We start from the raw sequence: 144179 nt of genomic DNA, 5'->3' as shown, positions 1-144179 counted from the left end.
GTAACAAATCTAGCAGTCCGCCTGTGAATTTCCTCGACGTTCATCTTCAATCCGACCTGCTGCGGATCCCAAACACTCTCTCAGTACTCAAGAATAGGCCCCATCAGCGTCCTACATTCGGTGTGCTTTATGCGCGAACCACACTTTCATAAAATTCTGCCAATAAAACGAAGTTGACCATTCACCACAGTTTTCACATGCTCGTTCCATTTCCTAACGCTTTGCAACGTTACCCTCGGATATTTAAACGACTTGACCGCGTGAAGCACGACATTACTAATACTGTATCTGAATATTACAGTTTTGTTCTTCCTAATCATCTGCGTCAGTATGTCATTATTATCCACGTTAATTCTGCTCCACGATTACCTTAAACTTCAGCTTCTCTTCAATATTGTTAATTTGTCATCCAAGTCTGTTTCTACTCCTGTATACGCCTTACCAGCCAATACCTGATTTCAGAATCCCTGTCTCCATGATGCGATCCAGCTGCGATCTCTCCTCCTCGTACGATTTCGAAATAGTTAATTCATTACTAGTAGCTGAAATTTGTTGCAGATATCAATTATTCTTTCTCCTCTCTCATTTCTATTGCTAATATATGTTGTTCCGTTACTCCGTCTTCTGTCGTGTCCCCTTCTTCTGTTGTGTCCCCTACTTCAGTGTTTCAGTCCTCTACAATTCTTAATTCTTAGATTATGATCCTCCTTTAAATACTGAGTTACCCGTTCAATATCCTCATATAAGTTTTCTCTCTCTCTCTCTCTCTGTCTCTCTCTCTCTCTCTCTCTTCACGCTCTGCTTATGACGTAGACATGAACTGTTGTTTATGGTATTGGCTGGCTGCCGTTTCTACTGAGAAAAATACTATGACTTAACTGTCGACAGTAACTCACTATTTGCCCTACCTTCTTATTCATAATGATTCCTACTCCTGATACACTATTATCTACTGCTGTCGATATTATCTACATTTAACTGACGAGAGATTCTTATTTTCTTCATATTTCACCTCATGATCGCACTACCAGTGGACCGAGACTTTGTATTTACCTTATCAAATTTTATGGCTTCCCTGCCACAAATTCCGAAATTCCACGCTCTGACTCACAAGAATGTTACCCTTTCGTTAACCACACCAGTCAACAAATTTAACAATTTGTCTGCATCTGGTTTGCAAACCGATTGATTTAACTACTTTTGGGGTGCCGTAATCATTGGTAAAACCAACTTTTTTTTTCTATGACGTAACATTTTATAGACGTACAGCGGAACCAAAAAGAGTGATGAACTTTGACAGAAATAGAGCGAGCAATTATACACATTTAGAACTTTAGAATTCAATAGTACTGGGTGACCAAAAAAGTCAGTATAAATTTGAAAACTGAATAAATCACGGAATAATGTAGATAGAGAGGTACAAATTGACGAACATGCTTGGAATGACATGGGGTCTTACTAGAACCAAAATAATACAAAAGTTCACAAAATGTCCGACAGATGGCGCTTCATCTGATCAGAATAGCAAAAATTAGAAGAAAGACAAAGCAAAGATGATGTTCTTTACAGGAAACGCTCAATATGTCCACTATCATTCCTCAACAATAGCTGTAGTCGAGGAATAATGTTGTGAACAGCACTGTAAAGCATGTCAGGAGTCATGGTGAGGCATTGGCGTCGGATGTTGTCTTTCAGCATCCCTAGAGATGTCGGTCGGTCACGATACACTTGCGACTTCAGGTAACCCCAAAGCCAATAATCGCACGGACTGAGGTCTGGGGACGTAGGAGGCCAAGCATGACGAAAGTGGCGGCTGAGCACATGATCATCACCAAACGACGCGCGCTAGAGATCTTTCGCGCGTCTAGCAATTTGGTTTTGTTCTAATAAAACCTCATGCCATTCCAAGCATGTGTGTCAATTTTTATCTATCTATCTACATTATTCCGTGGTATATTAAGTTTTCAAATTTATACTGACTTTTTGATCACCCGGTACTTAATGTGCATATACGGGCATGACGCCAATAAAAGGTCTAAATTACACTGATCAGGAAAACTTTATGACCACTGCCTACCGTGACGTTGGATGCCGCCCGGTGGCGCTGTGGGATTGTGACGCGGTAACAAAAGTATGTAAACGGAGCTGACACGGACGCGGAATCACCCTACCAAAGAGATTGGCTGCAGATGGGGAAATACATTGTGATTACCGACGTTGACAAAGGGCAGAGCTTTGACGACGTTTGTTGAGAAGGTCAGCTATCGAGCGTAGCAAAAATGTTACTAAACCGAAGAGCCGAGACGCTTCCATTGATCGACGGTCGAATCTCGATGGTCCCGTGTCCATTGCAACCGTAACTGACGATGTCGTTGAGTCAACATGTGAACACGTAGGGTGGTTTGCTTACAGGCTGCGTTTTACGTAGAGTCTATGAACGAGTATACTGAAAACGGCGAAACTTGTCGAATGTTCACGTGCTACTATCGTGAACAACTACGAAAAGATATAGAAGGACAGTGCAGCTACCACTATACGTTAAAAGATCGGGGGTCTACAACTCTTCGCATAACGTCTGCTCTGTGCATCAGAATAGATGGTGATTTGTGGCATCTGTGCCGAAAAAGCACAATGCTGGTGTACGCCCACCTTTCATCGTACATTGTTGAACACGGAGCTCCAGTGCGAACAACCCCTAAATGTTTACATGTTAACCCAACGACGTAGTCAGTTACGATTGCAATGGGCACGGGACCATCGGGATTCGACAGCCGATAAATGGAAGTGTGTCGGCTCTTGGGGTGTATCACATTTTTGCTACGCTAGGTAGCTAGTCGTCTCAACGAACGCCGTCATCGGGGTGAACGGCGGCTCGATACGTGCAACGCGCCGCAGATGCAGGCTGGTGGGAGCAGCATTATGCTATGGGAGACATACCCCTGCGCATGCATGGGACCTATGGTAGTAATAGAAGACACGCTGACAGCTGCGAATCACCTGCGTCGCTTGTCTTCCCCGACCGCGATGTCATCTTTCAGCAGTATAACTGCCCGTGGCACCGGAGCCACAACCATGCTACAGTGGTTTCAGGAGCATTGTAATAAACTTACGTTGGCGTCTCGGCGGCCAGATTCGCCTGATGTAAATCCTATGGAACCCATCTGGGTCGCAATCGGACGGCATCACCGCGTACGCAAATCAGCGAGCGGCCCGCTATTTACACCACTTCCATGTCTTATGCATAGACATCTAATGTCACATACCTTCAGAAACCTACCAACAAACATACCAACCTACCAACATGTTCAAAATGTGTGACAACAATGCTCTTCTTTTGTTTGCCGTTTCTCTATCACACCTGCCATCCACTGAAACCATTGACAACTTGTAAACCTTTTAGAGCTCCTGAAAAAAAATAATAAAAATAAAAGATAAAAAACTGGACGAAATATGGAAAAAATACATCGAAATATGGTAAACAGACAGCAAAATTCTTTAAAACTTCAAAAATCTTTTTTTTTAGAACACGTGGGAAATTAGATGCAGATTCTACTTACCAAAATAAATGCTGCACATCACATCCCAGATACAAAATGGCTATTGACTAGTTTTATCTAACCTCTTTCTCATCGTTAGCTTCCTTTTAGCATTTCCCCTCCAGAGATCCTATTGGGGAATTACACCGTCTGAACGAAAGTGTGCGCAACTAATCACAAGACCTAAGGAGAGACGGACCCGCCTGTGTAAAAGGAGGCGGAGAGCAGTGTGTTGTCCATGGGGAATCAGTAACACCAGGCTAGCTCGGCCAGGAAAGCACAGTAACTTTGAACGTGGTATAGTCATTGGATGTCACCATAGTAACAAATCTATCAGGGACATTTCAGCCCAGCTAAAGCTACCCGACGGTTGTTAATGTGAAACACGATAGAACGACCACATCTAAACCAGGACCAGGGAGATCTCTTGTACTGAATGACAGAGAACATCGAGCATTGTGGAGGGTGGCTGTAAAAAGTAAATTGCATGGAATTAGAGGAAGGTATTACTTGTGAGTTGTAAAGTGCTACCAGCAGTTCAGCTAGCACAGTGACTGTTCGCAGCGAGTTAGAAAGCCTGGAGTGTAGTAATCGATCTGCTCCTCACGAGGCAGACATTACTGCACTCACAGCTAAGCGACGCTTGACGAGGCGTAAAGAGCGACGTCACCGGACGGTGGACGGCTGGAAACGAGTGACCTGGAATTGTGACTCACGTTATACGTTTCGGCAGTCCGATGGAAGGAGATAGTTCGAATGCCTGGAGAACGTTGCCAACCATCATGTGTAGTACCTACAGTGCAGTATGGAGAAGTTGCTTTTACGGTAAGACGGTGTTTAGCGTGGTGAGAGTATATTTCGATCACTACGCTTAAGAAATAGCTGATTATGGAAGGATATGAACTGCATCAGCCCGACGATGCATAATGCCGTAAAGCAGCATCTCCGAGTCAACGGTTTGTGGAAATAACAATCTTGAAATGGAGTGACCTACACAGAGACCCAACCAGGACCCACTTGAATATTTTTGTGACGAGTTAGAATATCGATTTCGTTCTGGACCCCAGCATCCAACATCATTATCTCGTCAGCTCTTGAGGGAGAATGGGCAGTCACCTCTTCAAAGAAAGTCAAACACTTCATTGAAAGTGTCCTTAGCAGAGTTTAAGCTGTCACTAAGACGAAGGTCGTCCGGATACTTTTGATCAGATACTGCAAATCGAACTCTTCTGTCAATGAATCATAATGACAATTTTTAAGTTACAGGCCACATGTCCTGTAGGTACATATTGTGACCTTTGATGTAGCAGTTTCCATTGGTTCCTACATCTTAATGTTGTTGATCATTGTTGACTCTTTCGTCTCTTAGGGACAGTTTCAAACATGAAGGACAAGAAGTTGCTATAAAGCTCTGTCCATACCGCTTTGACATGGCTATCTGAAGAAAGAGGGTGACTCCTTATATCGGAAGCCTTCTACAGCCAATGTTGAAGACTTTATTCAAAAGTTACACGTAGGCTGGAATTGAATCCGGAGCTTGATATGTTTTAATTAATAGTCTAAGACGATACCCTACAACGTGTGTGTACTGCTTGTTACTAGCTGCAGGTGAGAAAGTACTTCCTAGCAGCCTGAAGCAACAAAACGTAGAAAGAGAATCACTTGCTAATGAACAGACTGGAGAATTAGTAAGAGCTTCAGGGCACTCTCTTCTTCCTAAGGTAGATCATTGCTACATGGGCCATGTGGCAGATTTCTCCTAATCTAATTTCTTGGACTTCTCAATAGAATGTTTTAGAACTATTGTAGTATAAGGGACTGTACGCGTAACTATAATATTATGACAGATAGCTCACATAATGTGAGAATTCGAATATGCCAAGGAAATTAGACACTTTTTTTGTCATGACTATTCTGACTGGTTTGGTGAGACCCGTCACGAATTCAGCTCCTGCGCCATCCTTTTCATCTCCAAGTAGCACTTGTAACCTACGTCATCAATTATTTACCGGATGTATTGCAGTCTCTGTCTTCCTCTACAGTTTTTACTTTCTACAATTGTCTCTAATACTATGGAAGTATTTTGAATCATATTCTTTCTTGTTGTCAGTGTTTTCCTAATTTTCTTATCGTCGCCGATTCTGTGGAGACAACCCTCATTTCATATATATATATATATATATATATATATATATATATATATATATATATATATATATATATATGAAGGGAAAGGCTATTATCGGAGAAAAAATTTGTCTAATGACTTAAAAATTCCACTATTATAGTTAAAACTGACTAAAAGAAGGGAAACTTCGTAGCCTGTTTGAACAAAAAACCTGTCCATTTTCATTAAAAAAATTTTTAGCCTACGTCCATCTAAATATTTACTAGCTACCATGTAAGAATTTAAGTAAATAGCTCAATAACTGTTCGTGATATGTTCTTGTAACGGTTCTCTTTTATATATTATGTACCATATACATTAAAACTATATCTAGGTTAAGTCCGCGTGACTGTTTCAGCGTCGTGTATATATCTGAAGTAAATCAGTCAAGCACTTCTCGAGATTTGTGGTGACAACAATGAAAAATGACTTGTCTTTATATAGGAGTTCTCGTTTGATATGTATATTTAGGTGACATAAATGTTATACCTATCCCAACGTTCATTACAGAATTGTATAAGAATTTGAAGTAAATCGATCAGGAGGTTTTCGAGAATTTATCTGAAATGGCACGTCTCGTGAGGCGTTCAAAGCAGTTGCCTCTGTAGCAGCCCGATCCAGACTGACAGAGCGACTGGGAGTCGTCGACGCTTATATAGCCGAGTGCGACCTTACCTTAGCCCTCATCAAAATCGGAAAGCGGATGCTGCAAAAACTGCATGAGCGTCCTAGTGAAACTAGGGATGCTCGCGGCAAAGAAGACCACAAGTACCCAAACTGCGCTACAACACAGCCCAGTGTTGTGCACGGGCAAATCATGGGCCCCGATTCTCAGAGTGCACAGGGATGCCTCATACAGAGAGAATCCCAGGATGCCCTGAGAGCTACAACACCAAGAATCGTCTCTCGGCTTTTGTCAAGGTCAATACTTAATGTTTCTCACGATCAAAAACTTTATAAGTATATACACTGAAGAGCCAAAGAAACTGGTATACCTCCCTAATATCGAGTAGGGTCCCCGCAGGCACGCGGAAGTGCCGCAACCCGACGTGACATGGACTCGACTAATGTCTGAAGTAGTGCTGAAAGGAAATGACACCATGAATCCTGCAGGGCTGTCCATAAATCCGTAAGAGTACGAGGGGATGGAGATCTACTCTGAACAGCACGTTGCAAGGAATCGCAGATATGATCGATAATAATCTTCGGAATTGTGTGGACGATGAGTTTCCGAAGGTCTGGTGGTATATCGCCATAGTTTCTACACAACAATGTGAATAGTCGTTTGGTTGCCACATCCCCCAATTATTTCACAATTTGAGATGGAATATTATGTATTACCCCCCCCCCCCCCCCCCATGAACCATGATGGACCTTGCCGTTGGTGGGGAGGCTTGCGTGCCTCAACGTTACAGATAGCCGTGCCGTAGGTCCAACCTCAACGGAGGGATATCTGCTGAGAGGCCAGACAAACGTGTGGTTCCCGAAGAGCGGCAGCAGCCTTCTCGGTAGTTGCAGGGGCAACAGTCTGGATGATTGACTGAGCAGGCCTTGTAACACTAACCAAAATGGCCTTGCTGTTCTGGTACTGCGAACGGCTGAAAGCAATGGGAAACTACAGCCGTAATTTTTCCCGAGGGCATGCAGCTTTACTGTATGATTAAATGATGATGGCGTCCTCTTGGGTAAAATATTTCGGAGGTAAAATAGTCCCCCATTCGGATCTCCGGGCGGGGACTACTCAAGAGGACGTTGTTATCAGGAGAAAGAAAACTGAAGTTCTACGGATCGGAGCGTGGAATGTCAGATCCCTTAATCGGGCAGGTAGGTTAGAAAATTTAAAAAGGGAAATGGATAGGTTAAAGTTAGATATAGTGGGAATTAGTGAAGTTCGGTGGCAGGATGAACAAGACTTCTGGTCAGGTGAATACAATGTTATAAATACAAAATCAAATAGGGGTAATGCAGGAGTAGGTTTAATAATGAACTAAAAAAATAGGTGTACGGGTAAGCTACTACAAACAGCATAGTGAACGCATTATTGTGGCCAAGATAGACACGAATCCCACGCCTACTACAGTAGTACAAGTTTATATGCCAACTAGCACTGCAGATGACGAAGAAATTGATGAAATGTATGATGAGATAAAAGAAATTATTCAGGTAGTGAAGGGAGACGGAAATTTAATAGTCATGGGTGACTGGAATTCGAGTGTAGGAAAAGCGAGAGAAGGAAACATAGTAGGTGAATATGCGTTGGGGCTAAGAAATGAAAGAGGAAGCCGCCTGGTAGAATTTTGCGCAGAGCATAACTTAATCGTAGCTAATACTTGGTTTAAGAATCATGAAAGAAGGTTGTTTACATGGGAGAACCCTGGAGATACTAAAAGGTATCAGATAGATTATATAATGGTAAGACAGAGATTTAGGAACCAGGTTTCTAAACTGTAAGACATTTCCAGGGGCAGATGTGGACTCTGACCACAATCTATTGGTTATGAACTGTAGATTAAAACTGAAGAAACTGCAAAAAGGTGGGAATTTAAGGAGATGGGACCTGGATAAACTGAAAGAACCAGAGATTGTACAGAGTTTCAGGGAGAGCACAATGGAACAATTGACAGGAATGGAGGAAAGAAATACAGTAGAAGAAGAATGGGTAGCTTTGAAGGATGAAATAGTGAAGGCAGTAGGGGATCAAATAGGTAAAAAGACGAGGGCTAGTAGAAACCCTTGGGTAACAGAAGAAATATTGAATTTAATTGATGAAAGAAGAAAATATAAAAATGCAGTAAATGAAGCAGGCAAAAAGGAATATAAACGTATCAAAAATGATATTGACAGGAAGTGCAAAATGGCTAATCAGGGATGGCTAGAGGACAAATGTAAGGATGTACAGGCTTATCTCACTAGGGGTAAGATAGATACTGCCTACAGGAAAATTAAAGAGACCTTTGGAGAAAGGAGAACCACTTGCATGAATATCAAGAGCTTTGATGGAAATCCAGCTCTAAGTAAAGAAGGGAAAGCAGAAAGCTGGAAGGAGTATATAGAGGACCTATACAGGGGCGATGTCCTTGAGGACAATACTCTGGAACTGGAAGAGGATGTAGATGAAGATGGAATGGGAGATATGGTATTGCGTGAAGAGTTTGACAGAGCACTGAAAGACCTGAGTCGAAACAAGGCCCCCGGAGTAGACAACATTCCATTAGAACTACTGACGGCCTTGAGAGAGCCAGTCCTGACAAAACTCTACCATCTGGTGAGCAAGATGTAAGAGACAGGCGAAATACCCTCAGACTTCAAGAAGAATATAATAATCCCAATCCCAAAGAAAGCAGGTGTTGACAGATGTGAAAATTACCGAACTATTAGTTTAATAATTCACAGCTGCAAAATACTAACACGAATTCTTTACAGACGAATGGAAAAACTGATAGAAGCCGACCTCGGCGAAGATCAGTTTGGATTCCGTAGAAATGTTGGAACACGTGAGGCAATACTGACCCTACGACTTAATTTCAGCAGAAGAAAGATTAAGGAAAGGCAAACCTACGTTTCTAGCATTTGTAGACTTAGAGAAAGCTTTTGCAATGTTGATTGGAATACTCTCTTTCAAATTCTGAAGGTGGCAGGGGTAAAATACAGAGAGCGAAAGGCTATTTACAATTTGTACAGAAACCAGATGGCAGTTATAAGAGTCGAGGGGTATGAAAGGGAAGCAGTGGTTGGGAAGGGAGTGAGACAGGGTTGTAGCCTATCCCCGATGTTATTCAATCTGTATATTGAGCAAGCAATAAAGGAAGCAGAAGAAAAGTTCGGAGTAGGTATTAAAATCCACGTAGAAGAAATAAAAACTTTGAGGTTCACGATGACATTGTAATTCTGTCAGAGACAGCAAAGGTCTTGGAAGAGCAGTTGAACGGAATGGACAGTGTCTTGAAAGGAGGGTATAAGATGAACATCAACAAAAGCAAAACGAGGATAATGGAATGTAGTCGAATTCAGTCGGGTGATGCTGAGGGAGTTAAATTAGGAAATGAGACACTTAAAGTAGTAAAAGAGTTTTGCTATTTGGGGAGCAAAATAACTGATGATGGTCGAAGTAGAGAGGATATAAAATGTAGACTGGCAATGGCAAGGAAAGCGTTTCTGAAGAAGAAAAATTTGTTAACATCGAGTATAGATTTAAATGTCAGGAAGTAGTTTTTGAAAGTATTTGTATGGGGTGTAGCCATGTATGGAAGTGAAACGTGGACGATAAATAGCTTAGACAAAAAGAGAAAGAAGCTTTTGAAATGTGGTGCTACAGAAAAATGCTGAAGATTAGATGGGTAGATCACATAACTAATGAGGAGGTATTGAATAGAATTGGAGAGAAGAGGAGCTTGTGGCACAACTTGACTACAAGAAAGGATCGGTTGGTAGGACATGTTCCGAGACATCGAGGGATCACCAGTTTAGTATTGGCGGGCGGCGTGGAGGGTAAAAATCGTAGAGGGAGACCAAGAGATGAATGCACTAAGCAGATTCAGAAGGAAGTAGGCTGCAGTAGGTACTAGGAGATGAAGAGGCTTGCACAGGATGGAGTAGCATGGAGAGCTGCATCAAACCAGTCTCAGGACTGAAGACCACAACAACAACATTATGTATTACTTCTGGCTTATTTATTCGTAAGTGTTACAAAGCTCTCTTAAATTGTTTGTTCTAACACGCCATCAAAGAAGCCGTTTCCCTCATAGAGTCCTTCAGTCTACTCTTTCCACCTGTCCTCTCCCTCCTCTGCATTAAATTGTGGTTTTCCCATTGCACTCTATGACGGGACAAATGGTTTCGAGGGCCGTCACGGATTCTTAGTCAATTCAACGTATTAATTTAGTGGTTGGAAAGTTTTGAATTGCTGCACATGTAAAAATGTTCTGTAACTAAAGTCTTTGTGAGTCAAATCGTTTTAGAAAAACTAGGAAACGTCCGCGCCTGAGAGATAAAGCAAGTTGCTTCAGGGTCTCCTTGTACAGGCAGCAGAAGCCAACAACTGTCCGCGCCAGACATACCATCCCGTCCAGCTGGCCACTATTCGATGCAACGAAGGTCGCAGAAGAATAAATAGTTAATTGTTAAATCAATGGAATCCTGAAATAATTGTCAAGAATTAGTTCATCTGTGATTATTAGGTGTTAGAACTGCAGTCCTATACGAGATACCTGCGCAAGAGTTGCACTGTGAAAGCTCTAGTTGGACAACACGTATAACAATCACCTAGGGAAAGAAAATCCATCGTGGATCCTGTCGGGTCCGCGAATATCATCGATAAGTTTGAACGGAGAAATCGATTTAGATATTGCTCGGATTCGGATGACTATGTTAGTGTGATCTTATTTTGTAGCTCTGCAGTGTGTCTGCTTTGAGTTTACGCTGTTTCGTGAGAGAAATTTAAGGTACGCTGAAGTCAAATAATTTGAGATTATTCTGGTCGTAAGCTTTGGAAAGGTTTACTTACGACATCGTTCATGGAAATGGATTACTAGTGCGATTTCTGGTTTTCCTGGTGTGAACGAGACTTGGAAAGTCGTTGTGGTTGCATTTAGTGGTGTTTGGAGGAACGCACGCTCTAACATAATTGAGCGTTTGAGATAATTTTGTGGTTGGTGTATGACGCTCACTCACTCTAAGGTAACAGTGTTGAGCGGTTGTGTTTGTTGAAGTTCAGTACGCACTAATGGGATATGGCGTATCCTATGTGATTTATGAACCACTCATTTAATGCCTCAGTCGGTGTTTAATAAGAGCCTAGAACCAGAATCAGCGCGGTTTACATTGAGAGAACACAGCTATCGTTGTCCGTAAATTAATGACCTTAGACAGTGAAGATACATTTGTACCTTAAAGAAACCAATTAATTTAAACGACTAAATTCCATTGCTTGATAGCTGAAGAGGGAAAGCGTCACATAATTTTAAGTATAAAAGTGGTGGGGCATGTACGCTTTTTGTTTTAATAGTTTTTTGTCTTTCCTGTTTTCCGATTTGTTTGGGTTTTAGCTTTTGTGTCACTCGTTCACAATTAAGTTTAAATGTTGAATTGAATGTGATTGGTTGAATTATATGACAAAGTGTAAAAATTAAATGTGCGTTACGTGTTACATTTTAGTGGGGACGACAGAATCCCCACTGAAGCATGTTTACGCAAATAACCTAAACGACTAAAATATATTATTTTGAGCTTCGAAGCGTTGATAAGCAACTATCGCAAAGATTAGCCGATTTCAGAGGTGCCAAAGATAAAGAATCAAAGGATGTAGTATGTCCTGCTTATAATTCAATAAAGATTAAAGTTCAGTAAATATTAGAGAAAATTTTAATCAGAATTTCGTTTGAGATAATAAAAGATGATAATAACATTGATAACTAAAACGTTATTTCAAGATTTTAAAGATATAAAAAGATAGTAAAAGGTATAATAAGAAGGAGGGATCAGAATCATCGAAATTAATATTATCGCTGAGGTTGCTATCACTGTATCGCTGGTTTATAGTAAAATTATAACTTTGGATGAAACGGTCGGAATTCTCCCAAAAAGAAACGAGTTGGCATTTAATGTTTGAGAGATTTTATTAAATCCGTGCTAACCCTAAATAGGAGTACTAGTAACTACGGTAAATGTTTAATACAAGGGTTGATATGCAATGCCAACGGCCTTGCCGCAGTGGTAACACCGATTCCCGTCAGATCACCAACGTTAAGCGCTGTTGGGGTTGTCTAGGACCTGGATGGATCACCGCCCGAATCTGCCGAGTGTTGTTGGCAAGTGGGGTGCGTTCAGCCCTTGTGAGGCCAATTGAGAAGCTGCTTCACTGAGAAGTAGCGGCTCTGGTCACGAAAGCTGACAACGGCGGGGAGAGCCGTATGCAGACCACATGCCCCTCCGTATCTGCATCCTCAGGGCTGAGGATGACACGGCTGCCAGTACCGTTCGACCTTCGAGGTCTGTTAGATGTTTGTTTGTGTTGATGTGCAGTCCGTTTTTAGTTGTAATTTGACGCGCTCTGCTGTAGAGCGTCTTACGATTGAGAGCACTGTCTTGAGATAAATAACCAGTGGTAGCCACAGTTATCTCGTATCGTGAAGTTATTAAATGTCTTAAAGAGGTGGAAAAAGTAAATATTGTAACTGATAATAACACAGTTGGAATGACATTATGTCTATATAATTCTCATAAGAGTTATTGGAGTATTGATTTCCTTAGCAACGCACTGGACGACAGAATCAGAAATCGTGTTTAGATATTTTATAGAGCCGTGCGCGCAAAGTTTCGTCAGTTTATATTTGCCATTAGGTATGATACAAGCGCTGACGAGTAATAACTTTTCACCACTTCCCACATGAGCACCGTAAATTGGATTTAGAGTAGTGGATATTATATGCGTTTACCAGTGTCATATGCAAGAGTTGTTCTGACGTAAATAGCAGAAGCGTTATTTGCGCGCAACCACTAGAACGCAGACGTAATTAACAATCCAGGATTAAAATTTTATATTCATTAGTACTGGGGGCGAGGTGTGGCTAATCATAAATGCAGAGCTGTGTCATTTGGACAGGTTAGCGTAACATTACGCCACGCCACTCTCTATACAGAAAGAAGTGACATAGCACATCTATTAATGTTATCTCCCTCGTTTTTAACCTCACCGAACGTTGTTTTTACTTTTCTGTGCCCGAATCAGTCCTTCCGACAATCTTTTCTTTATCTGTCTTTCACATTACTGATGCGGCAACCTTGCCTTAGCTCCCCTACAAATCTATTTATTTCATTCATGAGTTAATTGTATTTCTGTTTTCCTTACTTTCACTGAAGATTATTGTACTTCCTTCATTCGTCGAGCCACTGAGGTAATTCTTCTGTTACCCATGATTACCTAGCAGTTCCCATCGCGCCGGCTTGTGTGGCCGTGCGGTTCTAGGCGCTTCGGTCTCGAGCCGCGTGACCGCTACAGTCGCAGGTTCGAATCCTGTCTCGGGCATGGATGTGTGTGATGTCCTTAGGTTAGTTATATTTAAGTAGTTCTAAGTTCTAGGGGACTGATGACCACAGATGTTAAGTCCCATAGTGCTCAGAGCCATTTGAACCATTTTTTTAGTTCCCATCGCAGCACTTATGTTTTTATTCCCAACTTGTCTGACTTCCGTGTTTAGAGATGTCCATTTCCCTTCAGATGAACTGCGTACTGAGCTACTCATTATATGAACATCTATAGCCTGCGAGAACTTCAAGCATGTCTCTTCATTGCTTACCCCACTTCTTTGGGTATTGATTATTCCTGAGTAACCTCTGCAACTTCAGTCTACTCTTCATCAATATTAAATTGTGATCTGAGCCCAAGTCCGCTTCTGTGCACACCTTACAGTCCAATACCTGATTTCAGAATTTCTGCCTGAGCATGATGTAATCTAACTGAAATCACGTATCTCCAGACCTTTTTCACGTATAACGACCCCTACTCTAGAACAGACTATTCGCTATTGTTAACTGAAATTCACTCCAGAATTCAATTAGTCTATCTCCTCACTCATTCCTACAACGAAGCCGCTATTCTTCCATAACTATTCCCTCTACTCGTTCCCCAACAACCACATTCCAATCCCCCATGAATATTAGATTATCTTTTCCCTTTGCGTACTAAATTACCATTCAATATCCTCATATAATTTCCTCATCTCTTCATTTCCTGCTTGCGACGTAGGCATGCATACGTGAACTGTTGTTGTCATTGTTGGCTTGTCATCGATTTTGATGAATCACTGAAAGGTTTACAGTAACTCTCTTTCTATGCTACCTTCCTATTCGTAATACACCTAGAAATGACAAACAAGAGTAAATGGTGTTCAATTATATCACATGCAAGTTCTGTACCAGGCGTTGGAACAGTCATACACAGCACAGTGACCTAAAATGAACAGTTTGGTGACAAATCTGCCCATAACTTAGGTCGAAGCAGTAGCTTTTAATCTTTTATATACGTTCCTCCTAATTAGATAAAACATAGGAACTTATGAGAAAACTGGACAAGTGACAGAACGGATTGAAGGAGGTATAATCAGTTTGGTGGGAAAAATTGTAGTCAGAGAGGTTACGTGAGCGTAATTAACATAAAATTGCTCCGGTCTTTGAAGATCTAAGAAATTAGAACTCTGTGATTAGCATTGTCTAATAACGTCTCAAAAATTACAAGGAAATTGGAAACCAGGAAACAGAAGTATTTAATGTGCACCATCGCTTGGTAGACATACTGAAATCTGAGCTCTATTGACGTAGACACAATAACCTTTTTCTATAAACGCTTCAGACCCTTGTTACGATTAGATACTCATAAATTTGTTAAAAGAAAGAAAAAAAATGTTTGTGGACTGAAAATTATTATTACTGGACAATCGTACGAAGAGTAAGAAGTGTATGAATTATGTCGTATTATAGATTCAGTGAAGGATTGCCCGATCATCACCTATTTAAAACAGAATAGTAACATTCCCACAATATCAGACAAAGGTTAGGTTATAAATGTGGGCAAGATCGTGAATATCAAGATTTGTAAATGAACTGAAAATACTGAAATTGGAGCTTTATTGTACTGGACATAATAATGTGCTTCTATAAACACTATGGACCCTCTTTACCATTAGGTACTCTGAGAGATTGCAGGGCACTCTCGCTTCTGATTCAGCGCTATGCCATTTCATGTTCTTAGGGAATATGATCTTTAATGTGATTTGACTTCGTACATCATGATGAAATGGTGTGTAGTAGTTAATGCTCTTGCTTGTGTGCTCTAGGGAAGGAAGAACAGTGAGTTTTACCTGCATTCCAAGGAATAGGGTGCCGATTTAAACGACTGCAGTAAAAGAGCATGACGACGGTAGGCCAAGGGAAGCACGTTTTCTCTGCAGAATCTGAGTGGAAACATTTCTGGACGGCCAAGTTTTGCAGTCTCATTGTGCAGGCCCATTGGTTGGCGCTGGTTGGGAAGCAGCCGCGTCCAGGTAGCCTGACTAGCGCTGAGAAGTCGCCTCTGCAATGGCCAGCTCATTGTAGACCGGCAATAAAGCAGAGGATGGGCCCTTGTTAGGCAGGAAGCCGAAAAAACAACTGTGAGTGCTCTGCGAATTTCCGTGTGACAGATCACTGGTGCTCAGACGTTCAGCATGAGGCTTTTAGTGTGTTTATGGGTGCCCTTTGAAAACTCTGAAATGGACCCAACAAGGGAGATAACAAGCTTTTTATGGAGGGGAGTGGTTCCATCCTGGTCATGTTGTTAGCAAAAGACATGGCGTAAACACATGGGAAAGAGGCCATGAAGCTGAATCTTTTTTCCTTTTCTTCCAATTAACTTTAAAGTCTCCGATTGGCCAAATCGCAGAGCAAGGGGCGCTCTCCGAGCTTCGAATGCCATGTTCCAGCTCGTGTTAAAGTGAGGGAAGTCTATGATGTAAACGGGCTTTTGCTACCGAGCTGAGGAGGAAAGCAGACAGAAAGAGAAGATCTCTCTTGTACTGGAGCTGCGCTAGTAAGGAACTGCAGGTCTCTACCAAAACGGTGAGACTTGTGTCCTTTGCTAGTGAGCGACTTAGAGCCGGTGCCAGTCAGCTTCTGTCTTGTAGCATCACGCACACGACAAGTGGTGCGTTGGTGTACTTATTTGCCTTGAGTCGACCGCCTAAACATTTGACATATTCTGACACGCATAGTACTGGCACGGAGTCAAATTGGTTTGGCAGGCCAGCAAACAGGTGCATCTGCACACTGGAATCTACTGGGGTTCAGAGGCTCATAGGGAACTACCTGCGCTCCGAATTAAATGAATGTGAGATCGTGTACTTGCAGTTTTCGGGCGCGCGCCATTAATAACAGATTGCCGCCGTCCATGACTTCAGTCACCAAACGCATCATGGTGTGATGCCTCGCCAGCAGAAGGGTAAAGTATTCGCTGCTATGGCGTAGGGCTCCAATATTTGTTTCTCAGCACCCTCTTCTTCCGAACCATATTTTTCTTTTTGGAATGGTCGAGTATAGGTGCTTGATTGTGGGGTAGTTTTTGTACCATAACCCTGACTGACATGTATGAAGCCAGATAAAGCGATTAGTGTTCTGGTTAGTGTCGTGTGTCGACCCCCAGATGATTAGTTTGTCCACCATAGACCCCATGTTAGTGAAAGCAATTGTCAAATGAAGATGTTTGTGTGACGGTTCTTTAGTCATTTTTTTGTCTTGTGATGTTAAGAATGAATAAATCTATTGTCATTAAATCACAACTTACCCCTGTGTTCTGATTAACAGTACCTTGCCATTTTTATTAAAGTCCAGATTCTAAAAGAGAGTACCAAGCTTGAAACTCCACCACCAAAAACACCACGAGTTTCAAATTGTTTTTATTTGGGAAAACACTGGGAGTGATGATACATTAAATCCATTTTTCCTCTTCAGACTGGCCCATTCTCTCACTGCTTCTCTCTATGGCGTCATTAAATTCACAGCAAATGCTGATCATACAGCACTATATTGTGAATTTTGTCGATGCTTTCGTCTATGGTTGATGATTTAGAACACCCATAACATGGCTCATCTTTAAGAGAGGCTCAGCTGTATTTTATATCAACCATCTCTGTCTAAACCGTTGTGAATGAAGTAGGAAACTCTTTGTATTCTTTCATCAACTTTACAAGAATTTTCCATGAACCAACTAAAGGAAAGATACTGGGTTATAGTTTATTCATGTTAACGAAATAACACAATGTGAATAATTTCTTTTCCTTTTTGTTATTCTGATTATGCTAAAGACAAAACTAATATTTTAGAGGAACTATTATTTTCCTCTGTCTGCTGCACGGTACCCGCTACTAAACGTTTCATCTCAATATTCCACTTTTGTTTTTCCGCTCAGTCTAATATTCTTTAATAATCAGTTATGATTAATAAATTGAGATAACCCATACGACTCCTAAAAATATTGCTTCTTTTTTAGTGAAAGCCGCTACTGTAAATGTGGCAGTGCTACTGAGAATTTAACTTAATGACATAGTTTAATTTCGGGTAAATAACTGTGAAAGCACGAAACCTTGGTATTTAGTTTTACATACAAACGTGTAAATTTTGAAGAAGTGTCCTGCTGTCACATCCAATCCATTAAATGATAAATTAAATTATAAACATCTTGAAGACTGATACTAAAATAAAGTACTTCTGTGTTTCATAAATGGTCTCCTTATCGTAGTTCCCACAATTTATTTCCGCAGTGCGTTTATGGATTCTTCTGGAATTCGTTAAAAGCTGTGTATATGGCAGATGTGACTGCATACTTTTACTAGTATTTGTGCATAAGAAATATAGCTATGAAAATATTTCGACCAACTTGTAATTTCGTTCCTGTAGTTTTCTTACAATAAATTTCTTAGCTAAGAACTTTGTTCCGTTTTGATAAAGTAATAAAGACTTTTCCACTGCTTCTGTTTACGAGGTGTTTCAATGATGGAACTCATCGGTCAAAGGCATAAAAGAGGCCATTGGAATTGACATCCCTCTATATTTAAAAGTCATTTTCTTGAACCACGATTACAAGGAGTGCAGCCAGAATGGAACACTTAATAACTGAGTGATCTCTTCATCAGGACCAACTATTGGACTTAGGATGTTCAATGGCGTTTCGAATTCTGTTTGTAATACATCAAGTAGCTAATGCAGATACAGTGCATACAATAAATCATGGCACAGAGACTTCACCTTCTTGCTGGATGGAAATACTTGGTATCCTAGATGCATGTGTTGGCGAGAAAACTCTGTTTGTCGAATTGTGTGATGAACGACTGAAGATTCATTCATCAAAACGGTTAAGAGATCTATATCCAACCAATAGGTCAATGCGTTGCACGCCGACTAGGGCTATTGATAATATATCGATACATCGGTAATTTTCTTAAGGATATATACATATTTCGGTTATATTTTTAACTGATATATCGATATACTGCTATCGAAATGGCAATATCGAGTACCTACATTTTTATTTTATATGTTTTTCTCAATTTTCGATAAATATTTGAAGTTATTTTTAAATTGAAAATAATAATACTTTCACTGTGTGAAGAAGTCTTACTACTTTATGAGCTTTCAGCACGTCCAGTCTTCCTCTTTGACTCTATTAGGCAAGTATAGATGGCAGTAGTCCAACTGCTCTGGGTGGACGGTGTGAATAGAATAACAAGGTATCCGATGTGAAGAAATAGCACACCAGTTGCGTTAAGAAACAGTTTTTAACGCAACTAGTGTTCTAGTTCTTCACATCGGCATTCTTAAAAAAACAGTTGCTGAAACTGATGAAAAAAAAACGTAAATGACAAAATTGGTCTCTGCGGTGAGCAGAGACGTGTGATGGGAGATGCTGACGTAATCGGCGATCAGTGCTACCAAGAGAAACTGCAACGTTTAATTTCATCACACGGTTTTGACACTACAACTGCTAGGTCGTGGCGTTTGCAAAAATGAAAAAAAAAGAAACAGCGAAGTCGACACGAAGTGTTGCACACAAATCCGAACGACAGCCCCATCGGACACCTTTTATTGTGCCACTTACCTGCAGTCGCCATTGTCAGCAAATTCGTTATCGTAGAGTGTGAAGGTGCATAGTTTTCCTTCCAGTTCTTGCTCTAAGGGGGATAACCAGTCTGGTAAATTGTTGATGTACAGAATATCTAATAATGAATCAATACTTAAATATACAGCTCTAAAACTGGCAGTATATTTACAATGTACAGCCGAAATGTTTCAGCTGCTACGTCGATAATTTTTCCGTCGATATCGAACGGTAATTTTTTCTATATATTGAAAGCGATACTGATACCGTTTCTAAATAGCGATACATCGGATACCCGATATGTTTCGAAATATCAGCAGTCCTGGTTTCTCCAGCTGTGGTGCGGCGATTGGAGCAGCGCGGCTGTGGCTCCGCCTATTTGTCGCTGCGGCTTAGAGCGCACATCGGTGGAGTGTCCTTCGGCACTCAGCTATCCGCCCGGAAATACTAATCAGTCCCCTCGTTCCACATGCTGCTCGCCGCACCACAGCAGAGCCGTTACTTCGTCCGTGTCAGTGACAGTGGCGGTTAACGTCAAGCATTAATGATATTTTGTGTACTAATTCGGGCCGAAAGCATGTACGCTGGATTTCCAATTTCGTTGGCGCCGCTGCATGGGTTGGCTGACGTTTTCGTGGAGCTCTTGCTGTGTGTTACTGCAAGTGAGTCCTGGACAGATGGTATCTTTGTCAAGACACATTGACAGGGTTTTAGTTGCCTGAGGTTTATATAGAGTGACCCGTTTTGAAGAATAAGAACCGTCTTCAGTTGCATTAGAAAGACAAGTAATGATCTATGTCACTACTTCAGTTAGATGATGGACATGCGTAAGATCAGGCCGTTTATTCCTTAGGAATATTGCAGTATTCATGGCTGAAAGGGATGTATTCTCTAAGATTGCTAATATTGCTGCTAGATTGATGAGTAAGTCATTAAATTACACCCGACTGTTAACTAGTAATAAGGGATTAGCGTCTGTTTTATTATTATTGAGTGGAAAGTCCTTAGCATCTGATTGATTACACCTGTGTGGGGGTCAGGTGTGTGTTGTTGTTGTGGTCTTCAGTCCTGAGACTGGTTTGATGCAGCTCTCCATGCTACTCTATCCTGTGCAAGCTTTTTCATCTCCCAGTACCTACTGCAACCTACATCCTTCTGAATCTGCTTAGTGTATTCATCTCTTGGTCTCCCTCTACGATTTTTACCCTCCACGCTGCCCTCCAATACTAAATTGGTGATCCCTTGATGCCTCAGAACATGTTCTACCAACCGATCCCTTCTTCTGGTCAAGTTGTGCCACAAACTTCTCTCCTCCCCAATCCTATTCAATACCTCCTCATTAGTTATGTGATCTACCCATCTAATCTTCAGCATTCTTCTGTAGCACCACATTTCGAAAGCTTCTATTCTCTTCTTGTCCAAACTATTTATCGTCCATGTTTCACTTCCATACATGGCTACACTCCATACGAATACTTTCAGAAATGACTTCCTGACACTTAAATCAATACTGGATGTTAACAAATTTCTCTTCTTCAGAAACGCTTTCCTTGCCATTGCCAGCCTACATTTTATATCCTCTCTACTTCGACCATCATCAGTTATTTTGCTCCCCAAATAGCAAAACTCCTTTACTACTTTAAGTGCCTCATTTCCTAATCTAATTCCCTCAGCATCACCCGACTTAATTAGACTACATTCCATTATCCTTGTTTTGCTTTTGTTGATGTTCATCTTATATCCTCCTTTCAAGACACTGTCCATTCCATTCAACTGCTCTTCCAAGTCCTTTGCTGTCTCTGACAGAATTACAATGTCATCGGCGAACCTCAAAGTTTTTATTTCTTCTCCATGAATTTTAATACCTACCCCGAATTTTTCTTTTGTTTCCTTTACTGCTTGCTCAATATACAGATCGAACAACATCGGGGAGAGGCTACAACCCTGTCTCACTCCCTTCCCAACCACTGCTTCCCTTTCATGTCCCTCGACTCTTATAACTGCCATCTGGTTTCTGTACAAATTGTAAATAGCCTTTCGCTCCCTGTATTTTACCCCTGCCACCTTTAGAATTTGAAAGAGAGTATTCCAGTCAACATTGTCAAAAGCTTTCTCTAAGTCTACAAATGCTAGAAACGTAGGTTTGCCTTTCCTTAATCTTTCTTCTAAGATAAGTCGTAAGGTCAGTATTGCCTCAGGTGTTCCAGTGTTTCTACGGAATCCAAACTGATCTTCCCCAAGGTTGACTTCTACTAGTTTTTCCATTCGTCTGTAAAGAGTTCGTGTTAGTATTTTGCAGCTGTGACTTATTAAGCTGATAGTTCGGTAATTTTCACATCTGTCAACACCTGCTTTCTTTGGGATTGGAATTATTATATTCTTCTTGAAGTCTGAGGGTATTTCGCCTGTCTCATACATCTTGCTCACCAGATGGTAGAGTTTTGTCATGACTGGCTCTCCCACGGCCGTCAGTAGTTCCAATGGAATATTGTCTACTCCGGGGGCCTTGTTTCGACTCAGGTCTTTCAGTGCTCTGTCAAACTCTTCACGCAGTATCGTATCTCCCATTTCATCTTCATCTACATGGGTCAGGTGTATACTGTTTGATTATGTTGTTTGGTAAACCATTTGTATCGTTTGGTTGCAGTCGTGCGTAAGCAACGTTTTATGGGAATTTTTGCGATAAAGAAAAAGTTAGCAGGGTTTCAGATTATTTATTAATGAAGTGTTTGTTGGACGTTAGAACTGCAACAAATGTAATGTCAGACACATATCAACCTAGCCCTTCCATTCACTGTAAGTGTTAAATGTTGACTGCATTATTTAATAGTCATCCGAAAGAGCAGGGGAAAGGGGAGAGAGTCATGAAAGAGTAAGCGTAAATGTGCAGTCGACGACGTCATTAGTCTTCTTCAAAGATTACACTTAATGTCTTATCCTACTTCAAAAACTTATTAGTTGGGATAAAAATGTTTTCTAGTTACCGACTAAACACTAAATAAAAAAGAGCCTCACGGCAGTGTTCTCGGATTAGTTAATTTATTTTTGAACGTCATTTAGTAGTATGTCAAGGAAGGGGAGGCATCCATTTTCCTCCATTTCCATCGTAAATTTGATATTCGGATAGATGCTGTTGAGGTGCTCCAAAAAATCATCTAGCGCCTGTCCCATGTCCCCACACGACAAAAGTGTCGTCGGCATAGCGGAAGAAGTGCTTTGGTTTCTGTCTGGCAGTTTGAACAAATATTGTTTACTCCTGTGTGCAAGCAGTCTTACCGTTGATAAGCTGGATGGCTTGTCCAACCTACCCTTGCCCTTTCAATAACCGTATAACAATTTTTGTAGCAGTCTCTGCAATTCTATCCACAATTCCAGCCTGTTCTTCATTACGTGTTCTAGCACAGACACGCCCAACTGTGCTTTTTTGATGTTCCAGAACTTTTTGTTTTAGTTCTGGTCCTCCGTCTATTCTCATTATTGCTGGGTTGCAATGGGATAAAATAGATAATACGAAGGGATTCGTCTAAATTTTAACTTCATTTGCTTCGTGATCTGTACAGGATAATTTAAGATCAACTACTACATGTGACAGATCAAAGCACTGTAGATGCGCTGCCTTTTGCGTCGTTCTGCCGCATCCCGATAGCGAGTATCTTTAGCAGGCTTAAAGTACGTCTCAGACAAACTTCCGTTTCATCTCGCTTGTATACTCGTAACTCATTATCTTTCCTTTCCTTCCAGCGTACTCAAAATGGTTCAAATGGCTCTGAGCACTATGCGACTTAACTTCTGAGGTTATCAGTCGCCTAGAACTTAGAACTAATTAAACCTAACTAACCTAAGGACATCACACACATCCATGCCCGAGGCAGGATTCGAGCCTGGGACCGTAGCGCTCACGCGGTTCCAGACTGAAGCGCCTAGAACCGCACGGCCACACCGGCCGGCTTCTAGCATGTCCCTTTAGTATTATATATTCTTTTAATGATTAAATATAATTTATTGGATCTCTTGTCTGTTACTGGTGAGAGGTAGCGACTGGTCTACGATAGCTTCAACAGCCACGATATCAAATGTTCCACCGCACTTCGTTTGTTCTGTAATGATGATTATTAGACTCAGTATTTTTTCGGATAATGTTACATTTCATGTTCATTACCTACTGTGCTGTTCATAATTTTCAACGGCATGGGTTATATGGAGCTGGTCGTGCATAAGATCCTCTTGGGTCGAATCTCAACAGCTGTAGTTGAACGTACGAGGGCGTGCTGAAAAGTATTGTCTCCAAACTTTTTATGAGAAAACTCTTGAAGCTTTTTAAATAAAAAAAACTTTATTAACAATTGACATCATTATTATTAATGTCTAAATATTTATTTCCCATAGTCTCCCTGTCTACGAACAAATTTCTCCCAACGAGAGACCAGTTTGTTGATACCGTGACTGTAGAATATTTTACTTTCTTGACGCACTTACCACTTTACCTTTGAAAACTATATGGGGCCAGGTTTGGAGTGCGTAGTGAATGGTAGATTAGAATGAACTCAGGGTGTGGGAATGTTGCAGTCGTCGCAGCGATCATGTGTGGTCTGGCATTGTGATGCTGAAGGAGAGGGTTTTCCAAATGTGGACGAACTCTTCGAATTCGAGCTTTCATTTGCTTGAGTGTTTCTCAAGCATCGACATAGTTGCATTACATTGGACAATGTTACGTTCTACAATTCGGAGCCTTCTGTCATCAGCGAAGCATGACACGTAATACCTCAACCAATATTGAGGACAACATAAAAATTTCGGAGGAAATATTTTTCAGCACTTCCTCCTCATTTGCTTCTGGAAGTTGAAAAGATTAATCGTGTTCCTCTGTCTGGCGAAAAATGAGGTGAGAGTATGTTTGGTAGATGGCCTAAGCAAAAGGAAAATAAACTTTGCTGTTAGAGTGGATGTGAACTGTCGGATGTTATTGGTGTGAGGTGCTCATTTAATTTAGGGAATAGAGTTATGTACTGAAAATGTGCCTCATTCAGTTTACTGACAGATATATACTAGTAAGAGGATAAAGTTTTACTATGCTTTGATGCAGTGCACTGGTATGTGAATGGCTGCAAAAGAAATTTTCGGATTTCGTGGGGAAATGTGTTTCTTTTTAGCAAACATATTTACGTACTTACTTGATTTCTAAACGTATTTTCGCTACAGGACATCTTCGTAACCTCATGTTGTTCATCTTAATTGGAACAGTATCACAGATCACATTGCCGCGGAGATCTGGAGAGTGCGGACTGGTAGCTACTTTGTTTGGTGCAAGATGACACGTGGTACGTAGCAGAAACCAATTTAGGAGGCGGCCGTCTAATGCAGAAACATGCCCGACGTTTTGTGACGTCTCTTGCTGGGTTAAAAATAGTATTGTAGAATGTATCGAAAAATAAATTCAGTAGTTCGTTTCTGTGAGTCCAAACAAAACGTTCAGACGCACAGGTCTACGTACGTCAAAGTCCCGAGCAGGTGACAGCACAGTTCCTAAGCGCTTTCTGTAATGAGAAATGAATAAATCCCCTTTTGAAGATAAGTGATGGAATAAAATAGTTTAGCGTTCTTATGTACGAAGGAAATCATGTTTCTTCTGTGTATGAAGATTATTTACTACATTTGGAAAGTAAAGTAAATATTATTATTCGTCATGTGATATTGCGTCGACGTGACGTATATGATAGAAGAGAGATTTGTGTGTTAATAAAGATGTGACTGTGAATGTTTTTAGATTAAAGTCATGTTATTCAACAAATTATTCACTTGATATTTTATAGGGAGACATATTAATATACAAGCTTAGATACTTGAACAAAGAAAACGAACTTCCACCTTTAGTCACTCAGAGCTTGAACATTATTCTCGTTGTGTTAGTAGCGAGCTTAAATCGTGTTTATAATTTTCGTGTACTTCTTCTTACGAATATATTTCTTCCTACTCTTATCGTTTCTCAAATAAGAGCTAGCCTGCAATGTAATGAAATTAATGTTAGTCATTGAATACTAATAATAATAATAAATACTAACAATAGTAACAGTGTCACTGAGATAAGAGGTCTGGTACTTCGACGACCACGAAACATATAAATTTCCAGAGGTTTCACAGCGAATGAAAAACTGAATACTTTAATGTAGTGTTTAAGGAAACCAATATTAATAAATGGCAGTAATGTCACGAGGTGTACCAGAAATTGTTCAGTGACTCAGTAGGTGGCGGACTACCCATTTCAGAATGATAGAATAAATTAAACCATCATCATCTACTCCACCTTACAGTGTACCATTTCACAACACAATTGAGTTTATTTTGTACATTGATCTTCTGTCTATAAAGTCAGATTAATAAAACACATTATACATATAAAGTCCATTCTTCGTTGCACAGCGTTGTGACGTATAGATTTATATCAGTTCATCTCTGTGACAGGCTAAGAAATTTTCTGCTCGTCTTTGTACCATTACCTGTATTAAATGTTGCCATTTTGTAGATTACAAAACGTCTCAGTGTCTCTGAATTTGTCCGCTAAAATGCGATTAGCCGACCACTTACTTGCATGTCTAGAGTGGTTATCAATTTTCGATTTGGCATTCATCTAACGCCATAGTTTCATAACTAAAATGTACGTAAATAGCTACTATACGGTCCTTTTTTAGAGGATCCTGATGCATTATTGCAACACCGTTAAAAGAAATTCGTTTACTTAATTCACCAGACATATCATTTTTCTAATACTGCCACAAAGATCCATCTCATCACAGAAATATCATACAGATAATTAAAAGTGTATAGTTTCCTGGGAGAACTGCGTAAATACCGCATAGCCCCGTATTAAAACACCACAGTCTTTTCTTTTAACCGTTGTTCTTATTTTGTGATGATTGATGGAAGCATAGCCTACTGATCTTGTAATTTTCGTTGACTTTATCCAAGACGTAATAACTAGTGTCAGTATTCAGATTTTTAGAATTAATTGTGACACAAATAGAAAATTACTTATTAACATCCTAACGCTCGCCATGATCCTAGTGTATGTCCTACTTCTTCATACGATGCGTGGGCATCACAAGTGGAAAGAGAAATTACGGAAGAGCAATTTAAGACAACTAGACAACTACTCAAACGTATTATACTAGTATTCCGTTTTGTTTAGCGATGTCCATTAATACGCAGCGACCGTAACGTCAATCACTGCCTACCTCGAATTACAGAAGTTTGCCACGTGATTCTGGTCCCCATCGCATGCTATCCGTTGGATATAACAGTAATGATCGAAATTGATAATGTCCACTTTATTTGACCTCCCTGATTCGGGAGATGAGGCAGATACTCTCTTGGGATCAGGTGTTGTTCACTGAACTATCTAAGTCGACATTCTCGCGACGTTTCACGTGTTTGTGCACTGGACTACTACGCTGTGTGCAGTTCGGATTGGCTTCATTAGTGCCCTTCGTATGCCGCATTCTACTCACAATCCACCCATGGTCAGTGTCGCCGCGCCAGCCGTGCTGTGCGGACGTGTGCTGGGTTTCGTGCGCCGCGGTCTGCTGTGTTTCGGCGTGGTAAGTCGCAGTGCTTCTTGCAGCGTTGCAGAAATTCCACGCTTATTGTAATTTGAAATTTGATACCGTGATGACCCACTTGAACAGAAAAGATATTCTGAAATTGTCGTTTGACCGTAAATACGACCGACCCAAACTACACGAACTCGAAGATTGGTTAGAATACTAAGTGATACTTGATTCAGAGGATGTCATTGGAATGCATCTTTCGATAGTGAGCAGCGTTGTTTTTGTCAGATTGAAGACTGCTAAGGTTAGGTTAGGTTAGTGGTGTTTAACGTCCCGTCGACAACCAGGTCATTAGAGACGGAGCGCAAGCTCGAGTTAGGGAAGGATGGGGAAGGAAATCGGCCGTGCCCTTTCAAAGGAACCATCCCGGCATTTGCCTGAAACGATTTAGGGAAATCACGGAAAACCTAAATCAGGATGGCAGGAGACGGGATTGGACCGCCGTCCTCCCGAATGCGAGTCCAGTGTGCTAACCACTGCGCCACCTCGCTCGGTGAAGACTGCTAATTTATGCGACAAAGTAGTCGAGTCTTGCGGAGGAACTATGAAGTTTAAAAAAAAAATGGCCCTGAGCACTATGGGACTTAACTACTGAGCTACTGAGGTCATCAGTCCCCTAGAACTTAGAACTACTTAAACCTAACTAACCTAAGGACATCACACACATCCATGCCCGAGGCAGGATTCGAACCTGCGACCGTAGCGGTCACGCGGTTCCAAACTGACGCGCTTAGAACCGCACGGCCATATGAAGTTTAAACATTGTGTCGGAAACCTAGGAGCAGTAATCATAACACATGCAGGGTTTGGAATGCGGACGATCAGGATATTCGAACTACCATTCGAAGTACAAGCGGAACAGATAAATGCAATGATAGCACCATATGGGAAAGTTCTCAATAATGTTGCCGAACGGTGGTCAAATGCACGCAGATTCCTAGTTCTCCACGGAGTGAGACAATTAAAGGTCGACTTGCACAAGCATGAACCATCGCACATCAGCTTCTGTGCTTACCGAGACATAGTTATATACGATGGCCAGCCTAGGACGTGCGCGGCGTGCTACGCTCCCGGCCACGCCCGCGCTGAGTGTTGACAGCGGCGAGTGGTGCAGCTGTCGGCTGGCGAGGCGCCGAGACCGCCGGCTATGACTGCGCTGCCAGCGACTTAGGCTACGGCTGCCCGCTGCCAATTCCTGACCCAAAGCGCTAATATGAACGAGAAAAACACTCCAACCTAAGGAAATCGTGACAGCTGTAACGGTTTCAACGCAGCAGACCCCGACAGATACTGGGAACCACCGCAAATTCTTTGATTCCTCCGCTGTTCAGAATAACATTATGCAAGAACCAACCCTGAATGAGCAACCTCAAAGTGAACCGATTTCTGGATTGACGCCATCATCCACTAAGAGCACGGGCGACAATTTGGCTCGAAACACCACCCTCTCAGAAGATTTGAAGAATACTGAGAAAGACAACATCAGACAGCAGCCGGTGAAACCTAAACGGCAAACACGAAAACAGATCCCTGAAGAGATCCAAGAACTGGAGCAAAACCTCTCACATACCAAAAAAATTCTCAAAGCAGATCGAAGCGGAAAGCATGACGTGGAAGACGTCGGAAAAACAGACATTCCAAACACGAAGGAGGATGTACATGCAAACCTGGCTCCTACAACTGAAGAACCAATGAAAACGGTTGACCACGGTGGACCTGATAAGGGGACTGCGTGGTCTGATGACACTGAATGCGATTAGTAGTACTACCGAATGACGGAGGCGTATAAAATTGCCACGCTCAATGTCAACTGAATAGTTTCTAACGTAAAGTTACAATCTGTGAAGGATTACTTATACGCCGCCGTTACTGACATAGGATGTTACAACGACGAAAATACCCTATTTCTCACCAAAAAGAATAAAGATAGTACCTTACACCCCTGCCTTTTTTCCCGTCAGCTTGTAGGAGCTGGGTAAAGTTTGAGTGTGTCGGCCGCTAGTTTCGAGTGGCATTGCGAAATTTTTTCCTAGCAGGATAACACCAGTTGCAGGATATCGTCAGTTTTTGTGGTGTATTGCGCTTTTATGCCATCCTTGTGTGGTGCTATGCATACATGAGGATCGAACTTTGTGATTAATTACGTAATTAGGATCGATCTTTGCGTCAGTTTCCCGACCCAAAATGAATAAGGTACACTAACCTAGCCTTCCTCTCCTGCATCTTGACAGTTTCCATGTGTTAGGGGGTGCACTTGAGCATTCCATCCAGCTGAATCAGGTTTTGAGTCCCTGAAAGGGCACAGCCATTTTTAATATCCCGTCAATTCCAAGCGCCTCAGGTGGTTAGTTGTTTTAGGGGGCTATCTGCCCAGGGGACGAGGGTTCGATCCCTGGAAATGGTAATACAAATTTTAATTCCTGCCAATAGGGTAGGTTGGGGGAAGCGGGGGTTGATGGTTAGGGGGAGGGGTACGAGGGAGCTGGGGCACACGTGCAGCTGAGAAAGCATGTAACGTCATCCGGGGGCAGGGGTGGGCGTGGTCGGGCGTGGGGATGGGTAGGGATGAGCGGTGGTGGGCGGGGGCAGGGGTGATCAATTTAATTAAGCTTCATATCAATTTGATATCAAAATTGCGTTACAAACCCCACTATATTACTACTTCCGCGAACAAAAAACTAGAACACTAAATTGGACACAGAGAGCTCTATTGATTAACAGCTATACCCTAAGCAAAATATATCACATAGCAGCGGTGTTGCCAGTACCCAAGGATATAGTGCACAAGATTTTAGCTGCGGTGAATTGGTTCATCTGGAGCGGAAATATCTTTAAAGTTACCATGCCAACCACAGTATTAACCCGCCCCACTAGCGCTTTTAGGCGGGATAATACTGCCAAATGGACTGTATCCGCAAAATACTGCAGACACCCCATCCCACAATTGCAAAAACGTTATTCAACAGGTTAGCCCCCAACGAGCAAAAATTCTCCAGTCGATGTTGGTCGCATCAGCGCTCAACTCGACTACGTCCAGACTTACTATCTGGAAATGAGCCGTATTCAAGATACTCCACAGCAGCTTAACACCAGAAGGACGTATTATCACTTCATGAGACGCCATAGGCCAAACCCCGTGGAAGCGAAATATCCAGCAGTCAACAGGAGAAACGTCTGGAAAAATATTAACAATCCCATCCTCCACTCCAAAATAGTGTCCACATGGTATGACATTGTAAATGAGAAGGTCCTCACAGGTGAAATACTGCACATAATCAAATTGAAGCAGAGTCCGTTCTATGATCATTGCCATACTGTAGATACCTTGGCACACATCCTAATCTGCCGAGACCAATTCCAAATATGGAACTGGACTAGAAAAAAACTCGCAACAATTACTAGGACTACAGAATCTGCTATAACACTTAAAGAAGTACTTCAACTAGACTGGCGTTTCTTTCCTGAAACAAAGAACAGTAGCGACACTTGGATTATCGACCATTTCGCACATTTTGCAATTACGACTAAACATGAGTGTATAGACGAGTATATACAGTACATAATGGAAGACCATCATAATCTTAAAGAGTCAGAAGTACAAAGCTTTGTTTCAGAATTTCTTACATCACACTTTGCCATAAGGAAGAGGTATTTTTTTTCTTTTTTTTATGCATAGCACTTAAGTGACACGCTACAAAGTTTGCATCATTTTAATTAAGTTGGCACAAAAACTGTTTTTGTTAGTGAGCCAAGTCAAGGTGCATCAAGACAACTAATTATGGCACAAGCCATAACATGGGAAAAATAGATAGGAAATATACATATAAAACATAAAAATAAATAAAAAATAAATATTTTTTTCAGATGTGTTTGATTGATTTTGTTTTATTCTGTTTAACCGATATTGGACAGTTTGTTACGACAAGAAGATTTATTTACTTTCTGTTAAACAATGAAAACAATAAGAAAACTGCACCTGTCCAGTAAACAAGAGATCCCAGCTCGAATACAAAAATAAAGAAAAATAAATAATGGTGGTATAGTGTGAAAGTGGCTGTGGCACTAGTTTTGTTTTTGTTTTTGGGTTAGATATGTTTTGGGGATAGTATGGGTGATAAGAGCCAACGCCTTAAATGGAAGAGTTTTAAAAAATGGTCTCGCGGTATTTGAATAGTACTCAAAATATCCGACCTGGGTCCGTACTTAGTTAGTGGTTATGTTTTAAAAGAAAGTCACCAGCAATGGTGGCTTATGACTTCCGGCATGAGAAGTCTCCGTCGCTGTGCCAACGGCTTTGACAAAGAGGGCGGAGGAGCGAATAGAGGTTCGAGGCACTCTCTTGCCTTTTTGATCGGGAACTGCTCCTAAAAAGCCGTAGAATCAGTAATGATCAACGGCATGAGGATGTAGAAGGCAATGGAAACAAATGCATTAAAGACACATAATGTGTATCCACGGGACATGTGACCTATAATTGAAAATAGTAACATAATTATTGGCAAAATATTACGGACTAGCCCCAATCGGATATCCGGGAGGGGACTGCCAAGGGAGAGGCGAGCTACGGAAAAAAGGATTGAATAACGAACGAAAGTGAAATGTTCTACGATTCGGGGGTATGGAGTTTCGGAAGTCTGAACGTGGTACGGAAGCTAGAAAATCTGAAAAGAGGAATGCAGAGGATATCGAACGGGTAATTCAGTACGTGAAGGGAGATGAATATCTGATAGTTACGTGAGACTGGAACGCAGTTGTAGGTGACGGAGTGGGAGAAAAGGGGTAGGGGAAAATATGGACTTGGTAGTAGGAATGAGAAAGACTAATTGAGTTCTGCAGTTAATATGAGTTAGTTCAAATGGTTCAAATGGCTCTGAGCACTATGGGACTTAACATCTGTGGTCATCAGTCCCCTAGAACATAGAACTACTTAAACCTAACTAACCTAAGGACATCACACACATCCATGCCCGAGGCAGGATTCGAACCTGCGACCGTAGCGGTCGCTCGGTTCCTGACTGTAGCGCCTAGAACCGCACGGCCACTCCGGCCGGCACGCTTGGCATTCTCTGAGGCTAAAGATACTGAGATAATGAGGGGCTGAGTAGGCAGTTCAGTCGAAGGGGGACATCCTGAAAAAGATCAGTCACAGAAATTGGAAAGAAAATCGTCGGTAGAAGGAAGGAAAATGCTAAGAAACCACGGATAACAGAAGAAGTATTTCAGTTGATCGACGAAAGAAGGAAATATAAAAATGTTCAAGGGTATTCCGTACTACAGAAATACAAGTCACTTAGGTACGATGTAAATAGGAAGTGCAGGGAACTTATGGCAAAATGGCCGCATAAAAAACGTGAACATATCTGAAAAGTAATAATTATCGGAAGGTCTGACTGAGCATACAGAAATCTCAAAAGACTTCAACGAAATTAAAAGCAAGGACGGTAACATTAAGAGTGGAATAAGAATTCCACTGTTAAATGAAGAGGAGAGAGGGAAGAGGTGGAAACAGTACACTGAACGCCTCTAAGAGGGGGAAAACTTGTTTGATCACATGACACTAGAGGAAACTCTTCAAATGATCAAATGTGCGTGAAATCTTATGGGACTGAACTGCTGAGGTCATCAGGCCCTAAGCTTACACACCACTTAACCTAAATTATCCTAAGGACAAACGCACACATCCATGCCGAGGGAGTACTCGAACTTCCGCCGGGACCAGCCGCACAGTCCATGGCTGAGGAAACTGTAGTCAGTAGGGAAGAGATAGGGGCTATGAATATTAGAATCAGAACTGAAAGTAGATTTGGAAGACTTAAGTTCGAGTATCGCAGGTAACATTCCAAAAAAATTTCTAAAGTCACTGGGGGGGGGGGGGGGGGGAGTGGCAACGAAATGGATATTCCCGCTGGTGTGTAGAATTTATGAGACGGGCAACAACCACCACACTTTCGGAAAAACATCATGCACACAATTCTGAAGAGGGAACAATAAGACTGGATGATCACGAACGAAGTCTGTAATTAAAAATGGTCTAAGGTAAGGGTGTAGCCTTTCGCATCTACTGTTCAATCTATACACCGAAGAAGCAATAAAGGAAATAAAAGAAAGGTTCACGAGGTGGATTAAAATTCAATATTCAATATGAGAGGATGTCAATGGTAAAATTCACTGATGATATTGCTGCCCCCAGTGAAAGTGAAGGAAAATAGCAGGATGTGTTGTATCGAATCAACAGTTTAATGAGCACAGAATATGGATCGAGAGTAAATCGAAGAAAAACGAAAATCATGAGAAGTAGCAGAAATGACAACACCGAGGAACTGAATATCTGGATTGATGGTCACGAAGTAGATGAAGTTAAGGAATACTGCTACTTAGGCAGCAAAATAACCCATACCGGACGGAGTAAGGAGGACGTAAAAAGGAGACTAGCACTGGCGAACAGGGTATTAATTTCTAAGAGCACATCATTGCATTGTAGTGAGACATGGACTGTTGGAAAACCGAAACAGAAGAGAATCGAAGCGTTCGACATGTGGCACTATAGAAGAAAACGAAATTTAGGTGGAATGATAAGATGAGGAGTAAGGAGGTTCTCCAGAGTATCGGCGATTTATGTGGGAAAGAAGAAGGAACAGCGTGATACATCAGTTTAAGACATCAGGGAATAACTTTTGTGGTACTAGAGGGACGAGTAGAGGGAAAAACTCATACAAGAAGACGGGGACTGTAATTCAACCAGCATATAATTAAGGACATAGATTCCAGTTGCTAGTCTGAGATGCAAAGGTTGGTACAGGACAGAAATTCGTGACAGACCGCATCAAATCAATGAGAAGGCTGATGACTCCAAAAAGAGACATGTTGATGACTTGTGAATATATAGAACACATTAATTAGACTTTTGCGTCTGTTATCCATAACACTGTTAGAATTGTGTTGACACTCTTTCATTAATGTTAAGTGTGACTTTCGTTATAGCAGACTGGCTTTGAGTATTAGTTGCTGCTGTTCTCTGCCAGTCCGACACTGAGCCTCTTAAGGAGGAATGAGCTCCTGTCTCTATTTACCTATTTGTGCTCTGTCTATGCACAGCCTCATTTTCTTCCATGAATGAGAAAACGAGCATTTCAAAACTCTCTCCGGTACAGTCACAGTGTTTGGTAGAGTGGTGTGGTTCGAAGTACTATAGTGCTGCCAACTGAAACCCCTGGTAGGCTATTCTGGGACCAAATAAGGTAACTAGATGGCGTAGTCAACCTGTTGGCACCTGCCCCCCCCCCCCCCCCCCCCACCGCCCGCCGCGTGGGTATTCGACTTCTGATGGCTAGTCAGCTAAGGTGTGGAGGTTCCTTGTAAACGCTCCCTTGATTGTCGGATAAAGGTCAATGGCCTTTATAGTGTTCTCGAAATTCAAGCTCCAAATTGTAGGTCTTTTTAGGGGGCATGTTTATTTTTCGGCGACTGAGTAAATTATTATATATTTCGTCCGTATTTGCGTGTGAAATTTCGTAATTTAAAATAGCATTATTATGAACCACATCTTTGCTATTGCGGCTTCCAGCCAAGAACATGGTCCTTACACCGCCCTTTGCTACGGTAGAACCATAATAAAGTGATTGCATGTGTTACGATGAGCGTAGTGGTACATAATTTTCGTGTAGAATTTTGTATGAATCGTGTTTTTGCTACAATGGCCTTCAGTCAATCACGTGGTCATGAGTCTGTCTCTTGCCAGAGTAGAACCATTACAAAGTAATTGTGTATCTTAGATAATATTTCCTATGTATTATACAATGTAGTGAAATAGTGAGAGAAAGTGACTTCTTAGTATGTCGCATTTGGTTTTTACTAGGAGTAATAAAACAATTCAAATTAAGTAAAGCCAGTTTAGATGCTTATCACCCAAATCACTTCTTTCCCATCATTTACTCCCTGAAAAAACTTCAAAGTGCTATTTGTTATGATGGAAGTGCAGTGTTAATGGTAAAAAGAGTTGATTATCTGTATTAAGGAGACACAGAGAATCCTGCACGTTTATAACGCCACTTTCACCAACGCTTTCATGCTTGTTACAATTCATGGAGATTAACATACTCTTTATCCGTTGAGTGCAACGGCCTTGCCGCAGTGGATACATCGGTTCCCGTGAGATCGCCGAAGTTAAGCGCTGTCGGGCGTGCTCGGCACTTGGATGGGTGGCCATCCAAGCCGCCATGCGCTGTTGCCATTTTTCGGGGTGCACTCAGCCTGGTGATGCCAATTGAGGAGCTACTCGACCGAATAGTAGCGACTTCGGTCAAGAATACTATCTTACGACCGAGAGAGCGGTGTGCTGACCCCACGCCCCTCCTATGCGCATCCTCCACCGAGGATGACACGGTGGTCGTATGGTCCCGGTAGGCCATTCGTGGCCTGAAGCCGGAGTGCTTTTTTTATCCATTGAGTAATTAAGTAATTATTAATTATCATTATGTATCGTTAATCGAACCAAGTCTTTCCCACTGGTATCTCTGGAAACTGAATTTGGTGTATGAAAATAAAAAGTGAAAGATCTCAGACAGTGACAGCAACTATGGTAAAAATCAAAGAAAAACAGCAGTCGTATCACGCATTTAAGCATGCAGTTTAATCCCAGGCAGTTACAGCAACCCAGTTAGTTTTGTGAATATATTTCTATTGTTGAGTAATGTCCTGCTGAATTTGACGCCCGCATTTGATAATATTTCCTGTACGTAATAACAGTCGCTGCAAGATACATATTCTCTGTAACGGAATACTAAACAAAGAAGATTGTGAAATCATTAATATATTCAATGCTCTTTTTGTAATTTTTAGGTGCTTTTGCACAGGAAGTATTTAGATAGTAGGAATACGAATTTCTTACGTAAAATATCTGAATAAATTGTGCTGCACATTAACTGTTTGGCAATCGAAGCAGTCGCAATTAAGTGGTGTATAAAGCATTTCTGCTTGTGTTGTTGTTTATTCGTAGACAATTTACTTAAATTCAGATATGAGAATATGATAATTCGTGATATTACAGTATCTAGAATTTTTCGATAGCAGTGTTAATTTGAAGCGCGACTGCCCTTAAATGAAGAAAACCACTTACGTAATTGTAATATTCAACAAGTTGTAGTTTTCTAAGCACTCGAAAACTGAAATAAATATGTAAAGGGAATTGTGATACACTAATAGAAAAAATGTAACTGGTGTACTTCATTTGATGTTCTCAGTCTTGAGGAATGAAGTTTTGTAATGAGCTGGGACTCGTTTCACTTGTTCCCTTCTGCAAATGAACTGTCCAAGCACATCTTACCTGCTTCACAATCTTTACTGGAGACTGGAGGTCTTCATTGTACTATTTTATGTTGCATGTACAGTATTTATATCTGGTATGTACTAAAGTCGATAATTACATAACGTGACCTATTCAAGGTAACTGATGTGCTTATTGCGCAGTAATTAACGATAAACATTATGTAGTGATTTTGCAGTGTATAATAACTTAGCCCCTCGTAGAATACCTTCACCTGTAATTCATGTGCCCTTGTAAAATGAAAACAACATAGAAACTTCCTCTTACCTCGATATTTAGAAACGTGTATATAAGAAAAACTTGCACAGCAGACAGACCTTGCATTTATGAATGTAGAAATTGTATGCTGTTTGAGGATTTTTTACTTTTCGACGGTGTATATGATTTTGGCTTGATGTTTCTCATTTACCTTTAATATTTCCTTTGTTCCACCTCAAGATGTCGTTTCACAAACTGAGTTTGTGCTTACCTATCCAGGCAATCTCGGCGACACTAATTCCTTCTTAATAGTAACTCTTTGTAGACCAATGAACTGCATTTCAAAGTTCGATGCTCTTATTGCTCTATTTCTATAACAAACTTAGTAATTACTAAAGTCTCACTGTGTATTAATATCTAGCTGTTCTTAATATATACACAACGCTTGAATCTTCGTATACAAGTTAAGTCGACTGCAAGTGAAATTATCATGTCGTTTCTTTGCATATTGACAGATTTGCGTACCTAGGAATAAATGTTATTTTTCTTTTTGGCTTTAGTGCAAGACCAAGCTTGGATTTCAGGTGTCAGCACTGAGAAGAGATTCATTTACGTTCAACGTACTCCTCAGTTCTGTTTAAACGTAATTATTCAATATCAGGTAGGGCTAATAGCGGTGTTTCAACTAAATACTGAGAAAGAAAACTAATAAACTCGTTTTTAGGCAGCAGTCTGTAACGCAAAAACTGAGAAATTCATACGATTGACTCTCAGAGAAAGAAACATAATTGGTCGTGAAAAACCGACTTAAGAAAATTTTTATCTCAGTTTACAAGTGTAAGTCATGCATATTGTACAATAAAGGTGAAGACCGTGAAGATAAAGCAATTTTTTAATTCGCTGAGAATTTCGTCGTCTTGTAAAGAGCTGCATGATTTCTCGATGTGTACGGAGCAGCCTTTCTCCTAGGCTCATTGGTTGTAGAGAAACGAACAGAAACGTGTTTAACAACACATATATTTTCGTGGATATACAGAAAGCCCTCGATAACGTAAAAAGGGAAATATTTCTGAGGTACTGTGAAAGTAAAGGTAGACAAAGGGACCCACGCTTGGTATGAAACCTCTACAAAAACGAGACAGTTGTTGTTAATGAGCCTCAACACAATAAGCCTCGATTTAAAAATAAGTCCGCCAAGAATGTAGACAATTACCAATTATTTTATAGGACAAACAGGAAGGCAGAGAACAGAGATAGATGTAATAAAACATGACACAAGCCGAGGAGATAGCCGTCCTGTCTGAAATAGTAGTTCACGAAGCCATGCTACATAAAATCGATAAAGTTTTGGGAAACGAATAAAACATGAAAATAAAATAGCCTAAACAAAGGAGAGAGACAAAAGAAGGCAAGCGAAAGCCCGTGTACCTTATGTTCAGTAATCTGGCTTACCTACTTGTCATGAAGTGAGATGACGAGCGCTGGAAGAAGCAAAGCAGGATAAGCTAATCCAATCTAATCTAATCTAACCTAAGATGCAGAATTTCCAAATCAACAGGTGCCACCTACAAATAGAAGACGTTAACACAAAGAAATATCAAACCAAAAATCAGGGAAATGTTTCTGAAAACATCTAGAATGAGGTAATGTGTGGCTTTGAGAACTGAGTCTTAGGAAGTGAAGAAAGGAAAAGGCTGAATTTTACAGGCGCCCCCTGATTGTCAAAAAGATTCCTAAGGCCACAAGTCACAAAGTCCGCAACAGACTGAGAGATGAGTTTATAGACCACAAGTTTAAATACGTAGTGCAGGTTATTGGCCGTCTATTGAAACAGAAAAGAGTCCTAAGACAATATCAACAGAAAAAACTAGAGGAAGACGAGGCCTCAAGTAGATAAATTAAAACATAAATGAATTAGGATGTAGATGCTACACACAGATGAAGAAGTAAATAGAAGCACGTGTATACTGGAGATCTTCTGTCAACCAGACTGTTGTCAATCAAATCACAGAGTAAGCGCAAAAGGAAGAAAGTTAGTATCCGTATCTCTGACGCAATCGTAAAATTACAGAAGGAAGATCGGGACGCTTTTGATTAATTTCTCGGTAAAACAGGGATATTTAATCTCACGTGAACACTACTTGACAAGAGACGTGGGCGTGCGTAAGAGGACAAACTGTCAGATAGTTAGATTCTCTGTACTCTAATATAACCACATGTCTTTATTTCAACAAGAAATTTTACTGTACTTTTACTTGAACGAAGTAATTCTTTTTTGAGATACTCTGCTGCAATATGTTGTTAAATGAATAACTATGTCAATACATAAAATGTGAATGCAAGAGCGAAGTTGAAATTTTGAACCTTTGCCAAATTAATTACCAGTTCAATTTTGTTACTTCAACAGAATGCATCCCGATTCCGGATCAACTAACGGACTAGCAGAATTTCTCTATTCGTGCAGTGTTCACTAGTGTAACTCTCAGATCAGAGCAATATATTTGGCTGTGATTCGCAGAATACACACGAACTATCTCACCAAAGAAGTTATTTGTCATGATCCCTTGCGCTCAAGACATTCACGACGAAATGAAAACCACCACCAACTGCACTGCTTCGGCAGCTTTGTAACAAGAATTTATTACCTCTTGTGACGTTAATAACATCGGAACCGTAGGTTTGATAGTGTGAATTACAATGTAATAAACTCACCACGAAGAAATGATCCGAATTGGATGGAAATCGGTAGATAAGATGTACATGTATAGGGAGATTTACCATAACAGTTTCAGAAAGGTTGGGTGATTTAGGAGAAAGAGCTTCTCAAAGTCAGCAAGCCAATGACACGTAGGTCCATCTCTGGCTCTTATGCAAGCAGTTATATGGCTTGGCATTGAATGATAGAGTATATGGATGTTCTCCTGAGAAATATCGTGGCAAATTCTGTCCAACTGCACGTTAGATCGTCAAAACCCCGAGCTCGTGGGAGGCCCTGCCCACAATGTTCCCAACGTTCTCAATTGGGGAGAGGTTCGATAACCTTCCTGGCCAGTCCATCGTTTAAAAAGCACGAAGACAAGCAGTAGAAACTCTTACCGTATGCTGGCAGTCATTATTTTGCTGAAATGGGGCGTAAAATATTGTCGACATACCGTTGTGCTATAAATGTGCCGCAGATGACAATCAGAAGAAATGAAATGACACACCAGACCAGACGGCTGTCGGACATCATGGCGGGCGACAGTCAGGTAGGTATCCCACCCATGTCTTGGGCGTCTCCAGACCGTCTTCGGCCTGGAATCTCATTGACTGGAGTAAATTGCCTTCATTGACGAGTCCTGCTGACCCTATGACCAGCAAAGACGTGTCTGGAGATGCCCCAGACAGTGGTGGGATACCAACCTGATTGTCGCCGCTGTACTGCCCGACAGCCATAGTTGATGATCTAGAGTGCCATTTCATTTCATAATAGGACGTCTTTGGTTGTCGCCCACTGCGTTCTTACAACACAGTGTTACGTTGACGATATTTTACGCCCAGTTTGGGACACCATTCTAGGCTTACATTTCATCAAGATAATGCCCACTCCCACACAGCAAGAGTTTCTTTTGTGTGTCGGCGTGCTTGCCAAACCCTACCTCGGCCAACAAGGTCGCCGAATCTCACCTTAATTGAATACGATTGGAGCATTATGGGCAGGGGCCTCCCACCAGATCCATTTACTAGAGACAGGGTGTTGGAGTGTCAACTTAGTTGATGATGGAATTCCCAGCAGATTCTAGAACTGCGGAGTTTCTGACGGTCCTAAAACGGTAGATAGGGGTCATTTTGACCCCCCCCTCCAAAAAAAATTCATATTTAACTCAAACAAGTACTTTGTTTTAGTGTTTTTGAATCCATACCTCTCTTTCTAATATTCACAATGATTATTTAACACGATAATTAATAATTACTTATCGATTTGAGCAACAAAATATCTTGCAAATTTATTGTTTCTGATGCTAACAAGTTTACTAAGCTGCAGATTTTCATTTCCTAACTATTTGTACAACCTCCTAGGCAGTATATTTAGTCCACATTACCCTAGCGTGCATTCTACACATGGCTATATATTACTTTTCACTGAAGTCATTGGAAAGTGCCAGACGCACTTAGCACACGTGACTTCTCTTTTACGAGCACATTTTCCGCACATGGCTTTGTGACAGTTTACTCAGTTTTCGCTGGTCTTTTTAACTTTGCAGAGGCAGATTTGGCACTTACTCCACTTTCTAGGTAATTTCAGTCGTATATTCTCTTCATTTGCCTGATGTTCTTGCTCTTGAGTTCATTCGTCCGCTAAATTATGAACTTAGGAACTTGTTGCTTTCCATTTTCTTGTCCGATATTATATTGCAGATGACCCATGCATTTGTTGTCGGTATGTCCAAGATGTTGTGGAAGACATGGTTCAAATGGCTCTGAACACTATGGGACTTAACAGCTATGGTCATCAGTCCCCTAGAACTTAGAACTAATTAAACCTAACTAACCTAAGGACATCATACAACACCCAGTCATCACGAGGCAGAGAAAATCCCTGACCCGGGAATCGAACCCGGGAACCCGGGCACGGGAAGCGAGAACGCTACCGCACGACCACGAGCTGCGGACTAGAAGACATGCATTGGCCAACTCCTACATTCAAAAAAAAAAAAAAAAATGGCTCTGAGCACTATGGGACTCAACTGCTGAGGTCATTAGTCCCCTAGAACTTAGAACTAGTTAAACCTAACTAACCTAAGGACATCACACACATCCATGCCCGAGGCAGGATTCGAACCTGCGACCGTAGCGGTCTCGCGGTTCCAGACTGCAGCGTCAGAACCGCGCGGCCACTTCGGCCGGCTCCCTACATTCAACCTTCGTAGTATATTTACCGGTCGTCTGGTCAACCACATCCACCCCATACTTCGTTGCACTGTAGATTGTAATGGTTTCACATTTCCTCTTTCTTTTCTTACTTCTTGCTACTTCAGCATGCAGTGCATTCAGAAAAATGACATTTTTACTCTTCTATCCTTGGCGTAGAGTCATGGTACAGTCCGTATTGCCACTATGGTGCATGATGGAGAGTATTTCTGTACTGGGCTTCCATATTTCATCGACGATTCCATGACGAATCTTGTTGATTTTACCAACTAATGAAGTTTTCTTTTCTTTGAGTTTCTTAGCTAGATGGAGAGACGTAAAGTTGTCCGTCGCCACATTTCTTCCTTGATTTACAAATGGCTCCATGAGATGCAAAACCACGTACTCTCCAGGTGGTTGCTTCTCTCGAGGCCTGTCCTCTTTGACTAGGTATGGGAAAGCATTACATATATACTTTATCATTAGATCGACAGCCAACCAGAATCTGAGATCATGTTTGTCTGCTTTATTGGTCATGAACTGAGTGAACCTGCATGTTATTTTGCTTGGTAAAAGTTGCTCGTCAATGGTTTTATTTTCTCCAGGGTGATAAGAACGAATACTTTTTCAATGAAATTTAAACAAATCTCAGATACAAGAGCGAATTTTTTTGCCTGCCAAGCGTTTAGCTCGGGTTGATTTTTCTTCGAAACGGAGAAATCTGAGAATTTTCAGAAATATGTCCTTTGACATAATATCTTTGGTAAAAATAGGCCTCCAAGCGTGCAACCAGAGATCATTCCAGACATATCTTTTGTACAAATCATTCCCCGAGCATTCATGATGTCTATCAATTTCTCCAGTCCCTCAAGTGATAAAGTCCTGTCACTGTTTTTTAATACTTTTCGAGCATTTGATTCTGTCTATTTCTCCACGAGATGTAGCACTGCTCCGTCAAAAATAAGATACTGGTGATAGAGTCGTCTGTTCGTTGGCAAGCTTAAGGAATGGGACCTTCTCTCTCCTTCCGAACGTTCACAGCTGACATTCTTCCAAAAGATGAAAAATTGGCAATCTCCCACACCGTTCCATTCTTAGAAACTATCTTCGTAGACGCTTTCAAATGTGCCAGCTGTGGTGAAAGCGCTGATGATTGAAGTAGATCACAATGTCTCCACCTTGACGTGTTTCAGATACATAATTGAGCCGTGTGTGGCTCGTGTTCCCACCGTCATGTATTTTACACCCTGTTTTATCGTACTTCCTCCTCAGTACGTTAATTTAAGTTACTACTGTCACTGAGTTGCTTCTTTACCTGACCGTGAGCGGCGTTAGCAGCACGTATCGATATGTCCCCTCTCGTGGTATCTTTGCTCGAGTGCTATTACATCCCGGTCGTTGCCTGTCGTAAGGAGTTCGGGTTGCGGGTTCGGGTCTGCCAGCCAGTCGGCTGGGTCCGCTGGCGGTCCCTGAGCAGTGTTGGAGCGTGTATGGATCTGTCCGTTCGCTACGAGCTTCGTGGTTCACCGACCCAGGACGTCAAAGTTGAGTTGTGGTTTCAACTATCCAAGCCATGTCCATTCGTGTTGAGGAGGTCTACATCTACATCTGCATCTACATGATTACTCTGCAATTCACATTTAAGTGCTAGGCAGAGGGTTCATCGAACCACAGTCATGCTATCTCCCTACCATTCCACTCCCGAACAGCGCGGGAAAAACGAACACTTAAACTTTTCTATTCGAGCTCTGATTTCTCTTATTTTATTTGGATGATCATTCCTACCTATGTAGGTTGGGCTCAACAAAATATTTTCGCATTCGGAAGAGAAAGTTGGTGACTGAAATTTCCTAAATAGATCACGCCGCGACGAAAAACGTCTTTGCTTTAATGACTTCCATCCCAACTCGCGTATCATATCTGCCACAGTCTCTAACCTACTACGTTCGTTTCGGTGGCTCACTGTTGGGGAGGTTTTCCTGTGAGCAACACCGAGTGTTTCTATTGCTGAAATTTAGCCGCCATGCGGTGCAATTAACTATATTGGTTGACTACAATTCTAGTGCACCAGCGGAATTTGCTGCCTTGTGGCCGTTAGTGTTCTGGTTACCTGCCCTGGCCACTGACGTAAATTCGTGCAGTTTTCTTATTGGATGAAGTTAAGTATATTACGATATTTCAAATTCAAGTGTACCAGCGGAATTTTCTGCCTTGTGGCCGTTAGTGTTCCAGTTACCTGCCATGGCCACTAACGTAATTTCAGGCATAGTCCTTTCCTCACTTGTTGTCGCTGTCCAACTTGGTGTGTAATTTTGACAGCTAATATATACTTCATTGTGGATTATCACGTTCGTAGCCTTTTGTGTTTGAGTTCTCATGTACTGATTGATATCAAGCAACTCATTGTGTCGGTGGGTCTGTGGTTGTCCCCTGGTTGGGTACCGATGGATCGAGTGTAGTTGGTCTCACCACCTGTGTCACGCAAGTGACCGAGGACAGACCGACATCCCTGGAGGCTTCTGAGCGCCGTTGTCTTTATTGTCTTTCTCACCGGTGTTTAATTATTTTTGTTTAGCTATTTAACATTTGAGGCTTATGGTTATAGTTCTTTTTTAAATTTGGAAAATTAATTGTGGGCTATCTGCCTTGCAACCTTATTCTTAAAATTATCTGTCAAGCTTAAAAATTGCAGCCTTCTGCCTTAACAGATTGTGGTATTTTAAAATCTTGAAATTTAATTGTGGCCTTCAGCCGTTTGTATTGCACCTTGCATATGTTTGTTCTATCTATTTTTGCCTTGAGGCTTTCCACCTAGGTGTGATACATGTTTTTTTAAATTATTTTATTTGCTATTTTAACTGCATTTCTATCTTGTTTATTTTTAAGAATTCTTGTTTGGAGGTCTTCAGCCGTGAAGGAGTTGCATTTTGTAACAGTTCGGCTGTATGCCGCTTTGGTTGTAAATGTGTTATAAAATTACAGTAAATTACAATTTTAAGGTGAAACTGACCCGAACGTTATTTGGCCCTTTCCAAAATCCTAATCACTTGTTCTGCACAGCGGGTTTACCTGGTGTTTCAATAATCATCATCTTCTCATTGAAGTCAAATTTTTATTCAGCTTCGAAATTCTCTAAGAGATATAACAGTTCTTGATCAGAAAGTCCACGCTGAGGATACATGCTCGAAAACGTGTTTCGCATACAGTGATTACTGCCTGAATGACACGATAAAAACAGTGTTGGACTGAAATTTCAACATGTCAGGTTGCAACAATGAGCATCAACTTCTTTACATGATTGCTGACTGATGCCACATGATTGTTAGATAATTTACTTATATTCAGAAGAGAACTTACAGTGGTGTCATACAAACCATTTCCGCCATTATCGGTATGTCGAGTGAAATGTCGAAGAAGGTATAAACATTTTGTATATCCTAAGAATCATCGTAAACGGGATAAAAAAATTAGGAAAAGTCACACAGTATGAATTCATTAACGAAGCAAATAAATTAGATATGACAGTGGAGGAAAAAAATTTGACAGTGGTCATTTTGACCAATTCCGCCGTTCTAGTGTTAGGAGGTAATAATCATTTTAGAATGAGATTTTCACTCCGCAGCGGAGTGTGTGCTGATATGGAACTTCCTGGCAGATTAAAACTATGTCCCGGACCGAGATTCGAACTCTGGACCTTTGTCTTTCGCGGGCAAGTGCTGTACCAGGGAAAGGCAAAGGTCCCGAGTTCGAGTCTCTGTCCAGCACAGTTTTATCTGACAGGAAGTTTCAATAAGCATTTTGTTCATTAAGTTGCTATTTGCCTTTTGTATGTCAGTATTCATATAATTCCGCTGAGATTGTTTAAGTACGTAAGCTATACAAATGCTATACGCCTTTTGTATATTAGTATTCATGTAATTCCGCTGAGATTTTTTAAGTCGACTCTAGTATTAGTGATATGTTTGTGCTTCCCTCACTGTTACGTAATCCCGTGGTATTATATACAGCATGTTTGAACGACTTTACATTAAACGTCTTCTGGTGATAGATCACGTCGTGGGGAACAACATTTTGGTGGCAAAATATTTTCTGGCGCTTCCCAGCGACGCTGTGTGTCCTTCGCCGGCACTGGGACGAGATTTCACCAAACTAGCACGGTCTATTAACCAGGTACGCTGCATAGTACATACCTCGGTAAATTGGTAGAGTGGTTATCAACTAGAAAACCTTAAGAATGAGTGTCTGTAAGGGGATAAAGATACGTTAGAAGCGAATGGGCAACTTTAATTTTGCTGTTTCATAAGGAGGTGATACGTAGTTTATAGTCAACACACAAGGCCCACTCACGCAGAAGAGTGCTTACGCCTTGCCGCCACTCAGGGGCATAACCAGTACAAAAGGACACTTAGTGCTGACGGAAAGTGTCAAGGAACATTTTGTCTCTCACAGAAGTTGTTTCCATGACATTTGATGCAAAGTTTTTGAAGCACCCTGTACACACTGTGGTGACAAGTAGTGGGATAGTGACATGCATATATGCAGATGACGCAGTATCGTATAAGCAAGTTGCAAAAGTGCAGTGCATTGGTGGGACTGTCATTTACACTTAGGTGATTCATATGTAAAGGTTTCCGATATGATTATGGCCGCACAATGGGAATTAACAGACTTGGGAATGACAGTAGGAGCTAGATCCATGGGACATTACATTTTGCAAATCATTAGGGAATTCGGTATTCTGAGATAAACAGTATCAAGACTGTGCTGAAAACCGCAAATTTCAGGCATTACTTCTTATCACGGACATATAGTGGCCGACGACCTTCACTTACGGACAGAGAGGGGTGCTGTTTGCGTAGAGTTGTCAGTGCTAACAGACAAGCAACACTGCCATCAATAACCACAGAAATCCATCTGAGCCGTACGACAAAAGTATCTGCTGTAACATTATGACGTAATTTGTCGTTAACGGGGCTATGGCAGCAGACAGCTGATGTGAGTGCCGTTGCTAACAGCACGACGTCGCTCCAGCTCCACTCGTGGGCTCGTTTCCGTATCGGTTGGACCCTACACGATGGCCTGGTCAGATTAATCCAGCTTTCAGTCGGTAAGAACTGATGGTCGGGTTTGAGTGTGGCGTCGACTACACGAAGCCATTGATACAAGCTGTCAACAAGTCACTATACATGTTGGTGGTGGCTCCATAAGGATATGGGCAGTGTTCTCATGAAATGGACTGGTTCCTCTCATCCAGTGGAATCGACCATTGACGAAATTGTTATGTTCGGCTGTTTGGAGACCATTTGCAGCCATTCATGGACTTCGCATCCCCCCTCCCCCCTCTCCCCCCGAAACAACGATGGAATTATTATAGATGACATTGCACCATGACACCGGGCCACAGTGGTTTGCGATTGGTTTAAAGAACATTCTGGACAATTCGAGCGAATGGTTTGACCACCCAGATCGCCTAGCACGAATGCCGGGGACTTCAAACGACGCGCCGAGTCCAAGTAACGTCGACTTGCTGCACTACGCACCAGGAGCAATCGCATCCATTAAATATCTGGGAGTGCGCGATTAAAAGTGGAAAAATCACATAAAACTAATTGTTGGAAAGGCATATGCTCTTCATTACAAGAATCTTTAGAAAGTTTAGTGCACCTCGAAGAATGTTAGTTTAGAAACCTCTCGCCCGCCCGATCTCGAGTATTGTCCATCACTTTGGAACTGTTACAAGATTTGAGAGAGGAACTGGAGAAAATCCGGAGTCGTAAATGTCCTTTTCGATTCGTCTAGTAGGGGCGAAATGATCACAGATATTCCCGTCTAATTCTAATGGCAAACACGACAAGAGAGGCGTTTCGCATTTCGCTTTGGCCTATCGTTAAAATTCTGAGACTCTTCGTTCTTAGGACAGTCAACGAATACATTCCTCCAGCCTATGAACACTTGTATGTCGTGAGAAGATCATGAAGGCCTATCAACAACAGGTCTTCCCCAAAAACTACTCTCCGTGACATACCACAAAGTAGCTAGCGGAGTATAGATGTAAATGCACGAATGAAACGTTTGAAGACTTACCAGCTCTTCAAAGTAGGCTTTCCGGCAGTCAGTGACTAATCTGTGCGAAGAGTATAAGGCGGAAAAAATCTCAAGATTTTGCAGAGTATTGCTCTTCGAGCGTTGAACCAGGGGCAGGATAGTTATGACAGCTGTAGATCGGAGACTAGTAACTGGAACTGCTTGCGTGATACGACGTATTGCTCATAGTATTGTGTTATCCGAAAGAATCCTTGTTGTAGGCATGCACAGATCATCTGCACCGAGAAGCAGTGGCAATATTATCCTAACTTTCGTTCTTTTGGGCTTCGTTGGGGCCTGAGGCTATTACCAAAGGCGTCCTCCCAAGATATAAGCTACGTCAAAGTTATTGCGAACCATCTACATACCTTGATGGCTTGATCCTTCTTCAGTCGTTTACAGAGCTTTCCCAGCAGGTAGATTCGCCTGACACCAGAATGTTAAAATGCTTTGAAGGAAAGCATCACTTCTAGTTGTAATCTTGGCAACCAAAACTTACAATATCTCTGTTACTATTTAGTGTCACCTCGGAACTACTTGTAATCTGGTGTTAACTACTTCCAGACCCAAAGTCAATTAGCAAGTTCTCCATTGTAAACAGGGTACTTCGCTGGATATAATCAGAGAACCTGTTGAATATCAGTCGGTGAAGCACTTGTATGGACAGTATCTCCAAGACATTCAGTGGCAGAGTTATGAAGGACTTGAAACACTGCACGACGAAAAAACCGGGGATTCAAAATGAAACGTAGCATTTGCTGAGTCTATACGTGTTCAGTGACGAGATATACATTTCCTGTAGTGCTAAATCATCTTAAAACATTGACTGTTCGGTAAATAGGAACACAGCAAAAATTTGTTTCAGAGACCTGCGTAAAATTAGTAAAAATTTAAACTACACTTCAACACGTAAATTTAACGAAGGATGACTATAATACAGTTCTTCAATATTTTATTGGTATTGTTGCATATTAGGAACTACGACAACATTTAGGACAGTTTAAGTTTGTGTTAAAATATTCCATCCTCATTCTGTTTGTACATCGTAGAGTCCTTGGAGGACTTGTGTGTCTCGGCTTGAATACCTTCATTTTCTGTTTTCTCTTGTATCAGATGTGCAAACCCTAAGACAATTCGAGTAGCCACAGCAATTCCTCCATATTTAGTAACTCTCGACATTCCAGAAAGCGTGATTTAGAAAAGTGGCACCAACTGTGACAACTTTCTCCGTCAGAGAAAGTGTTGTATCATTACAAGACAGATTTTTTCTGCGCTGAGACTAAACACACCCATTTTATAGTAAATATAATGATGCCGTACAGCAATAGTATGACATTCGCTTTAACTGTCACTTTATTCAAATAAAACATAAGCGCATGTATGTGTGTACATTTAGGATATTTCTGCATTCGTGCATGAGGAGCGATTGTTTATCTATACTGTGTCTTCCTTTCCACGTGGTTTACTAGCACCTGTACTGGAGAGTGAAGTGCGTGTTGTCGTCATATTTACCATTGACAATATTGTGAAACAATAAACAAAACAATTGCTTCAAAGTACAGCTTACTGTCACACTCAGCCTCGGTTGTGCACCCGGCTCAGCAAAGCGTAATATGTATACGAGGCATTCACCAGCTGAAAAACATGAATTTACATCAAAAAGTAGCACTATTTAAAAATTGGTTTGTTTTATACACAGACAAATCATTAAAAGTTGAATACACAACACAGATTGGGAATACAATAGTCATAAGAAGCAGCAGCTGAACAGTTATTGGGAGTCACTCTCATATGTGTGCATATGTTTTCGACGGAGACCGTAGTTTTCGAGTTATTGAAGAAAAACGTACAGAAGAGCCCTTAAAATGCACTCCCACTCCCATACTCAGCCCCCATCAGTCAGGATTTCTAGTACGCTGTTCATGGCACTCTCCCACACCACTGTTCACAACTTTGGGACTGTAGGACTTATTTCCACATCCGACCTTTTTTGGTCTTCACTGACTGGCCTGTTTAGCCGAATACTCACAAGTTGTAAAATTGATGTTTGTATAAATTTAAACTGAAAATGTAGTAAATTTTAACAGTATAACAAAACAGTTACATCGTTGTATCCGCCAGCCCTCCTGATGGTGAAACTACTCTTTTTCTAAAGGTCGAATTGTATTTCTAAGCGTAGCACACACAGAAGCCGTTTTCCTTCCATTACACTCACGGGCATGTGTAAATCAATAATGTTTACTAAATAGCCGACTATGCTGGTGGCGTAATAGTGCAGTCAATAAAGACAAAAAAAAATCGAATATCGGGAATAGTTCCATAGTCCGAAATTTTTTCACAGTGGTGGGAGAGAATACCATGAACAACATACTACAAATCATGATTCCTCGTAGATGAGGGTGGGTATGGAGGTGCGTTTCAAGGTCAGTTCTGTACGTTTTTCTTCTTAAAAGAGGCCATGTTCATTTTTTCTGTAGGACTAATAATTCTCGCATAGCGAGCGAGATAGAATGAAAATCTCGCTTGTGGTTTTTGAAGGCCCGCTCCTGTATATGCATGAACTGCATCTTTAATTTGACTGAAAGTGCTAGGCGTATATAGACAACTCTGCGGAAACTACATTGTCTTCACAGTAACCATAACAACTCGTGACTTGCTATGACCTATGAGCGCGCGTTACTGTATTAGTCAAAAACTGGTTGTGGGACAAAATCTAATGTCTCCAAATTCGCTGGTGTATTTAGTTTTTTTTCTGCTGTAGCATCGACAACAGATCACTCATTCAGTGCGTTTAGAACTGGAAGATGTGCCCAGCAGCGAAAGACGGCCATTCCTAAGCGTCAGATGAGGGAGTTATCCACCTCTCGCTGCTAGTATAAGGAATGTGAGAATAGTCAATCCCTTGAGAACTTTTACCTGAAACATCCCCTTTAGCATTAATATCGAAGTTAATAAACGTTTTTTGAAGACAGTCTCCTACACACACACTGGGGAAACTATTTAATGACATTAAATTCTATTTAAGATTCTTTACATTTTGTAAAAATTCGTAGGTTATGTAGTATCTTAATGAAAGTACCTAGATGTGGTCGACTGCGTTACATCATGTTGAATTGCACGCTGAAATATAATTAGTCGGCACCTGGAACTTACAAGAAAACCGCGCCTACATGTCATCACCGGTTTCGTTCAGATTTCCTGTTACTTCTTTTACAAAAATACTAGTAAATACAATTATTGAGAATTATTTCGGTTTATCTACAGTGTAAGTAAAGCTAAAAATGAAAATAAAAAAGAAAATTTTCCGCATAAAGAGTCGAAAACACTTCCCTTCGATTACTGTTCTGTGCTTTCTCCGCTACGCTAACCACTGCCTGGAAACTAACATAAATGGCTTATGCCTCGCCCGATCCGCGCCAGAGACCCAGTTTTATCTAAAGACTTGGCGATCTGGAGCTCCGACTTCTATGATTTCATTTATGGGCAAACCTTACATACACCATGAATTTGGACGAAGTCGGTGATGACGAGTAGGCGCAGTGCCCTTGTTAGTGGAGTCAGACACGCGAGAACATTCTAACAAACTGAGCCGACTTAATGTCATTTTGATAGGAGATTGTTACTGCATGACCAGAGTTGGTCAAGTATACTACAAAAAAACTGGAGGAGATAAGCGAAAAGAAAAAAGAAATCGGACTTCTACTTGATGATCACCCACCACTGTCCAAAATGCTACTATGATGATACATACAGTCATCACAATTAAACCGCTACCTTGGGTACCAAAAGGCTGAAGGTCACGAAGTCAGGAATGAGATTACTTTCAGGCTACTCCTGAGTCAAGAGCCTCAAGAATGAAACAGATTCCGTAGCAAAGATGCACCTTGTTACATAGCTGTGCGGCATTAAGTTAACCCATGCCAGGCAGTTGGCTGTGCAGTAGCTCTTGTATTACTTTCTGCTGTCAGACTGTGTCACAAAATAAACAACTTTCGATGCTTCGCCGCAGAGACGTGTGTGACTAACCGAGACGAAGGTGGCCCTGCTGATGGGGTAGAGCTTGCCCGCGGTGACCACCAGCGGCTTCTGTGCGCGACACATGACTATGCGGAGAGCTCGCTTGAAACGCGGGCTGCCCTCGTACCACGAGCAGCCGTACGCCGCCTCCGACACCGCAGCCCCCTGCAACACACGGCGGTGGCACCTGCTCAGCTCCACAACCTGCTTTCCTTACGGATGATAATGAAAAAAAGGGACATGTCGTAAGTTATAGTACTAGACGGACCCGAAGAGGGCAAAAACTCTAAGGGAAGCCACAGAATTAACCATATCTACTCTGAAATGAGTTGGCTCAGGAGGGGAAAGCACTCATAAGACTGATGACCGAAAAGTATATGGATGGCTCTTTGTAAATGGGGAAGGTGTATTTGTCGCACTAAAAAATGAAACATATTGACCACGATAAAACTTGAGACTGCTTGCACAGTTTCACCATTATGAAAGTGACGTCCTCGGCAACGAACGTATTTCTCCCAACGGCAGAATACCGTCACTGTAGAATATTTCAGTTTGTTGACGGGGCCACAACCTCACCTCTACTTGCCCTGTTTCATCGCTATCAAAGTGGAATCCTAGAAGGTGTCGTTTAAGTTATGGAAACAGAGGAAAATCTGATGGGGCCAGGTCGGGATTATAAGGAGGCGTCGGATTGTTGCAATGGTGCCTTCTAGCGGCAGAGGTCTGCAAATATGTAGACATGAAGAACAATGAGGTAGAATGTTAATACCGTTTGTTTTATTGAAAAAACTTTAACAGTTCCACATAAAAATTCGGAGCCATTACTTTTCGGCACGATCTCGTACATAACCGTCAACTGACAAAACAGACTAAAATGACATGGTATCAATTATTCTTAGTACTGGTTGCTTCACGATGACAACCAATCATTTTCACGGTCCCCGTACCCGCTACCAAAGCCAGTTAGACAACCACCTATTTTTCGGTAGGATCGCAAATCCTCAGTTTCAAGTCACATATACGAAGAGAGAGCGCTTTGTAAGAAAATTTAAGACCTTGGTATGCTCAGATGGTTCAAATGACTCTGAGCATTATGGGAATTCGCATCTGAGGTCATCAGTCCCCCAGAACGTATAACTACTTAAATCTAACTAACCTAAGGACATTACACACATCCATGCCCGAGTCAGGATTCGAATCTGCGACCGTAGTAGTCGCGCGGTTCCGGGCTGAAGCGCCTAGAACCGCTCGGGCCACCACGGCCGGCACGTCGATATGCGGAACGGTGATACGGCACATGCAGAAAGACAACACTCGTAATATGCAACTAGCACTAACACAATACCATAGATGACGAAAGTCAGAAGTTAGCGATAGTGAATACTGACATCGTCAAGCAACAGACGCAAACGGTTGATATTACCTAGTCAGTTGATACCACCTAGTCATCTGGTCATCCGTTAGTAACTAATATTGACTATATATAAAACTTTAGACTGTGTACTGCTATGATATCCCCGTCGCCCACTTACAGAAGTTTTAAATTTCTCTACACAGCGCTCTTTCGTTGCATTTATGCCTTGAAAACGACTGTGTGTGCACCTGTCAAAATATCGGCGGTAGTCCAAGATGTCTCCCAGCTGCAATCCCGTAATTTGTTTGAATATTTTATGCGTCATGAAAACTCACGTTTCACGTGTTCCATGTTGCAGAACTTCCCTTACCTCTTCGAGAACGTTGTGTGCACTCCAGCAGTACAAATAGACCTGGATGCCGGGTGTGGGCAGATAGGACACGCTGTTCAGGACGGAGCTGCTGTCGGGGCTCTGAAAACAGCGCACGCGTGCGTTCATCACCAAATTTATCATATACCTAGCACATATTTATAGCAGTGTGTGAGCAGGAGTAATATTTTAGGTGATAACATTAATTATGCACCTCATCTTCATATTATGCCTTGATTTCAGAGGGACAACACACCTCATATCTTCCGTGAACACAATAGAAACTTCACATAAGAGATAAATAAATATACAGAAACTACTGTATGAAGAAGGCAACATAAAACACTTTGCGAATGGAATTTGTTCTATTGCTCTTTATAATTTAGAAGGAGAGGAAACGAATCATGCATCGATAGTTTTCCTTTTGCAGTGAATGATTTTGCCAACGGCCTTGCCGCAGTCACAACACCGGTTCCCGTCAGGTTATCAAAGTTAAGCCCTGTCGGAGTTGACAAACACTTGGATGGGCCACCGTTCGGGTCTGCCGAGTGCTGCCAGCAAGCGGGGTGCACTCAGCTCGTGTGAGGAGAATAGAGGAGCTACCTGACGGAGAAGTAGCGGCTCCGATCACAAAAACTGATAACGGCTGCGGGGGGCGTTGTTCCGACCACTTGCCCCTCCGTATCCGCATCCGGTGACACCTAAGGGCTAAGGAGGACACGGCGGCCTGTCGGTATTGTTGGGCCTTCATGACCTGTTCGGACAGTGTTTCGTTTTTGATTAATCATTTCCGATGGTAAGCAACAGTTTCTAGTTCACTGAAATGTTGTTTCACTATGCTCTATCCATGTTATCTAGAAGTTCGTACTTTCAAAACTTCAAGACAGGTAAATGTCTACTAACAAAGGTAAAATTATTGATCCATTGGAAGACTAGCAACCAGACCGAAATATGTAAGTCGCTCATGTAATGTGTTACAATGTTGTCGTGATTCACGAAATAAGCAAACTAAAAGAATACAGACCGACTTAACAAAGCTTATGAGACGCTGGAACCTTTCATTTCCCAAAAATTTGCGACAGCACCACAATTATAAGAATCCGTCAAGGGGAGATGTATTTAAAACAGCGGTGGTGTGCAACAGGTCAAAGAAAACGCACTGTATTTCGAATTCAACTTCAAGTAGATGTTATGGTCATATTTTGTTGGTGATTGAGTAGGTCAGACAACAGAGATATAACTATAGGAGAAGAAATGAATTAGGTAACTAATGTTCATGGAGAGAACGACACTGTCATCAGGTACTAGCCACTGCATAAGCAATAAGCGAACTGTGCTCAGAGAAGGATCAATATTGGTGCTGACCTATAAATCAAACCAGAGAATATACTAAAACTTCGTCAGCATGAAGTAATTCGTTGAACTGTAAACTGTAATCTGAATATTAATGTTGATCAAATACACATTTGCGTGAAAGAAATGAAACAGATACACGCAATGACTATTTCTTTTCTTTTGATTCATCAGACTTCTGACTGGTCTGATGCTGCCCGTCACAAATTCTTCTCCTGTGCCACTACTTTTATCTCAGAGTATCACTTGCAACCTAAGTCTTCAGTTATTTTCTGGATTCATTCCAATCTTTGTCTTCTTCCATAGAGTAAATATCTCTGGAGTGAGCATTGAGTTCTGCGCATGATGTCAACATTAAACCAGGATTGTCACGTGCGGGACTTCGCTGCGCGTTTGTGCTTTCCGCAGCGTTTGAAGTTTGTAATATCAAGAGTTTTTGTTGTGTTTCACCGTTTGTTGATAGTGTAATACCGATGATGAATTACTGTTGTTGCTACGGACGCAAAGAAAAATATCTGAAAGGGGGGATAGTAACTTTTCATGGGTACATACCGTGGAGTCCTAATTATAGTTATCATATTAGTACGAGACACTGTATATGTTAAAAATTTCGAGACGCATTATAATTCAGGCTTGATTCTGCAGACCTATTTTTCTACGATTTCATGACTATATAATAGATATTACGGCTCGAACAAAAGCTTACAAACAATTGCTTCCTCGCCGGCCGCGGTAGTCTAGCGGTTCTAGGCCCGCAGTCCGGAACCACGCGACTGCTACGGTCGCAGGTTCGAATCCTGCCTCGGGCATGGATGTGTGTGATGTCCTTAGGTTAGTTAGGCTTAAGTAGTTCTAAGTTCTAGGGGACTGATGACCACAGATGTTAAGTCCCATAGTGCTCAGAACCATTTGAACCATTTTTTTGAATTGCTTCCTCTCGTAAATTTGCTAGTGGAACAGGAAAGGGAATGGTTAGTTGTTTCAACAAATACTATCCTCCATGCATTTATCAGTGACTTTTCGATTATGTATATAGATTACTCAGTCTACTATTTATTTAACAAACTGGGAGTAAGTACGTAAAATGCGTTAAATAAATACTTCAAAGTGTCACCAGTAAGAAAAATTGTGCTTTAGGTCGCAAAAACGAGAAAATAAATACGCGCAAATAGCAGAAAAAAGGACGAATTTGCAGGAATATAATCGCTAATGTGTGGCAAATGCGGTGTTTTTCGGACACTTGAAAAATTACTAGCGTACTGTCAAGTCTTTTTGCAAGACTATCACTGCAAAAATGTACGTCAGGCTCTGTAATACTATAAAGTGCCGTATCATGCCGAAAACTACCAAAAATCGAGTCCATCTGAACTATGACACCTATCGTAAAGAAGCAGAATGCAATATCACTTGCCTTAAAAGTTACGTAGCTCGTTTATTCCCGGTATCAAATGGATACTGTTAAAATGTCTGCGCAACAGATATGCATAATCCACGACACGTACCAAAAAAATCCGTCTGTACTGGGGATGTAGTGACATTATAAATATACAGGGCGCAATACGGACAAACACACGACGTCCCGAGAACACGTCACCAGGCCGGCAATGTATGTTGACAACACAAAATCTGTTCTGCGCATGTGAATGCTCACTCCAGAGATATTTACTCTATGTCTTCTTCTGTAGTCACTGCTCTCCACTGCTCCCCCGAGTACCACGGAAGTTGTTCCTCGATATCTTAAATTATGTCCTATCATTAAGTCCCTTCGACTTGCCAGTGTTTTCAATATATTCCTTTCCTCATCGATTCCTTATCTGATTACTCCAACAAATTTTCATCATTCTTCTGTAACACCACATCTCAGATGCTTCGATTCTCTTCTTGGCCAGGAATGTCCTTTTCGCCATTGCTCGTCTGCTTTTAGGTCCTCCTTGCTCCGCCATCAAGGGTTATTTTCTGCCTAGGTAGCAGAATTTCTTAACTTCATCCCCTTCGTGACCATCAGTCCTAATATTAAGTTTCTAGCATTTCTCGCTTCTACTACTTCTCATTACTTTCTTCTTTCTTCGATTTACTCTCAATCCAAATTCTGTACTCACTAGACTGTTCATTCCATTGAGCACATCATGTAATTCTTCTTCACTTTCAGTCAGGATAGCAATGTCATCTACGAATCCTACAATCGATATCCTGTCACCTTGAATTTTAATTCCGTTTCTGAACCTTATGTTTATTTACATCATTACTTCATCAATGTACAGATTAAAGAGAAGGGGCGAAAGACTACATCCCTGTCTTATACCCATTTTAATCCTGGAACTTCGTTCTTGGTCGTCCACTCATATTATTCCCTCTTGGCTCCTGTACAGTCATGCTCAAAAGTATCAGAACGACCTGAATTGCATTTCGCCTGATTCGCATGCAACCCACATAACGCAGCTGTCTAGTAGGTCCTCTAACCGCTCCTTGGTACAGTCGTTTGACTGTTGAAAATGGCTCCAACAGGTCACCACTAGGAAACTCTGCTCTATATCGCAATAACTCAAGATGTAAAGTAATACCATGATACCACAAATATCAGGGAACACCTTATCACAGATAAGACTGTCCTTAAGGCTTGTAAGCTCACATTTATTGCAATAAATGACATACCTGAAATGTTAGCACTCTCATTATTACGTCATTATTACGTAGTAAGTTCGTCATATTCATGATTTCCTCTTCAAAGTAACATACCGTACTTGTTATTTAACACAAAATGACATTAAAAACTAAGTAATTCACGAGCAGCTAGTTGAAAATATGTATGAACTTCAACTGACACGACGAACTGTCTCGTTCTGCATATGGATTCAAACCCAGGTCATGCAGACTAAGATTTCGTGACTGACGGAAACTAGCAGTCATTCATGACTAGGCATACAGAGAGTGATATGCCTCGATTTTAGACAGTATCAGTTAGCAAATATCAACTTTAAATTACATAACGTAAACATTTTTAACGGACACGAATTCCTACCCAGCATCTATTGTTCCTGTTAACGAACTATGAGAGATGTTAAATATTGCTTCTTCACAAGTAACTTACTTGAAACGCCGTGAGGTAAAGCTTTGTGTTGGACAGGAATTCGAACCCAGAAACTAATCCGATTGTTATCGAAGCTCAATCAACTGTGACATATCGGATATTCTCAGCAGTAGCTAGATGTTTTAATTGAAATGACGAGACGAAACATTATTTTTTTCCATCCCACGACTCCAACCCAGAACCTATCGCTGTTATATTTTAGAGAAAACGAACGTTAAATATGGGTTTCTTACATCAGCAGCGACATGTGAGCATGATTGAACTAGAAATAATATGACGAAGAGTTCAGTGCTGACTGGGAATCGAACCCCACACATACCGTTGTTAACTACACACAAAGAGACGTCAGCTACCAAATTTTTTCTCCACCAGCAGCTCGGAATAACATCCTTGAACTTACAGTGATCCCTCAAATAGTTGTGTGTCTGATTAAGAGTCAAAAACGTCACATACCGTTAGTGTTGACAACAAATGAAAATGCATTACAAATCAAAATTATTATCCACCAGCAGATAGGTGTTCTCATGCTAGAGCTTGATAATACATAATGAAAACTTAAGTGCCGGGCCAGCTTTCGAACCCGTTCACGCGCAATATGTGGAGACGCTGAGGAATCTGCAGTTTTGAACTAACAACAAATTGTAGTCGAGCTATATTGTCACGAAGCGATCAAATTCCGCGTTAAGGGCGGTCTGAGTTGCATTCCAAGTTCAGAACCAATTTTATCGACATACAGAAGCTCAAATAAAAGATGGAATAACGGTCCTGTGACCCTACATAGCGTTTGTTTCGTTATTAGAAATAGATAAATAGTATAAGAAAGGTTACTGGTGACAGAGTTCCCACATTTCGCCACTCCTGACTTTATTGTGGTTCAACCTAACGTCTACATGGTAGAGAAGGAATATCATGTTCAATGTGAATTTCAGATCACAATGCCATTATATCTTCTTCACTTTGCGTAGCCAGATAGACTCTGTCTATCCCTATAAAAAATCTTCGGCAGAAGTTGGAATCGAACCCAGACCATCAGCATAGGAACCCAGCATCAATCCAACGGACCACCAACTCCTCTGCTGTACACCTCATTTTTCTGTCGTAACACCCATGCGGCACGCTCGATAAGAATTCTTACCCACAGGCTCCCTGTAGTGGTTTGCAGCATGTTCAGTCCCATCATTTACTTGGTTGACCGTATCGCCATGAACTAGCTGCCTCGACTACCCAGTGCATACATTCGACTCTATTTTGTAATCACCGAAATAAAATCACGTAACTGACACCTACACCGAACTGTAACAGTGTAGGATGCATAAATTTAAATAGGAAGTGTTCCTTTCCATTTGAGCTACTCTATTGCGCTATCTCTTTGTTGAAAACGTCCTGCAGTGAAAAAGAAAAGCTGTAACTGTCTGTCTCTCAGAAGTCTAGATCCGGCCATATGCATTATTTCTGAGCACTGTGGAATGCGCAAGTTCTGGAGGAACTGTTGTTGACTTCTGGAGGTGCTGTAGCTAGATGACAGCGTCACGGTAAGTGTCGCGCACTGTAGATAAAAAGTCCCAGTTTCTATTACATTCGCTGCTACATTTTTTAAAACGCGGTTCCGCTGTCTCTAGTTCAATCAAGTACAAGTAAAATAAGAGCCCTGTTCCTTTAAATGGCTATCAGTTCATCAAATAAAATAAAATTTTGTAATGTAAGTAAGGTGACTGGCGACAGTATTTCTGTTTACAATGACCTCCGCCTATGTCATGTCCCAAAGCAAAGCGGCTCTGTCCAGTTAAGAATGAAGGAACGTGATGTTTAATGCGGATTCTGTATTATAGCGTCTTTATCTTGAGGTTACCAGAGGTAAAGTAAATCTGTTTGTGCCTCTTAAAAGTAAATGCCTGAATCCATGGATTGCACTGATGATAGTTCGTTCCACCAGACCATTGTGGCCACATTTCCCAGCCCCAGGTGTGTGCTGTAACGGATGATGTGCTTAGCTTACAAAATTAGTCACGCTGGAAAAAATGCGAGTCTATTAAATGGTTAAGTAGAAGCAAGCTTCTGACGCGGAGATTATGCCATTCTCGCGTCAACAGGATGTAAAGACTCTCCTAGGCATCATAGCCTCCATGTGAAAACATTTTGAAATTTTCACTAATTCAGGAGATTTCATATTTCGAGAAAATCCACTGTGAAGTGTGAAGTTACCGGATTATTCGCTTATTACCGTCATTATTACTATCATTTTCTTTATACTGCTGCTGGAACACATGTGCTTGAAGATCATTTAATTCCGTTTGGTCATTATGGAAGTAGTTGCCCAAGAACCGGTTCTTTCCCTGTCTATGGAACCCTTTTCATGTTAATATCAAACATCAGCAATTACTCCTAGATTACATTAAAACTAAAGTAATTGGTGAAGACGTATCTTGATTAAAAAAACGCGCTGCCTTTCTTCATTTACTTGCACCTAGAAATGGCTGTCGAATACTGCCAAACCAAAAGCCAAGGGATCTTACTGCCTTCCGATATACGTCGCTCTCAGTTCTTCCATATGATTTGGTCGACAAGACCTGTTTCAAGTTGAGTATGACAGAGAATGTTTTAGAAAATCAATTGTTTTCCTTTGCAATAAACAGAAAGATTTTCATTCTAAGCTTTCCAAGTTCAAAATTTCCGCAATATTAGTTCAAATTTAATATTCGCTTCTATAATGTAGGAAAGTATTTGAAGTTAGTGGAAGTTAGGCGACACTGCAGTGGAATGCTCGTGTATAAATCTTACACTACTGATGTGCAACTGGGATGTCGTATATCTAGACACTTGGACGTATTGTCATTGTAGTTGTATGTGATAACAGAATCAAAGTAGGGGGGACAGAGGGGGAGAGGGAAGAAGGGGATGACTGTAACGACAGATGAACAACTGTTGATGTACTTTGGTGGCGTAAGACAGGAACAATGAGAGAGAGGTTTTGAAGTGGTACCAATAAAACATTGTCCCCTATAATCAGATTGTAGCTCGCTTGCCAAATATGAATGGTAGAGAGATAACGAAGTGGATAGTCGTTTTCACAATTAATTAGCCGTCATCTCGACGATCATTTAAAGATGGATTTCATATGGGCCCTAGGCAGCCATCCTAGAATAATGTTCGTAATCATTACGCAGATTCCCAGCAAAATCTGTTGAATTCGTGTTAGAATGTAACTTTTTTTTTTTGCATGTTAATAGTGAAAAGTAAGACCCGAGGGATGTGCTTGTGGATGGTAAATATTGCTTGGTGTTCAAGGTGCTGTTTCTACGGTCCCACAGGGGCTATGGAGAGGGTGAGGTTGGAGTGGGTCACCAGTCCCCTGACGTCTCACCACATGCCCTACCATCCTATTCCTGCTTATGAGTTTTCGACACATTTCTCTCCTTCACGATTCGGCTGCGAACGTCCTCATTTATTATCTGTTCGTTTCATGTAATATGCAGGAAGTTTCTTTAACACAACGTATCAAACACTTTTCCTTTCACTTCTCATCTTATTTTGCCACAGTCCATGATTCATTTTCAGACATTTCTGTGCTTCACTTGTACAAAGAAATTTGTTCTTATAATTAACATATTTGTTTCATATGACGTATGTCTTCTTTGCTTGAACAAGATTGCTTCTTGTGTCTTCCTTGTTTCATCCATACTGCGTTATTTTGCTTTCTAGGAAACATAATTATTTCATTTCGTCCCCTACGTGTTTCCTAGTTTCCATGAGAGCTTCATTTCTGCTACTCCTCAAATCTTTTTTCACCTGGTTGACTCTCAGTTCATAATCTGTTAATTCCTTTCATGAGGTCATTTAATTCTTCCCTAGATTCACTGGAGGTACCTGTGTCTTTAACTTATCGTTGAGATTGTTTAACTCTGAATTTTTATCCCTTACCTGAACTTTTATTTTATTTCTATCACTGCTTTTTCGAAGTACAGGTTGAAAAATAGTGGTGAAAAACTGCGTCCTTGCCTTACGCCTTCTTCCATCCGTTTACTTCTCTCTTCTACTCCTGCTGTTTCTTCTTGGTTCCTGCAAATGTTACCCGTCTTTTCCACCGTCTTATATCTAATTTTTGAGAATTTGTAAGATGTTGTCGCACTTTATATTGCGAAGACGTTGCATTTCCTGGTTTATAAAAAGAAGAAATGTTGCTGTCACAGCACATTACTGCATCTGAATGTGCTAACTACGTAAGTTGGGTCATACGTAAGTTGTATATGTAGGATTACATTGGATAAAGAGCAAGAGTAATCCTAACACTGTTCTTAGTCAGTCACCGACGGATGGTAGACAGGACTATTAGTTCATGTCTTCTGAAGAAGCTGTCCCTATGGAAATTCAACAATGAAAGTAATGTGGGCATGGGGATCGCTACCATTACTACTTAAATAATGTTCACAGTTTTAATGTAAGAAAACGATTTTATATATTTGTTCATTTTCATTAAATAAGGGAAACGTACAATGATCAGCCAGAATATTATGACCACCGATCTACTGTCAATATGAACCCGTCCAGGCGATAGCAGCGTCACTTGGCGAGGAATGACTGCTAGTCAGACACACGCACTGTGCGTGTAGTATCAGTCGTGTGTGCTGTCCATGTGTAGAATGGGGAAGGCGAGCGATATGTCTGACCGTGGGCAGATTGTGATGTCTCGGAGGATCAGCAGAAGACGACGTGTCGGGTGTTCGAGGAGTGCTGCAGTGAGTGTCTTCAACACGTAACGAAACCAAGTTGAATCCACGTCCAGACGTCGTGCAGTTGGGCGATGACTCATTACAGATGTCGTAGGCTGGGCAGACCGGTAAAGCGGTGGCGGAACTAAAATCATACTTTGATGCTGGGCAGAGTGAAAGTGCGTCTGAACACACAGTGCAGCAAACATTCCTAACGATGGACCTCCGCTGTCGACGACCCATGCATATGCCAATAGTAACATCGCGACATCGGCAACTAGGTTCGAAATGCGCGGGTAACCATTGGCACTGGACATCGGCGCAGTGTCAGAGCGTTGCATGATCTGATGAATCCCGATACCTTCTTCATCATGCCAGTGGAGGGGGGGGGGGCGCAATTACGGCGTCCTTTGTTTTTAGTTATGTATTTAGCATTTAACGGTTTAACTTAATAAGTGAAAACAAACTCGCTTGATAAATAATTATATAAACCACGTTCACATGACAATCTGCAGGAAATTGTCCACTGAGTTATTTCTTAGATCACATCTGTTCTCCAGGACGGAGACAATCTGGCGGTGACTCCATTAAGTTGTGGGCAGCACGCACGTCCCTTCATGAGCATCATCTTTCCCGACGGCAGTGGCATTTTTCAACAAGATTATGTGCAACGCCACAACGCCAGAAGTGTGATGGAGTGGGTAGAGGAAAACAGTGGCGATTTACAGTTGATATGCTGACCCCCAACTCACCAGATGTGAACACGATCGGAACACATCTGGGATGTGATTGAGATAGGCGTCAGAGTTCATTGCCCCTCCCCGGAACTTACGGGAATTAGGTGACTTGTGTGTGTGCATATGTGGTGACAATTACCTCGAACGAGCTACCAAAAACCTCATTGCTTCCACGCCAAAACGCGTCGCCTCTGTTGTCCGTACCAGAGGTGACCATACCGGCTATTAGGTAGGTGGTCGTAAAGTTCTGGTTGACCTTTGTATCTAGAGGTATGGTAAACTCACTAAGGTATGTGAACCACTAGAAATACATATGTTTGCGATGTCTGATCACAGTGTCGAGCATCTTCGTGTTATATGGACGTTCCTCGTTGGTACATCAACAGATCGGGTACCTTCATTCAGGGTTTCGTCACAGACACGTCCAAACAGAACAGCTCTTTCCCTACTGTCTGTCACGTCTCCTCGTCGACTTGTCTTACTGCAAACGACTCGCACATACACACAATTTCAAAACCATGACTTACGTCACTTGACCACCTGGTGTCATTTCTCCTTTATGCAAAACGCTCCTCTTTCGTGTTGTGATTAACATTTTAATATTTATTTCCGGTAGATGTACGGTTCTGTGCTGCTTGACCGCAGATATAGTTTCCAGCGCTGGCGATACGAATGAGTATATTTCAGTCTCTTTCTTTTTTGTTACAGCTGCTGTATCTCTGGCGTATACTTGTTCAGTATAAGATGAAATTGAAATGGTTCAAATGGCTCTGAGCACTATGGGACTCAACATCTGTGGTGATAAGTCCCCTAGAACTTAGAACTACTTAAACCTAACTAACCTAAGGACATCACACACATCCATGCCCGAGGCAGGATTCGAACCTGCGACCGAAGCGGTCACGCGGTTCCAGACTGAAGCGCCTTTAACCGCACGGCCACACCGGCCGGCTGTGTACAAGATGAACCCGGTAAATCTTCTATATTCAGTGTGAATGCTACGAGTCATAGGACTACGTCAGTATGATGTAAACAGTCTACCGATAAGGATGTCACTTTATAAATGTGCATTCTCTCTCTCAGTCTCAGGATCATAGAGACGTATTGGGCTGCTACAGTTCATAGAATCACTGCGATAAGTGCCCTGAAATTCCAGTAGCTGACGCCTCACACTGCGCTGACGACAGTAATGCTGATGCATCAATCTCCGATGTAGGCAGTGAGGTATAAACCTACTAAGTAATCATCTGACTCTCTGTTCGTGTCTTAATAACATTATCAGAAGCCAGTAGAAGATTTTATACTTTCTTGGAATGTATTTTCATATTGTTTACAAAGTGAGACTTGAGAATTTTGTGTGCAGAGTACAAAAGCACTGAAGAGAGGAGAAAGGTCCACACATCTACGTCTATGCTGATACCCTGCAAACCACCGTGAAGGCCATGGCAGAGTGGACGACCCATTGTACCAGTTACGAGTATTAAGGCTTTTCCCGTTCAATTCACTTACGGCCCGTGAGAAGAATAATTGTTTAAATGTATCCGAGTGAGCTGTAATTAGTCTGATCTTGTCCTCACAATCCCTATGGGAGCGATATGTAGCGGCTTGTAACAAATTTCTAGAGTAATCTTTCGAAACCGGTTACTGATACTGTGTTAGTAGTTTTTGTCGAGATAGTTTAGATCTTTCTTTAAAAGTCTGCCAGTTCAGTTCCTTCAACAGGCACACGACAAGAAAAACGGATGGGAAAGACGTTGAGAGCACGAAATAAGCGTGTTTCTTGTAATGCTCTTACGTATGATTCCAGGAAGAGGGTGACGCATGCAGCCATGACGCTCAGCATGAACTGAGTTAAGGCGATTGGATGCATCACGCTGTCCAGGAACGACACCAGCCTGCAACAGAAGAACAAGACGTTCAATGCGCAGTCGTATCGCTCTTTAATTCAAGACTGGGCCTTTCGGCACACTTTAGATAATTTCGATAGGAGGTTTTGGGTGTAAAATCATGCTATTGTACAAAATATTCGAACATTACTGCCCCTAACACAAGTAGCCACAATTTGGATAGTAATCTTGATTAATAACCCACTGCTATGTGTATGTTAATTATATCGCCATGACCATAATATAATAATACTAAACTAAACTCCTTCGAAACATGTCTCGGAAGACCTTAAATGTACTGACCGACCGCCGTGTCATCCCCAGACGTCAAAAGTCACTGGATGTGGATATGGAAGGGCATACCACTCTCCCAGCCGGTGTCTGTTTTCATGGCCAGATCCGCTGCATCTCAGTCAAGTAGCCCCTCAATTTCCCTCACAACAGCTAATTCCACCCTGCTTGCCAACAGCGCTCCGCAGACCGGACAGTCACTCGTCCAAGCGATAGCCCAACCCGACAGCCCTAAACTTCGATGATCTGAGCCGGTGTTACCACTGCGGCATATAACAACAGCGATGTAAAACGCGTCTGCTGAATGAATGACGAGATTAAGAAGAATATCAACAGCTGTCACGTTCCACTGGTGTTTCCCCCTACTTCTTCCACCTTGTGCTTGTTTCAGTTTAGATTCTACACCAAACATCTGTCATAATCTATTGTAAATATTTAATTTTTGCTCATTTCATTTTTTTACAAAGCCTATCAATGATCAGTTAGCTTTTCATGGATGCTGCGCCAAATTCCCGACTGTTGTTTTTGTTTTTCTTAAGTTTTACTATACATTTCTTTTCTCGTTTATTCTTTTAAACACTTTTCCATATCCTGATTCACCTGCCCACTTCCATAGTTCCACATTTCCAACGCTTTCATACCTTCTCTATTTTTCTGACCACCGCTCTCTCATACGTTTTGTCGAGAATACACGAGTTAATGTACTTACAGTAAAATAAGAGCAAAAGATTTCCCAGCATAAGTCCATTTCAATAAAATCTTTCTGGGTCTATGACTACAGAATATGTGCTAAAATATCCAACATTTCAGCTGTCATTTCAGACAGACTCTATTAGAGTACCTTTTGAAAGTAGCCTGCAATTGCAGCTGAAACGTTGATACTCGCAACCTACAGGAATTTAATTGAAACATTCTGTTCTCAAGTCTCTTCCATTCTGAATTCTACTCACAAGCCCAATTTAATCTCGCGATTGTTCCTTGATAATAAGGCAAAGAGAGATGTTGTGTAAAGGCACTGGACCAGTACTATACAGTTTCCTTCACGAAAATGATCCTTATTAGGGGTCAGTCAACAATATGAGTCTGGCAGGGAAGCTCAGCAACTTCGAAATTGGTCACTGGATCTCACCTGAGAAACAAATCCATCGAGAACATTTCAGTTCAAAATGGCTGAAATGGCTCTGAGTACTATGGGACTTAACTTCTGAGGTCATCAGTCCCCTAGAACTTACAACTACTTAAACCTAACTAACCTAAGAACATCACACATATCCATGCCCGAGGCAGAATTCGAACCTGCGACCGTAGCGGTCGCGCGGTTCCAGACTGTAGCGCCTACAACCGCTCGGCCACCACGACCGGCTCACATTTCAGTGATATACTTCAGTTAATAATTCCACACTGAATGACCGTGATCGACACAGAAAACTATTCACTGACGTTTTCTTTCGTCTTCGTCTGCAGGAGACAAGAAATTCTCAGTTGCTGATGACTCCGACATGTAAGGAACGATACGTCAATGAATAGTGTTATACCACATTTGATCAATAGTATTCCGATTCGCACATGTAATACGGAATTGACCACAAGGTGTCACGAGAGGCTGACCCGCCAATATAAAATGAGATGGAGGGTACCGTCAGAGAAAATCTGTAATAGCAGAATGGGTGGTCGGTGACTTCGAACGTGGACTAGTCACCGAATGTCATGTGAGTAATAAATCGACCAGCGACATTTGAACCTTTCTGAAGCTCACCAGGATGACCGTTTGTGATGCCACAATTACAGCTACACCAAGACAAACACGAACAGCTGCTAACATGAGTTTCTTAGAAGTAGATACCTTAGGGGTTGCGAAGCAACTCAAATCGCTTGATACGGGCAAGTCTTCAGGTCCAGATTGTATACCGATTAGGTTCCTTTCAGATTACGCTGATACAATAGCTCCCTACTTAGCAATCATATACAACCGCTTGCTCACCGATAGATCTGTACCTACAGATTGGAAAATTGCGCAGGTCGCACCAGTGTTTAAGAAGGGTAGTAGGAGCAATCCATCGAGCTATAGACCTATATCACTGACGTCGGTTGGCAGTAGGGTTTTGGAGCATATGCTGTATTCAAACATTATGAATCACCTCGAAGGGAACGATCTATTTATACGTAATCAGCATTGTTTCTGAAAATATCGTTCTTGTGCAACGTAGCTAGCTCTTTATTCGCACGAAGTTGATTCCGTATTTCTAGATTTCCGGAAAGCTTTTGACACCGTTCGTCACAAGCGACTGGCACTTTCACGGGCCTGTGGAGTATCGTCTCAGTTGTGCGTATGGATTCGTGATTTCCTGCCAGGAAGGTCGCAGTTCGTAGTAATAGACGGAAAATCATCGAGTAAAACTGAAGTGATATCAGGTGTTCCCCAGGGAAGCGTCCTGGGACCTCTGCTGTGCCTGATCTATATAAATGACCTGGGTGACAATCTGAGCAGTTCTCGTAGGTTGTTCGCAGAAGATGCTGTGATTTACCGTGTAGTAAGGTCATCCGAAGCCCAGTATCAGTTGCAAAACGATTTAGAAAAGATTGCTGCATGGTGTGGCAGGTGGCAGTTGACACTAAATAACGAAAAGTGCGAGGTGATCCACATGAGTTCCAAAAGAAATCCGTTGGAATTCGATTAGTCGATAAATAGTACAATTCTCAAGGCTGTCAATTCAACTAAGTACCTGGGTGTTAAAATTACGAACAACTTCAGTTGGAAAGACCACATAGATAATATTGTGGGCAAGGAGAGCCAAAGGTTGCGTTTCATTGGCAGGACACTTAGAAGATGCAAGAAGTCCACTAAAGAGACAGCGTACACTACACTCGTTCGTCCTCTGTTAGAATATTGCTGCGCGGTGTGGGATCCTTACCAGGTGGGATTGACGGAGGACATCGAAAGGGTGCAAAAAAGGGCAGCTCGTTTTGTATTCTCACGTAATAGGGGAGTGAGCGTGGCAGATATGATGCGTGAGTTGGGAGGGAAGTCATTAAAGCAAAGACGTTTTCCGTCGCGGCGAGATCTATTTACGGAATTTCAGTCACCAACTTTCTCTTCCGAATGCGAAAATATTTTGTTGAGCCCAACCTACATAGGTAGGATTGATCATGAAAATAAAATAAGAGAAATCAGAGCTCGAACAGAAAGGTTTAGGTGTTCGTTTTTCCCGCACGCTGTTCGGGAGTGGAATGGTAGAGAGATAGTATGAGTGTGGTTCGATGAACCCTCTGCCAAGCACTTAAATGTGAATTGCAGAGTAATCATGTAGATGTAGATGTAGACGTAGATGTAGATGAAGGCAGACTTGATACAATCGTAGACGGGAACCGTTGAGAATTGAGTAGAGTGGTTGTAAAATCAGCATGAAATCAATTAAAAATATGCACTAGTGGGTTCCAAAGTACCACTAGCAGTCCAGCTAGCACACTGACTGTGCATAGAAAATTACAAAGGGGCACAATCAGTGGCGGCTGCTGTGTAAGAGCACAAGTGGGCGTGAACACCCCAACTTTCGACAGCTAGCGGATTTATTGGTTATTTTTCTTTGGATGATGTTGCACATAAGGCAGATGCTGCAATCTGAAAGATAGAGCACTTAAATCTACCGCGCTACTGCTCCTCTGGACTCAGTGAAACTTGACAACAGGGTCGTGAGCACATCTTCAGTTGTGCGCGTTTTAAGGAGCTTTTGCACATGCGCACATCTCGTGACATAATTGTCTTACGGGCCAAATATATACGGAATTGATTTTCAACGTGCACGACTCATGATGCGCACACTTATCCCGTGCCACACAACTAAAAGTTTACGTCAGTGTCACCATGTGGTACCGCACTGCGGCAGACTTTTATCCACATTCGCTCAGGATAATGTCTGCTAGATGATAGCACACTCCTCGGATATGCTAGTTCACTCGCTACATATGGTAGTAAAATTAGATCGGACCTCAGTACTTGTAGAAGTCGTACTGACGGTAAACCTGTTTTGTGGGTTTCTGATTGAATTGTAGTACATTAAGTTACGAATATTTTCATACAGGCAATGACAAGGGAAATACCCCATCGCACCCCCCTCCGATCTTGTGGTAAGAGGGCCCAGTGTACAACAGCCCGTCAAAAACTGGCACAGATCAAGCACGAAAACAGGAAGAAGCTGTGTGCGGGCACGGTAGCTCAGCGTGTTCGGTCAGAGGGTAGGCTTCCGTCTGTAATAAAATAACTGAGTGAACGGATCAACGATGAACTTGAACAGGTACCATGGGACGTCTGCCCCGAAAAATGTAATGAACAACAACTGTCGGCCCAGTGGCTCAGCGTGTTCGGTCAAAGGGATAGCTACCCTCTGTAATAAAAAACTGAGTAAATGGATTAACGACTAACTTGAACAAGCGACATGGGACGTGCGCTCCGAGCAAACACAACGGCCAGTAATGAACAAAATGAGGTGTGACGTCCGTTCCGTTTGCAAAAGCGAGGCGTAAGGAAGGGACCTATAATGACTTCATTCTGCACAACTACTCAATTATCAACCGAAAGGAAGTAGCTTTCGAATGATAATAGCAAACGGTTGATGGCAAGGCGTCAAGTCAACCGAATCTTACATCGGGAAAAACGTCTGGTGTGTCATACGATAGGAATCTCTTGCCCATGCACATAATTTGTACATCTGGTAAGTGAGAGAGATACACCTCCTTACACGATTTAGATGTTCAAATGAATGGGAAGGTGATCATTCCCAAGAAAATTATGAAAACGTAATTATTTGTCACATAAGCTGCAAAAAAATAACGCAACAGTTTCAGAACCACACAGCTTGTCTGTGCTCTGTCAGCACACATTTTTTACATTTCTGAAGTGGTGTTCCATTTTGGAAGTTTTGACTCTTGAATTTCTTTCTTGTAACATAGTTCACACCCGTTTATTTGTTGTTTTCATTTCTGTGAGAGGTCTATATGGTATCTCGCCTGCTCTCACCATTCATCACGTTTACTGGCGACGGTAAGGTATTCTTACCTTATGACTCATGTATTATAACCAGTGTATAGCATGACAACTGCCAAGACTGCAGAAAGAGAACAAATATTTCAATGACTGGACGGACTGCTCATAATGTTGCGGAAAAAAAAAAAAAACTCATGACACGAGCGACTTTTCAACTTGGCTCGTGCGCTGCAAAGTACAACTACGTGAACACTTAACCATGCCGCTGCGCCTTTGAATGTGCGCATAATATGGCACTTGTTGAGCTTCGACAGTTCACTGTTTCCATTTTTTTTCAGTACACCTTCTGTAGTATCCTCCCCACTCGTCTAACATACGATGCCTAGGAAGCTGTTTTCTCGGATCGCTAGACAACAATTCAAGCAAATCATATTAATGGAGATTATTACAGTAAGTTAAATTGACAAGACTTAACGTTGCGTATTCACAAACGTGTGTCGCAAGCAAATGGTGACAACAAATAATGTCCTCCGGCATATACAATTTCAGCCGGCCGAAGTGGCCGTGCGGTTAAAGGCGCTGCAGTCTGGAACCGCAAGACCGCTACGGTCGCAGGTTCGAATCCTGCCACGGGCATGGATGTTTGTGATGTCCTTAGGTTAGTTAGGTTTAACTAGTTCTAAGTTCTAGGGGACTAATGACCTCAGCAGTTGAGTCCCATAGTGCTCAGAGCCATTTGAACCATTTGAACCATATACAATTTCAATTCAAGCAAAACTATACAGTTCATAAGTCACTGCTGCCGCGTTTGTATGACGGCTGTTCTTTCGGTCCCCTCAGCTAGGCTGAGCGGAGCTTATATTCTCTTGGCCTGGATGCCGCTCCTGTCTTGGTATCAAATGGTTCAAATGGCTCTGAGCACTATGGGACTTAACTTCTGAGGTATCAGTCCCCGAGAACTTAGAACTACTTAAACCTAACTAACCTAAGGACATCACACACATCCATGCCCGAGGCAGGATTCGAACCTGCGATCGTAGCGGTCGCGCGGTACCAGACTGAAGTGCCTAGAACCACTCGGCCACTTCGGCCGGCTGTCTTGGTATCGTCCTAGTCAGCGTACTATTGGCTGACGTCGTCTCACATCCCTCTCTGCTCTTACGTGCTTCAACGTCGTAGCGGCGCTTGTCGTTACGCCGGAACACTTTCTCCCTGTTCTCATGCTTGATCTGTGTTCAGTTTTTGACGGGCTAAGCACTGGGCCATCTTACCACTAAATCTGAGGGGGGTGCGATGGGGAGTTTCCCTTGCGAGAACATAGGGGCATAGATCACATCACTGTCGATTTATTGATGCTTCTTAAACCTGTTGATCTTATGGTGAGTCAGATTTATCTGTGCTGTAGATCCACACTGCGTATATGAAAATTCACGAAAAGCTGTATCACTGGTTTATTTTTATTTTATTTATTTATTTATTGTTCCGTGGGACCACATTTAGGAGAAGTCTCCATGGTCATGGAACGAGTCAATACATGAAATTATAACACGATTATAGAAACAGATAAAATGAAATATAAGAAACATATTCAGGCGACAAGTCGTTAGTTTAAATAAAGAAAATCGAGAATGTAACACTGGAATTTGCTTAATTTTTTAGCTCTTCCAGGAGCTCCTCGACGGAATAGAAGGAGTGAGCCATGAGGAAACTCTTCAGTTTAGACTTAAAAGAGTTTGGGCTACTGCTAAGATTTTTGAGTTCTTGTGGTAGCTTATTGAAAATGAATGCAGCAGAATACTGTACTCCTTTCTTCACAAGAGTCAAGGAAGAGCATTCCACATGCAGATTTGATTTCTGCCTAGTATCAACTGAGTGAAAGCTGCTAACTCTTGGGAATAAGCTAATATTGCTAACAACAAACGACATTAAAGAAAATACATACTGTGAGGGCAATGTCAAAATTCCCAGACTATTGAATAGGGGTCGACAAGAGGTTTTCGAACTTACACCATACATAGCTCGAACAGCCCGTTTTTGAGCCAAAAATACCCTTTTTGAATCAGAAGAATTACCCCAAAAAATAATACCATATGACATAGGCGTATGAAAATATGCGAAGTATACTACTTTCCGTGTTGAAATGTCACTTATTTCAGATACTGTTCTAATGGTAAATAAAGCGGCATTTAGTTTCTGAACAAGATCCTGAACATGGGCTTTCCACAACAGCTTACTATCTATCCGTACGCCTAGGAACTTGAACTGTTCTGTCTCGCTTATAACATGCCCATTCTGTCTGATTAAAATGTCAGTTCTTGTTGAATTGTGAGTTAGAAACTGTAAAAACTGAGTCTTACTGTGATTTAGCATCAAATTATTTTCCACAAGCCACGAACTTATATCATGAACTACATTATTTGATAATGCTTCAATATTACACACAAGATCCTTCACTACCAAGGTGGTGTCATCAGCAAACAGAAATATTTTGGAATCACCTGTAATACTAGAAGGCACATCATTTATATAAATAAGAAACAGCAGTGGCCCCAGCACCGACCCTTGGGGAACGCCCCATTTAACAGTGCCCCATTGGGACTGAACATCATTACCACTCTCAATATTGCGCAGGATTACCTTCTGCTTTCTGTTCTTAAAGTAGGAGGCGAACCAATTGTAAGCTACTCCCCTAACTCCATAATGTTCCAACTTCTGCAGTAATATTTTGTGGTCAACACAGTCAAAAGCCTTCGTTAAATCAAAGAAAACACCTAACGTTCGCAACCTTTTATTTAATCCGTCCAAAACCTCACAGAGAAAAGAGACTATAGCATTTTCAGTTGTTAAGCCATTTCTAAAACCAAACTGTACATTTGACAGCAAATTATGTGAATTTAGATGCTGCAGTAACCTTGTATATACAACCCTCTCGATAACTTTAGCAAACACCGATGGCATAGAAATAGGTCTATAATTGTCAACATTATCCCTGTCTCCCTTTTTATAAAGTGGCTTCACTACCGAGTACTTTAATCGGTCAGGAAACCGACCACTCCTAAAGGAAAAGTTACAGATATGGCTAAGTACTGAGCTAACATACGTGGAACAATACTTCAGTATTCTGCTAGATACCCCGTCATATCCATGAGAGTTCTTGGCCTTTAGTGATTTAATTATTAACTCAATCTCCCTCTTGTCAGTATCATGGAGGAGCATTTCAGGTAACAGTCTCGGAACACTTTTTTCTAAGAGCGTCATATGATTCCCTGTTGGGACTAGGTTTCTATTTAGTTCACCTGCTATATTCAGAAAGTGATTATTAAGTACTGTACATATATGCGACATATCAGTAACACGGACATCCGCACTATGCACTGATTCTATATTCTCGACCCGTCTCTGCAGACCAGCCACTTCCTTTACGACTGACCATATGGTTTTAATTTTATCCTGAGACTTAGCTATTCTATCTGCATACCACATACTTTTTGCCTTCCTAATAACTTTTTTAAGCACCTTACAATACTGTTTGTAATGGGCTGCTGCATTTAGATTTTGACTGTTTCTAACGTTTTGATATAATTGCCACTTTGTTCTACAAGATATTCTTATCCCTTTAGTCAGCCACCCAGGCTGCCTGTTTGTGCTAGTACCCTGTTTTGAACGTTCTAACGGAAAGCAACTTTCAAAGAGCACGAGAAAAGTCTTGAGGAAAGCATTACATGTATTGTCTACTGTATCAGCACTATAAACATCTTGCCACTCTTGATCCTTGATAAGGTTTACAAAAGTCTGTACAGTAACTGGATCAGCTTTCCTAAAAAGTTGGTAACTATATTTAACATGTGTTGCAGCACAAAAATCTTTTAGACTTAAAATTTGTGCATCATGATCTGAAAGGCCATTCACGTTTTTGCTAACAGAATGCCCTTCCAATAATGAAGAATGAACAAAAATATTGTCTATGGTTGTTCTACTGTTCCCTTGCACTCTCGTTGGAAAGAATACGGTTTGCATAAGATTATATGAATTAAGGAGGTCTACCAGCATCCTTTTCCTTGCACAATCACTTATACAATTAATATTGAAGTCACCACATATAACTAACTTTTTGTATTTCCTATAAAGTGAACCAAGAACCTCCTCTAGCTGTAACAAAAATGTTGTGAAATCGGAGTCTGGGGATCTATAAATAACAACAGTAAGAAGTTTTGCTCCACTAAATTTAACCACACCTGCACAACATTCAAACACCTTTTCAGTGCAGTACTTTGAAACATCAATTGACTCAAATGGGATACCGTTTTTCACATACATGGCTACTCCCCCACACCGCAAAGAGCTCCTAGAAAAGCTGCCAGCCAACCTGTATCCTGGTAAAGGAAGCCTCTGAATTATCTCCTTATTTAAGAAGTGTCCAGATATACCAATAATTTCAGAGTCAACATCTATAAGCAGTTCACTAACTTTATCTCTAATACCTTGTATATTTTGATGAATTATACTAATTCCCTCATTAATCGGATACCCAAACTTTGTAGAAAGTGGTTTCTTTGATAGAGAGACTTCCCTTAACCAGGAATACCTATCAGCTGACTTCAATCTAAAAAAGGTACAGCTCCAACACCCACAACTACCGGAATTTTCCCATGAGTGATCCCACCACCCCCACCTATGCTGTCACCTATAAGTTTTGCCAACCTCCCCTTCCCATACCTGTTGAGGTGCAGGCCATGTCTAGTGAAACTCGTCCTGCTGATAGACTCCACCGACACCACTGAAATGAGACTCATGTCTTCTGTCATCAGCGCACCCCCAAGTCTCATGTTATTACGCCTGACGGCTGTATTAAGATGAGGCCGATCGTGACGCAGAAACAGTTCCACGAAATGCACATTCGTGTTGCCAGTCTGAGTGGCTATCTTTTCCAGGTCACCATCTATGTCATACTCCCCATCCCTATCAATACTATTACCAGCCCCACCCACAATCACTACCTGATCCTCTTTAGTAAAATCCCTACATAACCCCCCTATGTTAAAAGTCACCTGAGCCAATCCTGCATTAGGCTTCACAATGCTGGTGACCTGGTACTCACTCCCCAAAACTTCCTGCAACTGCTGGCCTACACCTCTACCATGAGAACTACCTAACAGCAGAACCTTCTTCTTTCTCTTAGACTTTGCAACTGTCCTAGCCACCGTAACTGCTGAAGTCTGCTGCATACTTCCTACATTTACAGCTACTAGAGATTCCTCTCCACTAGACTCTGACAGTTGGTCATATCTATTACAAACACCAATAGTAAAACTATCTGAAAATCTCCTTCTCCTAGCAGATCTCTTGCCAACAGCCAGATCCCATTTCCCAACCCCCTTCTCCCTCCTCATCCTATCTGGCTCCTCCTGTGCGTTTTTCAACTGCACCTGAAGGGCACAGATCTTACGCTCCTGCTCCTCTATCAACTTACTCTTGCTACATAACCTGCAGCTCCAGGAGAGGATCTCACCAGAATGCCCACTGGCTTCCCCACTGCATTCCCCCCAGTGAAAATACTTCGAACAAGTCTCACACCGCAATCCACTACTCACGAACCTACGGCAAAGCCCACACTTCTCACTCATGGTAAAATTTTACAATTATTGAAACAAGAAAACAACTTTATCTAAGTTCCGCTACTACAATAAGAAGATGTTAAAAACTGACTACAATAATCACAAACTTGCTCTACAAGGGAAGTAACTATTATTATTGACAGTATTAATCAACAACAAATGAGAATATAACAAAATACTAACACAGAAAGAAAATCAGACGTCTAATGACAGTAACGAAACTGAAAGCAGTTCGCAAAAATTTCTTCTGGAGTTATTTCACCGGAAAACACCAAGAACACCGGTTGAAGACTACTAAAGTTCCTAAATAAACTACTATACACAAACAATTAATTAGTACTTAGCTTTCGATGCGCCGCTACAGCTGCAACTGGTCAGCGCGGAATGTAAACACGGGTAAGAGGTTAAGTTGCTCGATACGAAACACTCTCCGGTGTTGACTGAAATGTGGGACCGAAGGCGGTGTGCTTCAGGCCCGTATGGATCTCAGCGCTTCATTTGCATTCTAATCAACTGACCATGTTGGTAGACACTACTACTTGCGTTTAATCATTTCGACATACGGCACTTTGTATTTGGAGTTGGTTATTTACTGGGCGGGAACTGCCTTTCGTGTGCAATGTAGACATGAACAATGCCATATCTATTTTAGACGCTAACAGGAAAGTGAAGCTGTGAGGACGCGTCGCGAGTAGCGCTAGGGTTGCTCAGTCGGTAGAGCACTTGCGCTCGAAAGGCAAAGGTTCCGAGTTCGAGTCTCGGCACACAGATTTCATCTGCCAGGAAGTTCCATATCAAAGCACATTACGTTGCAGAGTGAAAATCTCATTCCAGGAAGAGAAAAGTAAATTATCGGAGAAGTTAGCTGCAAAGAGACTAGGGTCTCCGAGAGCAGATCCTTTGACTGACAGAGTGACGAAATCAAATAAGCGTGACTACAAGCGAACATTTAACAAGGAAGTGTACAGTTAGCACAAGTTGTTGTGTGGATGCAGCCTAAGAATATCTGATTTACAGCCTGGAAGCATATTCGTGGACTAACACATCTCTTATGGATCTTGTATGCTTGTCCGAAGAAATGGAAAAGGACAAAAACTCCCACCTACAAGAAAATGCGAAATGGTGAGTTGCGAAAGCTTACATATTATTTCGTTATTGCCCTAAACTGTACTTAATTATATACAAAACAACAAAATTCCACAAATACAATTCTTCTTTTGTCAGATAAGTTTTACTTTATTATTATTATTAATGTTGTTATTATTATTGGCAGTGGCTGTGGTTGTATAAATTTGTTGATAAGCATAGTTCTTATACAGCAGATGCTATTAATTTCAGACTTTCAGATTTATGTGAATTTAAAAATTTGTGAACGTCCAGAATGTATACTCAAATGTATACTGACGAGCCATCACTGAGCAAAATGGTCGAGGGACTCCTCATAAGCCACACATTTCTGTAGTCAGATGGCGTAAAACGTGACGGCACTGGACAGTGGATAATTGGAAACGAGTGATTTGTTGCAGTGAAAGTTTTGGGCTCGGCAAGTTACCTGAAGAAAGTTCCCTGTCATCATTTGTAATGCCAACAGTGAAGTACAGATGAGGTAGTGTTCAGTGTGTGAATGTTTTTCGTAGTTTGGCTGTGATCACATATTTCGCTGCAATCAGCGTTAAACGCGGAAGAATATGAATACTTTTCGCAGGAGTGTGTACTGCGTACGAGAGAGGAAAAGTTCGAAGACGATGATCGTTTGCATCAGCATATCAAAGCAATATGTCAAAAAGCAGCGTCTGTGAGCCGCTGGTCTGTGACAATAGCGTTCCTGCAATAGCCTGGCCTGCTCACAGTCGAGACCTAAACCCAATGGAACGCGTTTGGGATGACTTAGAAATCGGCTTTGGCTCAGACCCCAGCGGCTTCCAATATTACACTACTGGCCTTAAAAATTGCTGCACCAAGAAGATGCCGTGTTACAGACGCGAAATTTAACCGACAAGAAGAAGGTGCTGTGATATGCAAATGATTAGCTTTTCAGAGCATTCACACAAGGTTGGCGCCGGTGGCGACAGCTACTACGTGCTGACATGAGGAAAGTTTCCAACCGATTTCTCATACACAAATAGGAGTTGACCGGCGTTGCCTGGTGAAACGTTGTTGTGATGCCTCGTGTAAGGAGGAGAAATGTGTACCATCAGGTTTCCGACTTTGATAAAGGTCGGATTCTAGCCTATCGCGATTTCGGTTTATCGTATCGCGACATTGCTGCTCGCGTTGGTCGAGATCGAATGACTGATAGCAGAATATGGAATCGGTGGGTTCAGGAGGCTAATACGGAACGCCGTGCTGGATCCCAACGACCTCGTATTACTAGCAGTCGAGATGACAGGCATCTTATCCGCATGGCTGTAACGGATTGTAGAGCCACGTCTCGATCCCTGGGTCAACAGATGGGGACGTTTGCAAGACAACAACCATGCGCACGAACAGTTCGACGACGTTTGCAACAGCATGGACTATCAGCTCGGAGACCATGGCTGCGGTTACCCTTGACGCTGCATCACAGACAGGACCGCCTGCGATTGTCTACTTAACGAAGAACCTGGGTGCACGAATGGCAAAACGTCATTTTTATCGGATGAATCCAGGTCTGTTTACAGCATCATGATAGTCGCATCCGTGTTTGGCGACATCGCGGTGAACCCACATTGGAAGCGTGTATTCGTCATCGCCATACTGGCGTATCACCCGGCGTGATGTTATGGGATGCCATTGGTTACACGTCTCGGTCACTTCTTGTTCGCATTGACGGCACTCTGAACAGTGGACATTACATTTCAGATGAGTTACGCCCCGTGGCTCTACCCTTCATTCGATCCCTGCGAAACCTTACATTTCAGCAGGATAACGCACGACCGCACGTTGCAGGTCCTGTACGGGCCTTTTTGGATACAGAAAATGTTCGACTGCTGCCCTGGCCAGCACATTCTCCAGATCTCTCAACAATTGAAAACGACTGGTCAATGGTGGACGAGCAACTGGCTCGTCACAATACGCCAGTCACTACTCTTGCTGAACTGTGGTATCGTGTTGAAGCTGCTTGGGCAGCTGTACCTGTACACGCCATCCAAGCTCTGTTTAACTCAATGCCCAGGCGTATTAAGGCCGTTATTCCGGGCAGAGGTGGTTGTTCTAGGTACTGATTTCTCAGGACCTATGCACCCAAATTGCGTGAAAATGTAATCACATGTCAGTTCTAGTATAATATATTTGTCCAATGAATACCCGTTTATGATCTGCATTTCTTCCTGGTGTAGCAATTTTAATGGCCAGTAGTGTATGTTCCTCTGTTTCTGGCTCTCTGGAAGAAAGGGCTGCCATTTATCTACGGTCATCGGAATGTCATTGAAATGTCCCCAGCAAAGTTCATGTCATCATAAAGACGAAGAGTGGACACAGAGCATATATCGACCACGACCTTTCAGCGCAGAAGTATTACCTAAAGGGACTAGACAGTGGGAACATTGTTCACCTTGCCAAGCCCATACACAAAGAATTTTAATTATACTACGTAGAAGCTACGCTCATACATACCTGATAATATCTTCATGAGTATCAATACAAAGGCAGAGTTGCTTGTACATTACTTCATGCCTGTCTGTTATTGTTTTGTCTGGAAGCTGCTTTTCTTTCTGGATTGGTCCATCTCCAGTGGTAGGAGCGTACAGCTGCTTGATGCGCAAGTTCAAGACCATAAGCTGCTCGGTGACGAGTATCATTACGACAGCAAAGAAACAGTCGAAGGCGAAACTGATGAAGACGTATATCACGGACGACGCGCTCTGGACGGCGTACGAGAGCTCGTAGAAGAGCGGCATGCTCTGCGGCTCCCAGGGGATGTGGTTGAACGGCAGCTGGCGCTCGCCGGGGTGCGCCACCAGCGGCATAAACATCCAGATGAGGCAGAGCACCGTGAGGTAGGCGAAGGCGGCCAGCGTGACTCGGCGCGCCGTACTGCGGCTGCCGACCGCCACCGCCAGCATGCCGGCGTCGGCGTCGCAGTAGCCGCCCTGCGAGTTCGCCAGCCGGTCCACGCGCCGCACCAGCAGACAGTAGCGCTCCTCGTGCAGCATCAGGTGGCATGCCTTGGCCACGCCGGCGCCTATCGTGAACGCGTTCAGCAGCGAGTAGGTGACCTTGTAACACAAAAAGTTATGCAGTTGCTACATTTAAAATGTTTCATTTTTTTGCTCGTCAGTAATAATACAATTGTCATGATTCGTCTATTTATGGACGAAAGTAACTTTAACACGATTCATGACTGCCAATAATGTAGCTCAATGAAACTAGGAATATACACACACAGAACAGTTACAAGTACAGTACAAAATATGTTGTTGCTGTTGTGTGGTCTTTTTAGTCCTGAGACTGGTTTGATGCAGCTCTCCACGCTACTCTATCCTGTGCAAGCTTCTTCATCTCCCAGTACTTACTGCAACCTACATCCTTCCGAATCTGCTTAGTGTATTCATCTCTTCAACTCCCTCTACGATTTTTAGCCCTCCACGCTGCTCTCCAATGCTAAATTGGTGATCCCTTGATGCCTCAGAACATGTCCTACCAACCGGTCCCTTCTTTTTGTCAAGTTGTGCCACAAACTCCTCTTCTCCCCAATTCTATTCAATACCTCCTCATTAGTTATGTGATCTACCCATCTAAACTTCAGCATTCTTCTGTAGCACCACATTTCGAAAGCTTCTATTCTCTTCTTGTCCAAACTACTTATCGTCCATGTTTCACTTTCATACATGGCTACACTCCATACAAATACTTTCAGAAACGACTTCCTGACACTCAAATCTATACTCGATGTTAACAAATTTCCCTTCTTCAGAAACGCTTTCCTTGCCCTTGCCAGTCTGCATTTTATATCCTCTCTACTTCGAACATCATCAGTTATTTTACTCTCCAAATAGCAAAACTCCTTTAGTACTTTAAGTGTCTCATTTCCTAATCTAATTCCCTCAGCGTCATCCGACTTAATTCAACTGCATTCCATTCTCCTAGTTTTGCTTTTGTTCATGTTCATCTTATATCCTCCTGTCAAGACACTGCCCATTCCGTTCAACTGCTCTCCCAAGTCCTTTGCTGTCTCTGACAGAATTACAATATCATCGGCGAACCTCAAAGTTTTTATTTCTTCTCCATGGATTTTAATACCTACTCCGAATTTTTCATTTGTTTCCTTCACCGCTTGCTCAATATACAGATTGAATAACATCGGGGGTAGGCTGCAACGGTGTCTCACTCCCTTCCCAACCGCTGGTTCCCTTTCGTCCCCGTCGACTCTTCTAACTGCCTTCTGGTTTCTGTACAAATTGTAAATAGCCTTTCGCTCCCTGTATTTTACCCCTGCCACCTTCATAATTTCAAAGACAGTATTCCAGTCAACATTGTCAAAAGCTTTCTCTAAGTCTACAAATGATAGAAACGGAAGTTTGCCTTTCCTTACTCTAAGATAAGTCGTAGGATCGGTATTGCCTTACGTGTTCCAACATTTCTACGGAATCCAAACTGATCTTCCCCGAGGTCGGCTCCTACCTGTTTTTCCATTCGTCTGTAAAGAATTCGCGTTAGTATTTTGCAGCTGTGACTTATTAAACTGATAGTTCGGTAATTTTCACATCTGTCAACATCTGCTTTCTTTGCGATTGGAATTATCATATTCTTCTTGAAGTCTGAGGGTATTTCGCCTGTCTTATACATCTTGCTCACCAGATGGTAGTTTTGTCATGACTGCTCTCCCAAGGCCGTGAAAGATAACTGAAAGAATTTCGCAATGAGGAGAACAAAAATGAGTAATTTTTGATAACCTTTCTCGTGGAGCACAGCAGTTTTTCTTAGTAGCTTAAAATTAACGTTAGTAGTCCCGACCGCAAGAAACATTTATTTTAGGGTTTACCGGTTTAGGTGAGTTACTGACCATCTTCAAATGTTCAAATGGTTCAAATGGCTCTGAGCACTATGGGACTTAACAGCTATGGTCATCAGTCCCCTAGAACTTAGAACTACTTAAACCTAACTAACCTAAGGACATCACACAACACCCAGTCATCACGAGGCAGAGAAAATCCCTGACCCCGCCGGGAATCGAACCCGGGACATCTTCAAATGTCATAACACGTTGGTAGGCGTTGGTGGTGATCGGAGAAGGTGTTACGAACTCTACGAACATCGACTGCTCAGCGGATCGAAACCGGTAATCACAAAAAGTAAATGTTCCTTGCGGTCGAGACCACTTAGTTCACTTTAAAGAATACTTTTATTGAAAGGTAATAGTTACACTGAAATCATCGAAATGTACGACGGTTCCCTGGACATTAAAAATGGCAGAAATGATTCCTAATAGAGTGTGTGGTCCCCAGACGCGGCAATGCTTGCTCTACAACGTGCTCTTAAGCTAGCCGAAAGGTCCTTAAGTAATTGTTAAGGTGGGGCGGTCCTGTCCGTCATTGCGGTTGACATGTGGACATGCTCAGATTCATCTCCCCAGAGCAACTCATATACGATCAGTGGAAATTAGCAAGGGGGAACGGCAGGCATGATCCTTCACCGAATATCGTTTCGTTGCAGGTGCTACTCCACTTGCGCTATTCGATGCGGTCGCGCATCGTCGTCCATAACAATTTAAGATGCTGAGACTTCCACCATCCGTATTTTAAAAGACAAAAATTAAAATCGCTGCTTGACTTCCGATTCCCAATTAACACTGACATTTAATCTTAACTGCGGTTCTTCTACTGTCTTGACCACGGGCAGCATCCGACCTCATCTCTTCTAGCAGCGTTTTTCTGAATATTAAGTGAAGGGGGTTGGGAGACAACAGGGGAATTCTACAGACCAGAAGTCGGACAAAAAAAGGAAATGAGCGTTTGAAGTCACTGGCCGGGAGGCCCCTTACGGGGCAGGTCTGGCCGCCTTGGTGCAGGTCTTATTACATTCGACGCCACACTGAGTGACCTGCGCTCCGGATGGGGATGAAATGATGATGAGGACAACACAACATCCAGTCCTGAAAGGAGAAACTCCCCGACCCAGCCGGGAATCGAACCCGGGCCCCTTAGGACATCAGTACGTCATGCTGACCATTCAGCTACCGGGCGGACAGAAGTCGGACAGATACGTTAGAAATCTTGCAGGTATTACCAAAAACACACACATGGAAATGTGAAGTAGTTTCAACTGATACATCGCATACTAACACACAGAAATAGCGCTAACCAGATACAGAAAGCGTCTTGCTGCACGGCAAGACAAAGGGAACAACTTGCAACATAAGCAAGCGTCCTGTTAACTCCCTAGCCTTCGATGAGAGAGAGTGTGTGCCCTGGAAGATACATTGTAATGATTATTATTATTCACTAGGAAGAATAAACTGAAGCTCGAAATGGTTCAAATTGCTCTAAGCACTATGGGACTTAACATCTGAGGTCATCAGTCCCCTAGATTTAGAACTACTTAAACCTAACTAACATTAGGACATCACATAGCCATACCCGAGGCAGGATTCGAACCTGCGACCGGAGCAACAGCGCGGTTCCTGACTGAAGCGCCTAGAACTGCTCGGACACAGCGTAAAATGAAGGCCAATCAGGGGCAGTACATAGTACATAGTACTATCGAGCAACCATGGCTAGCTTTCTCGTACCTACGGAATGGCGTTCAATTTAAGATGGTTTAATAGGAACAGTAGACAATGACATACACATACAAATGGTGGTAGTTTCTGTGCTACGAAATTCCACGAACTGCTCCAACTAACTACTGGAAGCAGCTAAGGACGAGAGGCCCTCTCACGTCACCACGCTGGGTAGCCGCACGGTCTGAGGCGCCTTACCATGGTCGGCAAAACTCCCCCCGTCGGAGGTTTGAGTCGTCCTTCGGGCATGGGAGTGTGCGTTGTCCTTAGTGTAAGTTAGTTTAAGTTAGATTAAGTAGTGCGTAAGCTTTATGACCGGCGACCTCAGCAGTTTGGTTCCATAAAACCTCACCACAAATTTCCATTTCCTCTCCCGTCATTGTTACCGACAGTATCGCAACAGAATGGTCCAGCAGGAGAAAGAGGAGCCCGCCGCCAACCTAACCAGAGTGACGGTTAAGCTTTCTTCTGCCCTGCAAGGCCTGGTCTCACGGTTCTGAAATTCGGTTGCTTGGAGTGGCGGCAACTCGCAGAAAGTGGATGGACAGACTGGCGACCCTCCGACAAGAAGAACCCGTGGTCTGGAATTCAAAACATCGCCATGAATAGGCTTTGAGAATGTTCGCCACATTGTGGTCGGAAAACCGCTGCGCTCCGACGTGACAACAGTCCCCTGACTGCCGGTGAAAATTAGCTTGATACGGTTTCAGTGACGATTAATTTCATCGTCTTTTTGAATGTTAATCGGATCTACCTTTGCGATATGTCAAATGGTTCGTAAATTTGCTTGTAACCGAAATTTACTGACAGAAAAGTAAAAAGTATTTACGACACCCCGTCTGTCAGGGCCGAGTTCAGTCCAGAAAAGTAACATGTGGGGATGGAGTACAGTGTCACAATTACGTTGGCCGATGAGTGTATCATGTTCAAAGATTTGTAGGTCAGTACGTCCAAGCAACATTTGCCTACACACACTGTTACACATGGAACAACAAAACAGTCACGCCCGACAATATTACTGGATTCATTACGTCTTCCTATCTCTCGCCATATGAGGGTATGTCTATCGTTGTCAGGCATGATGGTTTTGTTAGTTCTGGTATTGTAATGTTATGAGGATTAATGTTGCAAGGCTGTATTGTATCAAATCCATCAGTCCTGATCCCTTATTGTAGTCAGCTGTTGCACTCCCACTGAAAGAATACCCGCTCCTGTTGAGCAACTCCACCAACCAATTGCCCGAAACGTAGTCCCTTCCGTCACCGACTCTCTGCCATCGCCAGTCCCTTATCTCCTGGATCCCTAATCACCGTCGTTGAGGCCACCTCCCCGTACCCCCAATATCCCTCATGTCCATAGTCTTGCCGCTATCGAACGATACCTCTCCTAGCATCCTTCAGACCCTAAACCCACTACCTCGCTACTTACGCACCTTACCAATACATCTGACACACAACTATTTTTCCTTTGCAAGGAGAGCTTACAAAGAAATAACGGCACAACCGTTGACACCTGCAGTGCACCTTACAGCCCCAAAGTGTTTCTGGACCATCTAGTAAATTTTTTTCTGTCGTCAGTCTTTGACTGGTTTGATACTCGTCACGAATCCTTCCCTTGTGCCAACCTTTTTACCTCAGACTAGCACTTGCATCCAAAGTAAATTATTTGTTGGATCTATTACAGTACTTGTCTTCCTCTACAGACATTGCCCTCTACACCTCCCTCTAATACCATGGAAGTTAAATATTATCACCATATCCCTTCTGCTTGTCAGTGTTTCAACATATTCCTTTCTCCGCCGATTCTGCAGAGGACCACCTCATTTCTTGCCTTATGAGTCCATCTAACTTTCAACATTATTCTGTAGCACCAGATCTCAAATGAGTCGATTTTCTTCTGATCCAGTTTTCCCACAGTCCATGTTCCACTACCATACAATGCTGTGCTCCAAACGTTCATTCTCAGAAATTTCATCCACAAATTAAGATACGTGTTTGATACTAGCAGACTTGTCTTGGTCAGGAATGGCGTTCCTGCCGGTGGTAGTCCGTTATTTATGTTCTCCTTGCTTCGTCCGTCACAGGTTATTTTGTGCCTAGGTAGCAGAACTCCCTAACTTCAGCTGCTTCGTGACCACCAAACCTGATGTTAAGTTTGTCGCTGTTCTCATTTCTACTACTTCACATAACTTTCGTCTTTCTTCTATCTACTCTCAAACCGTGTTCTGCACTCATTAGACCATCCAATCCATTCAGCAAATCCTGTAATTCTTCTTCACTTTAACTTAGGATAGCAATATCACCAGCAGATTTTATCACTGATATGCTTCCGCCCTGAATTTTAATCTCACTCCTGAAACTTGCTCTTGGCTTTCTAAATATTCTTCTCGACAGGCTATGTATAGGGAGTTTAAAGCAATAAATGATAAAGTCGAACGCCTTAAAATTATATATAAATCACACATAAGGTGGCTATCGATCGAAGTTGCTGTTAATCGCATTTTAAGTCAGTGGTTTGAACTACAGGCACATTTTGAAATATCCAGACATCAGAGTATGTGCTACATGGCTGAATTATTATATAGCATGTACTCTGATGTCGTGAATAAGCTTTATCTTCTTAGATCAAATCTGGAAGAAGATCAACTGATCAATAAATCATTCCAATCAAGAACAGCAGACTGTTCAAAGTTACTGCAAGACCTAGTTCATCTTATTGTGGGATTTACGAGGCAGATTGTTGTGCTCGGTTATGAAAGGGATTTGCTAACTGTATACATTAGAAAATAAAAATCCCCTAATATTTATGTTGGCCATGAAGTAGAGGTGTCGTTGGTAAGTATGATAAAAGAAAGCAAAATTAACGCAGAAAGCGAAACAGTTTTTCGCAGTAGGTGCGAAAATTTTCTGCTTTGCTTAGCAGAGGAGCTCCAGAGGCGACTGTTGAATGATGCCAAAGTTTTCCAAAAACTGTGCCTAATTGTTCCAGAACAATGTTTTAGGGTGGTGAAAGAAAGTATAATCCCACTAGCTCAGGAATTTCAATTACCTGACACAGAAATAACAAAAATTAACTTTCAGTGCTCAAAATTAACTACTGTTAAATGGAAAAATGTCGACAATACAGTAGAACTTTGGCAAGAGATCACATCATATAGAGAGGCTAGTTCCCAAAATCCATTTCAGGAGCTCTCGGATTTTACAGTGATGCTTTTCGTGTTATCTTGCTCAAATACTAAGGTCGAAAGAGCATTTAGCATGCTCAACAATGTGAAAACCTCCCTCAGGAATAGACTTAAAACCAATATGCTAAACGCGATTCTCACTGTGAGGACCGGAATTAGGCGTGTGAACAAATGTTGTCATAATTACGTCTTATCAGAGCATGCTTTGAAGCAAATTGGCACAATAGCTGCGTACCGAGGAGGCCCACAATCCAGAACGTCAAATGAAGAAGAGGCAGCGGACGATATGGATGAACTGTTATTATTTTAATCGACATAGGTGAGTAAATATCTTTAAATTTGTGCGTCTTCACGTTTTCGTGGCGCAATGACTTCTACCTTAAATTCTGGACGTGCTGAGCATAATGTCGGCTTCTCCTTCTAATATATTGGCTGTATACTGTCCATTCATCTGTCTGTCGGTTCATTCTGAAGACGACTGGACGCTATACAGCCGAAATATTAGAAGTAGAAGCTGACTGTGTGCGACTGCACGCCCGAAATTTAATGGAACGTATTTAACTTAGCTTGTTACTATCCCACTAAAATGTGATGTAGTTATATAATAATATATATTTTATGTTTTGGCCGAGTTCGGAGGATTTTTAAATGTTTGTCCGTCTCTTGAACTAGGTATGCGCATAATGTTTAATATAAATTTTAATTTTGTCTCTTTATTTGCAAGAAAATATGGATAGATCAGATTTGTACGGATTTTGGCGGAGTTTTAATCTTTTCTCGATGCGTAAACAAGGTAATTAAGGTAATGTTTTAAAATCAGTTTTATTTTTTTCTTCAGTTTTGCAAGAAAAGATGGAGATATTTCATTATGACGGATTTTTGGGTATTGGCTTGACGGAAAAAATAATCACGTGTTGGCAACACTGCATTTTGGCGTGGGGAGGGAGTCTGTGTTGAGCTTTTGTAGGGAAAGGTCACCCGCTGCCACTCCGATGATGAATAACGTGCAGAATATAGTATAAAGTGAAAGTAATAGTTAAAAAATGTTACACTGGTTTGGCGGAGAAAAGTATTTCAGCTATTTCGCGGAAATACGCGCGGAATTAATTAAAAGAGTTACGTTTGATAAGGTGTCGCGTTTAAAAATCGTTGTCGTGGAGAAACATACTAATTGCACAAAGTAAATGAAAAGGCTTCCGTGATCAGTGGTTGCTTGTTTAATTAACGTGGAATTGCAACGCAGCAATGGTTACTTCATTGTTAACGTGAAACAAATATTAGTGATGAATGAGATGTGAAAGAGCGTACCCCTTTGTTAGGGAAGTGTATTATGTGCAAAAGTGAAAGTAAACCAAAAGTAATTGGAATTGTACCGTTATTTATTGAAAGTGACATCTTTCGTTCTTTAATTAAATAACTTCAATGTCAGCAAAGTGTAAGGCACACGTATTTATATTAGGTACATGGTCAGGTCATTTGCGTAACAAACCGTGATATGTATCTAAAGTCCCACACTTGAATCCGATATTGCGATTGCTGCAAAATAAACTAGAGAACACGTTAATTACTAAAGACAGGAGCCTTGCACTGTTTTCGACCCGCTTGTGTTTCGCCAATTCTGCAACTAAACCTGACGGTTTTGATTAGCCTGAGTAAGATGCAGTATTCGCATTTTGTGAATGTGGTCAAAATTTTCATTACTGATTTACCTTAGAGATGTGGCTCCCACTAAATAATGCCAGACTATTAGTGGATGTTGCTTCATTCGTAGACGTTTCGATCATCCAACTTTCGATTTCTCAAGTTTCACCAACACACTTTAGTTAATGGGTGGTCGGTATGGGTTATGTTGTTTGAAACCTTTTGTAATTACATGCGTACTCCACATTTCTGATACAAGGACAATTTCAATGCTTTGACCTGTGTTACGATATCATGTTTCAATGAGATGTCAATAAGATTACTCAGCTGTAACTGGAGAACGAATTAAGATAAGCTTAACTTGCAGCAGGCGACCGACCTACCCGACGTGATGCCCTCGCCATACGACATTTGATTTCAGCGGAAAGGCACAATGGCTTTTCTAGTGTAATTCTCTATCTGTATGATAGGTCGCGTGGCGTGCCTTCCACTTGAAAATTACGAGATGCAGACAAGATGGTGGCTTTTACAATTGACGTCATGTCGCTTTTGCCTCCCTCTGATGTCATACTAGATGAAACCACATTTCTGTTTATTCATCTGTCACTCTTTTTGAAAGATATTAGCACATCTGTTGTGGACCCTTTTCTTCTTCTGACTGTCAACGTGATGTTGTTGCAAATGGTGCCTTGCTCACGTTAGATAGGTCAACATGAAAGTGGAGGCATGAACGTCAGGAAAAACAGACAATATGCGACAAGTAGGCAGTATGCCCAGAAAGGGGGAGGTAGGGTGGCTTGGACTGGAGAGACGTCTATGGTGGGGCCCTTTGCTCCATAGTCGACATGATGAAGTCGATATTAAGTGGGTCAGTACGTAACCTCCACAGGTGCGTAATAGTTGTGAAGTTGATATCACTATAGATTTCCACGCTATCGCCAAATGCATCTGTATCTGAGTGAGGTGCAAATGCAACAAAATTATTTGAAAATTTCTCGGGTATTCAGCCTGGTAGCGTCGTCCAAAAGGCGCGATATTTCGGCAAGACGACCTCTTGCCAGCTTCAGGCGACACGCAGCAACAAATGACCTTCAAAGTCGGTGACAGTTTGCCGCACATCATCGCAGCCAATAGTGGTGTGGCTTCTTAATTTTTGTGAAAGCACAGGACTAGCGGATTGCAGTTTGGCCCAATATATTAATTAGCTAGATTTGAGAAAATCACTTCTTCACCAGAATGATATTATCTGGTGATTAGTTCAAATGAAAATCCATCATTTTATTTCTTATGATGAAATGTAGATATTTCAGTAATTTTGATAACAGTGGCCATTGTTTTTGTACCCTTTAATTGAAGTTCAGTTGAAATATTGCATTACTACCAAATTAGCAGTGTCATATATTTACATAGTGGGTTAAATATAGGTAAATGTATGTATCGGCGGTGTTTTTTTCTTTATGAAAGTTTGGTTCATTACTACTGAATGGATATACACTGCTTAGTGTCTTGTGTATAAAAATATGTGGGCGACAAATGGAAGCAGTATAGATTACTGTGAGACGGCATTGAACTTACTGGAATGTTTAGTATAAAAATAATGCTGCAAATACAAAACTGAGCATATCTTCCAAAGCGGTGAAAGAATGTTTGATTTCTCTGTATCTTTTTGCTTGTTACTCAGTCAAAAGGTTTTGTCAATATAAATGACATATGCCAGATTTATGTTTAAAACGTGCTCTGGCTATAATTAAAGTGCAATAATATTTACTGTAGAATAATTACAACTGTCATATGTCCTTGGTTTGGTCATTACAAACACAAATTTAGTGAGAGTGCAGTTGCCTGTGCCAGACTGCTGCTGCTCTCGCTGTTACCCTTAGCTACAGCATAGACTATGTCCTCAGATAAGGACATAATTTAATATCGATACGTGTGATGAAATAGAGGGGGAAGGGCTTGAACCTCGGTGAGGTCTCCCCAGTTCTTCCAGACGCCCAGCACGTTCTCGATGGCGTTGCCGACGGCCAGCGCTGCCAGCCACACCTTGAGCAGCGAGAACCGCCAGGAGCCGGGCAGCGGCCACACGCCCAGCGCCCACAGCAGGCGGATGTTCGTCCTCAGCAGCGACCGCTGCGTGTAGCGCCAGGTTAAGGAGCTGCCGTCGGCCGAGCTGTCTGGCTGCTTGTCGTTCTTCATCCTGACAGCACAAAAATCCAGTCTTGTTCTTGCAGTCTTCCTTGCAGCGTGTACTAGTTTAGCTGAAAAGTGGGGCGCCAGTACATTCAGTTTCTAAAAATGTCTTAAGAGAGCCCGCGTTTACTATCTTAGGTTTTATTGGCACTAAGAAATATCATGACGGCAAGTTACCGGACTATACCGGCATCGTGGAAAGATATTGTGCTCTGACGTTATTCAGTATTCCTAGAGCTATATTTTGTTGGTTATGACTGGCGCAAAAGTGATGCTCCCCAAATACATTGGCCCTTCCCATGTGTGGTTACTTAACGTTCGTGAAAAGAGGAAATCTTAAAGGCTATTGACAATATCTAATATTTACTACTTTCTTTTTATCCATGCATGTTCTAAGAACTAAAGTTGTAGGATCAGTGTGTGTCTCTTGAAGGTTCTGAAGAATATTTGTGGACTTTTTATGACATCTGTCATGCTTCCAAACGAGAATCTGTGGACAGCAATTTATTATCACAAGATTTCCTAAAATTGCTACATTATCAGTTTCAGAATATTAACTGACACGTAAGGGGGTGACAACACTCGACAAACAGTGACCATTGCTCAGCCACCATAAATAGTCTGGTGTTCTTATTCACTGGTTCTGCATCACCCAATCACTCTCGACGGAAGAACAGGACGGCCATTATCCTCGTCTCAAACACATGTGGACCTGTAAATCTAACTGTTATAGCAGAAAATAGAAAGTAGTTGTAAATTAGAATTTTTTACTAAAGATCGTTACCACTGCCACAGGCAAAATCAAGTCTTGCCAGAGGAAGAGGCCGAGGCCGGAAGTGAACCAGTATGTCGCAAGTGGATCAGGCCCTCAACGTATTACGGTACCATTTACTGAGTGAGAATACGCATTCAGGAGAAAGACAACTGCGAAAAAACACCAAAAGAAGTGAGGAAAGCATATCCGTTAGCCTGTAAGAAATGGTGCAAGAAACTCTACATCTTGCGCTAGACACAACAGTTACCAGCCTACTACATTAGTGTAGCAGAATAGGGAGGAAGAATGCGGTCGCCAGCCGGAGTGGTCGAGCGGTTCTAGGCGCTACAGTCTGGAACCGCGCGACCGTTACGGTCGCAGGTTCGAATCCTGCCTCGGGCATGGATGTGTGTGATGTCCTTAGGTTAGTTAGCTTTAAGTAGTTGTAAGTTCTAGGGGACTGATGACCTCAGAAGTTAAGGCCCATAGTGCTCAGAGCCAAAAATGCGGTCGCTACAAACTCAATCTCGCACTATACTCGTATGCTAGCTCCCTTTAAATATCCCAGTGTTCCAGATCTTGTCATAAGTTGATCATTGGGATCAATTTCATACACACTAATAGACCTCAATTCTGGCGTTGCAGTAACGTAGTTAATCTATGCCCTAGATGCTCGAGCATAGTCTACGATCTAGCCAAAAACGTATTCGAGATGATGATCTTCACCTAGTAAACTTCCTGCTGCTTGCCACTGACTATCTTCTGACTACACTACATCCGCCGAGCGGTTATAGGCGCTTCAGTCTTGAACCGCGCGACCGCTACGGTCGCAGTTTCGAATCCTGCCTCGGGCATGGATGTGTGTGATGTCCTTAGGTTGGTTAGGTTTAAGTAGTTCTAAGTTATAGGGGACTGATGACCTCAGATGTTAGGTCACATAGTGCTGAGAGCCATTTGAACACTACATCCCACGGCTTTTCCAGCCCTGAACTTGAACATGGAAGCCAGATCAGGGTCTCCAGGATCAAAATTCCTTTTCTAAATCCAAGTGCCTCTAGGTGTTGAAACCGACCAAGATAATAGGGAGGAGATCAAAATAAAACTACTGACACATGGTTCACTGCTGTTGCATCATCAAGGGTAATCGTAGAACTCAGAGTGGGACCGAGAACATTCCAGCAGCCATCGCGAGGTCACTTGTCATTGGGCAACAGCTAACCCTGTCGCAGTTTTCAGTAACGATGGTTTTCGTCGGACATTCTGCTCCAGACACACACTTTATTCTTAAATGTATGTCTACCGATGCTTGTCCTTGGATAGCCAAGAAAATTATAACACCACGTTGGTCCCATTTGGACGCATTTGGTCATAAAATCACAATAGCTGACGTTTTAGCGTTTACAACACGCGCCGTAAAGACACGAATACTACGCCAATCTCGTGCCCATACGTCATACGTCGGTTCTTATCTGCCTGCATCGGAGTCGCTCTAATTTTCAAATATGCCACAGCAACGCCCTTAAAGGAAAACTTTTTGATCACCCCTTACATTTTTCTCAGTGGCGGAACTCTGCATCCATGTGTGTAATATTCGTTTCCACGATAAATCTCTAAGTGATCTCGCTGCTTTTGTAATTATGAGTCAGTCCCTTCATATTGTGTACAGGTATTTCAAACGTGTAAGTTTTGTATTTTGCCGGCATAGTACAGAACCAAAGTATGGCAGAAGATGTGATTGTTCCATAGCAGTTACCAATCGGCGATGCATTACAAAGCGGTTAGAGTGTTATAAATGATGTGTTAACTGTTTATACTCCCAAATGATCACAGTTGTCGCAACGATCATATTAAGGCGACAATTGTCATCGCACAGCAATATGTTTCGTCTGCGAGAGAGAGAGAGAGAAACGAGATTGTGCTGAGACTTGGTAACCTCCAACCAGCTGTCATACCCCGTACACGTCGCTAAACGACCAGATCCCACTTCGTCTCTTACGAGATCTAATACTAAAATTTTAGAAACAGAATTGGTGGAAGGATGAAAGTGGCTAAACGCAACTTAATAAGCATATGCTTGAACACTTAAATACCCTGTATTACGACGCAACTTCTTTGACTTTGAGAATGAAGTCTACGAGTTGCAACCTACTAGAAAAACGCTGCAGCACGTAAGCAAACGGGGCGTGGGCAAGTTTCTGAGTAACTTACCTGCAGCAGGTTTATGAGATACAACTTAGTATGAACAGTGGTTGCTGAAGGACTGTCAAAACAGGTTTATGACCTTACACGAGAGACATTCTCAAGGGGTGAGGTATCAGGTGATTCCGGCGCTACTACATGATTCTTCACTGTGAGATGTTGGCATGGCTCTGACCTTTCCGGTCACACAAGAGGGAGCCTTTACGTTCGCCATCGCTCTGCAGTCCATCTCACTTGTTGCTAGTACTCTATTTTAGACCTAATCCAAGTTTTGAAAGATTTGGTTCTCTCTTCATAGGTTTTGCAAATTTTCGCAGACGTTAGCCCACCTGTCTAAAGGAGTTCCGGCCACTTCTGCATTTTCAGCTATGTGAAAATTTTCGTTTACTTGAAATTTTCACAAAGCCAGGAGGTAATTACTTTTCTTCAAGAGAAATTATATTTCACGTATGAAACTACACACAGTAACAAAACTCCTTGCAGTAATTTCATGCTCTTGAGTATTTCCTTCAACGCAAGTACAACACATTTTATCTGACTCAAAAACCGTACCACAAACAGCTTATCGTGTTACCTTGACTGAGGATTCAGAGTGACTAGACACCGAACCCTAGTTCAGTTGTTTGTTACCAATAAAAGCATTAAGGCTTATACTCAATGTCTTTGGCGTTTTAAACAACAGCCTCTAACCCTGGTAGTTAAAGTGAATCACTAAGTAAACCTTTTGATCCATTTTTAACTGATTAGGGAGACCAGCTTTAATGAACGCTCTAAATACTCCTCTTTGCGCATAAGTCGATGAATGATAGTTTCAGTTACTTGAAGCGACGTCTGGAACCGACAATAAAGATAATATTTTCTTTATGTAGACAGTCCAGTAAAAGGAACGGGATGTTAGGAATCATCTGTAAAATTTTAGTAGAGGAGGCTTTACTTATAATTACTACAAAGGACTTGACTTTCACCGTTTAGTTTATCAATATGTTACTTAAAGCATTATGACACTGTGATAGGTCTCGGTAGTACGCAAACGGTGTTTCACAAACGGCTGGGGCCTGTCAATTTCTAAATACTTAAGATTCGAGAATGGAGAAGATCTTCCCATCTATTGAATATATCTAATATCTGTCACTTTATATTTCATCGTGCCTGTTTGAGAGATTGGTGAAAACTGCCGTTTTAGGTTCAGTCATTTATATCTTGAATATTTGCAAGACTTCTTTTCTCTTGACTTCTTTTGTGAATTTTCATACTATACAATGGAAATGTATCACTTTTAAATCTTGACACAATCACTTATTATATCAAAGGCGCCAATAATTACTACAATAATTCATATTATCAGTTTCGGCATATTAAGTCTCATATACGGATGTGACAGTAATCTATATACAGTTTCATCGTAATCTGTAAACATTAGTTACACGCACACCAGACATCAGGAAAAATTACACAAAACACATCAATGTACGTCTTCTCTTCACATGGAAACGAGTCTCTTTTACAGGACCAATGAATATTAATTTCTGTCAGTATATTAATTAAGTGGAATAGTGCAAATCAGTCGTGCAGATGAGTCATATTACGTCTGTCGGTGTCCTTGCTTGGGCCTTACACGCTCTATTTGAATTCTTGTCGTTCTTGTCACATCTAACAACGGCACTTATTACTTCTAAACCAATACTGTGAACGTTTATAGTAATTTGCGGCGCTCTTCTCATAACCAATTACTGTGTGCTGTGGCCTCGAAAGAGCTACGAGGGTTGTTCGTAAATTAAGGTCCGATTGGTCGCGAAATGAAAACCACAGTGAAAATCAAAAATTTGTTATTCGCAACAGTTAGCCACACCTTCCAGCTACCTCTCTAAATAGTCGCCGCTACGGCATCGATATTTTTCGTGGCGTTGCAAATACGTACCAGTACCCTCGTCACAGAAAGCAGCCGCCTGTGCTTTCCGCCAATTCTCTATACTGGTCTGCCTTTCGTTGTTTGTGCCAAAATGTTGTCGTCGTAGCCAGCGGTTCATGTGAGCAGAAATGAACAACGGAGGGAGCTAATTAAGGGCTATACTGTGCGTAATCAAACACTTCCCATCGAAAACGCTGCAGGAGCTTTTTCATTGCGCTTTCAGAATGCGGCTGAGAATTATCGTGAAGAAAGAAACGCATGAGAATTATGTTATGTGGGATTGCATAGCTCCAGGCTAAATCTCTCACGAGATCCAAATACTTGCCGGGAGATACAGTTGTTTTAGGCATTTCTACGTGATCACTTTGTGATTTCAACTGAAAAGATCGTGCGCACTAAAGACACTGCCCAACACATCTGTGCAAACTTCCATCGGATTTTCACAGTGATTTCCATTTCGCGCCTAATCTGACCTTACTTTCTGAAAAAGCCTCATAATAAGTTGATCTAGTCGAGGACTACACTAAAATGTGATTTTGATTACAAATATGCTGTTTCTTCTGCGTTGAGACAGAGCATACAGCCGGCCGGAGTGGCCGTGCGGTTCTGGGCGCTACAGTCTCGAGCCGAGCGGCCACTACGGTCGCAGGTTCGAATCCTGCCTCGGGCATGGATGTGTGTGATGTCCTTATGTTAGTTAGGTATAATTAGTTCTAAGTTCTAGGTGACTGATGACCTCAGAAGTTAAGTCGCATAGTGCTCAGAGCCATTTGAACCTTTTGAACAGAGCATACACCAGACAGACAGAAAATCGTGACGCCAGTTCTACACATACCGAAAATTTGTCATGTCCCAAGGTGGACAGGTACTTATCTAATAGAAGTGCGTAAAAAAATCCGATAGTACAGTAAAACGCTCCAGTAATTATATAGATATTTAACGGTAAGTCTTCCGTTTGGTAATGGGCAAACTGCAGTGCATGGCGAAATATTATTGTTGTTTCCAGAATGAGATTTTCACTCTGCAGCGGAGTGTGCGCTGATATGAAACTTCCTGGCAGATCAAAACTGTGTGACCGACCGAGACTCGAACTCGGGACCTTTGCCTTTCGCGGGCAAGTGCTCTACCAGAGCTCCACTGCAGAGTGAAAATCTCATTCTGGAAACATCCCCCAGGCTGTGGCTAAGCCATGTCTCCGCAATATCCTTTCTTTCAGGAGTGCTAGTTCTGCAAGGTTCGCAGGAGAGCTTCTGTAAAGTTTGGAATGTAGGAGACGAGATACTGGCAGAAGTAGAGCTGTGAGACCAGGCGTGAGTCGTGCTTCGGTAGCTCAGATGGTAGAGCACTTGCCCGCGAAAGGCAAAGGTCCCGAGTTCGAGTCTCGGTGGGGCACACAGTTTTGATCTGCCAGGAAGTTTCATTATTGTTGTTACACGAATGTACGAGTAGAACAGTTTTTATGGCGTTGAATGTCCATGAACAGTGGCTATGGGAAGAACATTTATGATCTTCTTGATTTGTTTGTTTCTAGGATTCTTACAAACTTCGTTAAGATGAACAAAACCTAGGGAAAAGACTTTCTCTTCTTTCGTAATCTTTCAGAGACCATGGATCTTGATTTTGATTGGATCTGGTTATTGCAAGAGCCTTGCTGAAAGAGACTTGGCCATGTGTGGTTACTTAACATTCCTGAACAGAAAAAATCTACAAATAAATGACCGCACCATTTTACGGAGGATGAAGCTATCCCGAGGCCACGGATGCTGCATTACGGTTCAGTATAGCACCTAAGTTTCGTAACTGATTTACGAAAACACGGAGATGTTCAGTGAACAAAACTTCCCTGTTACACCAATTGATTGTCCTAGAACGTATGGGGAAGGAAATACGCCCAAGTGTCTCTGACAAGCCACGCTAGAATTCGGCTTCAGTAATGAAGGCTGACTGTAATTAAAGTTCCAATTTCAAACCGCTGTACAGAATTAGCCACTGTTCAGAATGACGAAAAATTTCATCGGAATATTATCGATGAAGGGGAAAACGTATGGAACGTATGGAAAAAAAAATATTTTATTACATTACGGCAGAAGACGAACAATAAAAGACGCCGGGTGCATGTCTTTCCCTGTGTTTGCATCTGAGAGGCTCGGCATGACTGTTTCAATGCACGATTGCATGCTGCTCTTTTGCATGAATGGTGGTTGAACGCCAGTGTTTCTGCAGAAGTTGCACACACTCAAGGGCATGAAAAAAGGCGTTGCTCAGATGTCTCACAAAAGTCCGGGGAAATGATTACGAGAACACAGGTTCTTTTTGACTTCATTGTGGGAAAGGGAGGAAAACAACTGATCCGGCGTCAGTAGAAACTGCGGCCACAGGATTGCAGGAGGGGCTGAGCGGTGGTGTGGTACCACCCAGTGCACGGGGAACTGCCACAACCTTGTACGTGCCTGTGAGCATAGACCATAAAATTCTACGAAACATCCTGCATTACTGTCCGTACAAAATGGCCGATGTTTTCAGGAGTTGCTTCGTGCTGACCTGCCAGCAAGACAAACTTTAGCTCTAGAATTTCTTGCTCCCATGGAAGTGGGCAGTGAATGGTCATGGAGCATTCTGTGGACAGACGAAGCCCATTTCCATCTCCAAGAACATGTCGGTATACAGACTGCAGAATATGAGCAACTGAAAATCCGTTCGCATATCAACCGGTATTGCTTCGCTCTGCAAACGTAACTGTATGGGGAAGGTTGACGGCTTCATTTATCGTAGGGGTTATATTTTTTTCGAGGAGATGCGTCCTGCGGGCTCTGGTACCTGTACGGTCACTGGTAAACATCATGAGAGTCTTCTGTCGACCAGTTTTACTCCAACGTTTCAATAGCATGTATGTGTGTGTAGGATCGTTTTTGTGCAAGACGAGGTTCCTCCGCACATTGCCCAGCCAATGAAGTATCTGCTTAGATGCATTTTGGAAATGCTATAATTATCAGCCGTCATTTTCCTACAGCCTGGCCGTGCAGATCGTCAAATGCTAATCCGCGTGACTTCTGGCTGGGTGCTTTGCTCAATGCTACGATTACAAACGAAGCCCAACTGAAGGCACGCATTGCGCAGCGTATTCTGATTGTGAGACTCTCCAACCTGCTCTGAGATATTCTGTTTTCCGATTTCAAGCTGTGGCAGAAAACGGTAGACAGTATATTGAACATGTCTTGCAGCAGTCCCACGACACTTAAAAATCGATCTCTTTAGCAGTTTTTATACGATTTCTCGCCTCAGAACAATTAAAAACCTGTGTCTTTGTTGCTTTTTATGCGATCCTTGGTTTCAGAACTTTCTCAAAGAGATTTTTCCCATCCGATGTAGAACAACCTTGCCATGGTGGGTGGTCTTACTTACATCATATTCCAATTTTACAGGAATTTTTTATCTGTCCAGCCGTTCATACACAGTTATTTTCCAACAATACTATTATGTGACGTGTTATGCACCTACTATATTCCAGTTTCACAGTGACCAGCGAGAGAATTCGCTGTAGGCATCATCCATGTGTTTCACTTCGGCTTGTCGCAGTTGTAGTCCCTCTGTCCAACATGAAATTAATATCTTTGTCATATTTTAATTTTTCCTTGTTTTTCCGAGACCTTTCTATTACTGTTTCATTCCTTTAATCTGCTATTGTTGCATTATTACTGGTCGCCTCTTTTGTGATCAATTTCTTCTCCGCATAGGTTCCTTCAGTAGTGCTGCCATATGCTTTTGTTTGATGTCATTACTCACAATCTAGAGTCGTCAACAAAGGACAGTCTGCACGAAAAAGATGACACTCCCATCAACGTAACATAACAACTTCTTGCTCCTTGCCCATCAAACTTACTCCAGTCAGACATGGTGGGCTATAATGCATGCACTGCAACAACCGCAATACCAGAAAAATACGGGAAGTGCTAAACGCCTTGAACGTTGCCGTGAAGCTTGTGACAGCCAGAGCGAGAGCACCAGCAGCAGCGAGTACTGTTTGTATAAAGCGTTTATTTTGCATTTTGTTTACGACCTTCCACTAAGGAAGGGATTCTATTTGTGTTTATCTGCTCTGCATAGTAACTAACAGTTCTTGATAAAACTTTACGTAGTTTTCGTGTTAGATTTCTTAGTGTTTTCTTGATCGTTTAGAACAGAAAGCGCCCTAAAACCGTCTTTTGTTTGTTTCGCGGCCGTTAGCCACTAGTCACTTGAATCAGCAGTTGTCTTGTGACAGCCAGAGCGAGAGCACCAGCAGCAGCGAGTACTGTTTGTATAAAGCGTTTTTGTACTTATTTGCTGCGCTTAGCTTTTAAATAGTTTTTCTGGGAAAACCTAGCGTAGTTTTCGCGTCTCGTATTTCAGTGAGTGTTTCTTGATTATCAGAGTAGCTCATCAGAAGATTATCTTGGGAATTTGTCACCGTATAGAGTAGGGTAAACATAGTCATGTGTAGGGACTGTGGTTGTTGTGAGCGGACGCAAGGAGAATTGGCCACTCTTCGGGGGCAGGTGGAGGCTCTGTCTGTTAAGCTCATCGAGCTCGAGGCGCAGGCGTCGGCTCGTAGTGGCGTTGGGGCAACTGTGGTGAGACCTATGCCTACTTCGGTGGCCTTGGAATCACATGGAACCCCTGATGTCGCTGCGTCTTCCGGCAGTGAGCATCTTATCGGTCAGCCATCACTCCAGGGTGAATGGCGGACAGTGGTGGACTCGCGCGTGCCTGGCCGAAAGGCGAAGGTGGGATCTGGCCGCGTGGCAGCTGCCTTACCCCTTTCCAACAGGTACGGGGTGCTTCCTAGTGGTGATGACATCGTTTCCGAGCCACCACAGGATGCCTCGCCTGTTGGGCCAGTGGCCGATTCTCCGGCAAGGTCCCGACAGTCACAGAGGGCGGACCTATTAGTTATAGGGAGCTCCAACGTTAGGCGGGTTATGGAGCCCCTCAGGAAAATAGCGGGTAGATCGGGGAAGAATGCCAGTGTGCACTCGGTGTGCTTGCCGGGGGGTCTCGTCCGTAATGTGGAGGAGGCCCTTCGGGCAGCTATTGAACGCACTGGGTGTGACCGGCTGCAGATAGTAGCACATGTCGGAACGAATGACGCCTGCCGCTTGGGTTCTGAGGCCATCCTTGGTTCCTTCCGGCGGCTGGCTGATTTGGTGAAGACAACCAGCATCGCACGCGGGGTGCAAGCTGAGCTTAATATCTGCAGCATAGTGCCCAGAGTCGATCGCGGTCCTCTGGTTTGGAGCCGTGTGGAGGGTCTAAACCAGAGGCTCAGACGACTCTGCGACTTTAATGGTTGCAAATTCATCGACCTCCGTTATTGGGTGGAGAACTGTAGGGCCCCCCTAGACAGGTCAGGCGTGCACTACACACCGGAAGCAGCTACTAGGGTAGCAGAGTACGTGTGGCGTGCACACGGGGGTTTTTTAGGTTAGAGGGACCCCCCCCCCCTTGGGCGAAACGATAAAATACCTGACGGCTTACCAGAGAGGACATTATCATCGTTGATAAAGAACGTCCGTCCTCAGAGACCAAAAACAGGAAAAGTTAACGTAATATTGGTAAACTGCAGGAGTATCCAGGGCAAGGTTCCTGAATTAGTATCTCTTATTGAAGGAAATAGTGCGCATATAGTATTAGGAACGGAAAGTTGGTTAAAACCGGAAGTGAACAGTAACGAAATCCTAGACACAGAATGGAATATATACCGCAAGGATAGGATAAACGCCAATGGTGGAGGAGTATTTATAGCAGTAAAGAATTCAATAATATCCAGTGAAGTTATTAGCGAATGCGAATGTGAAATAATCTGGGTTAAGTTAAGTATCAAAGGTGGGTCAGATATGATAGTCGGATGCTTCTATAGACCACCTGCATCAGCAACCGTAGTAGTTGAGCGCCTCAGAGAGAACCTGCAGAACGTCGTGAAGAAGTTTCGTGATCATACTATTGTAATAGGGGGAGACTTCAATCTACCAGGTACAGAATGGGATAGTCACACAATCAGAACTGGAGCCAGGGACAGAGACTCTTGTGACGTTATCCTGACTGCCTTGTCCGAGAATTACTTCGAGCAGATAGTTAGAGAACCAACTCGTGAAGCTAACGTTTTAGACCTCATAGCAACAAATAGACCGGAACTTTTCGACTCCGTGAATGTAGAAGAGGGTATCAGTGATCATAAGTCAGTGGTTGCATCAATGACTACAAGTGTAATAAGAAATGCCAAGAAAGGAAGGAAAATATATTTGCTTAACAAGAGTGATAGGGCACAAATCGCAGAATATCTGAGTGACCACCATCAAACGTTCATTTCTGAGGAAGAGGATGTGGAACAAAAATGGAAAAAATTCAGAAACATCGTCCAGTACGCCTTAGATAAGTTCGTATCGACTACGGTCCAAAGCGAGGGGAAAGATCCACCGTGATATAACAATCATGTACGAAAGGTACTACGGAAACAAAGAAAGCTTCATCATAGGTTTAAGAGTAGTCGAATCATAGCTGATAAGGAAAAGCTGAACGAAGCGAAAAAGAGCGTAAAGAGAGCAATGAGAGAAGCATTCAACGAATTCGAACATAAAACATTGGCAAACAATCTAAACAAGAACCCTAAAAAGTTTTGGTCATATGTAAAATCGGTAAGCGGATCTAAATCCCCTATTCAGTCACTCGTTGACCACGATGGCACCGAAACAGAGGACGACCGAAGAAAGGCAGAAATACTGAATTCAGTGTTCCGAAACTGTTTCACTGCGGAAAATCGTAACACGGTCCCTGACTTCAGCCGTCGCACGGACGCCAAAATGGAAAATATTGAAATAAACGATATCGGAATTGAAAAACAACTGCTATCACTTAGTAGCGGAAAAGCATCCGGACCAGACGAGATACCCTTAAGATTCTACAGTGATTATGCTAAAGAACTTGCCCCCTTTCTATCAGCAATTTATCGTAGATCGCTGGAAGGACGTAAAGTACCTAGCGACTGGAAGAAAGCGCAGGTCGTTCCCATTTTCAAGAAGGGTCATAAATCAGATGCGAATAATTATAGGCCTATTTCGCTTACGTCAATCTGTTGTAGAATAATGGAACATGTTTTGTGTTCTCGTATTATGACGTTCTTAGATAATACAAATCTCCTTCATCATAACCAACATGGATTCCGCAAACAGAGATCATGTGAAACTCAGCTCGCCCTATTTGCCCAAGAAATTCACAGTGCCGTAGACACTGGCGAGCAGATTGATGCCGTATTCCTGGACTTCAGGAAGGCATTTGATACGGTTCCGCACTTACGTTTAGTGAAAAAAATACGAGCTTACCGAATATCGGACCAGGTTTGTGATTGGATTCAGGATTTCCTAGAAGAAAGAACACAACATGTCATTCTTAACGGTTCAAAATCTGCAGATGTAGAGGTAATTTCGGGAGTACCGCAGGGAAGCGTGATAGGACCTTTATTGTTTACAATATACATAAATGACTTAGTTGACAACATCGGTAGCTCCGTGAGGCTATTTGCAGATGACACGGTTGTCTACAAGAAAGTAGCAACATCAGAAGACTCGTACGTACTCCAGGAGGACCTGCAGAGGATTAATGCATGGTGCGACAGCTGGCAGCTTTCCCTAAACGTAGATAAATGTAATATAATGCGCATACATAGGGGCAGAAATCCATTCCAGTACGATTATGCCATAGGTGGTAAATCATTGGAAGCGCTAACGACCGTAAAATACTTAGGAGTTACTATCCGGAGCGATCTGAAGTGGAATGATCACATAAAACAAATAGTGGGAAAAGCAGGCGCCAGGTTGAGATTCATAGGAAGAATTCTAAGAAAATGTGACTCATCGACGAAAGGAGTAGCTTACAAAACGCTTGTTCGTCCGATCCTTGAGTATTGCTCATCAGTATGGGACCCTTACCAGGTTGGATTAATAGAAGAGATAGACATGATCCAGCGAAAAGCAGCGCGATTCGTCATTGGGACATTTAGTCAGCGCGAGAGCGTTACGGAGATGCTGAACAAGCTCCAGTGGCGGACACTTCAAGAAAGGCGTTACGCAATACGGAGGGGTTTATTATCGAAATTACGAGAGAGCACATTCCGGGAAGAGATGGGCAACATACTACTACCGCCCACATATATCTCGCGTAATGATCACAACGAAAAGATCCGAGAAATTAGAGCAAATACGGAGACTTACAAGCAGTCGTTCTTCCCACGCACAATTCGTGAATGGAACAGGGAAGGGGGGATCAGATAGTGGTACAATAAGTACCCTCCGCCACACACCGTAAGGTGGCTCGCGGAGTATAGATGTAGATGTGTAGATGTAGATCTGAACTGCATTGTCCAAACTGTCTCGTCGTACTGAGAATAAAAGTGTAATATCTAAACTGTAACAGAACTTGTCAGTTCCGTTTAACTTGTCGGTCTCCTATCACATAATAACAGATTACAGAAGATAAACTTCTTTGCCGAGATCGCTATAATAACCTTTATTCTCGATAACCGGTTTCGGTAATCAGTGTTAACATCATCAGGTAAAAGAAAGACAGAATACTGCATAATTCTTAATACAACAGTAAGAGCAGTCTTTCTCACGAATTGGCAGATACGTAACAGCTGTTTTAAGAAGTTCGCAATAATCTGTCTGTCGAGATCTGAAGATGGTAACATTGACTACCGAAATCTTTTATCGAGAATATAGGTTATTATTAGCGATTTTCGCAAAGAAGTTTACCTTGGCTTTGAGCACTATGGGACTCAACTGCTGAGGTCATAAGTCCCCTAGAACTTAGAACTACTTAAACCTAACTAACCTAAGGACATCACACACATCCATGCCCGAGGCAGGATTCGAACCTGCGACCGTAGCAGTCGCGCGGTTCCAGGCTGTAGCGCCAGAACCGCTCGGCCACCAGCGGCCGGCGAAGTTTACCTTCTCTAATCAATATCACAGGTGGCACCTTGCGGCTAAAATGAGCAAACTATGACACAATAAAGAAAATTTGTACAGCGTGCCTATAGAGCGTTTAACTAACCTTACAGGCTATCAGAAAATTTAGGATGTGCAAGAAGAGGTACACTTTCGACTTAGGAAATATGGATGAACCAGAGATGTAGTTCTAATCCTACGGTTGATAGCGGAAGCAAGTATAAAGAACATGGCTAAGTGTTAATTTTGTCGACCTATAAAAATCGTCCAATATTATGCAGTGGTGCATGGTGTTTGCAGTCCTCACAGGCACAGGCGTACACTATGGAGAAAAATAGGTTAAGTGCTACACTGTATAGTATATGATCACCTATTATTTTACATTGTGTGCTGTACTCTAACTCTTTATGAGAGCCTGAACTCTGCAAGGGACATTTTCAGTGAGGTTTCTGAATGTCTGCAGAGGAATGGAAGCCTGTTCTTCCTCAGGAGCCGATACTAGAGAAGAATGTTGAGCGTTGGGTCTGGAGCGAAGTCGACTTTCTAACCCAATCAAAAGGTGTTCCATTAGATTCATGACGGGTCTGTGAACAGGCCAGTCCATTTCTGGGGTTGGTTTTGTCCACAAACCATTGCCTCACAGATGCTGCTTTATGATAGAGTGCATTCTCATTTTGATAAAACATCCATCATCTCCTACCTAATAGACGTAATACAAAGTGCTGTTTAATGTGTTTATACCCTTTAGAATTTAGTGTTTTGTTAACCACAGTGATATTATATTAGATTCGTAATTTGTAATGATGTGGAACGAGTCAAATTTTCCAGTACATGACATAATTAAGTTAATTTAACAACATGCTTAAGTTAATATAACAACTTTTTTTATTTTTTTATGTTTATTTTATTTTATTTTATTTTAATTTATATCTAAAAATTCCTCTATGGAGTAGAAGGAGTTGTCTTTCAGAAATTCTTTTAATTTCTTCTTAAATACTTGTTGGTTATCTGTCAGACTTTTGATACTATTTGGTAAGTGACCAAAGACTTTAGTTGCAGTATAATTCACCCCTTTCTGTGCCAAAGTTAGATTTAATCTTGAACAGTGAAGATCATCCTTTCTCCTAGTATTGTAGTTATGCACACTGCTATTACTTTTGAATTGGGTTTGGTTGTTAATAACAAATTTCATAACAGAGTATACATACTGAGAAGCTACTGTGAATATCCCTAGATCCTTAAATAAATGTCTGCAGGATGATCTTGGGTGGACTCCAGCTATTATTCTGATTACATACTTTTGTGCAATAAATACTTTATTCCTCAGTGATGAATTACCCCAAAATATGATGCACTATGAAAGCAATGAGTGAAAATAGGCGTAGTAAGCTAATTTACTAAGATGTTTATCACCAAAATTTGCAATGACCCATATTGCATAAGTAGCTGAACTCAAACGTTTCAGCAGATCATCAATGTGTTTCTTCCAATTTAATCTCTCATCAATGCACACACCTAAAAATTTGGAATATTCTTCCTTAGCTATACGCTTCTGATTAAGATCTATATTTATTAATGGCGTCATACCATTCACTGTACGGAACAGTATGTACTGTGTCTTATCAAAATTCAGTGAGAGTCCGTTTACAAGGATCCACTTAGTAATTTTCTGAAAGACAGTATTGACAATTTCATCAGTTAATTCTTGTTTCTCAGGTGTGATTACTATACTTGTATCATCAGCAAAGAGAACTAACTTTGCATCTTCATGAATATAGAGTGGAAAGTCATTAATATATATTAAGAACAACAAAGGACCCAAGACTGATCCTTGTGGAACCCCATTCTTGATAGTTACCCAGTTTGAGGAATGTGCTGATCTTTGCATATTATGAGAACTGCTTATTTCAACTTTCTGCACTCTTCCAGTTAGGTACGAATTAAACCATTTGTGCACTGTCCCACTCATGCCACAATACTTGAGCTTGTCTAACAGAATTTCATGATTTACACAATCAAAAGCCTTTGAGAGATCACAAAAAATCCCAATGGGTGGTGTTCGGTTATTCAGATCATTCAAAATTTGATTGGTGAAAGCATATATGGCATTTTCTGGAAACCAACATTTTGTTAGTACTTCATTTTTACAGATATGTGAAGCTACTCTTGAATACATTACTTTCTCAAAAATTTTGGATAAAGCTGTTAGAAGGGAGATTGGACGGTAATTGTTGACATCAGATCTATCCTTTTTATGCAAAGGTACAACAATAGCATATTTCAGTCTATCAGGGAAAATGCTCTGTTCCAGAGAGCTATTACACAGGTGGCTGAGAATCTTACTTATCTGTTGAGAACAAGCTTTTAGTATTTTGCTGGAAATGCCATCAATTCCATGTGAGTTTTGGCTTTTAAGCAAGTTTATTATTTTCCTAATTTTAGAGGGAGAAGTGGGTGAGATTTCAATTGCATCAAATTGCATAGGTATGGCCTCTTCCATTAACAGCCTAGCATCTTCTAATGAACGCCTGGATCCTACCATATCCAAAACATTTAGAAAATTATTATTAAAAATATTTTCAACTTATGACTTTTTGTTCATAAAGTTTTCATTCAATTTGATGGTAATAGTGTCTTCCTGTGCTCTTGGTTGACCTGTTTCTCTTTTAATAATATTCCAAATTGTTTTAATTTTATTATCAGAGTTGCTGATTTCAGACGTGATACACATACTTCTGGATTTTTTAATAACTTTTCTTAATATAACACATTAGTTTTTATAATGTTTGATAGTTTCTGGGTCACTACTCTTTCTTGCTGTCAGATACATTTCCCTTTTCTGGTTACAAGATATTTTTATACCCTTAGTAAGCCATGGTTTGTTACAAGGTTTCTTACGAGTATATTTAACTACTTTCTTGGGGAAGCAGTTTTTAAATGCATTTACAAAAATGTCATGAAATAAATTATATTTTAAATTGGCATCAGGTTCACGGTACACCTCATCCCAGTCTAACTGCTGTAGTCTTTCTCTGAAATTTGCAATTGTTAAATTGTTGACTGAACGTACTACTTTGGAGGACTATTTAGTATTGCTGAATGGAGCTATGTCATATATTGTAACTAGCTGTGCACCATGATCAGAAAGACCATTCTCAACAGGCTGAGCATTTATCTGGTTAAACTTATCCTGGTCTATAAAGAAGTTATTTATCAGTTAGCTGCTATCCTGTACCACCTGAGTAGGAAAATCAATAACGGGTGTCAAATTGAAAGAACCGAGTAATACTTCAAGGTCATTTTTCCTATTACCCTCTTTCAGAGAATCTACATTGAAGTCCCCACAAATAATTATTTGCTTCCCCCTGTCTGACAGATAGCACAACAAGGAGTCCAAATTTTTCAGAAACAGATGAAAATTTCCTGATGGGGACCTATATACAGTTACAATTATAAATGTGCCTTTATTTAATTTAAGCTCACAGGCACATGCTTCTATATGTTTCTCTACACAAAACTTTGTTGTTCCTATACTTTTTGCACAATGATAACTTTTGACATGTATGGCAACTACTCCTTTCTCCATATTTTCTCTCATTACATGTGCAGAGAGCTTTTATCCACTTACATTTACCTTATCCATATCAGTAACAATGTGAGTCTCAGACAGGCATAGTATATCTATTTCATCCTCAGCTTCTAAATCTTCTAAATAAACCAGAAGCTCATCTATTTTATTCTTTAAACTCCCAATATTTTGATGAAGTATACTTACATTATTTTCAATTATACTTTTATGAGAACCTTTCCTTATTCTAACATTTGCAGTACTCTCCTGTCTGAGTTTCTCACTGTGCTTAGGCCTAGTTCCTATACCAGTGTTCACATGGTGTTCAGACAGGCAATTATGTCAACTGGGTTGGGTGACTTTAATTCATCAATGCAATTACCTAGGACTGAGATACAACTTGGTGGAGATAAAATTTCTGGTGATTGGTGAAAATTTATAATTGACAGCTGTGATAGGTGATCCAATGTGCTAGAATTGTGCTGTTTAATTTCTTTCCTAAACTGAAGATTTGTTTCAATCCTGACCTCTCGTAGAACTTGACATCTTTCTGTCTTACCTATCCTAAAAAAGGTGCTGCTCCAACACCTGTAACCACTGGTATTTTACCATTTATGGCAGTGCCTCCCCCCTTTAAATTTCCTGCTATTACCCCAGCCAGTTTCCCCTTCCCTTTCTTGTTGAGATGTAGGCCGTGCCTGGTATAGTCCCACCTACTGAGAGAATCAACAGGAACCACACCAATATGAGCCCCCGCACCCGACCCAAGCAGCCGTTCCAACTCCAAATTAACTCTCCCAACAGAAGAGTTCAAATGAGGCCAGTCATGGCGTCTCAGGAGAGATACAAATTCAACATTGGTGTGTCTCGATGCCGAAGCAATCTTTACCAGGTCACACTCTATACTGTACGCAGGATCTCTGTCGATGCTGTTCCCTGGCCCTCGCACAATAACCACGGTGTCTTCCCTGGTAAATCCTTTACGGAGTGAACCTAAATCCTCTGTCACCTGATCCAGACTACCACTTGGTTTGAAAAAATTTGTGACCTGGTATTCTGGTCCTAATTCCTCCAGCAGAAGTTTTCCTACACCTCTGGCATGAGAACTGCCTAACAACAAAACTTTCTTCCTTTTCGATGACTTTCCTACATTCTTTTTCAGTTTCCTATTGAAAGTTTGTTGTGTCCCGTCTACACCTACCTCTGCTTGAGGCTCATCAGTTTCTAACTGAAGCAACAGGTCAAACTTATTTTTGACATTCACCACAAAACTGTCAGACTTAGTTCTAGGCCTGTTCCTTCTGTTACCTGTTGCCACTTCCCACCTCTCTTTGCCCTTCTCCATCCTTAACCTGTCCAGATCTTCCCTAGCCTGATCTAGCTCAGCCTGAAGGGCAGTAATTTTCCCCTCCTGTTCCACTATCTTCCTATCTCTGCTGCAAATCCTACATAACCACTGATGAGCATCATCCACCTTCCCGACACCCACGCCACTGCAGTCCCCCCAGTGAAAAAAACTACTGCATCCATCACACCAAACCCCGGAACCAACAATTCTACGGCAAGTCAGGCACTTCTCACTCATGGCAAAAATAATACTTTAGCTAGAATAAATGAATTACATTACCGAAAATCAAAAAAAGACGTTACAAGAATTAAGCCTATTCACAAATGTATATAAGCAAGTTTCTGATTTAAAATTCCACTGTTTTTCTGAGATCTGTATTAAAACAATGAAGGTATACGCTATTTATTATATATTTCACTCGATGGAATGAAAAAAAGGATAATTAAACTAGATACTTTAAGTTTGACTCTCCAAAAACGTTACGAGAATTAGGCTTATAAACAAATGTATATAAGCAAGTTTCTGATATAAAGTTACGCTGTTTTTCTGAAATCGCTATTAAAACAATGAAGTTATACGCTATTTACGGTAGTTTACTTATTTGTTACCGAGAAACTAGTTAAATTACCGTGAAACAAGAAACAAACACATTTACAAAATTTAAGCCTAAGCGCGACTTCGGGAAGTTACGATCTTCTCGTGTTTTCTGAAAAAATACGCAGAGAAAAGTCAAACCTTTAACGGCAAGACTAAACGATACACTAATGCACGTATTTAATTTGTTGTCGGCGTTAAACTAAATTATATTCCTGTCTAAATCACTTAACTCTCTGGAAATAGTTTCTTGCGTCACTTGCCATCTTGGAACAGACCTGTCGCCACGAGAAACACCGCCATACCGTAACGCTAATGCCTCCTTACTTCATTGTTGGCATTTGTTGTGAATGCAGATAATGTCCTCCAAATATCTCATTTCTATCCACACACTGTCCAGCGGCGTCTCTCTTTACTCCCCTCAGGCTTCGATTCCCATTGACTACAGAACAGTGTGGCTAATGAGGAGCTGCTTAAACACTTTTTCCAATTTTTTTAACTGCCTGCTCGTATTACTTATGCTAGGTGCACAATTGGTATCGCTCAGGGAAACACAAGGATTCCTTCCGTTGATTTCTTCCGATTTTTTTCAACCGCCATTCGCAATGCTCGACGGTCAGTGTCCGTCAGAATATACGATATGTCTGGTCTTGATTTAGTTGTGGTTGTTCCTTCGCATTTCCATTTCAGAAACACATCACTAACAGTCGACTTGGGCATCTTTAGAAGGGCTGAAATATCCCTGGTGTATTTCTTGATCTAGTGACATTAAATGACCAGTCCACTTTACGGACTTCTACGGCTGATATCCGTGGTCTACGGTTAGCGTCTTAGAATAGTAATCGAGACTTCCTCGGTTCCAGTTTCGATCCCCACCACCGCTTAAATGTCTAGCAAATGGTGGTCGATGAGTTCTTGGGTAATAAGTCGCCTTCATTCTGCCGACGACCTTTTCAAAGATGGCGGGGGAGCGGACAGAGATTCAGGGCGCTCTCTTGCCCTTGGGATGAGAAACTGCCCCTAAAGGCGGAAAAATCAGCACTGATCACAGCATGAGGATGCAGAAGGCAATGGAAACAACTGCATTAAAGACACATAATGTGTATTCACAGAACATGTGGCCTGTAGTTTGAAGTGTTATTATGAGTTCTCTATTGGCAAAAGATTGCGGACTATAGCTCGCGTCACATACAAAGGCGCTTCTGCAGATAGAGGTGGAGCAGTGGAGGGATGAGAACTGCGCATGCGCAGCAGCAGAGAGCGGGTACACAAAGTCCACGATGCCGAACTGCGTTGCTCCAGACAACAAACAGTCAGGCTCATTTGCCTACGATACATTGTATCATACCTCAAAGCCATGAGGAAACAATAAATATTACTATCAATTTCGAACAGTCGTCTTGAGAGAAATATTAATTCTCGTCTTGACAACGTTGAGTCCACTGCCCCACAGACTTAATCTGCTTGGCATCAGGAGGCAGGAACAGCTGACAGAGCTTTGAGAAGACGTAAAATTCAAATTTTCTCAATATGACAATTGTCTAACCACAAGATAAACGAAAACGCTTGCAATAATTAACATTTATTGCGATTTGAACTGTATTATAAGTAAAAATTTAATACACAACAAAATTAAGTTCAAGCACAAACCGAAATCATTATATTTGCTTGACAACTGCTGCTACTCAATAGAATTTTTGAAAATGTGTGTAAGGTGTGTGTGTTGATGTTTTTGACTGTAGTTAAAGGAACTGGTGGTAGAAAAGGCTAATGAAAAGATTATCGTAGAAATGGTCAGTAAGTTGCCATATTTTTTGCTGTTAATGGGTATTACGTGTGTAAACTAACTCCTTCGGCACTACAGTGAGAGACCTTGTTAATCCATTGAACAAGCAAACAATTAACCGTCATCGGCGAATAACTCCAGTGAATGATGATCGATAACATCAAAAACCATCAATATCTCGACTAGTAACAGTTGCTGTCATTTTAGAGTCTTATCTAGTTCCTGTCTTGAAAATGACAGCGGTTTACATTTGTAATATCGGACTTCTGACGAATTTATCCAGTTGCAGTCTCGCATCTTATTAGAGCATACAACATTATGGGAGAAACCTAACTTCTCCTTGGGCAGTATGTTGAATATTATAGTCTGTAGAATTCAAAGAATTCAAAGTCCGAATCAAAAAGGCTAGGAAGTTCTTATTATTATGTATGCAACTGATACGCTGACATACACATTTTTAAACCACGGATCTTTAAAACTAAGGAATATTATTGCTTTGTTCCCAAGTTTACATCGTAATACCACTGTCACTTCTATTTGAGTCTGTTTCCGAACAATCTGAATGTAAATTTAGGATGATAGGTTCAAGGCTTATATTCATCACCAATTCCCTGTCTTTCTGTGATCTGGGCCATGTGCAAATGTCGACAGTATCACTTTGGAAAGCCATTCACAGTTGTTACAGACTATCATTCAATTTGTTATGTAATAGGTTTTTAGGATCCAACAGGACGATTCGCCAGGTGGTCACTACGACTTCAAGAGTATGACATTACCATAGTGTACAAAAGTGGAAGAAGACACCAAGATGATGACTATTTCTCAAGAAACCATGTGCAAGACCATCAATACTTTGATGAAGATAGTGACTGTCTCGCTGCACTCCAGGATGTCTCTGCTGAGCAGATGAAGGACGCCAAGATATCTCAAATTATGCTTGCCTTAAATCGGTCAGATGATGTGAAGGGACAATTTAAGGTAGTTAATGGATTACTTTGCAAGAAAACGTTTGATCCATTTGGAAAGAGGTGGCTACCAGTGATTCCTAAACACATGCGCTCAGATGTTCTACAGAAATTCCATGACACACCTGAGGCCGGACATTTAGGATTTTTTAAGACATACGATCGAATCCGCAAGAGAATTTTCTGGACAGGTTTATTTAGGAGTGTCCGTCACTTTGTGTCGCACTGTCGAGAGTGCCAGAGGGGAAAGGCAGTTTCTCAGAAACCACCTCGCCGATTCATACCAATTCCACCAGCCGACACGCCTTTCCAGCGTGTTGGGATTGACCTCCTCGGACGATTTCCAACGTCTACTAGTGGCAGTAGATGGATTATTGTTTGCACTGGTTATCTGACACGCTATGCCATTACAAAAGCCGTGAAAACAGCCGAAGCATCCGAGGTAGCCAAAGTCATCGTGGGAGACATTTTATTAAAACACGATGCGCCAAGGTCGTTAATTACGGATCGAGGGAAAGTTTTAAGTCGAATCTTGTGACAGAGATAAACCGTCGGTGCAACATTACTCATCACATGACGACTGCCTACCAAACCTTGGCCGACATGCTATCAATGTTCGTCAATGTTGAGGAGAGCAACTGGGATGAGGTGCTACTTTTGGTGACGTTTGCCTGCAACACCGCCAAACAAGACACCACGGGATTCACGCCATTTTTCCTGGTGCATGGGCGTGAGGCGACTACGACGATGGACAACGTGTTATCGTTACATCCTGATGACGTGGACGACGACTACATCGGCCAGTTGTTAACCAGAGCTAAGGAAGCTCGGCAGTTAGCTCGACTCCGCACGCTGCAGGCTCAGAAAACCATCGCCGAAGGTATGACGCGAGCCACTGCCCTGTTGTCTACCAGCCTGGTGACTTCGTCTGGATCTTCACACATGTTCGGAAGGTTGGTCTCTCTGAGAAGCACCTCAGGCGCTACTTTGAACCTTATAAGGTTGTAAGACAGTTGTCTGGTGTTCCTTATGAGGTTGAAGATTTCGACCCCGACACAAGACGACGAAAGATCAGAGATTCGGTCCACGCCCTTCGAATGAAGCCCTATAAGTATCCTGCAACCCAGGGTAAATTCGAAGCACCAGCGACAGGCAGCAAGTGGAAAGGTAACTAAGAGCGTGGCGGCAAAAGAAGTTCTAAGAAGATCACCGCCAGGGCGAGAATCAGTAATCAGGAGTCGGAGTATGCAGGACCGATGAGTCGTTCCCGGACTAGGACGACGTAACACCGAGACGCTGTTCACTTAAGAAGGGAACAATATCACAGAAGAAACTCATTAGCTCCGCGGTGTAGCGGTTAAAATGCTAAATTGTTGCGTGAAGGGTCGTGAGTTCAGAGCTCACCTAGACTGTACGATTTTAATTTCTATATTCAATTCGAGTACATTCTAGAAATATCCACAAATGTCAAGAATCATTGTACTGTAATGTTCTGTAGCGCTTATATAAACTGGATGTGTTCTGGCCGGAGGCAGTTCGCTCCGTACTCTCGTATGTGGAAGTTCTGAATAAACCTTCGTTAATTGAAGTTAGTATTCATCATTCAAATAATTACACCTTCTTCCACGTGACAATATTATTGGCTGCAGTGGCTAGTGGAGGGGGATGCGCAGAACGGCTGAAAATTGGGATGCCTTCCGACATGACGCCGACTTTATGCCCCCATTCGGATCTCCGAGAGGGAACTGCCTAGCGGCATGTAACGGTGGCAGAAAGATCGACTAAGCAACTGAAAGACAACGTTTTACGAATCAGTGCGTGGTATGTTAGAAGTATGAACGTGGTAGGGAATCTAGAAAATCTCAAACGAGGAATTCCAGGGCTCAATTTATAAACGGTGTGGTTCAGTGAAGTGAAATGGAAAAAAGATAAGAATTTTTGGTCAGATGAGTATTGCGTAATAGCAACAGCAGCAAACAATGGCATAAAGGGAATAGGAAGTGTTATGAATAGTGTGGTAGGACAGAGAGTGAGTTATTTTGAACAGTTCAGCGATTTGTTCGCATCAGACTCGACAGAAAACCAACACCGACAACGATAGTTGAGTTATAATGCCGATATCGCAAGAAGAACGTCAAGAGATAGAGGAAGTATATGAGGATATCGAACAGGTAATTCAATACGAAAATGGAAATGAGAATCTAATAGTCATTGGAGATTGGAATGATGTTGTAGTGGAAGGGGTAGAAGAGAGAATTATTGGGCAATAAGACCTTGATAGTAGCAATGAGAGAGGAGAAAGACTAACTGAATTACGAAATAAATTTCAGAACTAATGGATATTCCTTTCAATAATTACAAGTGGAGGAGGTATACATGGAACAGGCCTGGAGATATGAAAAGCCATCAGTTACATTAAATCACGCTCAGGCAGAGCTTCTGAAGTCAGTTGTTGGATAGCAAGGTCTACCCTGAAGCAAATATAGACTCTGATCACAATATAACAAGAATGAAGATGAACTGAAGTCTAGGAACTAGCCATGAAGAGTCAGTGAGCAAAGAAGTGGGATACGGAAATACTAAGGTATGTTTCTCACTGAAGATATAGTCACTGCAATAATGTATAGCTCAGTAGGCAATTCAGCTGAAGAGGAGTGGTCATCTCTAAAAAGGAATATCACGAAAGTTGGAAAGAAAAGTATACGTACAACGAAGGTAACTGGGAGGAAACCATTGTAACAGGAGAAAGACTTCAGTTGATCGACGAAAGAAGGAAGTACTAAAGCGTGCATGGAAACTGAGCGATACAGAAATACAAGTCACTCAGAAATGAAAGAAATAATAAATTGCTGGGAAGCAAAGGCGAAATGGCTGCATGAAGAATCTGAAGAAATGGAAAAGTAAACGTTTGTCGGTGGGACTGATTCAGTACATAGAAAAGTCGAATCAACCTTCAGTGAAATTAAAAACAATGGCAGTACCAATAAGAGTGCAATGTTAAACGCAAAGGAGAGAACGGATAGGTGAGACTGATGGCGACTGCGAGGAGAGGGGGATGGGAAGGGGAGGGTGGGCGGAAGGGTCTCATCTGATGATATGATAGAAACAGGAGTCGATAGTGAACAGATATTGGGTCCAGTATTAGAATTAGAATTTAAAAGAGCTGTGGCAGACGTAAGAACAAATAAGGCAGAATGGAAAGACAACATTCTTTCGTAATTCCTGAAACCATAGGGGGAAGTGGCAACACAACGACTATTCACGTTGGCAAGCGATATGCCATCGGGAATTCGAGAAAACATCATCCAAACAATTACGAAAATAGCAAGAGCAGACAAGTGCGAGAAATATCGCAAAATGAGCTTAACAGCTCCTGTATGTAAGCTGCCGACAAGAATACAGAAGAATGGGAACAAAATTTAAGATCTGTCGGATGACGAATAGTTTGGATTTATGGAACGTAAAGGCACCAGAGACGTTTTGGTTGATAATGTGAAGCGAGGTTAAAGAAACATGAATGCACGGTGCTGGAAAAGTGTTAAACACTGTAAAATGGTGCAAAATTTTCGAAATTCTGAGAAAAATAACCGTAATGTGTACAAGATCCAATAGGAAACAATAAGACTAGAAGAGCAAAAACAAACTGCTCGGATTAGAAATTGTGTAAGACACGAATTGAAATTTCGCCTCTACTGTTCACTTTATGTATCGAAGAAGCAATGACGGAAATAAAAGAAATGTTCAAGAATGGGATTAAAATTGAATGTGAAAGGATGTAAATGATAAAATTCGCTGATGACATTGCTATCCTCAGCGAAAGTGAGGAAGAATTACAGGAACAGCTGAATGGAATGAACAGTCTAATGAGATCAGCGAGAAACTTAACACCACCATTGGTGACCACAAACGAGATGAAGGTAATGAGTTCTGCTACTTAGGCAGCAAAGTAACCCATGACGGAAGGAGCAAGGAAGACATAAAAAGCAGACTGGCACTGGAAAAAAGGTCAGTCCTGGCCAAGAGAAGTCTAATATAAAACCTAGGCCTCAATTTGAGGAAAAATTTTCTGAGAATGTACATTTGGAGCACAGCTTGGTACGGTAGTGAAACATGGTCAGTTAGAAAATAGGAACAGAAGACAGTCGAAGCAGTTTTATGTTGATGATACATCGAAAGAGTTATATTAGGATAATTTGTATATTTATTTCTTTGTACAGCCTTGTTTCTGTTTACGTCAGGCAGTTCTTAAGAATATAGTTGCTATATTCATTTCTATGATTCTGTGCGCTTATATGTTTTTAACATAAATAATGTGACACACTTTTATACGAAAATGTAAAACATCGTATTCGGTGTAGTTCTGAGAGATATGTGGTGAGCCGTGTTGAAATATACCAGTCCGTCAGAACAGGAAAGCATCAACAAAGAAATAGAAATGGGACACGAGTAGTAGATGAGTTTTGCTATTTGGGGAGCAAAATAACTGATGATGGTGGAAGCAGAGAGGATATAAAATGTAGACTGGCTATGACAAGGAAAGCGTTTCTGAAGAAGAGAAATTTGTTAACATCGCTTATGGAAGTGAATCGTGGACGAAAAAACTGTGTAGACAAGAACAGAATAGAAGCTTTCGAAATGTGGTGGTATAGAAGAATGCTGAAGATTAGACGAGTAGATCACGTAACTGAGGAGAAAGTACTGAGTAGAAATGGGGAGAAGAGGAATTTTTGGTACATCTTGACTAGAAGCAGGGATCGGTTGGAAGGACACGTTCTGAGGCACCAAGGGATCGCCAATTTAGTATTGGAGGGAAGCGTGGTGGATACAAATCATATAGAGAGACCAAGAGATGAATACACAAAGCCGATTGAGAAGGCTGTAGGTTGCAGTAGTTATTCGGAGATGAAGAGGCTTGCACAGGATAGGGTAGCATGGTGAGCTGCATCAAACCAGTCTCTGGACTGAAGACCACAACAACACAGCGTTTCGGTAGCACATACTGTCTAGTGCATCCCGCGGAATGCAAAATTAAAGTGAAATATGGTAATGCACTTACTTGTTGTGATCTGATAAAAATTTCACCGTCGAATGTGCACCCGATTACCAAACAACTGATGGACGTGTACGCCGGTGCTGTACACCGTGCGAATTGTTTGACACTTAAGCGGACTGTTAATTAAAATTACAAATATATGTTTATGTTCGCCGGCCGGGGTGGCCGAGCGGTTCTAGGCGCTACAGTCCGGAACCGCGCGACCGCAACGGTAGCAGGTTCGAATCCTGCCTCGGGCATGGATGTGTGTGATGTCATTAGGTTAGTTAGGTTTAAGTGGTTCTAAGTTCTAGGGGACTGATGACCTTAGAAGTGAAGTCCCATAGTGCTCAGAGCCATATATTTATGTTCTTACTTATTTCGTACCGCGGTACCAACAAGTAAGCACAGCCGCGATCAAATGGGAAATCATAAATCTAAGACTGTGACTAGTAGCGGCTAAAACGTTAAGACGTCAGGATAAGTTACGTGTTAATTCAATGAAATTTGTCTTACTTTTGTCGGTACATGTAGATACCCTCAGACGATTCTACAAACATCGCTGCACTGTTAAAAATGTTTTGACTCATCACTATACTACACTCTGTTTGAATCTGGTCCTTTTATTTAATTAGGGAGCTCTCACAAGAACGTTTCCAGCCTTTCATTAAAATAAAATTATTTTTATGAATCCATCACCAATCGAAACTCGGTGGCCATCTAATCTGCGTCGTTACATACAGCTGCCAAGCAGCTGTAAATTTCCTAGCAGGGTGTCCTTCATAACACTATTAGCCAATTTCTGTCGTGTTCCTCTCGCACACTGAACGACGGGAAATTAGTAAATTCGTATCTGTCTCGTCTTATGATCCCTATGAGTGATACGCAATGATGGTAGCAGAATGGTAGCATAGTCTTTTTCCAATAATGATTCCTAAATTTACGAAAAAGATGACCTGAGATCAATGTTTCTCTTGCAAATAATCTCATTTTAGTTCCTCTAGATCCTCTGTTATAGTTTTTATTGTGTTCCACTCTGTTACCACTGCCTAGTAGGCTTTCCCTCGAACAAAACGGCGTTCGTTGTAGTATACATCATGGCGATGCCTTGAGCAGGATGAGTTTCAGTGGCTGTTGACAAGGACCCATCACAGTGGCTGGAACAAGTTAGCCATACGTCCCAACCAGACGCAATGGCAATCATTGCACTTGGACAGCCAAGAGCTATAAATTCGTGATCTCCAGCCAAACAGCGCGAATACGGCGTATCAATCTGCTCGGTGACATACCGCGCAGCCCAGCAGTCTGCAAAACGGTCTTCGGCGTGCACTCTTCAGCGAGTTCAGTCTTTAATCTTCAGTAAGTTCAGTCTTCAGTGAGTTCAGTCTTCACTCATGAGTAAATTCAGCTACAATGGACAGTCAGTCGCCTTCGACAAAGTATTTCAGTAGAGATCGTCTGGAGGTAGTAACTACCTTACTAGAATACACCTCGTGATGACTGGGTGTTGTGAGACGTCCTTAGGTTAGTTAGGTTTAAGTAGTTCTAAGTTCTAGGGGACTGATGACCATAGCTGTTAAGTCCCATAGTGCTCAGAGCCATTTGACCCATTTTGAGAATACATCAATATCGTAAACAGTCAAGATTCATTGGAACCGCCACAGTCCACCGTTCAGCCACACAGCTGCAGACAGTCTCAGGAAAGGGGGTTACTACTGGAAGTGACTATCAGTTACGGATCTCAGTTCTCAGACTGTACAGATGAAATGTGTAACCATAGTTGGATGTTACGGTATTTATGATTTACAATAAAAAGAGTTGTAGTATCTGGACCAATTAACCTCGTGTAGCAGTTACAGAAGACTGGAGTAGTCACTGGAACCCACTCGCATCGGTGGTAAGAGCGACCGTGTCACCGTTACTACATCTTTATACAGCCTATACTCTTCTGTTACAATCCTAGTAGAGCATCTCTGAATTATGTCGATGTCTGCTGTCATTCCTACCTGATAAGCACTTCCAACACTAGAACAGTGTTCTACAACTGGCTACACCTTCGTTTACAATCCGGTTCATTTTACAGATGCATTGTTCTTCCCCAGGACGCTCTCAACAAATCTCTCATTCGTCCTCCCAATAACCGATTTTACGTGGTCGTTCTTTTGCATATATTTTCTTGATGTTACCTCAAAATACCTGTATGATGTGACATGGTCGAGCTTTTAACTATTAATTTTGTTATTGGATGCCATCTTTTTTTCTTTTGTTTTAGGTTCTATCTCACGTTTATCTGCATTTACGGAATGGTATCATTCATTACATTAAGTGCAAAATTTATCCAATTCTTTCTGAATTTCGTCCCATGACGATACTTTTTGTAGGTGTTATCTCACAATTACTTACCTTTAAAGTATGGTATCATTCGTTTTATTAAGTGTAAAATTTGTACAATTCTTTCTGAATTTCGTCCCATGACGGTACTTTGCTTCATAAACTACAACATCATCAGTAAAAAGTCAGATAATGCTCCTGATCTACAGTAATAAATTACTCACGCCCATTCACAACTAAAGTGCCTTGGGGCACGATGGATGTTAACTTGTACATTCGTAGCTCAGATTAACTTACTGAGCTCTATTAGTCAAATCCTCATATTCGGTGATGTAGTAAAGTGCAGAACGCCTTTCGGGTATCCACGAACACATAACCTACCTATTGACCAGTGTCCACCTCTTTGGAAAGTATGGTCTACGAATGCAGTGTGTTTCACAAAAGAGCCTTTTCCTGAATCTACTACTTCTTAGAATAAATATTCTTCTGTGAATATAAATGGAAAGCAGCAGATGTTGAAGAAGGTGAACCAACAATAACTCTGTTTTATTCCTATGGACGGATTAATATGAGAGGAAGAATTTTTATAGGAAAGCTGTTTACAATGATAATCTATCGGTTTCATTTGCGCGAATGGCATACATTGATGACACACGTGAGATAGGTCTACGTCGATCTTGCAAAGCAGTTATGGAAAATGTTATAACGGTCAGTTAAACAGGACTGAAAGCTGGCAGCGTTGCAGTAGCATTTATTTGACGAAATACTACGACAGCTGTATAAATAATTTTGAAGAACTATTTGTTACACTCTATGTGCACCAAATTTCTTGATTCATCTCTTTATCCGCCAATAACTTGTAAACCAAAGATCATTTAAATTTAAATTACGTTGCTTATCGTATGTGTTCCATAACGCAATGCCACTGTGAGCGCTTTGTGAAAGCTGCCATTATATGTCTTACTTAGCTATAGTAAGCCATGTCTTCCTTTCCCATACACAGATTGTTTTCTGGTGGTACTATATATTCGCACGCGCCCATTATCACTTGCCTAACATAATGCTTTCGATGTAGTGTGATATCTCAGACATGTTGATATCTGCTGTGTACCGAAAAGATTTGTGCTAAGGTGGTGGTGTTTGATCAGAGCAATTCCGTTGAAATTAGGTATTGGAAAAATTTCCTCCAACAGAATTTGGCCATCAACGACAGGAGAGGCAGTTTCGTGCAGCTCCTGGCGACCAAATAATGTACCCATCCTCTCCGAAGTGCCTAATAGAATGAAGTTGTGTGATAAATGTTGAAGGTCACTCACCTGCCTTGAGGATTCGTTAAACTCACTGGCCTCATTGGAGAGATTTAATAGGAGTGTTCAACGTGCAGACAAATCCTGCCATCGCAACACTACTGTACGACTTTATCTTTTTTTATCATGAGTTACAGGAGAACCGTGATTTACTATTATACCATCAACGACCACTACCGTCCCTTTCCGATTTCGTACTCATAGCATCTGGTATTAGTTAAATGTTGAGAACAACTCTAAAACCCACACTTTTCATGGTAACGGACGACGGATTCTCCGAAAAGTATTTAACAATGATTTTATCTCAATGCAGTATTTTCAGATTTAATTGCAGTGTCCCATAAACTACATTATACTTAATCCCGTGGATGGAAATTATCATATCGTTTTTAAATGCCACGAAAATAATTATACTGTCATAATATTTTTACTGTACTGATCGTTGCAGCTGAAAAAGCAATATCTGAGATATACTTCACGGTTTTTAATGGTGCACTAATCGCAATCGTTATTATTAAAGTTCCATTTTATTCTGTTTTAAAAGAATAGGATACGCGTGTTCCTGTAATTATCTATTTTTTTTCTCTATCTCTGTCTCTGTTCTCCTTCTCTCTCCTTTCTATGACACAGTTGTAAGCTACCCCTCAAATCTTCACACTATGAAAAGTACGCAACATTAAACCACGACATGTTTCAACTAGTTGATGGAAAAATCTGCGACTTTTCACTTGTTACCACATAGCATTCACTGATAGATTTAATTATGGGAAGTCGTCACGTTATTGTTCATCTTCATTTTGTCGACCATGCAAGGCCTTAACATTGCTAGTGCAGCAACTACAGCCGTCCTCGTGTCGCCACTTATCGCCACCGTCCGCCGCTAGATTGACGCCTGACCACGCCCGTGGCATATGGACGCCGAGGCAGCGTCATCGGAGGTGAGAGCGCACCTGTAAATGCTGTATCTTGTTAGAGTTTACGTCCATGCCGTCTGTCTTGCTGTAGCCACCTTCATGCACGACGGACTCCCGCAATCCTGCCAACCCATCAAAGAAACGACATCCGGAGTGGGAGAGTCCCTGCCACAACTTCCGCCCTTCCGCAGCTCTCATTGTAACCCCGACCCACTACATTTTGGTGCCTAACGTAGGGTGTACATGCGACCGTCCATCTTGTGCCATTGCAGAAGTCTGAAAAATAGAGCTCCTTAAGAAGAAATTTGAGATCGAAGTACGGAGATCAGTAGGAAGTAACACGCGGAAAATAAGGTCTTTGTTTATAATAAACAGAATGGCGCGTTCTTTGTTTAGTCGCACACTGATCCCTGGAGCATCGCTGGTGTGCGCCAGTACTGTGTGCAATATTCTGATTACCTGCGGGGGTCGATGCAGCCAAGCTTCGCCATCGATTTCGCTAGCGCCTGGAACACACAACTAGGCAATAAAAAAGAGTAATTGCAGATTTATGATCAATCCAGTAATTGACGTAACTGATTGGGTTGGACTATTAGCATCGCAAGTTTCATGAATCTTTAATGTGATTGTAAAATGTGTTTCGATTCATCCTTTCATACTTCGTTACGAATAATATGAAAACAAAGTTAACAAGTGATGAACATGAAAATTTAGACTGGAATCATGGATGTGCTCACACAGCCAAGGTACATGTCAGTGCTCTCTGTAAATATTAATAAAATGAGGTCTTAAGATAGACGTCTCTGCTCCGGGCCCAGGAAACAGGAATGCGACTTCCGCTGCCAGAACTACTTTGCTGACATGCGCTGGAAAAGAAACAGTAATCTGACCAAATAAGGTTACAAATAACAATATCTAAGATGTAGGAAATATTAACTTATTGCGGCAGTGGCTAAATATACAAGTCACGAGCTTGACATCTTTAATATTACATGAAAATTGACGGCGTGAACTACAAGCACTTGCAAATCCAAATACCAGGGTGCACCCTCTTTTAACAGAGCTTTGCTTTCGACACATACTATATTACAGTCCCAATTTCATCAATGCAGTTTACAATAGAGAGTATTCACACATTTGCAATGAATGTGATCAGGAAGATACAGATTAAAATCGTTTACACTCACCGGTGGCCATCCACATGATCACTCGGAGGCGTAAAGAACATGACGAGTCTAATTCAACATCAACACAGTCATGTGCTTACGATAACAAGTACCAATAAAAGATCAACACCTAACTCTACTCAAGTGTGAAGGAGCCAACATTTCCAGGATTCCAAGCAGTGGTGTTATTGCCTCCAATCCATGCCGATGATCTACAGGTGCTGTAATGTTTAAGGCACCAGGATCGATATCGACTGTAGAAGTAGTTAGTGGCACCAATGGAGTAGCATGCCTACCAAAATTAAAGCAGCCACGACTCAGCATAAATGACTAAAATGATCGAGAATGGCAGAGAACCTTTTTCTAGGAGTTAGTACAAAATCACTGAGCACATAACATTACGTTGTCTCAACTTGACAATGAACGAATGAAGAAGCTGAATATATATCTGACAGAAATACCGATCTATCCAATACAGGCAGGGCCACACGAGCAAAGCTGTAGCAGCTGTTGTGTCTAGTTCTGTATTGTGTGCCGAGACAAGGCAGTAGCAGCTAAAGTTGTTGTACGGGAGCCGGAAGAAAAGATACGCATCTTAAATGATGTTTAGGTTCGCAGGCACAAGCCGGGACCCTGTGCTAAAATCCGAATGTTTTCCAACAACGGAGGATCACCCTTTACGAATGTTTGTTAAATCTTATGGGATTTAACTGCTAAGGTCATCAGTCCCTAAGCTTACACACTTCTTAACCTAAAATATCCTAATGACAAACACACGCACCCATGCCCTGGGAAGGACTCGAACCTCCGCCGGGACCAGCCGCACAGCCTATGACTGCAGCGCCTCAGACCGCTCGGCTAATCCCGCGCGGCTCTCACCATTTACAACATGCCAGAAGCTCTGCAATTAGTTCCCAGATGTTGTGATAATAACCTGTGTTTAGAGACATGTCGACGGTGCTTGACGTGACCTCAACAGCAACAAGGCCTGCCTTGTCTTATACATGGTCCTGTCATATTGTGACCCCCTGTCAAAAGCGTGATTGACTACCTTTCGTGGGAAGAGAGTCAACGAGGCACTGGAACGTACCAATAGCGATGTGGAGCGATGTCGACTCCAGAGCCGTGGCGCGAACAGCCCGTTCGAAGGTTTAAGCTCGGAGAGTCTTGTGACCACGGGAGTACGATAACCCACCAATGCTCCAATGCGAGCTGTGTGACACAATTCATTGTCCTGTTGGTAGATGGCATCGTGCGAAGTAAAAGTAAACTGCATTTAGACGGGATATAGTCCTCAAGAATAGATGCATACTTGTGCTGATCCACTGCTCCATCCAGAATAACGATATACTCTGGGGAATGCCACAAGAACATTCTCCACACTATCACGGGCCCCCGTTCCGGCCTGGACCCTTTGCTTTCAGACATTTCACGCAGCACACGTCTATGGTTATCTTTCCGGTGGAGCATTAGATGTGAATCATCTGAAAAGGCTACCTTTCGTCACTCAGTGGATGTCCAGTCGCGGTACTTGCGAGTAAATTGGAGGCTTCGTCGTTCGCTGAACGGTCGTTGGGGAGACATTGTAGGTACATCTACATCTACATGATTACTCTGCAATTCACATTTAAGTGCTTGGCAGAGGGTTCATCGAACCACAATCATACTATCTCTCTACCATTCCACTCCCGAACAGCGCGCGGGAAAAACGAACACCTAAACCTTTTTGTTCGAGCTCTGATTTCTCTTATTTTATTTTGATGATCATTCCTACCTATGTAGGTTGGGCTCAACAAAATATTTTCTCATTCGGAAGAGAAAGTTGGTGACTGAAATTTCGTAAATAGATCTCGCCGCGACGAAAAACGTCTTTGCTTTATTGACTTCCATCCCAACTCGCGTATCATATCTGCCACGCTCTCTCCCCTATTACGTGATAATACCAAACGAGCTGCCCTTTTTTGCACCGTTTCGATGTCCTCCGTCAATCCCACCTGGTAAGGATCCCACACCGCGCAGCAATATTCTAACAGAGGACGAACGAATGTAGTGTAAGCTGTCTCCGCAGTATCCTTTCTTTCAGGAGTGCTAGTTCTGCATGTTTCGCAGGAGAGCTTCTGTAAAGTTTGGAAGGTAGGAGACGAGATACTGGCAGAAGTAAAGCTGTGAGGACCGGGCGTGAGTCGTGCTTCGGTAGCTCAGATGGTAGAGCACTTGCCCGCGAAAGGCAAAGGTCCCGAGTTCGAGTCTCGGTCGGGCACACAGTTTTAATCTGCCAGGAAGTTTCATATCAGCTCACACTCCGCTGCAGAGTGAAAATCTCATTCTGGAAACATCCCCCAGGCTGTGGCTAAGTCATGTCTCCGCAGTATCCTTTCTTTCAGGAGTGCTAGTTCTGCAAGTTTCGCAGGAGAGCTTCTGTAAAGTTTGGAAGGTAGGAGACGAGGTACTGGCAGAAGTAAAGCTGTGAGGACCGGGCTTCGGTAGCTCAGATGCTAGAGCACTTGCCCGCGAAAGGCAAAGGTCCCGAGTTCGAGTCTCGGTCGGGCACACAGTTTTAATCTGCCAGCAAGTTTCGACTTGTTTTTGGTTTATTTTAATTGTAGTACGATCTGTATGTTGATATCATCTAATGAAAGACTGCGATATATTACTGAACTATCGTTCCAGCTGTCAGAGCCTAATCGCTACGGAAGGGGAAAGCTGCGTGTGAAGCTATAGACGGTCTTCTACAGGCTTAGGGCGGGTTTATCTATAGAGTGGATATGTCGGTAAGCTCTTCCAGCCACACAGATAATTTCGTAAAAATAAGACACTTACACATGTCGCCTATTTGTCTTTGCCACGAGTGTTTCGTTTGTGTCAGTCAGTGAATAAAATTAGTAAAAATTGAAATAACTTGAGCGAGGTCGTAGTGCTACAGGCTGAATTGTCCTTCAGGACGATAGGACAACACATGCATGAAGCTATATTTCACTGCTGGCGATGATGTAGCACGTGTTCGTCGTTCCTAATGCCGGACAGTCTCACTGATAGGAGTAGTTCTGTCACCTGAATGTTCGCTTCAAGCTAGATCTATGAAAAGTCAATTATGCTCGTAACCTCATGCAGGAGCCCCTAAGCAGCTAGTAATCATATACCTGGGAAAGACCTGACATTATCAGGTGATGGAGAAATCGATCCTATGTATTTTTGAAACTTTTGAAGAAAGTTTTTCAGTTATTTGAACTGTCTTTATCGCAAAAATAAAATACTTTACGATAAGGCACGTGTTATTCGATTACTAGTTTCACTTGCTAAACAATGATCTTGAGATCAATCATGGTAAAGTCATTGTGACTAAGTACAGTACAGTGCAGAACGCCTTCGTCTGATATTATTTCTTGATGCATGTTCACAACTAGTGAAAAACTGAATGCACAGGTGTTTGTATCACTGACGTTACAGAGTGATAGCAGTGAGCGTTCTAATGGCTTGAGATGTTGTTGAATATGCTCGACCATTTGTGCATGCTTTTATATTTCACTTTCTAGGTACTGAGGAGCTACATTTCGTATCGAGGCTTTGTGAACTTCGCACTCATATACACTTCTTATTAAAAATAGTTTAGCATCGCACTCAAAAACTTCCTTGATATAACGAGCCTCATATTCAATTTTTGGTGCAGTGAGAGCATGTATTAAGGTAGTAATCAAACGAAGTATTTTACTTTTGAGGTCAAGACAAATAAAAGGTTTGAAAAATGTAAAAAAAAATTTAAAAGTTCATATACCAAAAATATGCTGTAGCTTCTGGAATAGTGCTTACTTCAGTATTATATATATAGCTTGTTCCCCCACATTCTTTGTTTATAAACACCAAAAACTTTATTTCATAATGCTGATGTAATGAAAAGAATATTTCGCTGGAAGGTTCATAAAAACTTACGCAGCACGATTGCAAACCAAGTTGTAGATGTATGCTGCAGCAGGAACGTTGTTTCGTAAACGCACCCGGGAAGTGAATGCCTCCTACGCTTTCTGATCATATGAATATCGCCAAAAGTGCAACAGTGCTTTATCATCAGGTCACAAGCCGATTGGACCCATCATAGTTACAAAGTGCTAAATCAAATGTTATACTCTTCCCAAGCAGAAAGCTAATTGAAATAAAATATCGATCTGAAACGCCTGCTTAAAATCTGTGCTGTAGTTGAGGGCTAATTCGCCGCTCCCGTCATCGAGAAGCTTACTAACGGTTTCATCTTAATAATTAGGTACCAGCCTTATCACCTTTTGATTAGGAGTTGATCAAAGAACAGGTAAACAAATCCTTGTTCTGTTATTTAACTCTCTGCTGGAATTACGAGATTATAGTCCACTGCAGATAAATTAAAAATGATGCAAAGGAGGAAATCGGGGGAAACTCGTATTACCAGAAGCGTAATTACAGACTCTCCATGAGCGCTACCGACTACCTGAACACAGAAATCACGAGGGAATAATTAAGTCCTTTTTATCGCCTTTCAGTAAATCTCTCGTAATGAGCAGCGGCAGTAAAAAAAGCGGACGTCTTGTGATATGCATTTCGAGTCAAGAAAGGCGACCTTCTGTCCATCGATTCTTTTAATTAGAACTTACTGGATGCCTGACAACAATGACACAGTTCATTTCAGCACTCGTCCCGGACAGGACGGGTTAAAACTCGAACTAACGATTCCTGTTAGGAGATTACGCAACAACATATTTTACCACAATATTTGTAAGTACAAATTTTATTACCTACGGCTACGGCCCTTTTGCCTTGTGAAAGTAGTGTTCTGTTTTTAGACCACCGTCTAAGATTAGGGCCTTTTTGGGTCCTTAAACGACGATCTTGGTTTAAGCAAGACGTGTGTTACCGAATCTCTTGCATTGTGGCATCCCATACATTGGTCATACGATCAGCACCGTGGAGAACCGGTGTGGAGAGCATGTGCGCACACCCACTTACAAGCCGAGCAAATCGGATGTTGCAGAACACTGTCTTGGCACCGTTCATCCTACGATATATAACAACACAGAGATTATGTCGTTCATTTTCAGCCTTTTGGATAGTGTTACTAAGGAAACAGTTGGGATTAAATTATGAAGTTATCTGGTTCGCTGTATTATACACACCATACCATTGATAAGAAGAACACAGGGACAGACTTAATGCTACTTGCTCACCAGCTCGTAATTAATAATAGCTGTTGCCACTATAATTTTACTGATAATTCGGCTACCAAGCAATGCGTGCAATTGTATATGATTTAAGTATTATCTCATAATGAAGTATTTTATATGACGAGAGCATTTTGCTCTTAAATCTGTTCATTTGTCCCTGCATTATTTGATGTTTTTTCAATAATTAATTTATCTCATGCATTTTCTGAACATTAATTATGAACTAGGTAAAATAAATGATTGTTAAGATTTGTTCTGTTATAAATCTGTTCGGTACAAAAGCCATCTATTATTGGTTTTCTCTATGTTAATGGTTTTTTAATCTTCTTACGTTATTGTCTAGCTTTTCAGATGAAGACACACATAGCCGGTGTCGTGTCCAGGTTAAAGTAAAATCTTGTTGTAACTGGTTCGTTATACCAAACACATCGTACTATTGATAAATTCTGACGTTAGTCATATTCGGTTGTATGCTGGCGCTAGTAGTTTAAGGTAGGTGTGTCGTCTGTCTGCATATGCCCCGCATACTGATACTTTAAATTCTCTCTTAGTGTATATATATATATATATATATATATATATATATATATATATATATATATATATATATATTTCAACAATGTGCCGATGTGCTTCAGCGAAATTTCAAATTTCACTTTACTGTTGATGGATGTTCCAGTCCTCAAGTTAGATTTATTTTTGTTTCCTTATTTATCAGATTCCGTAGTGCCTTGCGAGCTGAAGCAACTAGGGGATAACAAATATCTACACACTTTACATGATGCTGATTATAAGCAAAAGAAAGTGAATCAGTAATGAAATACGAGAAACGTAGGGAAGAAAGCATATGTATACATACACACTAAGGTGAGAATTGTCGTGGGGCACCTCCTAATATCGTGTCGGACCTCCTTTTCCCCGACGTAATGGAGCAGCTCGACGCAGCGTGGACTCAACAAGTCGTTGGAAGTCTAGCCATACTGAGTCTACAGATGTCCGTAATTGCAAAAGTGTTGCCTGTTCAGGATTTTGTTCACAGTCTCGATTATGTACCATATATATAGGATGGGATTAATCTTGGGCGATCTGAGTGGCCAAATAATTCGCTCAAACTGTTCAGAATGTTCATCAAACCAGTCTCCAGCAACTGTTGTCCAGTGACATGGCACATTATCATCTATAAAAATTTCATTGATGTTCGGGAACATGCTGTCCATGAATGACCGCAAATGGTCTCCAAGTACGCGAACATAACCATCTACAGTCGATGATTGGTTCAGCTGGACCAGAGGACCCAGTCTATTCCACGTAAACACAGCCCACCCCATTATTATGAGCCATCACCAGCTTGCACAGTGCCTTGTTCACAACGTGGGTCAATGGCTTCGCGGGGTCTGCGTCATACTCCAAACCTACCATCAGCTCTTACATACTGAAACTGGGTCTCATCTAACCAGGCCATGATTTTCCAGCCGTCCAGGATCCAACCGCTAAGGTCAGGAGCCCAGGAGAGTCGCTGCAGCGATGTTGTTCTGGTACCAAAGGCAGTTACGTCTATCATCTGCTACCACATCCCATTAACATCAAATTACGCCCCACTGTCCTCACGGACACGTTCGTCGTACGTCCCACATTGATTTCTATGGTTGTTTCACGTAGTGTTGCATGTCTGTTAGCACTGACAACTCTACACAAACGCCGATGCTCTAGGCTGTTTTGTGAAGGCCGCCGGACACTGCGTTGTCCATGGTGAGAGGTAATGCCTCATATCTGGTATTCTCGGCATACTCTTGACGCTTTGGATCTCGGAATATTGAATTCCCTAATGATTTCCGAAATGAAATATCCCGAGAGTCTAGCTCCAACTACGACTTACCGACCAAAGTTTCTTATTCTCGTCGTGCGGCCATAATGACGTCGAAGACCTTTCACATGAATCACCTGAGTACAAATGAGGGCTCCTCCAGTTCACTGCCCTTTTACACCTTGTGTACGTGATACTACCGCCACCAGTATATGTGCACATTGCTATCCAATGACTTTTGGCACCCCAGTGTATGTAGAACTTTCCTTTGCTGTCTTGTATTTGAACTGTGAACTTATACTTTATTAAAATTTCGCATTACTACTGATGGACTTCCGAATCCTCAAGTTATATGTATTTTGGTTTCTTCATTTGTTAGATTCCGTGGCACCGTGTGAACTAAAGCAGCTAGATCATGGAATGAGCATTTACATACTTTACCTGTCGCTGATTATAAACAAAAGCAAGTAAGTGACTAGTGAAATACGAGAAAAGTTGTATGGAATAATGCGTATAAATAAAAGATTACAGATAAATGTTCTCAACCACAGTGAGAAACTCCTGTTCAGAATGGAAGTGTGCTACGTATAAAACGTGAGGGGGAGATTTAAATTCCTATCAATCTTCTTTTTTTTCAGTTTTACTGGAAGCCAGCTGAAAATGAAACCTGCTGAATAGCGCATGTATTTTTGCGTGTTGCTTAAGAAGGAGGTACTGAAATGCAAATTGTTTTACTGGTAAATAACATTTGACTCTCCTTTACTTTGTTTTCTCTGTCGCTAATTTAAACAAAAGCAGAGTCTGCAAAGTATGAGTGCTGATGTAGTCATTGCTTTGAACAAACAGATGAATGTGATACTGTTAAGGCTTTTGTGCACTTGGCGTGGTAGCTGACGGGATCAGAGAACCATGTTATGATGATAACTATCATTTGTCCCGATAAATTTTGCACTCTGCGCATAATTTACGATGGCAGTTGATTTCTGTGTGGTATTTTGTACAAAATACAAATGCTAATCACAATAATTAAGAACTGCACTATTATTTGTACAGTATTTGATTGGCGGAGCGTACATTTATTCCGGACTTAATTTTCCGCTAATCGTGTTCTTAAATAGTCCTAAATAGAAATTGGCTACGAGAGTCAACTCAGTAGTCAAGAATTCAATAAGCAGTTTGTTCATTTGCAGTTACATCATTCTCTTGGCTGACGAATAAAAGAAAGCCTAACTTCACTAGCTATTACACTCTTCTCTCATACCTTCCGCCCACACGTCTCCTACAAAGTGTCCCAACGGTTACCTAAAATTCTTATAACTCGACATAGACAACGTCTACCGTTAAACACGTTTTGATCTATTCTGTTGTTCTCTTCTCGCTTGTGAATCTTTATTAGAAAATTAATTAAACATCTTCTTCCGTCTTCTTTCTTGACCCGGCTCCACAGTCTCTGAATAATTTCTACATAAGCAATGTTTCAGTTTACAGTTCGTCGCCCATACTAACACGACGCCATTACCGTCCGCTACACAACTCTTCACTACATTGTCAGTTTCTCAAAATAGCCTGCTGTCTCCTCATTACAATACCTCCCTCCGCACTCTTTTCAACACAGAATCTCAGCATTGCTTCAAAATATTTATTCCATTCACATTACATGAACTATTCCTCCAGCAACGTGAATACCATAAACCTCTCACTCCGTCTCACAACGTCCTCCTCCTGCTTCCATTACAAAACGCTGGTATTAATCTTCACCTGACGGGGCTACTATTTGGTTATATATATATATATATCATTAAATTGGTATTACATGCATTGAATGCATTAACATTCTACAAAGGTACAATCGTAGAAAAACGTTTACAGATAACATTTCATACATTCCGATATATTTATTAATATTACTATATTTGAGTTTGAATTAACAAGTTAAGTAGATAAAGTGTACAATAACTTTACATTGAAACCAAAGACAATTAACCATACACATACAAATGTCGAACTACCATGTAGAAATTACAGAAGACGAAAACATCTATCACAAGTGAACTGGCTCTTTGAATATTTTCGAAACAATGCAGAGGACATTCCGGTGAGTAGGTCAATGGCCACAGTGAAAGTAACATAGATCTAAGCTTGTGAGGTGACACTGAGAAGTATTGTTGTATCAGCTCCAGACTACATACTGTTGGGTAAACATAGCCAAGTGGGACCCTCAGACCATACCGACCCTCAGACCATACCCCATTATCTATAATATAACATCACGTGACATGTCAGACGCCCTCTCAATGTTGTTATCATGATACTTTTCTCCCCTTCACTCACAATCCCGTTCTTCTTCTTCTTTTTCTTCTTCCTCCTGTTCTATAGCCTGTATTTTACCCGTCATTATAATGAAACAGCCATTCAAAGCTTGGTATTCTACGTATGCACACATAGCATCGAAAATTCGTAAGCTAATAGTGTAGATTGGTGTCCTGTACAGTAAAATATTCTTAGTACTATAAAATCGCCATTTCTGAAAACTACACACAATGATGCCATAGTAAAACCAATCTCCCAGTACAAGAATATTTACAAAAAATTACGTAAGCTTCACCTGAACTACGTAAAATGGTAACATGTTGAAAAAAATTTGCCAATACTAACTGCTGTGTCCAGAAATACGTTACCTTGAGCTGAATTGTATAACTTAGTGTCACGTTGAAAGATTATTTGCCAAAACTATGTTTCCAAAAATTGCGTAATCATCAATTGAACCGCGTGAAATGCTGACATGTTCAAAAATATTGCCAATATTGTAGTATCGACAAGTCTAAAGATACGCAACCTTTTCACCTGAGTTGCATATAAATGATGTCGTGTTCAAAAAAGAACTTCTGATATGAGGGTTGAGTGCTGTATTTGGAGGATACTCTACGTAGCAACACATCTTCTTTCCTGGTCGGTGTTTCACTGTAGTGACTAATTGTGGAACAACATAAGGAAATGCGCTTTGAATACGGTGTGACTAATTGTGGAACAACATAAGGAAATGCGCTTTAAATACGGTCATGAGCAGTTTCCTTCAATTCCTACTGTTTTTGTTGTTGTCAGACATGTAGTTGTGTTTTGTTTAGCATTTATAAATGTTACGAGTTCTGCATATTTAAGTGTTGTATAACATGTTAAATCTATTTTGAGGATAGTGCCAATCTTTCAGTTTCATTTTTCGTTGCGAGTAAAATTCTGTTTATTTTGTAAAATAATCACATAACGCATAGACAGATAAGCCACACCTCATTAGTCGTCTTTTATCATGTACTATGAAAGTCAAGGTCTTATTACCACGAAACATGTGATATTTCCAAGTGTATTCAGTTTCTTTACGTTTAATAATTTTCCCTGCCTGTTGCCAACTGCTTCCATTTCAGAACTTTTTTCACTTGTAACTTATTCTTACTAATGATTCTTCTTAATTTTATATCGCTTACTGATTATTGTACGAGAGTATTAACGTAATTGGGTAACAGAATAGAGTGGAGTGGATCAGAGTTGAGTAGAGTAGAGGAACAGAGTAGCAGAGCAATAAAGCAACACATATACTATTACATATAGTATTGACACGATTTTGTCGATTGCATATGGCCATCTTATACCTTGGAGCAGATTTGGCTACAGGCACTACGGCATTGTCCCCTTATCTAGCTTGCATTTATCGCGAATTTTTTGCACAGGGTCCCAAGCGACTGGAAAAAGCGCAGGTGATTCTAGTATATAGGAATGGTAAAAGAATGGACCCTCAAAATTACAGATTAATATCTCTAACTTCGGTTCCTTGAACGTATTTTCAGTTCGAATATCATAAATTTTCTTGGGACTGAGAAGCTTATGTCCACGAGTCAGCATGGTTTCTGAAAGCATCGCTCGTGCGAAACTCAGCTTGCCCTTTTCTCACATGATATACTGCGAAGTATGGATGAGTGACAACATGCAGAGTCCATACACCTAGATTTAGGGAGAGCGTTTGACACGGTGCTCCATTGCAGGTACGAGCATAGGGGATAAGTTAACAGATATGTGAGTGAATCGATGACTTCTTACTTGACAGAACCCAGTGTGTTGTCTCCTACGGCGAACGTTCATCAGAGACAGGTAAGTGTGATAGGTCCGCTGTTGTTCTCTATACACATAAATTATTCGACGGACAGGTTGTGCACCTATCTGCGGTTGTTTGTTGATGATGCTACGGTGTACGGTAAGGTGTCGAAGTTGAGTGATAGTAAGATACAAGTGACTGCGGTTATTTGCTGATGATGCTGTGGTGTACAGTAAGGTGTCGAAGTTGAGTGATAGTAAGGTACAAGATAACTTAGACATTATTGATAGTTGGAGTGGTGAATGGTACCTAGCTCTAAATGTGGAAAAATGTAAGTTAATGCGAATTAATAGGAAGAACGAACCTGTGTTCATTTATAGTACTACTAGTGTCCTGTTCGACAGAGTCAAATCCTTACATATCTGGGAGTAACGTTTCAAAGCCGTATGAAATGGAACAAGCATGTGAGGATTGTTGTGGGGAAGACGAATGGCCGATTTTGCTTTATTGGCAGAATTTTAGGGAAGAATGGTTCACCTGTAAAGGAGATCTCATATAGGATTCTGGTGCGATCTCTTCTTGAGTACTGCTCAAGTGTCTGAGATCCGTACCAGGTCGAAAAAAAAAAAACAAAAAAACAAAAAAAAAACCGTGAAGCAATTCAGAGGTGGTATGCTAGATTTGTTTCCGGTAAGTTGAACAATACGTAAGTTTAACGGAGATGCGTGTTGTGGGCATGCTTCGAGAACTCAAATGGGAGTCCCTGGAATAAACGCGACTTTCTTTTCGAGGAACGCTGTTGAGAAAATTTTGACAACCTGCATTTGAACCTAACTGCAGAACTACTCTACTGAGGCTCGTAAGGACTACGAAGGTAAGATTCGAGAAATTACAGCTCATACGGAGGAATACAGACAGTCGTTTCTCCCTAGCTTCTATTTGCGAGTGGAACAGGAAAGGATAACCCCGCCACGCACAATACGGTGGCTTGCGGAATATCTACGTAGATGTAGATGTAAAGGCCAGAAAAGAGAAAGAGAGAGAGAGATAGAGATCTTGGGGTTGTGGAATAGTGACCACCTCACGTCGGCGATTAGTTATTTCGTAATATGCCCTGCCAACACCAAAGACAATGTATGATGCGATGCGTCTTTTCTGCTAGGCACTGCTGCTCTCCTGCAGACATGCATTAGCGTTAGGGTATCGGAAAACAGCGTTCTATGATGACCGACCATTTTTATTATGGATTCGTGTCCACGATGTAAAAATGCGTCCATAAATATAAATTTTACTATAAAATACCATTAAATTTCTAGTTGTGAAGTGTTTTGTTAGTAATGGTTTTCAATTAGAGAGCAGGCATGTTAACTCCACACAGAGGGTAAACGTGTACAGAGGCAAAGTCTCATAAATGCTCCTTCTTCGTTCGATCCCTCTTCTTACAATTTCAGAAATGAATCTATCAGCATCACCTACACCACGATCATCTCCACATTCATCTTCTTTTATAAGACCAATAACTATATGAGATAGTAGAAATCGTTACATGTTTCAGTTTTCGATCAAGTTCTTAATTAGATAAAACTGAAAAACCTTATAAATCTCAATAAAGATGAACTTAACTTCAATCTTCTTCTTTTTATACTCATAACAACATAGATAACGGGCTATTTCACCGTATTATTACCTTCCCCCTCCTGTTTCTCCTCTTCCACTGTAAGATGAGGTCGGGGGGATGCGCCGGCCCAGAATAGAAACGGTCCTTCATATTAACGACGAGGGTCGGAGTATCGCCTAGCCTACATGTCATTTTTATGCAATTTCTGCATCCCGCTAGGTTAATACCGGGCTGTTACCGAAGTTCCAGACTCAGTTACACCATTCGCAAACATTCAGAAGACAAACACTATGAACATTCTGTCCAGTGGTGGGTAATGGGATCGACAAGAAGGGCATTCCACCACCCTTAAATTAACCATGCCAAATCCATAAAAAACCGTGTCGATGTCGGACAAAGACACAAGGAAGAAGATCTTAATTAATAAAAACAGTGAGCTCTTATCAATTGCAATAAAAATTAACTTTACTGTTTTGGAACCTCTTTTTATCCCCGTAGGATGTGCTACCATCATTTTTATCATCCCCTGTGAAGTTGATAACTGGGAAAAGAGCAGAGCAAATTATGAGATATAAGAGAAAACACGAACCCTAATTCGAAAGTAATCTGGAGTCTAGCCTTGGACAGAAATTAAACGTGGATGGTAAGTGGATCAAGAATCGAAGACAACGCTAAAGATTAGATGCGTTGATCGTGTAACTAATGAGAAAACAATATTGTTGCTCTACTTGTCTAAAACCAAAGATTCAGTAGCTTAGTATTGTAGAAACAGACCAAGAAATGGTACCGTAATTGGGTTCAAATGGGTGTGTGTTTGGATTACGTGGCTATACTGCGTAACTAACGAGAAAAGAAATTTATGGCTCAGTTTGATTAGCATTGGTTTAGTGTTGTAGAGGGGGACTAAGAGACGAATGCGTTAAGCTTGTCCAAATAGATGAAGGCTTCAGTAATTATTCGCAGATGAAAAGACTTCCACAGGATAGCGTGGAGAGCTGCATCGAACAAGACTTCTGACTGAAGACAGCAAAAATAATCATAATAAACTCCGTACTTTTTATCAGTTTCAGTACAGGAAGCGTAAAACTCAGTCTCCATCGTCCTCTACCTCTTTTCGATGAACTTGCAGTGGCAGCTGCAGCAAACACGTTCAGTGCTAGTGCTTGTATAATGACAGAAGATGTCACTTACAAGTAGTAGCAGTTTATTTCACCATCGCATAGGTCTACAACAACTAAATCCACTCAGACAGCACTTCCGTACAGTAAAGAGAACTATCTGTTACAGAAGTACTATTAATACCATTTTCAGCTGCTTAATTGATAGTAAAAAATGTGTTCGAAAAAGGTATTATGTCAACATCTCTCTGTCTAATGGAGCTGAGACATCGGGAAGAAAGGTTAAGCCTTGGGTCCTCTACAGTATTCAATAACTCGGTACAGAATTAAATAATCTAGGCTCGTTTTTATGGCCACACATTGGAGAGTAACGCACTGTAAAGAACGCCTCTCTGATTAGCCATTGTTGGTGCCTCTGCCACTTGCCCTCCAGAGAGAGAGAGAGAGAGAGAGAGAGAGAGAGAGAGAGAGAGAGAGACATCAGCCTCATTGTATTGAAAAAGAGCACTGAAAAATTCCGTGATGACCCATCATTTCCTTTATGAATTCGTATGCATGAGGAAAACACACTTTCATATCAAATATTTTATGCTCTTGTAAGCAATGGCCCCGGTGCAATTAGCAATTCATAAATTTATAAAGCGAAATTTAGATCCGATGTAAGATTAAATTTAAGAACGAGAAATTGGTATGGGCGTTTAATTATTTTTTATATTCAAGAAAATGATGTCATATGGTCTAGTTTTTTAGCTTTGTTGCGCTAACAAACTGCCGACTTTGAATTATATCGAACCGAGCAGATTTCGAAGAACGCATTAACGTTATAGCATGGTTAAAATGATTGCTCGATACATGCCTTGAATTGTATTCGGGTTGTTTGGAAACTATAATGACGACTTATTCCGTCTTTGCGGGAGCAGCCTATACACAACATTCATATTGGTCAGCTCTTCAGCAAACCTATCCGTCACCGTTAATACAGGGTGTTACAAAAAGGTACGGCCAAACTTTCAGGAAACATTCCTCACACACAAAGAAAGAAAATATGTTATGTGGACATGTGTCCGGAAACGCTTACTTTCCATGTTAGAGCTCATTTTATTACTTCTCTTCAAATCACATTAATCATGGAATGGAAACACACAGCAACAGAACGTACCAGCGTAACTTCAAACACATTGTTACAGGAAATGTTCAAAATGTCCTCCGTTAGCGAGGATACATGCATCCACCCTCCGTCGCATGGAATCCCTGATGCGCTGATGCAGCCCTGGAGAATGGCGTATTGTATCACAGCCGTCCACATTACGAGCACGAAGAGTCTCTACATTTGGTACCGGGGTTGCGTAGACAAGAGCTTCAAATGCCCCCATAAATGAAAGTCAAGAGGGTTGAGGTCAGGAGAGCGTGGAGGCCATGGAATTGGTCCGCCTCTACCAATCCATCGGTCACCGGATCTGTTGTTGAGAAGCGTACGAACACTTCGACTGAAATGTGCGGGAGCTCCATCGTGCATGTTCTAGCAGCACAGGTAGAGTATCCCGTATGAAATCATGGCGGTGAATCGAGGAAGTACAGTACATACTGACGAAACTAAAATGAGCTCTAACATAGAAATTAAGCGTTTCCGGACACATGTCCACATAACATCTTTTCTTTATTTGTGTGTGAGGAATGTTTTCTGAAAGTTTGGTCGTACCTTTTTTAACACCCTGTATACAACTAACAATGTGCGAGAAAACAAACCCTAATAGTTCTGAATGCAAAGTCAGCAAAACACACACACACATACACACACACATACACACACAAACACACACAAAGCGCATATCTCCGACATATGAAGATATTTCACCGTAAAAATTCGGATTAAATGCAACGAGGTGCTGAAAACCATGAGTTTCACACGAAACAGTTTTCCACATGAGGGAAAACTGGAAAGTTTTCAAATAATGAATTAGAAACTTTACTGGAAATGCCTCTTCATTTTTAATCTAAAAATGAAAGATTGTGCGACATTCATTGAAAACGCCACTTTAAAATGAGAAACATCTCTGGGAGTGTAGAAAATTCATCTGCAGTGTGTAAAAGGCCGTGTAAACTACTGAAATTTAAATAGCTAGTTTCCCTGAGTTCTTCGATTAACTGTGATGTGAGAATTATACGCGATATATACTCTCAAAGTTTTGAAGTTAACATCTGTGAAACTTGCCTGTTTCTCGTTGTCTCTTTGGAATTTGATGGTCATAAACGTGATTCTCTTGTGCATACTAAGCTACCTCATCTCGTTTCGGAACGAGCAGCAATACTGATAAATATATCCAATAAGTGTCATGTAACTCACTTATTTCGTGATTTAAAAGCATTAGCTGAGGACTCGTAGATTTGCGTCCGCTTCTCCAACTACAACCACAATTACTTTACGTCTTTCCAAGCACTTGATCCTAAGGTATTTTTACAGTTGCTATTATTTGCAGTGATTTATTGCCAATATTGCAATCTATGACCCGTGTTTGTGTCGGTTTATGGTCAGTGCATTACATTTATTTATGTTGTGTGAGAATTGCCAATCCATGACAACAATCAGCATTCCACGGTTTTTGCATCTTCCCGTTACACAACAGCATGGACTACCATTGCCACCCGTCCTGTTAAATGATAGTCATTGCGTCCCAGGTGGAAATGGTGGTTACACTGTAAATTGATCGTTTTTCCTCCTCACCCTCACCCTCCCCGGGGGTGATTTTGACCTTCATTGTCCCCTATAGTGGATAATCGTGGTTGCTCTGTAAAGTGACCATCAGTAGTTCCCTGGCGGCAGTTGTGGTCATCCTCTAAAGTAATCATAATTCCATTCTCGACAAGGTTAGTGTGGTTACCCTGTAAACTGACAGTCTTTGTCCGCTTCCTTCCCCCAGAGGATAGTGGTACTCACACAGTATACTGACCAACGTAGAATGAGATTTTCACTCTGCAGCGGAGTGTGCGCTGATATGAAACTTCCTGGCAGATTAAAACTGTGTGCCCGGCCGAGACACGAACTCGGGACCTTTGTCTTTCGCGGGCAAGTGCTCACCAACTGAGCTACCGAAGCACGACTCATGCCGGGCACTCACAGCTTTACTTCTGCCAGTACCGCGAAAGGCAAAGGTCCCGAGTTCGAGTCTCGGTCGGGCACACAGTTTTAATCTGCCAGGAAGTTTCATACTGACCAACATTGTCCTCTAGGGGGTAATCATGCCCTCCGGTGTTAATCTTGGAAATCGACAGTCTTTCTTGCAAGAGCATAAAATTTTGTATTTTTTCATTCCAGACAAGAATCCGCAATGAAAATGGTAGATCATCACAGAATGCTGTTTTCAGATACTGTGATGTTGATGCCTCTCTTCCCTCCCTTCTGTCTCTGGGACAACAGCACTGGTATCAGCAACAGGTAGTGGGAGAGAATCATCTCATATCGAGTGTCATTGACGACGATTTAGAGGTATCAAAGTGTTACCGAACTTCCATTCCCCATTGTATTACGAAATTTCTGTAACATATCATGTTTCTAAAGATAATTTTGTGCTTGATTCTAATTACTGTAAAGGTCAGACCATCTTCTCCTATCCATTAACCTTCTCTGTTCTTTTTGAGAATTTTTTCATGTGGAATAGTAGACACCGCTTCTGAGCAATGGTCTCGGGAGCCAGCGGTAAGCCGCAGTGGGGGCTGTAGGCCGAGATCGCTTAGGAGCGGTCTGCCCCTCACAAGGGAACCTCCCCATCGCACCCCCCTCAAATTTAGTTATAAATCGACACAATGGATAGGCCTTGAATAACTGAACACAGATCAATCGAGAAAACAGGAAGAAGTTGTGTGGAACTATGAAAAAATAAGCAAATTATACAAACTGAGTAGTTCATGTGCAAGATAGGCAACATCAAGGACAATGTGAGCTGATGAGCGCCGTGGTCCCGTGGTTAGAGTGAGCAACTGCGGAACGACAGATCCTTGGTTCGAGTCCTCCCTCGAGTGAAAATTTTACTTTCTTTATTTTCGCAAACTTACGATCTGTCCGTTCATTCATTGACGTCTCTATTCACTGTAATAAGTTTAGTGTCTGTGTTTTGCGACCGCACTGCAAAACCGTGCGATTAGTAGACGAAAGGACGTGCCTCTCCAATAGGAACCGAAAACATTTGATTGCAAGGTCACAGGTCAACCGATTCCTCCACAGGAAAACACGTCTGATATATTCTTTACGACACTGGTGACGGCATGTGCGTCACATGACAGGAATATGTTGTCGACCCACCTAACTTGCACACTTGGCGAATGGGTAAAAAGATTCTTCTACCTTGCCCGATTTAGATTTTCTTGTGGATGTGATAATCACTCCCAATAAAGTGTTGAAAACATAAGAGTTTGTCACATAAACTGCAACAAATGAATGCAGCAGTTTCACAGTCGCACAGTTTTCCCTGTGCTCTGTCAAAACATACGTTTTTTTACGTTTTCAAATGTTTCCGTGCGTAGACCGTCAAATCCTGTATATGTCCAAGCAAATCTGAACATGTCCTGGAATTTTGGAGAGCGAAGTTGATTATGTGTGAGTGACTGAACTTTGATAATTATCTGAAAATAAAAATTAAACTTTTCACTCGAGAGAAGATTTGAACCAAGGACTTCTCGTTCCGCCGCTGCTCACGCTAACCACGGGACCACGGCGCTAATAAGTTGATACTCTCCTTGATGTTGCCTATCATGCACATGGACTACTCAGTTTGTATATTTTGCTTATTTTTTTCATGGTTCCACACAATTTCTTCCTGTTTTCTCGATTGATCTGTGTTCAGATTTTCAAGGCCTATCCCTGTGCCAACTTATAACTAAATCTGAGGGGGGTGCGATGGGGAGGTTCCCTTGTCAGTAGCCCAAATGGCACACAACCTTACAGCAGCTGGATGACTTGTGTTCTTTATCTCGGTTGGAATTCCTCAAGCCGTGGCCATGAAAAAATCCAAAATTATCCCTGAGGTATAAAGACTGTTTTCTGAGGTACCGCCGACCTCAGGAGCGGCCGTGGTTCTGGTCAGTTGTGGCACAGGTACACAGCCGTCCCAGGCCTGCCAGGAGCCTTTCCGTTCATCTACGCAAAGTTCTTTCCTTGAACTGTAGACGGCCAGAGCACACAGCATGCGTCCAGCTGAAACGCTAGAATAATGAACAGCGGTGAGTGTGGACGGTAGCAAGTAAATATCAGACTTACAACCAGGCCCAGGTCGGTCAGATCACACTTTGCCGAGAGCGTTTTACTCAGCCCAGTGACTTCTCAGAAGGTAGGTGGAGTGAACAGTTTGAACATATCCCAATCTAGCGATCAGCCCGGGTGGATGGGGTATTCTTGCACCAAATGTGGGAGAATAGCTCACTGGATGTTTCTAAAAATACTAGAGTATGGAAAGCTAGGAGCTGACTTTCTGGAAATTTAGTACGTTAACAGTCTAAAAAATAAATCGATGAGATGCGAACGAGTCATAGAATGCTGTAGACTCGGCGTCAGTAGAAAACCATCTAATTGGAGAATTTTTACACAGATTCTTTGCTGGGAATACAGATAGCACTTAACAGTACATCCTTGACAAGAGTCTGGCGAGCCCTTTTCTTTCGAGGGTCATGTTTTGTGATGTAGACTTTGCTCTGAGCAGGATCAGGAGGGGAAGCCAAGGACAGGACTCTGAGTGGAGATCGGAGGCGGTACGCACGCTTGGTGTTTAGTCAGGAGACGTCACACTTCCAAGACAGGATTGTGCGACAAATGGAATGCTCCGAGAGGCAGCTTGTACGTTGTCGAGTAATAGTGGCAGCCACATGCAGTGTACACAGCTTGTGTTTCTATCTGCCAAGTTAATCAGTGATGATCGTATTTTTGCTACTTTTGCCGTGTTCTTAATTAAGATCCGTGTTAGCGTTATTATCTGTCTGAGAATGATATAATAAACCTCGATTCACTTGGGCCATAATTCTAATTCAGTAGTTAGTGAATGCTTTTTCCATGCAGTGTACGACTAACGGTTTTTATCATGACCAACGACCGAAACTGATTTACCATGGTCACTCCTATGGCGTCGCTGAATTCGTTACGGAACGGTTTTTAATTCACTATTGAGCTGATTGGAGACCGATCTGCCTCTCTGGATCCTAGGTCATGTAGATCCTTACAGCAGCCAAAAGGCTCGTGTACACTAACTCGGTTGGAGTTCCGCAAGCTCTTGCCCTGGAACAATGGGAAATTGTTTGCTTATGCCCCAAGCCATAGCCATTCTCTCCAGCATTTCAGCCCGAGGAATGTTAACATAATATATTCCTCCAAACGCAATTTTCAGTCAGTTAAGCAGCTGTTGATGGAATTAAATTACATGATACCTCTTTACGGTACACACATGCTCTTCAGGTGACTTTCGCTGATGTGGTCGTCGGTGGTTGTGGCCGTGGAGACGGTAATGAATGATGTTACGTAAATTGCTACTACTTACAACAGGTGATCTTCTGACTGTTAGTATACTCGTATATGCATTAGAATGTAGCTTGTTTGCTGCTGCTGCTGTTAGATGCGGTTTCGAATTGAATGAGGACAGATGGAGGATGATCGACATTGCTTGCAAGTTTTTCTGTTTTTCTAGTTATATAAATTTCGATGTGTGTTTTAATTTTTGTTGTTACCCTCAGTTCGATGACAGTTTGGTCCAGATTTCCACACTACCCTATTCTGTGAAGTCTCTGTATAACTACTTCAACCTACCTCCATTTGAACCAGCTTAATGCAGTCATATCTCAGTTAGCGCCTTCAGTGCCAAACTGATGAGCCGTTGGTGTTAGGTACGTTGCACAAGAATCTCCTTTTCCCATTAATTGTGCAGTCTAGCCAGATAATTTTTAGCATTCTCTTCTTTTCTTGAACTGCTTATCGTCCACATTTCACTAACGTACGCTGCTATAGTCCAT

The 144179-nt window shown here is 41.7% G+C and overlaps 1 protein-coding gene across 1 annotated transcript; it reads right to left on the bottom strand.

Annotated features, from left to right (window-relative positions):
* Positions 1-48968: 48968 nt before the first annotated feature.
* On the bottom strand, positions 48969-90537 carry LOC124775650 (odorant receptor 43a-like). The gene is made up of 6 exons (XM_047250477.1): positions 90304-90537; positions 79412-80013; positions 64840-64939; positions 53161-53262; positions 51446-51601; positions 48969-49054 (listed from the first exon to the last, which is right to left on the bottom strand). The coding sequence occupies exons 1-6, from the start codon at positions 90535-90537 to the stop codon at positions 48995-48997; spliced, it is 1254 nt and encodes a 417-aa protein (XP_047106433.1). The 3' UTR covers positions 48969-48994.
* Positions 90538-144179: the final 53642 nt, after the last annotated feature.

The sequence above is a fragment of the Schistocerca piceifrons genome, chromosome 2 (assembly GCF_021461385.2).
Source record: "Schistocerca piceifrons isolate TAMUIC-IGC-003096 chromosome 2, iqSchPice1.1, whole genome shotgun sequence".
Taxonomy (NCBI): Eukaryota; Metazoa; Arthropoda; class Insecta; order Orthoptera; family Acrididae; genus Schistocerca; species Schistocerca piceifrons.
The sequence above is the reverse complement of the archived record's forward strand: the minus strand, read 5'-3'. Positions and strand labels throughout refer to the sequence as shown.

What these genes read in the sequence shown, in the direction of transcription:
- LOC124775650 (XM_047250477.1), bottom strand. Translation starts at nt 90,537, where the DNA reads ATGAAGAACGACAAGCAGCCAGACAGCTCGGCCGACGGCAGCTCCTTA. An exon ending in ACTGGGGAGACCTCACCGAG is followed by an intron (nt 80,014 to 90,303) that starts GTTCAAGCCCTT and finishes TTGTGTTACAAG; the next exon opens with GTCACCTACTCGCTGCTGAA. An exon ending in ACTCATGAAGATATTATCAG is followed by an intron (nt 64,940 to 79,411) that starts GTATGTATGAGC and finishes CTTCTGTTGCAG; the next exon opens with GCTGGTGTCGTTCCTGGACA.